This window comes from Symphalangus syndactylus, chromosome 11 (assembly GCF_028878055.3).
Source record: "Symphalangus syndactylus isolate Jambi chromosome 11, NHGRI_mSymSyn1-v2.1_pri, whole genome shotgun sequence".
Lineage (NCBI taxonomy): Eukaryota > Metazoa > Chordata > Mammalia > Primates > Hylobatidae > Symphalangus > Symphalangus syndactylus.
This window is the reverse complement of record NC_072433.2, coordinates 114,058,528-114,202,706: the sequence shown is the minus strand read 5'-3', so window position 1 is coordinate 114,202,706 and position 144,179 is coordinate 114,058,528. Positions and strand designations below refer to the sequence as shown.

The 144,179-nt window shown below is 40.1% G+C and overlaps 2 protein-coding genes across 4 annotated transcripts; both read left to right on the top strand.

Annotated features, from left to right (window-relative positions):
- Positions 1-42,072: 42,072 nt before the first annotated feature.
- On the top strand, positions 42,073-93,915 carry LOC129492703 (RNA-binding protein 15; the record flags this gene model as incomplete). Its single annotated transcript, XM_055297898.1, is given in 10 exon segments — positions 42,073-42,251; positions 42,253-42,503; positions 42,506-42,600; positions 42,602-42,716; positions 42,719-43,261; positions 43,264-43,530; positions 82,227-82,355; positions 83,374-83,616; positions 92,306-92,414; positions 93,801-93,915. Coding segments are annotated over 10 exon segments (2,046 nt in total), but the record flags the coding sequence as incomplete, so codon positions are not given.
- A 15,476-nt stretch (positions 93,916-109,391) lies between these two features.
- Positions 109,392-131,857, top strand: C11H5orf63 (chromosome 11 C5orf63 homolog). Of its 3 annotated transcripts, XM_055299173.2 has the most exons (6): positions 109,392-109,474; positions 111,196-111,297; positions 123,846-123,966; positions 130,494-130,550; positions 131,216-131,271; positions 131,677-131,857. In XM_055299173.2, the coding sequence occupies exons 3-6, from the start codon at positions 123,853-123,855 to the stop codon at positions 131,762-131,764; spliced, it is 315 nt and encodes a 104-aa protein (XP_055155148.1). In that variant the 5' UTR covers positions 109,392-109,474; positions 111,196-111,297; positions 123,846-123,852; the 3' UTR covers positions 131,765-131,857. The 3 variants fall into 3 exon arrangements, with proteins under 3 accessions (XP_055155148.1, XP_055155149.1, XP_055155147.1); XM_055299174.2 differs by lacking the exon at positions 131,216-131,271; XM_055299172.2 differs by lacking the exon at positions 131,677-131,857 and having other exon boundaries at positions 131,216-131,552.
- Positions 131,858-144,179: the final 12,322 nt, after the last annotated feature.

Genomic DNA, 144,179 nt, shown 5'->3' with positions numbered 1-144,179 from the left:
ACAGAATAGAGAATCCAGAAATAAAGCCACACACCGACAGCCATTTGATCTTCAACAAAGTCTACTAAAATAAGCAATGGGGAAAGGACTTCCTATTCAACAAATGGTGCTGGGATAACTGGCTAGCTATATGCAGAAGAATGAAACTTCACCCTTACCTTTCCCCATATACAAAAATTAACTCAAGATATATTAAGGATTTAAATATAATACCTCAAACTATAAGAATCCTAGAAGAAAACCTAGGAAACCCTATTCGGGACATTGGCCTTGAAAAATAATTTATGGCTAAGCCCCCAAAAGCAATTGCAACAAAACACAAAAATTGACAAGTAGGACCTAATTAAACTTCTTAAATTAAAGAGCTTCTGCACAGCAAAAGAAATTGTCACAGAGCAAACAGACAGCCTACAGAATGTGAGAAAATATTTGCAAACTATGCATTCAACAAAGGTCTAATATCCAGAATCTATAAGGAACTTATAAACCAATAAGCAAAATACAAATAATCCCATTATAAAATGGGCAAAGGACATGAACAGACACTTCTCAAAAAAAAAAAAAAAAATACAAGCAGCCAACAAACATGAAAAAATGCTCATCGGCTGGGTGCAGTGGCTCACACCTGTAATCCCAGCACTTTGGGAGGCCAAGCGGGCAGATCACCTGAGGTTAGGAGTTCTAGACCAGCCTGGCCAACATGTTGAAACCCCTTCTCTATAAAAATACGAAAAAATTAGCTGGGCTGGTGGTGGGCACCTGTAATCCCAGCTACTCAGGAGGCTGAGGCAGGAGAATCACTTGAACCTGGGAGGCAGAGGTTGCAGTGTAGGTCGCAACACTACACTCCAGCCTGGGTGACAGAGTGAGACTCCATCTCAAAAAAAAAAAAAAAAAACAAAGCTCATCATCACTAATCATCATAGAAATGCAAATCAAAACTACAATGAAATGCCATCTCACACCAGTCAGAATAACTATTATTAAAAGGTCAACAAAGAGCAGATGTTGGCAAGGCTGAGGAGAAAAGGAAAGGGAATGCTTATACACTGTTGGTGAGAATGTAAATTAGTTCAGCCACTGTGAGAAGCAGTTTGGGGGTTTGTCAAAGAACTTAAGACAGAACTACCATTAGACCCAGCAATCCCATTACTGAGTATATATTCAAAAGAAAATAAATCATTCTACCACAAGACACATGCACTCATGTTCATTGCAGTACTATTCACAATAGCAAATACATGGAATCAACCTAGGTGCTCATCAATGGTGGATTGCATGAAGAAAATATGGTACACCTATACCATGGAATACTATGCAGCCATAAAAAACAATGAAGTAATATCCTTTGCAGCAACATGAATGCAGCTGGAGTCCATTATCCTAAGCAAATTAATGCAGGAACAGAAAACCAAATACCACATGTTCTTACATATAAGTGGAAACTTAACACTGGGTAGTCATGGACAAAAAGGTGGCAACAATAGACAATAGGGACTACTAGAGAATGGAGAGAGGGAGGGGGAAAAGGGTTGAAAAATTAACTATTGGGTACTATACTCACTCACTACCTGGGTGACAAGATCAATTGTACCCCACACTTCAGCATCACACAATATACCCATGTAAAAAATGTGCACATATAGCCCCTGAATCTAAAATAAACATTGAAATTATCTAAATAAATAATTTATAAATTTATAATTTAGTGTTTGAGGAAATAGACGGGAGAACAGATTGTTGTGTTGCAGCTCAGTTCTATACATCTGAACAGGAGAGTAGGGGAGGTAGGCTCCATGCCTCTGGTGGAGTCCAAAGTGAACAAGAAGATGCCACCTGAGAAGGGAGTTGGATGACAAACTCAGCTTTCACTCAGGACCCTCAGCTCCATCAGCCCTTCCTAGAGATGCTTCTTGTCATAACCTGGGGTCAAAGTCTTCTGGGGAGAGGGGGCAGTGATCAAGCTCAGGGGCTGTGTGTTCTGCAGGGCATTTCCTCCATAGAAAGATGCCTCAGAGAAACTGGAGCCCAGCTATCATCTATGAAGAAAGGTTGCAGTGGGATCCCTGGGGACTGTGGCATGAGAGCTTTCACTGATTCTCAGGTCTAACTCATTACTTTGCAGGCAGCAACACTGTCAGCCTGATATCAGAGCTGGTGGATCGGCTATTCCTACTCTCCTGCTCAGGGAATAACATGACCCAAATGATTGTCACCCCCAATAAAGACCCCATAGAGAGAAAAGATTGCCATCCCCTACGTTAGAGAGGCAAAAGGCATATCCTCAAATATCTTAGTTCCCCTTACTAACACATTTAGCTCTGTCATTATGAATTTATCTACAGCTTTCTAAAAAGCCTGTATAGTTTCCATTTCTTTTCTCTTGGGATAACAAGTTCCATGGTTTCTTTATCCATAATGACAAGGGGCTGGTCATTCCACTGATTTGTTCTAAATTACTCAGCATTTTCAAGTCTGGATAATGCAACTTTTAAATTAGGTCAACTATTCTGTCACCATGTCCACCAGTCACAGGGTTGTTACTGAACTTGAACAAGAGTTGGTCCCCATCTGGCACTCACAAAACAAGCTGAGCCTGGCTTAAAGGATTAAGTGGCATCCATTCCTCTCCACCTTCTGGAGAACTTGGGCCTCTGGACTCATCTGGATTACTATCCCTTGAGAAGAGGCTAGGGATCAGTCTCTAAGGAAATTACAGGGAAATCATTTGGTAGCAGCTTCAACAAAGCAAGATCAGTTGCTTGTGTTCTTGTCACCCCAACACTCCCCTAGACACCTGCCCTGTTCCCATAGCGAAAGTTAAACTCTTCATCTTCACATCAAGAAGTAAAATATCTGTACCCAAATAGAATAAAGCAAATTCACGGACCACAGCTGAGCCTCTCTGACTATCAAGTATAAAACTGTGGTCTCTCTTGCATGAAAATCTATTTTTTTCTGACTATCCATCTATCCTTTCTTCTCAGGCTCTTGGTTTTTCTATGAACTCGAGCAATCTTATCATTTTTTCAGGAGATAGCTGAATCAAAGTAGGTACATTTCTGAATCCAAAAAAAAAGAGAGTGATATTAGATCAAAAGAAAATATTTTAAGTGGTTTCTAGATTCTAAGGGTATCTCAACTCTGCATCTTTGAGCTTCATCCCTATCTTTGATATATTTCAGTTGGTAAGTTATGAAGTAATTAAAATATTTCTCCCAGGCTCCCTAGTTCTTACCTAACTGCAAATTGGTTTTTCTTCAGCTCTTAGCAATTCTTATCTGATGTACTTTATGACCAGAAACTCAGGCTACCATGGGGCTATTTTGACCGTTTTGGAAAGAGTCAATGTTGTTCTGCTGGAAAAAACTGACTCTAAAGTATCAAGCAGGCATTCATTGGCCACACAATCATTCAGTCTGACAGTGATGATAATATTCCAAGTCACTGAATGTTGTCATTTACTTTCAAGTAGTTGGGTCCTTGCCATGTGCTGAATGCCTCATTCTGTGATCTGTGGAGGCTTTTGATGGAGTAATTTCTCCTAGTGAGTTTTCTGTTAAAATTTTTTCACATATAAACCATCCATATCATTTACCAATTCCATTTGACATTTGCTAAAATATAACCCCAAGATGAGTTCATGAGTTTGGAAATGGTATATAATGCAAGTCTCAAAGAAATCTGAAACACAGGTGATCATTATAGCTGATTGTTTTTTGGAATTGCTGAACAATGCTTGGGGCAAAATGCTGTCTGCGATGCTAAGGAGAATAGTACTTGTAAAGTTCCTACCTTCTACTTCGGACATTGAAACCTAAATAGGGGAAAATCTTAAGGCCCACTATTAACACCATTGTTTGATGAGCTCCAAGGTTCAATATAACATAAAGTTATAATGACCCCTGAACATGCTCCCCTACGTAGGGAAGAATATTCCCTATCTTTATCAGCAGGGTGTTTTTATTCAGTACATGTGAAGGTTTTGTCCAATATATTTCTAATTTGTGGTTAAGTCACCCTCATAAGAGACATTTCAGAAGCAGATATCTCTGGAAAATGTTGCATATCACACATATTGCCATTTCTAACAAAGTCTTTTAAAGTAAACTTGGGGTTGATTCACGGAAGTATTCATGGTGCATTTTCATTTTGAATATTTAAAAACTCCTCTTACCTGATTCTTTAACAAAGAAAAGAACAAAGGAAGCCAGCCTAAGAATAGTCAGAATAGCTTGGTCTGAAAAAGCAAGAAAAAGGTACCTAAAGACTATCTAAAAGTTCTAGTCCCTCCAGTGTGCCTCTGCAGCCACTGGGCAAGCATCTATTCAGTAAAATCCTGCTGGTTTTCAGTTTTCGCTTTGTCTTTTTACAAGCATAGCCTGCACGCTCTGGGCCCACAAGATGAGTGATTAGGGAGGTGTCAAGTGGAGAAATGCTGCCAAGCCTGGCAAATGAGTTTGTAGTTAATGTCAATGCCGGTTTTTCCAGATGCTTTCAAATATTTGAAGGACACTGCTTGAATGATGAGCTTTTAACCTTGCAGCTGGTCATTTGTTTTTCTTTTTTTTTTTTTTTTTTTTTTTTTTTGAGACGGAGTCTTGCTCTGTCACCCAGGCTGGAGTGCAGTGGCACAATCTCGGCTCACTGCAAACTCCGCCTCCCGGGTTCATGCCATTCTCCTGCCTCAGCCTCTCCGAGTAGCTGGGACTACAGGCGCCCGCCACCACGCCCGGCTAATTTTTTGTATTTTTAGTAGAGACGGGGTTTCACCGTGGTCTCGATCTCCTGACCTCGTGATCCGCCCGCCTCGGCCTCCCAAAGTGCTGGGATTACAAGCGTGAGCCACCGCGCCCGGCCGGTCATTTGTTTTTCTGATTAGGACATGCCACTGTCTCAACTTCCAGGTGGTTGTTCACCATAGGCAATAATGGCCTCTTGTTTACTAATCTCCAAACTGTGCCACATGTTCCTGGCTCATCATCATGTGTAATCTTGCCTCTGAGTGCCAAACAATTGTGGAGAATCACTTTTGATCTTTTTCTCTTTGTTGTGTCAGAGATAATCATAGAATACTTAAAAGTCTAGTATTTACAGAGGGAAACAAATTGTGTGTGTTTGTGTGTGTGTGTGTGTGCGCGCGTGTGTTTTAAGACAGCAAATGTGGAACCAGGGAGTTCCAAAACACAGAGCAAAACAATTCAACAAAATGCGTTTTCCAAAGTAAAATAAGGAAAGATGAAACCCAGGTAAAAACACTGCTCCTCAGAAATGTTTTACATTAGCCAATTGCTATGGTTTAAATGTCCCCTCCAAAATTCATGTTGAAACTTAATCTCCAATGTGTCAAGTATTGAAAGGCAGGGTCTTTAAGAGGTGAATGGATTGTATCAATTCATTCACTGCTTAATGTATTAATAATGGGTTATAATGGGAGTGATACTGGTGGCTTTACAAGAAGAGGAAGAGAGATCTGAGCCAGCACATTCAACCTTCTCACCATGTGATTCCCTGTACCACCTTGAGACTATCCTGAGTCCCTACCAGCAAGAAGGCCCTTACCAGATGCAGCCCTGGAGCTTGGATTAAACCTGCGTAACTATCTTTATAAATGACCCAATTTCAGGTATTCTGTTGGAAGCAACAAAAAACAGACTAAGACACCAATCAAGCCCTAAACTTTACAGTTTAGCTTTTCATTTGTTGCATTTATAATTTACTTAATTTCTATCCATCCATACCGTTCCCTTGTGAACTTTAATAAAATCAGGGATTTTAGCAAAACCCCAGTGGTATGTAGTTTCAGAATTTGGCAAAATCCCATTATTATAGTAGGCTCTGAATGATTGTTTTATTCTCTGGATAAGAGAAAGCCATGATTGCTAAGACTACAGTGGTGCATAATACAGTAAATCAGCTTAATGATGTGTGAATAAAACTATATTAAGAAAAAAAGACTTGTTTCCCTGGATTCAAAAGGAGAAAGAAAAAAACAATTCTGGGTTCTTCAGGGAGACCAGAAAATCTATACCACAGAGTTCTAGGATTTTTTTCAAAGCCTTAAAACAACATGAGAAAACGGAAGTATCTTGGCCAAAAGCAGTCTCATGAATATCCCACTGAGAGTGAGATCTCAGCTTGGTTTTATATTTACACATTGTATCCAGAAGTTAAAAATTTGAAAAGCACCAAAGAACTAATCATGGCTTGAAGGGGTATGCTGGGGAGGTGGTGAGAGAACACTCTTTTTTCCATTCAACATGAGATCCTAATGTTCACTGCAGTCGTCATAACAACTGTTTTTAAATAAAATTTGTATTATTCATCAAATATTGGCATCCAGAACATGGTGCTATCTAAAAATTATCACCTATTCTTATATCCATACAACTGGCTTGTGTGGCTAAGGGAGAGAAAAGGTATAATTCTATGTCATGGCAGAGATTCTCAGTTAAGGAGGGAAGGCTTCCAAGAATGCTCCATTGTCCCAATTTGCTCCACTAATTTCCCATTTTCAGAATCGTCACCCACCTGTGCCAGAAAATATTTGGGGGATAGAGCAGAGTGATACAGCCAACAAGATAATGGTTCAAGTTGCTGTACACTAAATGGGAAACTTCAGTAAATAATACAAAAGGCTACAGTATAAGCCCCTTTCCTATTCCAAGTTCCTGCCCCCTGGCCATAGCTAATGCTCATACTAGTTTGTATGCATATGCAAACATATATTTTTATTTTTTCGTTGTTTCATTCAACATTTAAAATTGTATACACACTGTTCTGCACCTAAATCTTTTCACTTAACATATCCTGGAGAATACTTAATAACAGTAGTATATAGAGAGCTACTTTATTTTTTTTCACGACGGCATGGCTTCATTTCTATTGGTTGCTATTTAGCTTGTTTCAGTGTTTTGGCCCTGTAAAAAACACTGCAGTGTGTATCTTGGCCTTTTGTCTTTATTGCCATAGCCTTTCAATGGGCCTCCTTGTCTTCCAAATTAATCCTCTCCAGCTTTCTAATTTTCCACATTCCCACAGAATATCTCCAAATTCCTCAGTAGGTAAAAATCCTCCATTTGGTGCTGCCTGTCTTTTAGCCTCACCTCCTACCACCACTCACCAAGCACTCATCATGCTGCCCATGCTGAAGCAACAGCTAAAATACTGCCGGTTTACTCATGCTGCCATACTCTTGGCATCATTTATCTTGAATCCTTCTTGGAACTTGCTGGATGTGCTAGGAATAATAGTAAGATTGACCTTGAGTTCTGAACCTGAACCCTCCAGGGAAGCCAAATTTAACTGCTTGCTGCCCGCTCAGGTTCCACCTGCTGATCCCAGCTAAGACTCAGACACCTACAATAAACACACCTGCAGCTTTTTGTATGAGGTGGGAGCTGAGCTGTGCCTACCATCTGCCTCCTAACACCTTGCCTGGACCTCTGACCCTGTTTTGCTGTGGCTGCTCCAAACCATGAGATGCCATAAGCAAATTACCTGGCATACAAAAAGAATACTGAAATAAAAATTCTTTCCTGAAGGCGCCCTAGTTCCTACTTGTGTTAGGCCATTGTCTACATGATATAAAGAAATACCTGAGGCTGGGTAATTTATAAGAAAAGAAGTTTAATTGATTCATGGTTCTACAGGCTGTACAAGCATGGTGCTAGCATCTGCTCAACTTCTTGAGAGCCTCAGGGAGCTTTTACTTACAGCAGAAGGTGAAGAGGGAACAGGCACGTTGCATGGCCAGAGCAGGGGCAAGAGAGAGGATAGGAGATGCCACACACTTTTAAACAACCAGATCTTGAGAGAACTCACTATTGCGAGGATAGCACCAAGCCACAAGAGATCTGCCCTCATGACCCAATCACCTCCCACCAGGCCCCACCTTCAACACTAGGGATTACATTTCAACATGAGATTTAGATTTATTTATTTATTTATTTAGATTTTTCACTATGCCACTTCACTGTTTTGATCAAAGATCCAGGCACATTTCCTGGTTCTTCACAGTTAGTCTTCTGGTCCACTTTCAATCTGACAATACCAGGCATTGCCAGTTTCACCAGTCAGCAACTTTTCTTCCTCCAAACGCCTTTCCTGGCATTACTTCACCCAAGTTAAACATCAAATTTCCTCAATTCTAAAGTAGGATGATACTGTCCAGCTGGTGAAATGCCATTTTCCACCCTACAAAGATACTGACACAGGACAAATGTATGTTTGTTCATCAGGGCATATTCGAACAAACAGAAGTAACAAAAATATAATAGTGGCATGTCCCTTTGTCCCCTCTCGAAAACCTACCATTACTGCATGCCACAGACAGTTAAATAGAGAAGCCACACAATTCAAAATGTGACCGTGGCTAGTGTACCAGTCATGCATTGTGTTCAAGGATGCAGTTGACATTGATGCAATATGCCAATCATTAGCAGGAAGATCTTTAACCAATGCCTTTTAAAATGAATATTGAGTCTGATTCCCGCCCCCACCCCGCTTTCCCTCTATAAACACTCATGGGAGAGCTAGGGGGAAGATTCTCTTTAGAATGGGTTCAGTCTTATGAGCAAATGGATGAATGGTCTATGTGTCATAATGTAAACAATGAGGGAACTCTGTTTCAAAACATCCCCCATGGGACCAATTGTTATATTTATTTCCTTGCACTAAGCCATTGCCTACAGAATAGCAATACTAAAATACAAATACCTCCTTTGGCAGGGGCAGCAATACATTAAAGCAAGAAGAAAAATATCTACACATTTGTATTTAGCAATTGCTACTCTGTTCAAAGATATTTTCAAGTAGATATTTAAGAAGAAAAAAAGACATAAATCCTTTAAGAAATAGGTTGTTCTAGAAAACAGTATTAATCACATACTGTTATGTGAGAAAGGCAGATTATAAATGAATTTATAACAGTCCCATTTTTGTAAATGAAAAAATGTGTAAATACCAGACTGCCACCCTTCCTCTTAAAAAGAGTGGAAGAAGAGTTTCCACAATGTTCGTAGTGCTAATAGCCAAGGGGTAGAATACGAGTGATTTTTTAATCTTCATTTTATCTACTTCTTTTGCTTCAATTTTTAATGAACATACATTTCTATAAGAAAATATCCTTAAAATTTATATGTATATATTCATGCACTTTTCTGTATGTTTCTAGGTTTAATTAAAGCATATCCTCAATGGAGAAGAGCATTTTATGTGAAGTAGAATGAATAATTGGGATTTGAAAGGGAGAAGGATGCATTGCACAGATACTTTCTCTCCTGAGAGCTGAACCATGTAACCTAAGGAAAAATTTTTTTTTCTCTGAGACAAATGAGATTCAGAGCAGGTAGAATGAACAGAAAAGGCCCTGGGAATGCTTTGGGTACATGGGCACACCTTGCCTTCTTCCTGAGGAGTTCCGCGAAGGTAACAAAACTTGAGACATTTCCTTCCTGGGCTTTGACATTTGAGCAGAAGCTTTCTGAGTTGTAGGAGTGGCTGTGTAGGTCCTTTTCTGTTTTTTGTTTGTTTGTTTTGTTTTTACTTTATTGTATTAAGAACACAACATGAGATCTAGTCTCAAATTTTTACGTGTACAGTACATTGTTGTTGACTATAGGTACAGTGTTTTACAGCAGATCTCTAGAGCTTATTTATCTTGCTTAACTGAAACTTTATGCCTATTTATTAGACATAATCAATAAACATTAGACATAATCAATAAGGAATCATTTAGGGAATCTCACCATTTACCTCTCCCCACAGCAAATATCATTCCACTCTTCAATTCTATGAATTTGATTATTTTTGATACCTCATATAGATGGAATCATTTGTCTTTCCATGACGGGATTATTTCATTTAGCATAATGAAATATGCCCAAAGTTCTTTCATGTTGTTCACATATGGCAGGATTTCCTTTTTTTTAAGGCTGAATCATATTTCACTGTTTGTATATACCGCATTTTCTTTATGCATGCATCTGCTGATGAACATTTAGGTTGTTTACATATCTTGGTTTTTGCGGCAATGAACATGAGAATAAAAATATCTTTTCAATATTTTTTAAGTAAATATCTAGAAGTGGGATTGCTGGATCAAAGGCAGTTCTATTTTTAATTTTTTAAAGAATTTCCATACTGTTTTCCATAGTGGCTGCATCATTTTGCATTCCATAAACAGTGTACAAGAGTTCCAATCTCTCCACATGCGTGCCAATACTTGTTGCCTTTTGGTTCTTTGATAATAGTTATCCTGACAGGTGTGAGGTAATAGCTCATTGTGGTTTTGATTTGCACTTCCCTAATGATTAGTGACACTGAGGATTTTTTCCTATACCTATTGGCCATGTGTATATCTTCTTTGAATAAACAGCTATTCATGGCCTTAGCCCATTTTTTAATTAGGTTCTACAACTATTGAGCTGTAGATGTCCTTTATATATTTCACAGATGAACCCCTTATCAGATATACAGTTTGCAAATATTTTCTCCCATTCTATTGATCATTTCTTCACTTTGTTGATTATTTCCTTTGATGTGCAGAGGCTTTTAATTTCATATAGTCTCACTTGTTCATTTTTGGTTTTGTTGCCCGTGCTTTTGGTGTTAATGTTTATGAAATAAATATCAAGACCAATGTCAGGAAGCTTTTCCTCTACGTTTTCTTCAATGGGTTCTTCAGTTTCAGGTCTTGTGATTAAGTCTTTAATCTATTTTGAGTTGATTTTTTGCATACAGTTTAACATATGGGTCTAATTCATTATTTTGCATGTGGACATCCAGTTTTCCCAACACCATTTGTTGAAGAGACCATTCCTTCCCCATTGTGTATTTCTGGTATCCTTGTCAAAGATCAGTTGACTGTATATATGGATTTATTTCTGGGTATATGTATATCATATACATATACCTGGTAATAGGTATATGGATTTATTTCTGGGCTCTTTATTTTATTCCACTGATCTATATGTCTGTCTTTATGTCAGTACCATACTGTTTTCATTACTGTGGTTTTCTAAAGTATTGTGAAATGAGGAAGTATGATGCCTGCAGCTTTGTGCTCTCTGAGGATCAACTTGGCTATTCTTGGGCTTTTGTGGTTTCATATGAATCACAGAATTATTTTCTATTTCTGTACAAAATGCCACTGAGATTTTAATAAGGGTTGCATTGAACCTGTAAATCACTGTGAGTATGGATATTTTAACAATACTAAGTCTTCCATTCTATGAAAGCAGGATGTCTTCCCATTTGTTTGCATGTTTTTAAATTTCTTTCATCAGTGTTTTGTGGTTTTCTGTATACAACTCTTTCACCTCTTCAGTATATGCTTAAGTTTTTATTCTTTTTGGTGCTATTATAGATGGAAATGTTTTCCTAATTTCCTTTTCAGAGAGTTTGTTGTTAGTATGCAGAAACACAACTGATTTTTAAATATTGATTTTGTATCCTGCAATTTTACTGAATTTGTTTAATAGTTCTAGAGGGTATTTTTCCTTGAATCTTTAAAATTTTGGAAGTATATAAGATCATGTTGTCTGTAAACAGAGCTGTTTTGTTTTCTCCTCTCTGATTTGGATGTCTTTTTTCTCTTTTTCTTTCTTAATTGCTCTGACTAGGGCTTCTAGTACTATATTGTATACATATGTTGCTGTGCTCCTGGTCTTAGAGGAAATGCGGTTTTTGACCATTGAGTGTAATGTTAGCTGTGGGGCTTTTCATATACAGCCTTCATTATATTGAGGTACTTTCTATTCCTAACTTGTTGAAGATTTTTTGTTGTGAAAGGGTACTCAATTTTTTCAAATGCTTTTTCTGTATCTATTGCAAGGATCATGTGATTTTTATCCTTTTTTTCTGTTAATGTGGTATATCACATTGATTGATTTTTGTATGTTGAACCATCCTTGCACACTAAGGATAAATTACACTTGGTCATTGTGTATGTTTTTTTATAATTATTATACTTTAAGTTCTAGAGTACATGTACACAACGTGCAGGTTTGTTACATAGGTATACATGTGCCTTGTTGGTTTGCTGCACCCATTAACTCGTCATTTACATTAGGTGTTTCTTCTAATGCTATCCCTACCCCTGATCCCCACCCCACGACAGGCCCCAGGGTGTGACGTTCCCTGCCCTGTGTCCAAGTGTTCTCATTATTCAATTCCTACCTAAGAATGAGAAGATGTGGTGTTTGGTTTTCTGTCCTTGTGATAGTTTGCTGAGAATGATGGTTTCCAGCTTCATCCATGTCCCTGCAAAGGACATGAACTCATCATTTTTTATGACTTCATAGTATTCCATGGTATATATGTGCCACATTTTCTTAATCCAATGTATCATTGATGGACATTTGGGTTGATTCCAAGTCTTTGCTATTGTGAATACTGCCGCAGTAAACATACATGTGCATGTGTCTTTATAGTAGCGTGATTTTAATCCTTTGGGTCAGTTGGTCAAAGTATTTGAGTCAAATGGTATTTCTAGTTCTAGATCCTTGAGGAATCACCACACTGTCTTCTACAATGGCTGAACTAGTTTACACTCCCACCAACGTGTAAAAGCGTTCCTATTTCTCCACATCCTCTCCAGCATCTGTTGTTTCCTGACTTTTTAATAATCACTATTCTAACTGTTGTGAGATGGTATCTCATTGTGGTTTTGATTTGCATTTCTCTGATGACCAGTGATGATGAGCATTTTTTCATGTGTCTGTTGGCTGCATAAATGTCTTCTTTTGAGAAGTGTCTGTTTATATCCTTTGCCCACTTTTTGATGGGGTTGTTTTTTTCTTGTAAATTTAAGTTCTATGTAGATTCTGGATATTAGCCCTTTGTCAGATGGGTAGATTGCAAAAATTGTCTGCCATTCTCTAGATTACCTGTTCACTCTGATGGTACTTTCTTTTGCTGTGCAGAAGCTACTTAGTTTAATTAGATCTCATTCATCTATTTTGGCTTTTGTTGCCATTGCTTTTGGTGTTTTAGTCATGAAATTTTTGCCTATGCCTATGTCCTGAATGGCATTGCCTAGGTTTTCTTCTAGGGTTTTTATGGTTTTAGGTCTAACATGTAAGTCTTTAATCCATCTTGAATTAATTTTTGTATAAGGTGTAAGGAAGGGATCCAGTTTCAGCTTTCTACATACGGCTAGACAGTTTCCCCAGCACCATTTATTAAATAGGAAATCCTTTCCCCATTTCTTGTTTTTCAAAGGTTTGTCAAAGATCAAATGATTGTAGATGTGTGGTGTTATTTCTGAGGCCTCTGTTCTGTTCCATTGGCCTACATCTCTGTTTTGCTACCAGTACCATGCTGTTTTGGTTACTGTAGCCTCGTAGTATAGTTTGAAGTCAGTTAGTGTGACGCCTCCAGCTTTGTTCTTTTGGCTTAGGATGGTCTTGGAAATGCAGGCGCTTTTTTGGTTCCATATGAACTTTAAAGTAGTTTTTTCCAATTCTGTGAAGAAAGTCATTGGCAGCTTGATGGGGATGGCATTGAATCTATAAATTACCTTGGGCAGTATGGCCATTTTCACGATATTGATTCTTCCTATCCATGAGCATGGAATGTTCTTCCATTTGTTTGTGTACTCTTTTATTTCATTGAGTAGTGGTTTATAGTTCTCCTTGAAGAGGTCCTTCACATTCCTTGTAAGTTGGATTCCTAGGTATTTTATTCTCTTTGAAGCAATTGTGAATGGGAGTTCACTCACGATTTGGCTTTCTGTCTATTACCGGTGTATAGGAATGCTTGTGATTTTTGCACATTGATTTTGTATCCTGAGACTTTGCTGCAGTTGTTTATCAGCTTAAGGAGATTTTGGGCTGAGATGATGGGGTTTTCTAAATATACAATCATGTCATCTGCAAACAGGGACAATTTGACTTCCTCTTTTCCTAATTGAATACCCTTTATTTCTTTCTCTTGCCTGATTGCCCTGGCCAGAACTCCCAACACTATGTTGAATAGGAGTGATGAGAGAGAGCATCCCTGCCTTGTGCTATTTTTCAAAGGGAATGCTTCCAGTTTTTGCCCATTCAGTATGATATTGGCTGTGGGTTTGTCATAAATAGCTCTTATTATTTTGAGATACGTCCCATCAGTACCTAATTTACTGAGAGTTTTTAGCATGAAGGGCTGTTGAATTTTGTCAAAGGCCTTTTCTGCATCTGTTGAGATAATCGTGTGGTTTTTGTCATTGGTTCTGTTTATGTGATAGATTATGCTTTTTGATTTGCATATGTTGAACCAGCCTTGCATCCCAGGGATGAAGCTGACTTGATTGTGGTGGATAAGCTTTTTGATGTGCTGCTGGATTCAGTTTCCCAGTATTTTATTGAGGATTTTCACATCAATGTTTATCAGAGATATTGGTCTAAAATTCTCTTTTTTTGTTGTGTTTCTGCCAGGCTTTGGTATCAGGATGATGCTGGCCTCATAAAATGAGTTAGGGAGGATTCCCTCTTTTTCTATTGATTGGAATAGTTTCAGAAGGAATGGTACCAGCTCTTCCTTGTACCTCTGGTAGAATTCGGCTGTGAATCCATATGGTCCTGAACTTTTTTTGGTTGGTAAGCTATTAATTATTGCCTCAATTTCAGAGCCTGTTATTGGTCTATTCAGAGATTCAACTTCTTCCTGGTTTAGTCTTGGGAGGGTGTATGTGTCCAGGAATTTATGCATTTCTTCTAGATTTTCTAATTTATTTGCATAGAGGTGTTTATAGTAGTCTCTGATGGTAGTTTGTATTTCTGTGACATTGGTAATGATATCCCCTTAATCATTTTTTATTGTGTCTATTTGATTCTTCTCTCTTTTCTTCTTTGTTAGTCTTGCTAGCGGGTCTATCAATTTTGTTGATCTTCTCAAAAAACCAGCTCCTGGATTCATTGATTTTTTGAAGGGCTTTTTGTGTCTCTATTTCCTTCAGTTCTGCTCTGATCTTAGTTATTTCTTGCCTTCTGCTAGCTTTTGAATGTGTTTGGTCTTGCTTCTCTAGTTCTTTTCATTGTGATGTTAGGGTGTCGATTTTAGATCTTTCCTGCTTTCTCTTGTGGGCATTTAGTGCTATAAATTTCCCTCTACACACTGCTTTAAATGTGTCCCAGAGATTCTCGTACATTGTGTCTTTGTTCTCATTGGTTTCAAAGAACATCTTTATTTCTGCCTTCATTTCATTATTTATCCAGTAGTCATTCACAAGCAGGTTGTTCAGTTTCCATGTAGTTGTGTGGTTTTGAGTTAGTTTCTCAATCTTAAGTTCTAATTTGATTGCACTGTTGTCTGAAAGACAGTTTGTTGTGATTTCTTTTCTTTTACATTTGCTGAGGAGTGCTTTACTTGCAACTATGTGGTCAATTTTGGAATAAGTGCGTTGTGGTGCTGAGAAGAAGGTACATTCTGTTGAGTTGGGATGGAGAGTTCTGTAGATGTCTATTAGGTCTCCTTGGTGCAGAGCTGAGTTCAAGTCCTGGATATCCTTTTAGCCTTCTGTCTTGTTGATCTGTCTAATATTGATAGTAGGTTGTTAAAGTCTCCCATTATTATTGTGTGGGAGTCTAAGTCTCTTTGTAGTTCTCTAAGGACTTGCTTTATGAAAATGGGTGCTCCTCTATTGGGTGCATATATATTTAGGATAGTTTGCTCTTCTTGTTGAATTGATCCCTTTACCATTATGTAATGGCCTTCTTTGTTTCTTTTGATCTTTGTTGGTTTAAAGTATATTTTATCAGAGACTAGGATTGCAACCCCTGCTTTTTTTTGCTTTCCATTTTCTTGGTAGATCTTCCTCTATCCCTTTATTTTGAGTCTATGTGTGTCTCTGCACATGAGATGGGTCTCCTGAATACAGCACACTGATTGGTCTTGACTCTTCATCGAATTTGCCAGTCTGTGTCTTTTAATTGGTGCATTCGGCCCATTTATATTTAAGGTTAATATTGTTATGTGTGAATTTGATCCTGTCATTATGATGTTTGCTGGTTATTTTGCCCATTAGTTGATGCAGTTTCTTCCTAGCATCTACGGCCTTTACAATTTGGCATGTTTTTGCAGTGGCTGGTGCCAGTTGTTCATTTCCACGTTTAGTGCTTCCTTCAGGAGCTCTTGTAAGGCAGGCCTGGTGGTGACAAAATCTCTTAGCGTTTGCTTGTCTGTAAAGGATTTTATTTCTCCTTCACTTATGAAGCTTAGTTTGGCTGGATATGAAATTCTGGGTAGAAAATTCTTTTCTTTAAGAAGTTCTTTTCTTTAAGGATGTTGAATATTGGCCTCCGCTCTCTTCTGGCTTGTAGAGTTTCTACCAAGAGATCTGCTGTTGGTCTGATGGGCTTCCCTTTGTGGGTAACCCAACCTTTCTCTCTGGCTGCCCTTAACATTTTTTCCCTCATTTCAACCTTGGTGAATTTGACAATTGTGTGTCTTGGGGTTGATCTTCTCAAGGAGTATCTTTGTGGTGTTCTCTGTATTTCCTGAATTTCAATGTTGGCCTGCCTTGCTAGGTTGGGGAAGTTCTCCTGGATAATATCCTGCAGAGTGTTTTCCAACTTAGTTCCATTCTCCCTGTCACTTTCAGGTACACCAATCAAATGTAGATTTGGTCTTTCACATAGTCCCATATTTCTTGGAGGCTTTATTCGTTTCTTTTTACTCTTTTTCTCTAAACTTCTCTTCTCATTTTATTTCCTTAATTTGATCTTCAATCACTGATATCCTTTCTTCCACTTGTTCGAATTGGCTATGGAAGCTTATGCATATGTTATGTAGTTCTCGTGCCATGGTTTTCAGCTCCCAGGTCATTTAAGGTCTTTTCTACACTGTTTATTCTAGTTAGCCTTTTCAAGGTTTTTAGCTTCCTTGTGATGGGTTTGAACATCCTCCTTTAGCTCAGAGAAGTTTGTTATTACCGACCTTCTCAAGCCTACTTCTGTCAGCTCGTCAAGGTCATTCTCCATCCAGCTTTGTTCCATTGCTGGCAAGGAGCTGTGATCCTTTGGAGGAGAAGAGGTGCTCTGGTTTTTAGAATTTTCAGCTTTTCTGCTCTGGTTTCTCCCCATCTTTGTGGTTTTATCTACCTTTGGTTTTTGATGCTGGTGATGTACAGATGGGGTTTTGGTGTGGATGTCCTTTTTGTTGATGTTGATGCTATTCCTTTCTGTTTGTTAGTTTTCCTTCTTACAGTCAGGTCCCTCAGTTGCAGGTCTGTTGGAGTTTGCTGGAGGTCCACTCCAGACCCTGTTTGCCTGGGTATCACCAGCAGAGGCTGCAGAACAGCAAATATTGCAGAACAGCAAATATTGCTGCCGGATCCTTCCTCTGGAAGCTTCGTCCCAGAGGGGCACCTGCCTTTTTGAGGTGTCAGTTGGCCCCTAATGGGGGATGTCTCTCAGTTAGGCTCTACAGGGGTCAGGGACCCACTTGAGGAAGCAGTCTGTCCATTCTCCGAGCTCAAACACCATGCTGCGAGAACCACTGCTCTCTTCACAGCTGTCAGACAGGGACGTTTAAGTCTGCAGAAGTTTCTGCTGCCTTTTGTTCAGCTATTCCCTGCCCCCAGAGGTGGAGTCTACAGAAGCAACAGGCCTTGCTGAGCTACAGTGGGCTCCACCCAGTTCAAGCTTCCCCAGATGCTTTGTTTACCTACTCAAGCCTCAGCAATGTAGACGACCCTCCCCCTGCCAGGCTGCTGCCTCGCAGGTCAATCTCAGACTGTTGCACTAGCAGTAAGCAAGGCTCAGTGGGAGTGGGATCCACCAAGCCAGGTGCAAGATATAATCTCCTGGTGTGCCATTTGCTAAGACCATTGGAAAAGCACAGTATTTGGGCAAAGGTGTCCCACTTTTCCAGGTACAGTCTTTCATAGCTTCACTTGGCTAGGAAAGGGAAATTTCCCAACCCCTTGCTCTTTCTGGGTGAGGCAATGCACCACCCTGCTTTGGCTTGCCCTCCATGGGCTCCACCCACTGTCCAACCAGTCCCAGTGAGATGAACCAGGTACCTCAGTTGGAAATGCAGAAATCATCCAACTTCTGCGTCAGTCACGCTGGGAGCTGCAGACTGGAGCTGTTCCTATTTGGCCATCTTGGAACAGAATCCATGTATGATTTTTTTAATGTGCTGTTGGATTTGGTTTGCTGGTATTTTGTTGAGGGTTTTTCTTAAGAGTTTGGAAGTATTCCTTCCTCTTCAATTTTTTGAAAGAGTTTGAGAAGAATTGACATTAATTCTTTAAATGTTTGGTAGAATTCAACAATGAAATCATCTGAGCTTTTCTTTTTGGGAGGTTTTTGATTACGGATTCAATCTCCATAGTAGCTGTAAGATTGTTCAGACTTCTGCCATGATTTAGCCTTGGTAGATTGTATGTTTCTATGAATTTATCCATTTCTTCTAGGTTATTCAGTTTTTTTGGTGTACAGTTGTTCATAGTAGTGTCTTATAAATCTTCTTATTTATGTGGCATCAGTTGTAATATCTTTTTTCATTTCTGATTTTATTTATTTGAGTCTACACTCTTTTGTTCTTAGCCTAGCTAAAGGTTGTCTATTTTGTTTATCTTTTCAAAAATCCAACTCTTCATTTGCTGATGTTTTTCTATTTCATTTATTTCTGCTCTAATCTTTGTTATTTCCTTCCTTCTGCTAACTTTGTGATTAGTTTTTTCTTATTTTTCTAGTTACTTTAGCTATAAAGTTAGGTTGTTTATTTGAGAACTTTCTTCTTTTATAGTGCAGGTTTTTATTGCTCAGACTTCCCTTGTAGTATTACTTTTGTTGTATCTCATAAGTTTTGGCATGTTGTGTTTTCATTTTCATTTGTCTCAAGGTATTTCTAATTTCCTTTTTTCTATTTCCCCTTTGACCCAGTGATTGTTCAAGCGTATGTTGATTCATTTTCATACACCTGTCAATTTTCCCATTTTACTTGTGCTATTGATTTCAAGTTTCATTCCATCAATGTCAGAAAATGATTTCAATCTTCTTAAACTTGTCAAAACTGTGTTATGACCTGACATGTAAGCTATCCTGGAGAATGTTCTATGTACTCTTGAGAAGAAAAGGTGCTGTTGTTGGGTGGAATGTTGTATATATGTCTATCAGATCCATTTGGCCGATAATGTTGTTCATGTCCTCCATTTCCTTATTGATAGTCTGCCTGGATGTTCTATTATTGAAAATTGGGTAGTGAAATCTTCTACAATTGTTGTATTGTTGTCTACTTCTCCCTTCAGTTCTGACAATGTTTGCCATATATATTTAGGTGTTCTGATGCTGGGTGCAAATGTATTTATTCCTGGTGGATTGAACATTTTATCATTACATAATGTCCTTCTTTGTCGCTTGTAATAGCTTTGACTTACAGTTTATTTTGACTGATGTAAGTATTGCCAACCCTGCTCTCCTTTGGTTACCATTTGCATACAATATCTTTTTCCATCTCATTACTTTCAGCCTATGTGTGTGTTTAAATCTAAAATGAGTTTCTTATAGAGAACATATAGTTAGTCTCATTTTTAGTCCATTCAGCTGTTTTATGTCTTTTGATTACAGAGTTTAACTCATTTACATTTAAAGTAATTATTAATAAAGAAGAATTTACTATCACAACTTTGTTAATTGTTTTCTGCTAGCCTTGTAGTTCTTCTACCTGTCTTTTCCTTTCTTGCTGCCTTCCTTTGTGTTTTAAAAATTTTTTTGGTATTGATAGGCTTTGATTCCTTTCTTCTTTTGGGTAACTTCTATTTTTTGTGTATGATTACTTTGGGACTTACATAAAATATCTTTTACATGTAATATCTTATAGCAGTCTGTTTTAAGCCAATAACAACTTAAATTGAATCATGTACCAAAACTCCGTACTTTAATTTCTCCTCCCCCTACATACACTCATTTTATATTATTGTTGTCACATTTTATATTATTTGTATTGTGTATTTTAACATATTTTTAGTTATGTTTATTTCTTATACTTTTGCCTTTAACTTTTATGCTTTTTAAAGTGATTTTCCCACCACCATTACAGTAATGCAGTATTTTGTATTTGTCCATATATTTACCTCTACCAATGAGTTTCATACTTTCTTATGCTATCATACTTCTACTTGGCATCCTTTCATTTCAACTTTAAGAACTCCCTTTAGCATTTCTTGTAAGGCATGTCTAGTGGTGATAAACTTACTCAGCTCTTGTTTACCCCTGGAAAAACTGTCTTCACCAGACAAACAAAAGCTGAGGATTTCCATCACACAGGTAATTTGTCTATGAGTTGTTGCTGGATTGATGTGTTTGTAGGGGAAGATGGGTTCAGGGCTTCCTACTCCACAATCTTACTGACATCAGTTACTGTATATAGGTTTCTGAACAGCAGAATTATTGAAGGAAAAAGAAATATTCTCTCCAAGAAACATAAAGGAAAAAAAATGGAATTAGGTTAAGTAGAAATAGCTTAAAGTTAATGCTTATATAATCATTATACCCATGTTAAATTATCATTCATATTAAGAAAATCAATATTTACTTTTCAAAATAAAACAGTATGTTTGAAATGGGGAAAGCATGTTCAGTTGACCATAGATTTTTCTTGATATGCAATGCTATCCAGCTTCTCTTTCTTTTCCTCACTCCCTCCATGATTTTCTCCTCCATAAGGTCAACAAGAAAAACAAAAAAGAAAATAAGAATATGCCACAGCTATACTTTCCCAGTAAGGCTATGCTGGTTTTATTTGCATGGGTTTATAGTGAATGTTCCAGTAATCAAATCAGAGTGCAGGCTTTCAAAACCTTTCATTTCTAAACTCTGAGCAGAGTAGTACATCAATTAATAAAAGAAGAGCCTTTTAAAAATTGCACAGTACATTTTAGTTTATAAAATGCTTTTATATTTTCTCATTTCATCCTCAAACCAACTCAATTTAAATAGCTACTTCAATTGTTCATTTCTAGCTTTTTCCTGCATGGAATTCATTCCTTTACTTCTTTTGGTAATAGACCTCTCAATTTTCCTTTGATGAGGCACCTCCCTGCCACTTGCAGATAATTTGGGTGAGACTGACTTTATTCCATCCCCACATCTAAGTCTGGATGTGTTTCTCAGGCTTGGGCAATCAGCATAGTCCACTTTCTTGGCCATGGTGATTGTTGAGAGACAAACACATGACTTGAATCAGTCCCATAGATTAAATTATGGGATTTTCCCAAAGTAGATACAAGAGGCACATCACAGAAAGAAAGTAAGAAGGTGCTAAACACTACTGTGATCAAATCTACCATTTTTCCAGGAGCCAGTACTCTGGACTTTGGGCCTACCCAGGGTAATCAGCCATTTCAGTTGGCCTTGAACTGAGGTGTTTCTTAGGAATGCTTAAACCAGGAAAGCCCTGGACAAACTGGGATAAATTGTTTATTCTACCAGTCACCGCAGTGCCACATAAAGTAAGAGCTTCACAGCCTGGAAGGGAGATCAAAATGTTTCTTCCTTACCAAGGAAGACCAATGGTTATCACCCTCCCCTACTCCAAGAGAATAAGTATCCAAAGTGCCAGGCAGCACTTTTAGAGAAAATGAATCTAGCAGTGACCAGTTCCCTTATTCTATTCAATCCTTAAATGATTAGCCAAAAAAAAAAAAAAAATCTAAGATCATTTTTTTTTAACAGCCTCATTTTTCAATTATCAAGTGCTAAATTAAAATGGAATGCAAACACTAAAATTTAACACACTGCTAAAAATGAACATGTCTAAAATATTAATAGCAACTCTAAATGATTTATAATGCCCTCTTGGGTATATTTTATGATTTATTGATGTCATTTTAGTGGCTCCATGGGTGACAGAGTCACCTCACTGTATTTGTGCTCCAGCAGGTTTCTGGGCTATTTATTCAGTAAACTACACACTCAGACCTTTGCTGCATGTACATCAGATGATAGGTGAAGTAGAAAAAGTAAAGATGTTAAATTTTTCCATAAATCAAAGAATCCTAGGGCTAAAAGGCTTTAAAAGTGGTTATTTCTTGTTTTCTCAACTTCTTGCAGGGCCACACCAAGGCTATCTTCAATGGTTGTGAATTTCACAACCTCCCTTTCTGATTTATAATGTCAGTCTTTGTCGACAAGAAATTCTACTTTGGAGCTAAACTTTACCCATTCTGTATCAAGTAAAGCTTGTTTTCTGGAGAATAGCTCATAACATTTTTGGTAGTTAACTTCCTGTCTTTGACCTAATCATGCATTTTTCAAACCTTTCTGTTCATCCCACAGACATGATTGCCCCGCCCTCCACCCTATGATTTGCTTCTAGTTTCTCTACAAGCTTCCTAGGACTCTCTCAGATTCTGCTACTCAAAATTTGCTCTCACTGAAATTGAGTTTGTCTTTTTCTTCCTACCTGGACACTGTCCTCCATCTCTCAGCTCTTTCTCCCTTCCCAGAAACCTAAAGCTCTGATTCTGCCCTCTGGACAAACAGACCTTCTTTCCTTTCATCTTCCTTCCACTGTCAGCCACACACACCCAAGCAGTAGCCACAAAGGACTATGCTTCTGGGAAACTGCCCATGCTCAAAGTTACTATTCCATAGTGGGTGCAGTGGCGCACATCTGTAGTGCCAGCTACTTGGCAGCCTGAGACAGTAGGATCGCTTGAGCACAGGAGTTTGAGGCTATGTTGTGCTATGACCACACCTGAGAAGAGTCACTGCACTCCAGCCTCTGTGATATAGCAAGAGACCCTTGCTCAAAACAAATAAATACAAGCTACCATTCTTTTCCCCCAACTGCCTCCCACTTCAAAATTCCAAACCCTTCAATATAGGGATGTATGGATATGGGAAGTTAGGAAGGCAGCTTTCTGAGATCCCATCAAATTAGATCATGCTGACACTGCCTTTCTCCCTATTTGAAAGTATAACCAAGACCCAGAATTCTGTGTAATATTCATAAACTAGCAAAAAAAAAATCTCAGAGTCTTTTAGTCTATTTTTTTTTTACATATAATAAACTGAAGTTGTAGAGATAAATAACTTTCTTAAGGTCGCAGAACTTGAAGGAATAGTACTGGGACTTGGATTAATTGTCGCATTCCAGGGCCTACCTCCTTGTGCATCATACCAGACCTATACTTGTCTATGTAACAGTGGTATCTATGCCATTTAGCCTCTGCCACTAAGCAGCAGAACATACAGCAAATGTCATATGTCCCCAAAGTTTTAAAGTCATGTCCCTGCTTAGAGCAAAGATAGCTATGGAATGCTTTATATATTTTTAAGTGTTTATCACACCCCTGGCCCTTAAAGCCAGAATGACACCTCCATGCCTTGTGCCTTCTTTTGCCCTTCAAAGAAAGTCTTAAATTCTTGCTAGTGTCAAAACAAAGGCTCAGGTCATTCCCGAGTTGTAACACTCCCTCCCATCTTTTTTAATCCTGACCTTATTTGAGTTGAACCCATTTCACTGAGCTTAGAATCCTTGGTTCCTTATATTTAAGTTTGATCCTCAGCTTTCCTGGTTGTTTTCTGTGGTAGCCCATGTTGCAGGCCCCTCCTCAGGAAAGAACACGTTGCCCAGGAGTGGAGTTAGCAGACAATTCCAGCTGTTAACTCATTCAGGCCTTCTTCAGCTTTTGAGCCCATATCAAACTATTTTTGGGTGGCCCCCAGGCATAACCATCCACTAATGCTGACTCCTGTGATGAGCAATCTGTGCTCAGAGCTCTCCAGTGGGCTGGCAGAGACTTTGTCCAATCAGCATCATGGTCTGACAGCGCCTCACATCCAATCCTTACTTTCCCCTTTTCTCTTCACAAATGTTACTCTCCAGTGCAGTAAATCTGTTGCACTCCTCGTTCTGTCTCAGCATCTGGTCCCCAGAGGTCCCAACCAACACCTCCTACTACTCAAGTGAGAGCTCCCAGTAAACCTAGTTCCAGTTACTTATCCTAACTGGTGCCTGGCTAGGCCTGGCTAGTACTCCCTAGACATCTATGATTAGCAAGGTGCTTAATTATACACCAGCATTCAAAAAACAGGTGCCTATTGAGTAACCATAGTATTTTCATGCCTTCATAAGCAGAATCATCTCTTCTAAATGTCTGAGATAAAGAAGAAATGTGGCAAATTTTAACATGCTTCTGTGTGTCCTATAGTTCCTATGGTGAATTTTTTGTCAGAATTTAAACTTTAGCAATTACATATAACATCTTAGGATCATTGGGTGCTGCCTGTGTAATTATAGTGTTGTAACATAGTAAGGAAAAGCAAATGTCACCAAAATAAGACCAGAAGTCACTAGCCGTGTCTGATGAAAAACTTCTGACCCCGAGTCGTTTCTGTGACCCTGAGTCAGTGATATTGAACTGGAATTCCAAAAGTAAGTCAAATACTGGATAAAGAAAAATAATTGGACAAAAAATAGTACCTATAAGATAGGGTTGTTGTTAAGATTAAACCATGCTACTCAAAGGGTGGATCCTGGACTAGCAGCAGCACCATCATATGGAAGCTTGTTAGAGGTGTGGAATCTTGAGCCCCATCCAAGGCCTAGGGAATCAGAATCTACATTTTAACAAGATCTCCAGGTGATTTGTGTGCACATAAAGGTTGAAAACCATGGAGTTGAGGATATAATGTACATCAAACACTTAATACAGTGTTTGGCATGTAGCAACCCACTCAATGGATACTACTTGTTATTGTTTTTCTTATTATAATTGTTAATTTCATTCTGAATCATCTTGGGAAGGCATATACTTAAGAACCTGAGCTTTCCAATCTGTAAAACAAAGATCATAATAATATTCAACTGCCTGAGGACCAGATGAACTTTTAAAGCCCTTTCAAACTCTAGGAGACCTCTGTGATTTGCTCATGATGATATAATGGTGATGGTTAATATTTCAGCAGCATTAACCATGTGTCAAGCACATGTTCTTAGTGCTTTACATGTATCATCTTTTTTAATCATCCAAGGATGCCATGAGATAGGTACTATTTCAGTGCTTATTTTATAGATGAATAAAGTGAAGCATGGAGAGATTAAATAACTTGCCCAATAAAACACACAAGGATAGAGTCTGGATTTGAACTTTGGAAGTCTGGTGTGACAAACCACATTCTTAATGCTTTCCCTCTAGCCAGGCCATGAAAAAGAGACTTAAACTAAACTGACTCCAATACAACCAGTGCATTTAAATGTAGCATTTAACACATCATGGCCACAGCAGGCAACATTCAGTCTATAGGTTCTCAAATCTGGCTGCACATTGCACGTTTGAGTATTTTTTAAAGAGTGGAGATTTTTTTAAATACAGACTTCTTAACTGTCATTCCCAGAAATTCTGTTTCAGTGGAAGAATGGCTAAAGCTTCTTATTTCTAAAAAATTGAAGATAAATCTGATACAGAATCAAGATTGAGAATGTGCAGGAAGATAGGTGAACAAGCCATTTTTCTGTATTCAGTATGTGGCAAGTTAAACTTCTTTTCAAAGTAATTGGAAGGAATCTGGAGGGGAGGGAGAGAAAGAAGGAGGAAGAAAGGAAGGAAGGAATTTAAAAAGAGAAGGAGAGGGAGAGGTTGGTTTGTTATGGAAGTATGAGCAATTCTTTCTAACTCCTGCAACACATCCTTTGTCTAAGTGGGTTTCCTGCGCCTGGCGTAGATGGGAATTGCACATTTCTTGAGCCTTTGTTGCTTGGGAATGATGAATGGCATTGAGTAGGAGCTGTCTTGGTACCACTCAGTGGAGGAATCCATTTTCACCTTGACTCCATGAGGGACATACTTTTTCAGCAAAAAAGGAGGTGAATAGAACTCTTCACATCACCTAAGACAATAGTGAGAGGACCACACCACCCCTGGAAGAGAGAGTGTGGATGCAAGACAGCGCTTAGATGAGAAGTATGGAGTGGAGCAGCTGCATAGACTCCGTAGTTGGCACCCAGGTGCAAAGGGAAAGTACAGCATCTGCATTTTCCAGAGCATTCCAGACACAAGCAGGTCTGTAGAAACAGTCAATAAAGCCTACACTCAAAGCAAACTTTAGCCCTGTTATACACAGAGCCAGAGAAATGTCTGAAAATAGCAATATGGGCTCATCTCATCACAGATAGCCTGGGACATTGAAGAGCATGGACTATTGACAGGAAAAAGGGGAAGCCCAGAGAACAGATATCCTGACAGAAAATATTCCCTGAACCACTCATGCAGAGGAGGAAGCACTGAAAAGGGATATCAAATTCCAGTTTATGATAGCTCATAGGTTGTTATCTACATTAGTGCTGAAGTTGGAAACTAGTTTTAATTGCAGGGTTTGGATTCAATCATTCTCAACAAATCATTCTATTATATTTGCAAAGCCCTTAGTTAAAGAGACCCTCGAGATTACCAGACAGAGATACCTGGACCAAAGAGACCCACGCTGAACATTACAGTTAGGGTTGGCTGCCCAACTTGAGTAAACAGAAAAGCCTAGAAAGCACAACCTCAAGCTTGCTTTTGCTCTCAGCGTATAACCCATATATCGCCATCACTCAAAGCCTGTGGAAAGATAACTGGTTAGCAAACATGAAGAAAAATCATTCCTTCTGTGAATAGGGTATTTTGAATTGAAAAATATGGCATAATGCACTAGACTACAACATACATTCATCCTAGATTTGAATGGAGTGAAATCAAGAGCTGAAATTGAGGAGGCATTTAAATTAAAAACAAGTAGATAATCTTTTGTAAATAAAGCTTAAATTAACATTTATTCTTAAGTAAAATATTACAAATTTCACTTTCATTGTTACTTAACATCCCAGAATTCCTCACAGATGCCCGAGTACAAGGGAGTAAGAACAGAGGTGAATAATTCGTGCAGAATATAGAGCCATAGATAAAAAGAGAAGAGCAGTTGATTGGTTTTTTCCCAAGAAATTGTTAATGTTACATTACATTTTATTGAACCAGCCTCAAAAAATAACAGAGCCTGAACGTTATTATTGCAGCTATTACCTTTCCTTTCCAAGTGCCGTATCTTGTTCTCTCTTGAGTTGATACATTCTGATTACTTTTGCTTACCTAAGAGATTTCCTTTTTTTAGTGAAAAACGCTCCACTAGAACCTCTTGTATTCGAATTTCTTCAAGTTATAACCACTTGCTATCAAATTTAAATAATCTCCCATATCTTATTGGAATCAGTGTGTTCATTTCCAACCTACACCTTCTATTTAATACATGGAATTGTTCCGTAGTGCCCTTTCTCCTTCACTACAAAGGACAAATGTGTCTTTCATTAGTCACAGTCGTAGCTCCAGCCCCACATCGCCCAAGGAATCAGGACAGCTGACACAACGTCTGTGCAAATATGACTGTGGCGGAATTGAGTGTGACTGAATGATTCCGTGAGTCCAATTCACCTTGGATTAAGCTAGGGAACCAATTTCCAGGACCTTGAAAACAGCTGTCATGGAGCAGATAGGCCATTTAGCAAGAGGCACAGATGTGGGGACTGGCTTGGGCCATTTGCTCCTTTTCATTTCCAGAAAAGCTCCAGCAGCCCATCCTGCTCCACGTTTCCTATCAGACTTATCATTGTTTGTTGAAAGTGTGTTGCTCACCCTAGTGCGTGGATCTAATGATGCATCAAGTGTTTCTGTTTGTATGGGTTTTTTTTTTTTGTTTTATGATTTGGGTTTTCTTGTTTTTGTTTGTTGTTGTTGTTGTCATTATATTTATTGGTTGCTGTTCAGAGAAGCTAAGGTCGGAGTTCTTTATGTTCGGCTTTAAGCTATTAGGTTCTTCTTTCCTATCTTTGATCAAAAGTATAATTTTGCATGGAAGAAATACAGAAATTAGATTAAAGTGTATCTTTGTGAGTTGTAGAAACCACCTTGGGTTCAACAGGGGCAACTTGAGGGGGGTGCTTTGGACACAGAAAAATCATGTCAGATCTAGACTTCCCTGTTTGCAGTCCTTTCTATCCCCATCCCGTCATCTTCAGCTGCTCGAAAAAAATATTAGATTACAGGTAACCAGAGTTGCTAGTGTCAAGAGAAATTGAGAGAGAATATCAGTAAAATATGTCTAACCAGTACATCTTATTTCACAGGCTGTATCTTGAATAACAGCCAACCTTATTCCAGGAGGTTCCCCAATGCAGTGTTCCAGCCCCCAGTGTCCATATTAACAGGAAATCAGTGTATCTGTTAGATCTCTTACACGTTTCATACATGTAATACTTCTGGGCTGCTAAGTAGCCTGAAAAGGGAGTCCTGCTAGTTCCTGTCTCACTATTTTGCTACTTTGGAGCCAAAGGCTCTCCCTTAAGGCTGGAGATTTTAGCAAGCATTACAAAAGCTGATTGATTTATGATGCACAGTCACACTAAGGTCATCTGAAGCCTAAGCAGCTTGGAAGTGGCTTCTTCTGCACCGATCCTGCTGTTTCTCCTGATGCTTAGATATGGTCGTAAGTGATCTGGTGAGGCGAGGCATCCACACATTCACACCCTACCCAGGCTACAGTGGTTTTTCCAGGTTCCATGCCTCAGAATTCCAATCCCTTAATGCTGGGCTCAGCCAATCCACATCAACCTTACTGGGCTTCTATTTGTAGCTCTTTAGATTCACTCCACAGCCTTTTCCCCAGATCAGGAGGCCCACCCTGAAATCCTGGAATGTTGGTGTCAGGAACCTTATGGTCCCAAAATTACCTGCCCACCCCTTCTTTCTCTTTTTTCTTTTCTTTTCTTTTCTTTTCTTTTTTTTTTTTTTTTGACGAAGTCTCCCTCTGTTGCCCAGGCTGGAGTGCAGTGGCACGATCTCGGCTCACTGTGACCTCTGCCTCCCGGGTTCAAGCAATTCTCCCACCTCACCCCTCCAAGTAGCAAGGATTACAGGCATGCGCCACCACACCTCCTTCTTTCTATTTTCAGGCCCAAGCCTAGGGTCACATCTTAACACCTAATGAGTGAAATACTCTTCAGAGGAGGAAAACCCACTAACAACTGCTATTTGAGGATCTCTAACTCCTACACCCCAAAGTCTGTTTAGATACAAGGCAGTCATCTGCTTTCATATATAATGTTTTCTTGAAAACGTGTATAACAGTCAGATGTGATAATATTGAAAGATTTACTGGGACCAATTTCATATGCACAAAAATACATTTAATTATGTTGTTAATATACATTGTGGTGAAAGTGGTTGTTTCTGATAATAAGGAAATGGGGAGGGGTGAAGTGAGGAAACAAAGGCTGGTTTTCATAAGACAACAGGACTCTTTGACTCTTTAAAATATGAACTTTTGCCAGGCACAGTGGTTTACACTTGTCATCCCAGCACTTTGGGAGGCCAAGGCAGGAGGATCACTTGAAGCTAGGAGTTCAAGACCAGCCTGGAGAACAAAGCGAGACTCCATCTCTATCAAAAATTTTAAAAATTAGCTGGGCACAGAGTCCCAGCTACTCAGGGGGCTGAAGTGGGAGGATCTCTTGCATTCAGGAATCTGAGGCTGCAGTGAGCTATGATTGTGCTACTGCACTCCAGCCTGGGCAACAGAGTGAAGCCCTGTCTGTAAAAACTAATAATGATAAGTAAATAAAATATGATTATATAAAAACAGAAAAATTAAGAATAAATACTACTTTGAGATAAAACAGAAAAGCTTTAGAGAGAAGAAGCAAATCATATACATGGTCTCAAAATGGGACGGCTTTGGACTTCTCAGCAACAACGCTAGAAACCAGAGACAATGGAGAAATGCTTTCTAATTTTTGAAGAAAATGGTTTTGAAATTAGAATTCTATACCTCACCAAACTTATGTCTTACAGAAAGAAAAGGACATCTTTAGGCATACAAGGGATATATTGGCCAAGTTAGTTTAGCAAGGCAGAAATTACTGTAGCCAGTTTAAGCCAAAAGGACTAGTTATGACATAGTGAGAGCTCAAGACTGAGGGAAGGAAACGGACTGTGCTTCCAGTTGTGACACCCAGCTCCACAGCACAATGCTGCTCACACAAGCCACAAAACCATGAGGCTACTGCCACCAGTGGCAGTTCCAACCTATGGCCTCTGCCATCACCAGGAAGTTGACAAATCAGGTGCTATGGTTGCACATTTAGACTCCAGAGTCCTACTGTACTGCGGGGCCCAGAGCTGCAACAGCAAAGTAACAACCTCAGACCCTGCCTTTTTCCCAAATAATTCAGTTCTGGACCCAGATTTTGAATCTGGCACAGATGCAGTTGACTGGTGGAATCAAAACCACATGTCTGCAATCTCACCACTGGAAAATGACCTGAAAAATCTTCTTTGTTGAGAATGCAGCATTTATAATGTGGGAAGCTGCTAAAACAATGTTCAGAAACGAGCCAGCCTGAATAACAACTGACCACTATGCATAGACATACATTTTACCTCTTATGGACTCTCTTAGGACACTATTAGAAGATACTAGTTTCTTCACCAAACATGAGAATGAATCAAGAAAGAGGGAGATTCAAAATTAGGAAACTGGAAATCTAACATAAGGAGGCAAGCAAAGGAAATTCCCAAGATCCTGATGAAGGGAAGGTGTGAACAGAATCCAGCATAGAGCAGGAAGTTAGAGCCCTCATGGAGGTTGAGGAGGAATCAGAGAGATTGCCTGATGTGTTCAACTCTATTGAAAGTATCCCACAACTGTCAGAGAATTAAGATAGGCACGTGATTCACTGAACAACTTGGGTAGCCGGGGGAAGGCAAGTAATAATCCTAAGAAAATAAAATGTTATATAAGAAAAGGAATATAATCTTAGTGTGCTACATGTCTAAGGTGTGAACTGTATTCACATGGACACAATGGTATAAACATGGAGTGCTGATAATGAAAACAACTATATTGGAACTATATTGGAAGAATGAAGAACATACATTGTTCAACTATATTGGAATTGAAGAAATGAAGTAAGGAGGGGAAGAGAATGTGTGGGAAAGCCAACACAGTGATCACCTGGGCTAGCTCCTCATTCTCCATGCGAGGAAGCCAAAGAAAATAGCCAACATTTTAAAATCAAGAAATAATGATATAGGCATTTATTTAGAATGTGGAGGCAAATACCAGAAAAAAAAAAGTAAAAATAAAAGTTGAAAATTCTTGCCTTAAGGGAGCAGAATTGTGGAGTAGAGAAGGGTTAGGACTGTTAATTTTTATTATAAGCCTGACAGTATTATTTGACTTTTAACGTATATGTACACATGTGCATGTGTGCATGCACACACACACACATTAATAAAAATAAAAAGTAAATGTACAGAACAGCATCTCTTGCTGTACCTTTATAGCCTTTCCCTCCCTAAGACTCATCCATCTCCTGTCTCTGTTTCTTTCCTTTCTATGATGCACCTGCTCATTCTATAAACCATTCTCTCATCCTGTCAAGATGAAAAACTACATTAGCCACTGGCTGCTTCTGAAAATCAACCCTAGAGAAACTATAGAAGCCAGAGGGAAACAGATTTGAGAAACTAATAACAAATCATAAAATAAAATAAAACACTGTGAGAAGGCCTTGGGGGAGTCTGAAGACTCGGGATTGTTATATGTTGGGGAGGGAAAAGAGAGAATTGCTTCAGCCTGGGGGAAAGGCAGCCAGAGGTAGCTACTAGAAGGAGGTCAAAGGGGAACAGCGTTTCTGTTTCTGTTCTGCCACGTGGACCATCATGGCCTACCCAATCACAGCAGAGATTGGCACCAGCAGCCTAAGCTACACGTGTGAGGAGGGTACTACAAGTGCGGTACCAAAGCCCTGCAGGAAGAAGAAGGAATGAAAGGCAGGCTGGTGCCAAGCAGTATCCTGGGCATTCACTGCTGTACTACTCCCATTCCAAACCCTCAGGGAACGCGAATGAAATCTGTGCAGACTGCTTGTAGAGAGTTTAAATATGAAACACGGACTAGAGACATTATGTCCGGAATTGGTTCCTTCCAGTGGGTTCTTGGTCTCGCTGACTTCAGGAATGAATCCGCAGACCCTCGCAATGAGTGTTACAGTTCTTAAAGATGGTGTGTCTGAAGTTTGTTCCTTCAGATGTTCAGATGTGTCTGGAGTTTCTTCCTTCTGGTGGGTTTGTGGTCTCGCTAACCTCAAGAATGAAGCTGCAGACCTTCACCGTGTTACAGCTCTTAAAGGTGGCACGTCTGGAGTTGTTCCTTCCTCCTGGTGGGTTCATGGTCTTGCTGGCTTCAGGAGTGAAGCTGCAGACCTTCATGGTGAGTGTTGCAGTTCATAAAGGTAGTGCAGACCCAAAGACTGAGCAGCAGCAAGATTTATTGCAAACACCAAAAGACCAAAGCTTCCACAGCGTGGAAGGGGACCCCAGCGGGTTGCTGCTGCTTGCTCCCGTGGCCAGCTTTTATTCACTTATTTGGTCCTGCCCATGTCCTGCTGATTGGTCCATTTTACAGAGCGCTGATTGGTGTGTTTTTACAGAGTGCTGATTGGTGCGTTTACAAACCTTTAGCTAGACACAGAGCACTGATTGGTGCATTTACAATCTTTTAGCTAGACAGAAAAGTTCTCCAAGTCCCCACCTGACCCAGCAGCCTAGGTGGCTTCACCTCTCAACATGATTTGGTGATGGTGGGAAAATTGGGATAATCATCATCAGTTCTTAAGACCCCGGGGTTCCATCCCCTGGGCAGTCTTCAAAGTTTTAATTCATTTGGAGGTACATAAACTGCAGGCTGGGATTTAGCCCTTTTCCAACACATAGCCATGGCTTGTAACTGATAATCCAAGAGGAAGAGTTTTCAAGACAACATAACCAAAAAGCCATATAAAGAATACAACTATCACATAAGAAAGACAACAAACTCAACAACATAAGCCATCTAAATTAGGATTATGAGAAGAGGTGGACCAAGAAATTAATATAGTGATGATAAATATATTAAGAGGTTAAGGCTGATAATCAGCAATATGAAGCAAGAACGAGAAAACATAAAAAAGGACCAAGTTGAATATTAAGGATGGGATATATAACAGTTGAAGTAAATAAAACTATGATTAAGTTATATAGCAAAGTGGATAAAGGTGATGAATAAAGCAGTGAGTTGGAAGAACAGATGGAGAAGCTCTCTTAGAGGTCAGCAAGAAAGAGTGAAGAGACAGGAAATGTAAAAGAAAACTAGGAGATGTGGAGGGTGGAAGGAGAGTGCAAATACTTGTGAGCAGTGGCTTCGTAATGTGTCAACGTGACTAGACTGAACTGTGCTTCCTAAAATTCCCTTTCCTGTATATTTCTAATTAGGGTGGGCCCCAAGACAGAACCCTGTGAAAGGTTTGCTGGGCATTAGCCCTTGTCTGCCAGCTCTCCTTCTTTGTGGGAAGCATAAGTGGAGCCTCCAGTTGCTCTACCTTCCCCACTAAGCTTCTCTGGCTCCTGGACCAGGTGTGTGCTTGGCAACTATGATGCAGGACTCTGGTTTCTGCAATAAACAAACATGCACAATCAAGGTTAAAGGCAATAATCACTAATACAAATTGTAGTCTGTCCTCGCGGGCTCCAGTTTGTGGATTCCAGCTTGTTCTTGCTCACCTCCACTTTACTTCACCTCTCATTCCCAACTGTCTGCTCTGTATTTCAAAGCTCTAGCATTGGAAGTACAGATAATCTTCTTACAGAGGCTGCTTGACCAGCTCTTACAATTTCATTAGGTCAAATCCCTGCGATGTATATATTCCCATTCACCATTCCTATCATATTGATATTGTCTCAAATTTTAATTATAAGTTGTTTTGGATAAATTGTAAGTTTGGTTTTTTTCTCACTTTAGTGAGGATATACAAACTTTACCAAGGAATTTTATCACCTTTACCATATTTCTTAAATATTAAGGATTGCTTCAAACATGTTTTCAGTATGTATCTTTGTGTGGCAAAACTTCATTCTTGGTCTTATCTAAAGTATATATATTAGGCCATCATAGTTGAAAGACAATTTGGCTGGATATACAATTCTAGATTCAAATTTATTTTCCTTTGAGACAGGATCCCACTCTGTTACTCAGGCTGGAGGGCAGTCACACGATCACGGCCCACTGCAGCCTCCACCTTTTCAGGGTTAAGGTGATCCTCCCACCTCAGCTTCCAAAGCAGCTGGTACTACAGGAATGCACCACCATGCCTGGCTAATTTTTATATTTTTTGTGGAGACAGGGTTTTGCCATGTTGCCCAGGCTGGTCTGGAACTCCTGGGCTCAAGCAATTCACTTGCTTCCACCTCCCAAAGTGCTGGGATTACAGGCATAAGCCACTGCATCTGACCTTTCCTTTGATATTTAAAAAACATTTTTTCCCTTTTTCATCTTCTGTGTACTGTTCAAATCTTATTTTTGTTCTAATTGCTGATCTCTTCACTATCTCTGGAAGTTTTTTGAATTCTTTCCTTATCTTTGATGTTCTTAAATTCTATTCTGATGTTTCCAAGTTTAGACTTTTTCCCATCTCTTATTTTTCTCTCTTTCTGAAGCTAGGTATAATAGGGTTCATTCAGAGAAGCAGATCCATTAGGATATATTTCTGCAAGTTCATATATATGCATTCATATATATAAATATGAACAATAACTAATATATATACATGAGTCCACTAAATTGTCCAGTTAGGATGAATATACAGATATTGATAAATTTAAGAAATTAGCAGGAATAAATAAACATGAGTAAGTGTCTTCAGGCTAGCCATAATGAAACAAAAAGAGAATATATAATTTTCAAGCCAGTAGAAAACAAAGTGGAGTAAATTGAAAATATAAAATATGGAATAAATAATTCCTAATATAATAAAAATTTCAACAAATATAAATGGTTTTAGTTCACAAATAAAAAGACAAATGCTCTCTATGTTATTAAGAAATCCAAAAATATGTTATTAATGAAATATGTTATTAATGAAATCCAAAAATATGTTTTCTATGAGAAACATTCTTAAAACCAAAAGACATAGTAAGTTTGAAAATGAAAGAGTGAAAGACAAAAAAAAAAAAAAAAACAGAAACCTAAAGAATTCCAAAATCGCAATCATAATAGCTGACAAAAGAGAATTTAATGTGGGGGGTAAATAAAACAACAGTGAGAAGACATAACCATTGCAAATATACATATGCACCTAATAATAGGTTACACTAACTGTATAGTACAGAAACAGATAAATCACTGGGAGTTTTTTTTTTTAACAACCAACTATCAAAAACGTACTAAGCAGTATGTTGAGAGCCTCTTAGACTATCCATCTCTGCATTGCTTTGCTGTTCGTGACATGAGACAAACAGTTGCCACAGGTGTCATCAAAGCAGTGGACAAGAAGGCTGCTGGAGCTGGCAAGGTCACCAAGTCTGCCCAGGAAGCCCAAATGAATATTACCCCTAATACCTGCAACCTCAGTCTTAATCAGTGGTGAAAGAATGGTCTCAGAACTGTTTGTTTCAATTGGCCATTTAAGTTTAATAGTAAAAGACTGGTTAATGAAAGCAATGCATCATAAAACCTTCAGAAGGAAAGGAGAATGTCTTGTGGACCACTTTGGTGTGTGTGTGTCTGTGTGTGTGGCAGTTTTAAGTTATTAGTTATTAAAATTGTACTTTTTAATGGAAACAACTTGACCACAGATCTCTCACAGAATTTTGAGACACATTAAAACAAATTTTAATGAGAAAAAAAAGTGCTAAGCAAAAATTAAACAGATTTGTATCTAAACATTATAATTAATAGACTCATACTATTAATTATATTGTTCAGATCTTTAATATGTATGTTCCAATGGTATGATTTATATATATATATACTACAATAGTTTATGCAACAAATAGCACATACATATTTTTAGAATCATGCACATATTTACACTAGTAGACTAGGTTTACAGAAAGTTCCAATAAACCCAGGGACAATATTATGCAGATTTTTTTATTGAAACAAGATCTAACTCTGTCACCCAGGCTGGAGGGCAGGGACATGATCATAGATCATTGCAATCTCTAACTCCTGGGCTCAAGCCATCCCTAGCACCTCAGTCTTCTGAATAGCTAGAACTACTACAGATGCACATCACCCCCACCAACTATTTTTCAAAAAATTTTTTTTACACACAGGGTCTTGCTATGTGCCCAGTCTGGTCTCAACTCCTGGGCTCTAGGGATCCTCCCTCCTCTGCCTCCCAAAATGCTGGGATTACAGGCACGAGCCACTGTACCCAGGCTTCATGCAGATTTTATCTTCTAAACATGAGATAATACAAGAAATTAATAATACAAATCTTTTACAAATGTCTCAAATTTTGAAGGTAACATATTGCTAAATAACTCACAGGTTAAAAATGAAATTATAATCAAAATGACTAAATACCTAGAATTGAATGAACTTGGAAATACAAAATACATGGTACATAACTAAAATATTATTTAGAAAGAACATTTATACCTTTATGTTTATGAAGAAACAATAAAAGTTGAAACAAAGTATGCTAAGCTTCTAACTCAAGAAGTTATAAAAAAGAACATCAAAGCAAACCCAAAGAAGAAAAAAGATATAATAAAGGAAACAATATAATATATTTTTTAAGTAGAAGAGATTTATAAAACTAAAAAGCTCTATTTTTGAAAAGATTGCTGAGATAAACTTTTGATAAAAGTGAATAAGGAGAAAAGGAGACAACAAAGGTAAATAAAACACTGATCAAAAAATAAAGATAGGAAGATAATTATAGGTTTCAAAAGAGATAAAATAGATAAATTCCTGGAAAATATGTAAAATGCCAAACTAACCCAAGAAGAAAAAGGAAACTTAAAATAGACTCACAAGGATTAAGGAAATTTAATTGCTAGTTAAATCTCCAAACCAAAGATCTCCAGGCCTGCGGCATGCTTTCAAAATGAACTCTATCAAACTTGGTTTTTGTTGTTGTTGTTGTTGTTGGTTGTTGTCGTTTTGAGACAGGGTCTCGCTCTGTCACCCAAGCTGGAGTGTAGTAGCATGATTGTAGCTCACTGCAATCTTGAACTTCTGGGATCAAAGGATCTTCCTGCCATATCCTCTGGAGTAGCTGGGACTACATACGGGCATGAGCCACCTCGCGCCGGCCTCTATCAGACTTTCAAAAACTAATTCCTGTTTTATAAATTATTCCAGAAAATGCAAAAAAAAAAAGTTTCAATTCATTTTATAAAGCTAATATAATCTCATTTTCCTTATTGCTTCTGGATTTTAGCCATGGTTTAGAAACTTTTCCCCACTCACAGATTATAGAGGACTTCATCCTACCTTCTCTAGAACTTGTGTGATTTCATTTTATTTTTACATTTGTCTCTTAGAGCCATTTGAAATTTATTCCAGTATGTGCTATAAATAATAGGTCTGATATTCTCTATTCCCATGTAACTATACACAGCTCACAGGCGCCAATTGTTAAATTTTCAGGGATTTTGTGAGCTGATTATTAAACATAGCCATTATTACAAAATAAATTACATCAACTTAAAATGAAATAAATCATGTTAAAAGTGAAGCTAATAAATATTCACAACTTATCATTCATATTACTTTGATACATTTTACTACTATCAAGACTTCTGAGGTTATTTATATCTGTCGTGTCCACACAATGGAAATACTATAAGCATGGAATGCTGCTATGCATCTTTTCCCAAGTCTTTATTTCATGATGCCATACTGATAGCATGAAATTTGCTATGGTGGGAGCATTTACATCACAAAAGTTAGTGATGTAATCAGGGCTTAATTTATTATATCGTTGATTGTGTAGAACAAGGATCACTATGGCCAGTAGGCCAAAACCAGCCTGCCAACTGTTTGTGTAAATAAAGTTTTATTGGAAGACAGCCACAGCTCTTTGTTCACTATCATCGATGGCTGCTTTTATGCTTTCGTGGCAGTTGAATAGTTGCAACAGATAACATATGGACCAAAAAGCATAAAATATTTCCTATCTGGCCCTTACAGAAAACCCTGGTCTAGACTTTAAAAAATAACAGAGAAAATGTTAGCAGCATAGATTAATTTTAAAAGTGTATGATAGGCAGTCTCACTATGAGGACAGCTGAAGGAGCTGGCTCAATTAAGATGAGACTTCTGCTACTTTTCCTGGTGGTAGTGTCGGCAGTGGTGGCCAACCTGGGCAGCGTGCCCAACAAGAGATTAAAGATGCAATACCCCACAGGGCCACCGCTCAAGTTCCAGATTTGTGTTTCCTAAGGTTACAGGTGGGTGTCTGAAGAGCACATGTGGGTTATTAGCCAGCAGTACCCAGACATCACACTGAAGGAGAGAATTACCTCCCTCAACAAATATATAGACACATAGCATCTTTCCTGACAGCCTTCAATCTAGCACCAATAGGGTTAATAATTGTTGTCAGGGATCCTTTTGCTTTCTTTGGCATACAAGCTCCTAGCCTTCGGTGAAATACATAGCATAGATAAAAAACAATCACAACTTCTGGAAATCAAGGACACACTTAGAGAAATGCAAAATGCACTGGAAAATCTCAGCAATAGAATCAGACAAGCAGAAGAAAGAACTTCAGAGCTCAAAGACAAGGTTTTTGAATTAACCCAATCCAACAAAGACAAAGAAAAAATAATTTAAAAAATGGACAAACCCTCCAAGAAATTTGGGATTATATTAAATGAACAAACCTAAGATTAATTGGTGTTCCTGAGGAAGAAGAGAAATCTAAGTTTGCAAAACATATTTAAGGGAATAATTGAGGAAAACTTTCCCAACTTTGCTAGAAATCTAGATATCCAAATACAAGAAGCTCAAAGAACACCTGAGAAATTTATTGCAAAGAGATAATCACTTAGGCACATAGTCATCAGGTTATCTAAGGACAAGACAAAGGAAAGAATCTTAAGAGGTGTGAGGCAAAGCACCAGGTAACCTCTAAAGGAAAACCTAGCAGATTAACAGCAGATTTCTCAGCAGAAATCCTACAAGCTAGAAGAGATTGGGGCCCTATCTTCAGACTCCTTAAACAAAACCATTATCAGCCAAGAGTTTTGTATCCAGCAGAACTAAGCTTCATAAATGAAGGAAAGATACAGACTTTTTCTGACAAACAAATGCTGAGAGAATTCACCAGTATAAAGCCAACACTACAAGAATGGCTAAAGGAGCTCTAAATCTTGAAACAAATCCTTGAAATATACTAAAATAGAACCTCCTTCAAGCATAAATCTCACAGGGCCTATAAAGCAAAAACACAATTTAAAAAAAAAGAAACAGGTATTCAGGCAACAAACAACAAATAGCACCATGAATAGAACAGGACCTCACATCTCAATACTAACGTTGAATGAAAATGGCCTAAATGCTCCAATTAAAAAATACAGAATGGCAGAATGGATAAGAATTCACCAACCAAGTAACTGCTGTCTTTAGGAGACTCATCTAATACATAAGGACTCACGTAAACTTAAGGTAAAGGGATGGAAATAGACATTTCATGCAAATGGACATCAAAAGCAAGCAGAAGTAGCTATTCTTATATTAGGCAAATTGAGCTTTAAAGTAATGGCAGTTAAAAAAAGACAGAGGGACATTATATAATGATGAAAGGACTTATCCAACAGGAAAGTTTCACAATTCTAAATATATATGTACCTAACATTGGAGCTCCCAAATTTATAAAACAATTACTACTAGGCCTAAGAAGTGAGATAGACAGCAACACAATAATAGTGGAAGACTTCAATACTCCACTGACAGCACTAGACAGGTCATCAAGACAGAAAGTCAACAAGGAAACAATGGATTTAAACTATACCCTAGAACAAATGGACTTAACAGATATTTACAGAACATTCTGCCCAACAACTGCAGAATATACATTCTATTCATCAGCACATGGAACATTCTTCATGTTAGACCGTATGATAGGCCACAAAACAAGTCTTAATACATTTAAGAAAATTGAAATTATATCAAGTACTCTCTCAGACCACAGTGGAATAAAATTGGAAATCAACTCCAAAGGAACCCTCAAAACCATGCAAATACATGGAAATTAAATAACGTGCTCCTGAGTGATCGTTGAGTCAACAATAAAATCAAGATGAAAATTTAAAAATTATTTGAACTGAATGATAATAGTGACACAACCTATCAAAACCTCTGGAATACAGCAAAGACCTTGGGAAGAGGAAAATTCATAGCATTAAATGTCTACATGAAAAAGTCTGAAAGAGCACAAATGGACAATCTAACGTCACACCTCAAGGAATGAAAAAAACAAGAATGAACCAAACCCAAACCCTGCAGAAGAAAATAAATAACAAAGATCAGAGCAGAATTAAATGAAATTGAAACCAAAAAATACAAAAGATAAATGAAACAAAAACCTGGTTCTTTGAAAAGATAAATAAAATTGGCCGGGTACGGTGGCTTATGCCTGTAATCCCAGCACTTTGGGAGGCCGAGGTGGGCAGACCACGAGGTCAGGAGATCGAGACCATCCTGGCTAACACAGTGAAACCCCGTCTCTACTAAAAATATAAAAAAATTTAGCCAGGCATGGTGGCGGGCACCTGTAGTCCCAGCTACTTGGGAGGCTGAGGCAGGAGGATGGTGTGAACCTGGGAGGCGGAGCTTGCAGTGAGCGGAGATTGCGCCATTGCACTCCAGCCTGGGTGACAGAGTGAGACTCCATCTCAAAAAAGAAAAAAAAAGATAAATAAAATTGATAGACCACTAGTGAGATTAACCAAGAAAAGAAGAGAGGAGATCCAAATAAGCTCAATTAGAAATAAAACAGGAGATATTACTACTGATACCAGAGAAATACAAAAGATTATTCAAGGCTACTATGAACATCTTTACACACATAAACTAGAAAACCTAGAGGAGATGGATAAATTCCTGGAAATATACAATCCCCCTAGATTAAAACAAGAAGAAATAGAAACTCTGTTCTATTCTAAAACCAATAACAAGCAGCAAGATTGAAATGGTAATTTTAAAAATCTCCAACAAAAAAAGTCCAGGATCAAACGGATTCACAGTTGAATTCTTTCAGACATTAAAAGAATTTGTACCAATCCTATTGACATTATTCCACAAGATAGAGAGAGAGGGAATCCTCCTTAAGTCATTCTATGAAGCCTGTATCGCCCTAATACCAAAATCAGGAAAGGACACAAAAAAAGAAAACTACAGACCAATATCCCTGATGAATATAAATGTAAAAATCCTTAACAAACTATTAGCTAACCAAATCCACCAGAATTTCAAAAAGATAATCCACCATGATCAAGTGGGTTTCATACCAAAGATGGTTTGACATATGCAAGTCAATAAATGTGATACACTACATAAACAGAATTAAAACCAAAAATCACATTACCATCTCAATCAATGCAGAAAAAGCATTTGACAAAATCTAGCATTCCTTTATGATTAAAACCCTCAGCAAAATCAGCATAGAAGGGACATACCTTAACGTAATAAAAGCCATCTATGACAAACCCACAGCCGACATAATACTGAATGGGGAAAAGTTGATAGCATTCCCCCTGAGAACTGGAACAAGAAAAGGATGTCCACTCTCACCGCTTCTATTCAACATAGTACTGGAAGTCCTAGCCAGAGCAATCAGAAAAGAGAAAGAAATAAAGAGCATCCAAACTGGAGAAGAGGGAGTCAAACTGTCACTGTTTGCTGATGATATGATAGTATGCCTAGAAAACCCTAAAGACTCCAACAGAAAGCTCCTAGAACTGATAAATGAATTCAGCAAAGTTTCAGGATACAAAATTAATGTGCACAAATCAGCAGCTCTGCTATACAACAACAACAACCAAGCTGAGAATCAAATCAAGAACTCAACCCCTTTTACAATAGCTGCAAAAATAATAATAATAATAATAATAAATAACACTTTGGAATATACCTAACAAAGGAGATGAAAGACCTCTACAAGGAAAACTACAAAACACTGCTGAAAGAAACAAATCTGGAGGCATCACATTATCTGACTTCAAACTATACTATAAAGCCATAGTCACCAAAACAGCATGGTACTAGTAGAAAAATAGGCACATAGACCAATGAGAGCAGCAGTAGAAAGACCAATAGCAGCAGCAGGTGGCAGCAGAGTCTCCACCTGGACAAGTCCAGCAGGCAAGGTGGCAGTCGTGAGTATGACACCTGTGGGGGCAACTACAGTGGCATCTTGCATAGTTATAGCTTCCCAGCACCACAAATTACTTGGGCGGGGCAAGTCACGCAGCAGCTCCCAGTGTGGAGGGGTGGAGATGTGGAGTCGCTTTCCTCTGCGGCTGCCTCTTCAGCTTTTGTCCTAGCTGAGTGAGGAAGCGGTGGAGGATGGCCTGTTTCATGAGTTCAAAGGCTTCAGGGATGTAAGGGTCAAAATCCATCACCTGTCGGGTTCCAGCAGCTGAGATGAGCCGGTAGCCTTTGTGAACTTCCCACGGCCAGAGGACACGCAGGTGGCCAAGCACGCAGAGGCGGCCTGGTGCTCTCTGACCTGCCTCTGAAGACAGAAGCTGTGTGTGGGAGCCGGCACCGCAGCTGCTCCCCTTTAGACAAAGATATTTTATCCTCCAACAGCCAGTGTGGTGGGAGCCTCTGTAGGTGGTCACCCGCACTCCCCTGGAGGTGGTGGATGCCAGAGATCACTTTCCCCTGGTGGTGCAGCTTTGGGATACAGAGACTAGGGCTATAGCAGATGGCTCTTGGCCACCTACCCCCTCCACCTCTGCCACCATTGCCTGGACAGCTGGAAAGAAAAGGAGACTATCTGTTCTATTAGAGAGTGCACCCAGCATACAGTCTTAAACCAAGGGAGGGAGCTGGAGCAGATGCTGCTCCTTTCAGAAAAGTGGATGAGATGTCACCCGAGGATCATCACAGAACTAACCAGACGCTTTTCTTGGGCAACCTAGACAAAACTGTAACAGAGAGTGACCTAAGAAGGGCATTTGATCGCTTTGGAGTCATCACAGAAGTAGATATCAAGAGCCCTTCTCTTGGCCAGACCAGTTATTACGGCTTTCTCAAATTCGAGAACCTAGATATGTCCCACAGGGCCAAATTAGCAATGTTCAGCAAAATTATAATTTGGAATCCTATCAAAATTGGTTATGGTAAAGCGACACACACCACCCGCCTCTGTGTGGATGGCCTGAAACCTTGGATGCCTCTTGCTGCCCTGGCATGAGAGTTTGACCAACTTGGCACCATACATCCCACAGACTACAGAAAGGTGATAGTTGGGTATATATCCAGTATGAAAGCCTGGATGCAGTGCACGCTGCCTGGACCCATATGCGGGGCTTCCCACTTGGTGGCCCAGATCACCACCTTAGAGTAGACTTTGCAGACACTAAACGTCGTTACCAGCAACAATATATGCAGCCTCTGCCCTTGACTCATTATGAGCTGGTGACAGATGCTTTTGGACATCAGGCCCTTGACCCTTTGAGGGGTGCTTAGGATAGGACACCATCCTTACTATTCAGAGATTGTGGAAGATGGCCGAATAGGAACAGCTCCAGTCTACAGCTCCCAGCCTGAGCGACACAGAAGACAGGTGATTTCTGCACTTCTGTTTGAGGTACCAGTTTCATCTCATTAGGGAGTGCCAAACAGTGGGTGCAGGATAGTTGGTGAAGTGCACTGTGTGCGAGCCAAAGCAGGGCGAGGCATTGCCTCACTCGGGAAGCGCAAGGGGTCAGGGAGTTCCCTTTCCTAGTCAAAGAAAGGGGTAACAGACGGCACCCGGAATACCGAGTCAGTCCCACCCTAATACTGCGCTTTTCCAACGGGCCTGGAAAACGGCACACCAGGAGATTGTCTCCTGCACCTGGCTCAGAGGGTCCTATGCCCATGGAGTCTCACTGATTACTAGCACAGCAGTCTGAGATCAAACTGCAAGGCGGCAGCGAGGCTGGGGGAGGGGTGCCCGCCATTGCCCAGGCTTGCTTAGGTAAACAAAGCAGCCAGGAAGCTCGAACTGGGTGGAGCCCACCACAGCTCAAGGAGGCCTGCCTGCCTCTGTAGGTTCCACCTCTGGGGGCAGGGCACAGACAAACAAAAATTCAGCAGGAACCTCTGCAGACTTAAATGTCCCTGTCTGACTGACAGCTTTGAAGAGAGTAGTGGTCTCCCAGCACGCAGCTGGAGATCTGAGAATGGACAGACTGCCTCCTAAAGTGGGTCCCTGACCCCCGAGCAGCCTAAGTGGAAGGCACCCCCCAGTAGGGACAGACTGACACCTCACTCGGCTGGGTACTCCTCTGAGGCAAAACTTCCAGAGGAACTATCAGACAGCTGAATTTGTAGTCTCATGAAAATTTGCTCTTCTGCAGCAACCACTGCTGACACCCAGCCAAACAGGGTCTGGAGTGGACCTCTAGTAAACTCCAACAGACCTGCAGCTGAGGGTCCTGTCTGGTAGAAGGAAAACTAACAAACAGAAAGGACATCCACACCAAAAACCCACCTGTACATCACCATCGTCAAAGACCAAAAATAGATAAAACCACAAAGGTGGGGAAAAAACAGAGCAGAAAAACTGGAAACTCTAAAAATCAGAGCACCTCTCCTCCTCCAAAGGAACGCAGTTCCTCACCAGCAATGCAACAAAGCTGGATGGAGGATGACTTTGACGAGTTGAGAGAAGAAGGCTTCAGACGATCAAACTACTCCGAGCTACGGGAGGAAATTCAAAACAATAGCAAAGAAGTTAAAAACTTTGAAAAAAAATTAGATGAATGGATAACTAGAATAACCAATGGAGAGAAGGGCTTAAAGGAGCTGATGGAGCTGAAAGCCAAGTTTCGAGAACTACGCGAAGATTGCAAAAGCCTCAGTAGCAGATGCGATCAACTGGAAGAAAGGGTATCGCTGATGGAAGACGAAATGAATGAAATGAAGCGAGAAGGGAAGTTTAGAGAAAAAAGAATAAAAAGAAATGAACAAAGCCTCCAAGAAATTTGGGACTATGTGAAAAGACCAAACCTACATCTGATTGGTGTACCTGCAAATGACGGGGAGAATGGAACCAAGTTGGAAAACACTCTGCAAGATATTATCCAGGAGAACTTCCCCAATCTAGCAAGGCAGGCCAACATTCAGATTCAGGAAATACAGAGAATGCCACAAAGATACTCCTCGAGAAGAGCAACTCCAAGACACATAATTGTCAGATTCACCAAAGTTGAAATGAAGGAAAAAATGTTAAGGGCAGCCAGAGAGAAAGGTCGGGTTACCCACAAAGGGAAGCCCATCAGACTACCAGCTGATCTCTCGGCAGAAATTCTACAAGCCAGAAGAGAGTGGGGGCCGATATTCAACATTCTTAAAGAAAAGAATTTTCAACCCAGAATTTCATATCCAGCCAAACTAAGCTTCATGAGTGAAGGAGAAATAAAATACTTTACAGACAAGCAAACGCTGAGTGATTTTGTCACCATCAGGCCTGCCCTAAAAGAGCTCCTGAAGGAAGCACTAAACATGGAAAGGAACAACCAGTACCAGCCCCTGCAAAAACATGCCAAATTGTAAAGACCATCGAGGCTAGGAAGCAACTGCATCAACTAACGAGCAAAATAACCAACTAACATCATAATGACAGGATCAGATTCACACATAACAATATTAACGTTAAATGTAAATGGGCTAAATGCTCCAATTAAAAGACACAGACTGGCAAACTGGGTAAGGAGTCAGGACCCATCAGTGTGCTGTATTCAGGAAACCCATCTCACATGCAGAGACACACATAGACTCAAAATAAAGGGATGGAGGGAGATCTATCAAGCAAATGGAAAACAAAAAAAGGCAGGGGTTGCAATCCTAGTCTCTGATAAAATAGACTTTAAACCAACAAAGATCAAAAGAGACAAAGAAGGCCATTACATAATGGTAAAGGGATCAATTCAACAAGAAGAGCTAACTATCCTAAATATATATGCACCCAACACAGGAGCACCCAGATTCATAAAGCAAGTCCTGAGTGACCTACAAAGGGACTTAAACTCTGACACAATAATAATGGGAGATTTTAACACCCCACTGTCAACATTAGACAGATCAACGAGACAGAAAGTTAACAAGGATATCCAGGAATTGAACTCAGCTCTGCACAACGTGGACCTAATAGACATCTACAGAACTCTCCACCCCAAATCAACAGAATATACATTTTTTTCAGCACCACACCACACCTATTCCAAAATTGACCACATAGTTGGAAGTAAAGCTCTCCTCAGCAAATGTAAAAGAACAGAAATTATAACAAACTGTCTCTCAGACCACAGTGCAATCAAACTAGAACTCAGGATTAAAAAACTCACTGAAAACCACTCAACTACATGGAAACTGAACAACCTGCTCCTGAATGACTACTGGCTACATAATGAAATGAAGGCAGAAATAAAGATGTTCTTTGAAACCAACGAGAACAAAGACACAACATACCAGAATCTCTGGGACATGTTCAAAGCAGTATGTAGGGGGAAATTTATAGCACTAAATGCCCACAAGAGAAAGCAGGAAAGATCCAAAATTGACACCCTAACATCACAATTAAAAGAACTAGAAAAGCAAGAGCAAACACATTCAAAAGCTAGCAGAAGGCTAGAAATAACTAAAATCAGAGCAGAACTGAAGGAAATAGAGACACAAAAAACCCTTCAAAAAATTAATGAATCCAGGAGCTGGTTTTTTGAAAAGATCAACAAAATTGATAGACCACTAGCAAGACTAATAAAGAAGAAAAGAGAGAAGAATCAAATAGATGCAATAAAAAATGAAAAAGGGGATATCACCACCGATCCCACAGAAACACAATCTACCATCAGAGAATACTATAAACACCTCTATGCAAATAAACTAGAAAATCTAGAAGAAATGGATAAATTCCTTGACAAATACACCCTCCCAAGACTAAACCAGGAAGAAGTTGAAACTTTGAATAGACCAATAACAGGTTCTGAAATTGTGGCAATAATCAATAGCTTACCAACCAAAAAGAGTCCAGGACCTGATGGATTCACAGCTGAATTCTACCAGAGGTACAAGGAGGAACTGCTACCATTCCTTCTGAAACTATTCCAATCGATAGAAAAAGAGGGAATCCTCCCTAACACATTTTATGAGGCCAGCATTGTCCTGATACCAAAGCCTGGCAGAGACATAACCAAAAAAGAGAATTTCAGACCAATATCCTTGATGAACATTGATGCAAAAATCCTCAATAAAATACTGCCAAACCGAATCCAGCAGCACATCAAAAAGCTTATCCACCATAATCAAGTGGGCTTCATCCCTGGGATGCAAGGCTGGTTCAACATATGCAAATCAATAAATGTAATCCAGCATATAAACAGAACCAAAGACAAAAACCACATGATTATCTCAATAGATGCAGAAAAGGCCTTTGACAAAATTCAACAACCCTTCATGCTAAAAACTCTCAATAAATTAGGTATTGATGGGACGTATCTCAAAATAATAAGAGCTATCTGTGACAAACCCACAGCCAATATCATACTGAATGGGCAAAAACTGGAAGCATTCCCTCTGAAAACTGGCACAAGATAGGGATGCCCTCTCTCACCGCTCCTATTCAACATAGTGCTGGAAGTTCTGGCCAGAGCAATCAGGCAGGAGAAGGAAATAAAGGGTATTCAATTAGGAAAAGAGGAAGTCAATTTGTCCCTGCTTGCAGATGACATGATTGTATATCTAGAAAACCCCATTGTGTCAGCCCAAAATCTCCTTAAGCTGATTAGCAACTTCAGCAAAGTCTCAGGATACAAAATCAATGTACAAAAATCACAAGCATTCTTGTACACCAATCACAGACAAACAGAGAGCCAAATCATGAGTGAACTCCCATTCACAATTGCTCCAAAGAGAATAAAATACCTAGGAATCCAACTTACAAGGGATGTGAAGGACCTCTTCAAGGAGAACTACAAACCACTGCTCAATGAAATCAAAGAGCATACAAACAAATGGAAGAACATTCCATGCTCATGGGTTGGAAGAATCAATATCGTGAAAATGGCCATACTGCCTAAGGTAATTTATAGATTCAATGCCATCCCCATCAAGCTACCAATGACTTTCTTCATGGAATTGGAAAAAACTACTTTAAAGTTCATATGGAACCAAAAAAGAGTCTGCGTCGCCAAGTCAATCCTAAGCCAAAAGAACAAAGCTGGAGGCATCACGCTACCTGACTTCAAACTATACTACAAGGCTACAGTAACCAAAACAGCATGGTACTGGTACCACAACAGAGACATAGATCAATGGAACAGAACAGAGCCCTCAGAAATAATGCCACATATCTACAACTATCTGATCTTCAACAAACCTGACAAAAACAAGAAATGGGGAAAGGATTCCCTATTTAATAAATCGTGCTGGGAAAACTGGCTAGCCATATGTAGAAAGCTGAAACTGGATCCCTTCCTTACACCTTATACAAAAATTAATTCAAGATGGATTAAAGACTTACATGTTAGACCTAAAACCATTAAAATCCTACAAGAAAACCTAGGCAATACCATTCAGGACATAGGCGTGGGCAAGGACTTCATGTCTAAAACACCAAAAGCAGTGGCAACGAAAGCCAAAATTGACAAATGGGATCTAATTAAACTAAAGAGCTTCTGCACAGCAAAAGAAACTACCATCAGAGTGAACAGGCAACCTACAGAATGGGAGAAAATTTGTGCAACCTACTCATCTGACAAAGGGCTAATATCCAGAATCTACAATGAACTCAAACAAATTTACAAGAAAAAAACAAACAACCCCATCAAAAAGTGGGCAAAGGACATGAACAGACACTTCTCAAAAGAAGACATTTATGCAGCCAAAAAACACATGAAGAAATGCTCCTCATCACTGGCCATCAGAGAAATGCAAATCAAAACCACAATGAGATACCATCTCACACCAGTTAGAATGGCCATCATTAAAAAATCAGGAAACAACAGGTGCTGGAGAGGATGTGGAGAAATAGGAACACTTTTACACTGTTGGTGGGACTGTAAACTAGTTCAACCATTGTGGAAGTCAGTGTGGCGATTCCTCAGGGATCTAGAACTAGAAATACCATTTGACCCAGCCATCCCATTACTGGGTATATACCCAAAGGACTATAAATCATGCTGCTATAAAGACACATGCACACGTATGTTTATTGCGGCACTATTCACAATAGCAAAGACTTGGAACCAACCCAAATGTCCAACAACGATAGACTGGATTAAGAAAATGTGGCACATATACACCATGGAATACTATGCAGCCATAAAAAATGATGAGTTCGTGTCCTTTGTAGGGACATGGATGAAACTGGAAAACATCATTCTCAGTAAACTATCACAAGGACAAAAAACCAAACACCACATGTTCTCACTCATAGGTGGGAATTGAACAATGAGAACTCATGGACACAGGAAGGGGAACATCACACTCCGGGGACTGTTGTGGGGTTGGGGGAGGGGGGAGGGACAGCATTAGGAGATATACCTAATGCTAAATGACGAGTTAATGGGTGCAGGAAATCAACATGGCACATGGATACATATGTAACAAACCTGCACATTATGCACATGTACCCTAAAACCTAAAGTATAATAAAAATAAATAAATAAAATAAAATGTACAGTAAAATTAAAAAAAAGAATTTCATATATCCTTTTATTTAGATATCTTTAAAACCTAATTGACCATTTAAAGCAAAAATAATAATAACGTACTGTGGTTTTTAACATGTAGAAGTAAAATATATGATGATAGCCCAAAGGCAGAGAGGGGAGAAACGGAAATATAAAAATGGAAATATGTAGTCATGTGGTTCTTACATATTTGAAGTCATGTAGTATCATATGAAGGTAGATTGGTTTAGATGTGCACTAAAAATTCACCCTAAAGGAATCACTGAAGTAACACAGTTACAGCTATTAAACCAACAAAGAGGATAAAAATGCAATCTTAAAACATTTTATTATTAAGTTTTAAGATTGCATTGTAAAAGAAGGCAGAAAAACGAAAAGGGGAACAAGGAACAGGTAAAATAAATAGAAAACAAGATGCAAGATAGTAGATTTAAACCCAGCCATATTCATAATTACCTAAAGTGTAAATGGTCTAAATGTGTCCATTATAACCAGTTGGTTGATGGTGGTGTTGCTTTCAGCTGTGTCCTTACTGATGTTCCTCCTGCTAGATCCGTCTGTTTCTGAGAGGGATGTTGATGTCTCTAACCTATAATAGTGCATTCATCTATTTCTCCTTGCAGTTTTTGCCTCATGTATTTTTTTGGTGCTCTATTGTTCATTAAAGATTGTTATCCAACCTAGGCAAAAAAAAAAAAAGCACAACCAAACAAACCAGAAAAATATAGAGTATCAGAGTCCTCACTTCCGGGGAAGAGCTCTAAGGCATTTCCTGGGCACCAGGAGAAAATGTCCTCTTTATTCACATTGCTTCAGCCCTAGATGAGTGTGGCCATGTTTTTGCCTTACAGTGACAGGTTGCAAATGATAGAAATTCAACTCAAACTGTCACAAGAAAAGAAGGAAAGGCTTGTAAGTATTTAAACATATTGCTAATTAAAGATGTCTGGACGAAGTGACTCAATAATGTCCCAGGATTCAATGCTCTCATGCCTTCTTTTCCCTCTGTTTTCTTTGGTGTTGGCTTGGCTCTCCACATGGACACCCCTGGCAGGCTCACACCATTCAGCTTCAAGTCCAAAAGAAAGGGAGCACATTTCTGTAGTTCTAAGAGGAAACTCTGCAACTGGCATATGTTCCATTCTTGAATGGTGGCCAAACAGATGGAAGCCCTTATTGGACAGATCTGAAGTCAGTACCTACCCACTGAAGAAGTAAGGAAGTCAGGTCAGCATCACTTGAACTGAGTAAGAGAGGAGCTGTGACCCACATAAATCATGGGCTATTACCAGGGACTCGGAAACTGGACAGGCAAAACAACCAACATCCACTTCAAATGAGGATAGAGAATCTAAGAGAAGAGGTCTATGTGGGGAAATGAACTGGACCCTAGGTCTCCTCTTTCTAAAGCTGTGATTAAAACATATAATTAAGTTTTACTTTTTATGTGTCCCTCCAAAATAGTGTATCAAATGAGAACTACTCAAATGCTACGTACGACATGGATGAACTTTGAAAACATTATACTAAATGAAAGAAGCCGGACAAAAGGTCACATAGTGCATGAATACATTTATATGACTACCCAGAAAAACAGTCAATCTATAGAAACAGAAAGCAGATTGGTGGCTATCAGGAACCGGGATGAAGGGGACTGGAGAATAACCGCTTAATGGGTACAGGGTTTTCTTTTGGGGTGATGAAAATGCTTTGAAACTCGACATAGGTGGTGTTTACACAGCATCATGAATGTACTAAATGCCACTGAATTGTACATTTTTAAATGGTTCATTTTATGTTATGCTGGTTTTACCTCAATTTTCAAAAAATGACTCTAGTCAGTAGGCAAGACTTTCGCTGGGGTAGAAACACCGATCTTTCTTTCCAAATACCTGTTTAAATGCTGATGGAGACTCAATAACGTCTCTAACTTTTGTTGCCTGGCCTGTGAAGCATTTAATCTGCACTCTCGAGGAAGTGGCCTTCCCCTCCTTGTCAGCCTTCTAGAAGCCCATGACCATAAAGTTATAGGTGATTTTATAGTACGTGGCCTCTGATCACTCACTCCCGCTTCACCCTCCTGCCTCCACCAAATAGGCTGCTGGTGTGCTTTGGCTTAGGGCATGTTCTACTTCCTCATTTTCTGCATTCTGCTAAGTTGGTTCTGTTTTCAGTGCATAACAGTGTAGCTAACACCACATTGATCAATTCCAGTTTTGCATTTTGTAAATTCCAGCTGAGTCCCAACATACAAGCCTCACAAATACCTGTCCAGAAATATTTCCAGCAGAGAGGCCAAGCCATTTGAAGGATGGCCCTGGTGGGTTTTGCTAAAGGTTGTATTTCTTCCAAGTGTCAGATGAGATTTTTAGACTGAAGTTTCTAAAGTCTGTACAGATACCGGAAAAATTGGTTTGGAACCACAGGAAGCCACAGAGTTTTAGGAAGATTGTATAAACTTGTATCTGAATCCCGCCTGTGAAACTTCAACAGTTCAAACAAAGACAAGAGTAATTGTTTAAGACATATTTTAGGGAGGGAAATAAATTGGCATAGTGCATATGAATCCCAGTGAATTAATTGAGGGGTGCTGAAAATAAAATTTCATTCTTCTGTAGCAAAACCCTTCTTCTATTCAGAAGGCCTATTCCTCCCAGATGGCAGGAAGCTCTTCTCTTCTAAGTTAAAGACTTTCACCATTTCCTAGGGTTGTGTCTGAGTTTCAGAAGGTCAATGTCATGCTAAGTTTTAGGAAGGGAGGTATTTGGTTTTTGTTTGCAGCCCATGCAGGCATGGCTAAGACATTCCCCAATCCCATCAGCTGTCCCCATCTCCTACTTCCATGCAGGCATCATAATCACTTTGCTGGTTCTCTGCTCAATTAAGATATGGGAACCTATGGGAGCCTCCAAAGCTGTCCACACTCTGTAAATCTTGACTCTGTGCAGACATTCTCTCTTTGCAGTCTTTCAACCTCCCCAGGATTCTGCTTTCTAAATTATAGGACCCTTTTGGTCTCAAACCACTCCCTTTCTTAGGAGTTTCTACCACCTACCTAGGACTCTGCTCCAAAAGCAGCGCTCATTCCTCTCTCTGGAATGCACCAAGCACTCTTCTCACATCAACTTCCCTTATCTCTACCCTTTGACCCTGTAGGCACACACATACACCCCCAGCTATGAGAATCTTATAGTGGGGAGACCAGAATCACCTAGAGGCTTGAATGGGTGAAAGGGCAAGGAAGGGAATAAGGGGAAGGAAGTGAACATTTTAAAATTATTCTGATTGCATTGTCGCTTTGAAGTTTGCAGACTAGAATGCTAATTAACACTCCCCAACACACACACTCACACACACCCACAAAAGCAGGGGGTGAATTCTGGGGAATGCAACTGGTTTCAAGGCATTTATACCGATTCCTTCCTTTCATTCAGTGCTGGGGCATTGGCATCCTCCCGAGCCATCTCCTTGGCTAAGCCATTCCTTAGCTTCCCTGTTTGCAGGCCCTATCTAATCAAGGAGATGCTTTGGAAAGGAAACCTAACATGATTGAGATGGGGAGTGTGCCCTATCTCAGAAAATATTCAAAATAATGGCTATGATTTGTAATTATCTGTAAGACAATTCGGTACACGTCTCTATTTAAAGAGCTCTGGTCCAATGAACATTTTTGCCCACACAGATGGAATGGTGTTCAACTCTCTGTATCATAATTTTGAGAAGTAACCTATATTGCTACGTACTATTATTAAATATGTGTGTGTGTTTATATATGGGGGAGGGCAGCATTTGCTCCCCAACTGGATATTAAGCTCCCAGGGCTTGGACCCTGTTTTACATTCTGTTGTTTGTCCCATTATTTTATTCTGTGTGCATAACATAGCGTTCTGCTTATAGAAAGTGCCTTAAGAAATACTTGCAAAAGAAGATGGATAAATGAAAATCATATACTCTTAAGGATAAAGAGATTTTGAAAATCTATATAGTCTTTTTTGAAAACTTCAGATGGGCCATACTAAAGCCAACTCAAATAAATGAGAACTTATTCAATTTTTTAAACCTCCAGCAAAAAGTTTCTAAATCTATTTTCATAAAATAGTATTATATGGCATTTGACAACTCTATCTAAAACTTCATCACCACATCCTACCTGAATATAACAGAGAAAATAACACACTGGACCGCAGTCTAAGAGATCTGGATGGGCCTGGTTCTGTGGTTCACAGGATTTGACCTTGGCAGCATCATTTATCCTCTACGGATTTCACTTACTTCATCTGTGAAAGTATTGGGGTTGACTATAGCACCTCTAAGCTCACTTCCACCTCCAAATTTTTTTTAATCCTTGTTATTTATGTGTCAGGATATGAATGAGTGAAACTGTTTCAATATAGCAACTGTGGCATTTCTTCTCTTGCTTTGCTGCTTTAAACCACTTAGAATATAATGTTTCTCTTATTCTTCTGGGAGGACTTTAAGATTAACAGCCTCTCTAGCCACCCCAGGAAGGAGGGATTAGATAATTGGCCTGATAAATAATCGAGGGTCTATTATTAAAGAGTAAGAGAAAAGATATTCAGAACAGAAGGAGCATCTGTGATGAATACTCAAAGAAAGAGGGAGATTTCCTCCAGACCAAGAAGAAATCAGGGTCTTTGACCGGGGGTAGGGAGAGAGGGGTTGGTGAAGAAGCCTCTAACCCCATCCTATGGAATTTACCCAAGAACTGAAGCTAACTATGAGTTCAAAGAAGCTCATGGCTCATTACCCACCAAGTTTCCAGCTTTGAGTTAGGCATGAACCTCCGAAAGCTTTGCCAGAACCCTCTCCGCTAGATCCTGTTGGTTGCCCCAAGAGACTCCACTTTGACTGCAGCCAGCGCCTCTGACAGAGTGCCCAGCGGAATGATGCCTATCAGTGCTAGACTTTGTTCAGTCCCAGCCTAAGTACCCCATGGGAAAAGCCCGCATGCAATGCGCAGGACACACATAAACACAAGAAATTTGGGGGGCCAGGACATCTAGTGGGAAAGAGGTGAAGAAAACTGAGATCCCCTGAGCCAAGGCAACTGAGGCTCCTTCCCAAAGGGGAGGATCCAGATTTTGTGGGCCCAAAACATATACGATTTGGGTTCTTCTTTAAGAAATCAACACAACATTACACATACAGAAATAGGTAAGAATGGAAATATACATTCAGCATAAGAAGCCATAACAAATTGCACATTTTTGGCCAGGTGCAGTGGCTCACACCTGTAATCCCAGCTCTCAGGGAGGCAAGAGGAGGGAGGATAGCTTGAGCCCAGGAGTTTGAGACCTGCCTGGGCAATATAGCGAGACCCCGTTCTCCAGAAAAAGGAACAAATTGCACATTTTTAAAAGCTAACAAAGACTACAAACACCACAAAATCCAGAAAAAAAAAACAGAATATGTTTTGTGCATTAACTGCTTGACACTACTATCTCAAACTTGTTTTCCACGTTCATTGGTGACATATTATTTGATCGCCTCTTCTTATGAATGATTTTATAAAATTTTCTGTAGAGAAAGTAGAAAGATAAGTCAGTCTTTCCTTTGGTATAGTTGATCAAAATGTTTTTTTGACAGTTGGGATGAATAAAACATGACTTCACACATGGACATCATTACTCTTTCAAAGTATTGCCATAGGTTTGTGCCTCCAAATACAGAAAGTCTAATTCTATTTTGTGCAAGTCCCATGAAAAAAGGAAAAAACTATCTATGTGATATGTTTATAATTGCATATACTGCATCATAAAAGATATTCCTAAGACTCAAGAACTTCCATTTTAACTAGGCATCAGTGAGAAACTAATCCTCCACTTAAAATTTTGAACATAAAGTACACCAAAAAACTGAAAGCAGTGACTCAAAGAGATATATGGACACCCATGTCTGTAGCAGCATTTTTTTAATAGCCAGGAAGTGGAAGCAAGCCAAAATGTCCATCAACAGACGAATGAATAAAGAAAATGTGGGATATACATATAATAGAATATTATTCAGCCTTAAAAAGGAAGGAAATGCTGACACATGAGACACCATGGCTGAACCTTCATGACATTATGCCAAGTGAAATATGCTTGTCACAAAAAAGACACATACTGTACGATTCCATTTATGTGAGTTTCCTAGAGTAATCAAATTCATAGAGACAAAAAGTAAAATGGTGGTTGCCAGGAACAGGAAGAAAGGGGAATGGAAAACCTCCATCCTACTTCTTATCTCTATAAATCTGCTTACTGTAGGAACCTCACAAAAATGGAATCATATAAATATTTGTCTTTTTGTGGCAAGCATATTTAATAGGTACAGAGTATCAGTTTCACAAGATGAAAAGAGTTCTGTGGATACATGGTAATGATGGTTGCACAACAGTGTGAATGCAATTAATGCCACTAAACTGTACACTTAAAAATGGTTTAGATGATAAACTTTAATGTGTGTTTTACTGCATTTTTAAAATACAAAATATTGCACGTCAGATCATTGAAAGAACACTTCAGAGTAACTTCTGGCTCTGTACATTTCCAACATGGTCCTCTGTTACTGCTCAGATACTTCAGGCATGGGATGCTGTAGGGCAGTGTTTCTGGACCCACACCTTCAGGTCATGATGCCACAGTGGACAAAAGAAGACTCCTGGAATATATTTCCTGACCAAATGGCTGGGAACAGTTTCACTACACACAGAAGCAGTTGTGACGCTCATACCTGTAGTCCACTAAATGCAAACTAAAGGCATTCTCAGTTCAATTTCCTCTTACTTGGATCCCAGAGATGCCCCTACTTGTTCTGCCCCCACCCAACACAAGGGAAGTATGACACAGATAAAGTCGGGATGGAAAGAAGCAGTGATCAAAACTGATAGTGATGAAAATGTGTTAATTATAATACAAATTTCACAAAAATAGAAGAACCTGTAAACATATGTCTAGCATGTTTCCTGGGATGTTGGAAGTGGCCATGCGGATGCAGGGCCCTGAAGGGTCAGCTGCATTGATTTCTCAATAAATCCTTCTCTGAAAGTCCATTCCGCCGTAAAATCCTTTCTATTTCAGAAGCACTCCCGCTTGTTTTGTTCTCGCATGATATGTGAACTACCAGGTCAAAATTCTTTGTACAATAATCTTTTCCGATAGACATTCTATTTCACTTTTTATATTCTATCCAAATATTCCTAGTCTTTTTAACTTGTGTTTGTAGTTATTGTTTTTGAAATATTTTATTGTGCCTGCATCTGCATGATCTATCATGCACTGTGAACTACTTGAAAACAAGAAATATTCCTGTCATGAAACTCAGTAGAATACTACAGGCAATCACATGCTTCATAAATGTATTTGGACAAGATAATGCATGTGTGTGGTATGTGATGAGTGTGTGTGTGGCAGGGATCTGCTCTGAAAGCTTAACAAGTTGGCCAAATCCATCTTCAGTTGTGAGATCCAGAGCCAGATACAGAACTCTGGCCAGGGTTTTTAAATTTTGCTTTTTATTTTTTTTAAATAAAAAGGTTTTATTTTATTTTGGGTTTTTATTTTATTTTGCTTTTGTGTTTACCACACAAGTGTATATACATCTGTATCAGTTAGAAATTTAGTTCAACTATGAGTAGTGAGACCTAAAAAAGAGTGACTTAACTAAGACACATTTATTTCTTTGTCATGTGGTAAGTCCAATGGTGAGCAGTTCAGGGCTGGCGTAAGAGCTCCATACTGTCACCAGGAATCCAGGCTCCTTTCAGCTCTCTGTTTCAACAGTACTGGCCCTTATCCTCACACTTGCAAGTTGGTTGCTGGAGCATCAGCCCTTTACAGGCCATCACATCTGCATTCTTGGCAGAAAGAAGGAGAAAAGAGGTGGGGAGGCAAGCAACATGCCTCTTGGGGGCCTGTTTCCTTTTTAGGAATATTCCCGGAAGTTCTGCTAAACCACTTCTGCCTATATCTTATTAGCCACCCCTAGCTGCAAGAAGCAAGATGGGGGAAAATTTGGAAATGAAGTCCTTCACTGGATACATGTCTACCTAGAATGAAAATCGAGACTTTGACACCACAGAGAAGGATAGGTATTGGGTGGGTCCGCTGCAACACCCTGGGCTCTCTGGCCCTAAGCAGACTGTGGAGAGAGCATGGGCTGCCTCTTGCCTCTCCATTCTCCCTCCACTCCACTTAGAAGCCATCCTCCTGCTTCAAAATAGAGCCAGACACTGAGCAATGAAGCAGTAAATGATGAGAAATTTTAAACACTCCCTTTCTGTATTAGGCTATTCTCACATTGCTACAAACATATACCTGGCTGGGCGTAGTGGCTCATGGCTGTAATCCCAGCACCTTGGGAGGCTGAGGCCAAGGCGGGGGTGGATCACCTGAGGTCAAGAGTTCGAGACCAACCTGGCCAACATGGTGAAACTCTGTCTCTACTAAATACAAAAATTAGCTGGGCGTGATGGTGGGCACCTGTAATCCCAGCTACTCGGGAGGCTAAGGCAAGAGAATCACTTGAACCTGGGAGGCGGAGGTTGCATTGAGCTGACATGGTGCCACTGCACTCCAGCCTGGGTGACAAGAGCAAGACTCTGTCTCAAAAAAAAAAAAAAGATATACCTGAGACTGGGTAATTTATAAAGAAAAAAGGTTTAATTGGCTTTTGGTTCCATAGGGTGTCCAGGAAGCATGATGCCGGCATCTATCCATCTTCTGGGGAGGCCTTAGGAAACATAATCATTGCAGAAGGTGAAGGGGGAGAAGGCATGTCACATGGCTGGAGCAACGAGACAGAGAGGCAGAGAGAGAGAGAAGTTGCTATACACTTATAAACAATCAGATCTTGTGAGAACTCTATCACGATCACGAGGACAGTACCAACAGGGTACCACTCATGAGAAATCCACCATTCAACATGAAATTTGGTGGGGACATAAATTCAAACAATATTACTTTCCCAGGAATTTGTGTTTTAACCAGGATCAAAGCCTTGAACTAGAGAAATAAAGTCATCTTCATATATATTCAAGTATCAATAAGTAAGATATGTGTGATTGGGTCTGGTGGGAGGGAAGGGTTTTCTCTTGTCAGATCATACAGAAGATGTTTCTATTTTGCTGCTTCTTTTTTTCTTTTAATGTGCCTGTTTTCATTTCAGTGTGTCCCTGAGCACTAATGGTGAATGTTACCCACTATGAATCCTACCGTTTTCTCTTTTTGTTTGCACATGGCTAGTCATTCTCCTGATTATAACTATGTTGTGCATATTTTCTCCTCCGAGTGGATGAAAGTCTTTCTAACACTAATACTTATTGTGCTTAGTGTTCACAGGTTTTATTGGAGGTTTAGCATTCACAGAGCAGTTGAGGAGGCATGGTGACAAACTGCTTTTCATTTTGTGTTGTGGTTACTCAATAACAAGCCTGCTTCAGCACACACTTATGTAGTACATGAGAGATGGTGGGTGACTTTTTATTCCACTAAGTCTGTCAAGTGGGCCTTAAGCAGAAAATGAGGTTTAGTTTCCCATGCTGCAGTAAAACATATGCTTTAAAGAGGAATACAATTGCCTTTGAATTACTGTTGCTTCGTTTTGTGTACTAAGGGGTCTTCAGGCAAATATTTCTGCAAATAGTCTTTCAGAAAGGATTGAAATAACTGACATTTGTAGAGCCTGTTCTGGTTTATAAGCCATTTTTACATTTATTGTCAGAGCCTTATTTCTCTACTGTCAGATGCTAGCAAGCAGGGAACTGAGTTTCACAGTTTTGAGATGGCCTCTGGGACATAGCTTTTGATCTCCCTTACCTCTAGAATGGCTACCAGCAGGTTTAATAACGTCCTAAATCACAGGTTTCCAGAAATAATAGCAAACTTACCATTACCTGATCTTTTTCTACCCAAAAATAATGCTATTCCCTTTGAAGCAAATAGCTCTCTACCAGGGCAAGTCAGCAAGGAAATGCTCATTACAGAATGGAGAAGGATGTCAGAGGGTAAGGATAATTCCTTTCCACCATATTTCATTCTTTCCTCTGTTCTTATTCCATGGCAACCTGACTCAATATACTACTCTAGACCAACAAATGCACTCATGTTTCTTTGGGCCATCAGTAAATCAATCAGCGAACCTCAGAGTAGACAGAAAACATAAAAGATTATTAAGATCAACCAGCCAGATCTGTACTAGTCATCGTAGAAAGGGGTAAATTTAATCTTCTAGAAGAAGCAAAAGGATCAGGAGTTCAGGTTCCCAGGGACAACAGGCAGCCAATGTCATAGTTAATAGGACCTGGTTCCAGCCCACCTGCCATCCTACCTTCTGAACGTTTAAACACTCAGGCTATTACAATGCTCAAGCATCTCTCACCTTTAAAAAAAGAAAAAGAAATGAAATGAAATGATCTCTTAGATTCCAATCACTCAAGCCCAATAGCTTTCAAACCTTTCTCACCCCAAAATTTCCTTACAGCATCCCATAGTCATTGTCACCACTACCTCACCTCCCATATAATCCTCAACCTATTGATACCTGGTCTATTCCCATCAGTGCTCTCCAAGTACCCTCATCCTCATCTCCAATTAAATCCTATTGACAAACCCAATGAACATTCTTCAGTCATTTAATTGCAAGGCTGTAGCATTTGGCATATTGAATCCTTTTACTGTTTTGAGGGCTGTGACACTGTACTCTCCTGGCTTCCTCACACCTCCCTCTGGTTTGCTCCGATGCCTTCCCAAGCTCCTTTTCCAGATTCCCATCTTGGTTCCTGCACTCCTTTCTCTCTACACCTCCCTGAGTTAGCTTACTCCTTTCCTGGTTTTCAACTACTACTTTTGTGCTGATGCTTCTTTAATGTGCACCTCTCACCCAGATTTCTCCCACAGCTTGACTCACATATCACTTTTCTAAAAAACGCACTTCCATTGAGTTGCTTAAATACATGGTCTTCTCTGAAACCATCTTCCTTCCCTGCCCCATTTTTCATCTAATGTTTCTACCATCCACTCTTTCACCCAAGCTAGAAAGCCTAGAGGATCCTCTCTACTCTTCATCAACCTGACATTTAATCTACATATTTCTTGATTCATCTCTTCTTTTTACTCCTGAGATTATGTCTTTAGTTCATAACTCCGTCACCTCTTGCCTAAACAACTGCTACATCTCTGAACTGATTGCCATACTTGCATATTTTCCTGCCAGGGTGCTTTATCTGAGATGAACATTTAAGCAACAGGGTAACATTCAAGATCCTTATTGTGGCACAAAGACTCTCAGTGCCTTAATCCCAACTTTTTGTATCCAGTCTCACCATTCCATTCTATCTGTTATGTCCTTTATGCTTCAGGAAAATGGAGCTGCTGGCAGTACCCAGGACTTACTGTTGTGGTCTTCATTTACATGCTGGGTGCTCTGCTTGGAACACTCTGCCCACCTCCTCCTTTCCCCTCTTTTTCATCCAGTTTAATAGCACTCAGGCTTTAGAAATGATCAGGGGAAACCTCCTCCAGGAAACCATTGCTGACACCCAAAGTGGGTTAGTTGCCTTTCCTGGGTGTCCTCATAATAATCCCTGCATATTTCTACTCCAGAACTATCTCCATTCTACCTGTTATTTCCTATTAAAATTTGTGCACACAGGTGAATTCACTGTGAAACTAATGAAGATTTAGGGTCTTCACTTGCATAGACCCCTTCCAAGGCTCTTAGCTAAATATATATAATTTTGCATTCTTTTTCTTAATGAGGGCCCCAAATTTTTACAAGCCGGAGGTCCCTCAAAATTCAGATCTATCCCTTTTAGGGGTCTATTTATCTTCTAGTCAGTAAATTCTATAAGGGCAGAGCCTATGTCTTATTTATCTTTGTATCAACTACACACATGAGACACTTAATAGTTGGTTGTTGAATGAATGAAGGACCCAAAAGTCTAATGCAAGATCGAAAATGAAGGAAAAGACCAACAATGGGTGCAAGCTATGGCAAATGTAGAAGCAGAAGTCCACAGCGAGCAGTAACCCAAGAACAGCCAAGAGGAGGACATTATCCAGGATGCCAGGGTCAGAGCAAGGCAGTGAATCAGACCTCACACAGGGAGAAAGGGTCAGAAGCCAGGCAGGCAAATACAGGCCTGGAATGTGCAGATATTGGTGGGCAGCGCAGAGGAGTATGTCCAAGTCCATGCCAATGGCCAGGGACCAGGGAGCAAGACAAAGCTAGCAGGAACACGGAAACAAAACAGCAACAACAAGCAAGCACTTCCTGCGTCGTTCACGGTTCTTCTATAGTTCTTCGGCTACGCAAACCATCCCAGGATAGCCAGGGAAAAGGCAGGGTAGGGATTCATAACACCCAGCCAAGTGATGGAGCGTGAAGGGGACAAAGGATTCTGACTACCAACGTGTTTCCCATTTGGATTGCTGTCCACGGAATATCTATGTCCAAACCTGAGCACCCACTTAAAATTAAACGATGAAAACACTGCTGAGTTTACAAAGCCCTTTTTTTCTTTAAAAAAAAAAAAAGGAATAAATAAAAATTCTGTTATCTATTCTGTTTTGAGGTATTCCTTTAAAGATTTGCTTTCAATGATGTGACAATAAATGGTTATGTTGCAGTATGAAATCATGACAGCAGTTATGTAAAGGAGGCAAAAATTATTTCATTAAAATGCATGGAGGGAGAAGCAATGGATTCTAGCATAGATCATGCTAGAGATGAGCAGATTACTGAGCACCAGGCACACAAGGGAGACAGATTAATGAAAAATAAATAAAAGAGCTTCAGAAAAACAGCATGAAGCTGAACACTGGTCTGCTGCATATCATAAAATATAAGCCCAAAGGTGAGTGGAAAATCATTCCATTTGGAATGTTGAGTTGAAAGTTAATGTTATTTGCTTCTTTTCGTATTCTCCATTGTATTTGTTTATCTTTCAGATAATTAAAGATAATTTTTAATAATAGGAAACATCAACACAGTGGAACATCTAATGCAAGCTGCTTACCCTGGAAAAATGTCAAGGGCATGGTACAGTTTTCTGAATGGTATGGATAATCACTGAAACTTGTAAATTAAAAAACTGACCCTTCTTGTCGTGACTTCATTATGTGTTTTTCCTGAAGATCTTCATGGTTGTTACTTTGAAGGGGAGGCCACTTAAAGCATTAGGAGGAGAACAAAATTTGGAGTCAGATGATGCAGGGTTCATAAGCCAAAACTACTTAACATTCATAGTGTGTGATTAAAACAAATCACCAAGTGTCTTTGAGCTTCAATTTTTGGCAGGGAAAAAAATGACACCTGTCTTAATTAACTCAGAGTTTTCAGTGCATCTCAAATGATATAAGGAAAAATAGTTTTTTTAATTATTATTATACTTTAAGTTTGAGGGTACACGTGCACAATGTGCAGGTTTGTTACATATGTATACATGTGCCATGTTGGTGTGCTGCACCCAGTAACTCGTCATTTAACATTAGGTATATCTCCTAATGCGATCCCTCCCCCCTCCCCCCACCCCACAACAGGCCCCGGTGTGTGATGTTCCCCTTCCTGTGTCCATGTGTTCTCATTGTTCAATTCCCACCTATGAGTGAGAACATGCGGTATTTGGTTTTTTGTTCTTGCGATAGTTTGCTGAGAATGGTTTCCAGCTTCATCCATGTCCCTACAAACGACATGAACTCATCATTTTTTATGGCTGCATAGTATTCCATGATGTATATGTGCCACATTTTCTTAATCCAGTCTATCATTGTTGGACATTTGGGTTGGTTCCAGGTCTTTGCTATTGTTAATAGTGCCGCTATAAACATACGTGTGCATATGTCTTTATAGCAGCATGTTTTACAATCCTTTGGGTATATACCCAGTAATGGGATGGCTAGGTCAAATGGTATTTCTAGTTCTAGATTCCTGAGGAATCACCACACTGACTTCCACAATGGTTGAACTAGTTTACAGTCCCACCAACAGTGTAAAAGTGTTCCTATTTCTCCACATCCTCTCCAGCACCTGTTGTTTCCTGACTTTTTAATGATTGGCATTCTGATTGGTATGAGATGGTATCTCACTGTGGTTTTGATTTGCATTTCTCTGATGGCCAGTGATGATGAGCATTTTTTCATGTGTTTTTTGGCTGCATAAATGTCTTCTTTTGAGAAGTGTCTGTTCATATCCTTTGCCCACTTTTTGATGGGGTTGTTTGGTTTTTTCTTGTAAATTTGTTTGAGTTTGTTGTAGATTCTGGATATTAGCCCTTTGTCAGATGAGTAGGTTGCAAAAATTTTCTCCCATTCTGTAGGTTGCCTGTTCACTCTGATGGTAGTTTCTTTTGCTGTGCAGAAGGTCTTTAGTTTAATTAAATCCCATTTGTCAATTTTGGCTTTTGTTGCCATTGCTTTTGGTGTTTTAGACATGAAGTCCTTGCCCATGCCTATGTCCTGAATGGCATTGCCTAGGTTTTCTTCTAGGGTTTTTATGGTTTTAGGTCTAACATGTAAGTCTTTAATCCATCTTGAATTAATTTTTGTATAAGGTGTAAGGAAGGGATCCAGTTTCAGCTTTCTACATATGGCTAGCCAGTTTTCCCAGCACCATTTATTAAATAGGAAATCCTTTCCCCATTTCTTGTTTTTCAAAGGTTTGTCAAAGATCAAATGATTGTAGAAGTGTGGTGTTATTTCTGAGGCCTCTGTTCTATTCCATTGGTCTATATCTCTGTTTTGGTACCAGTACTATGTTGTTTTGATTACTGTAGCCTTGTAGTATAGTTTGAAGTTAGGTAGCGTGATGCCTCCAGCTTTGTTCTTTTGGCTTAGGATTGACTTGGCAATGCAGGCTCTTTTTTGGTTCCATATGAATTTTAAAGTAGTATTTTCCAATTCTGTGAAGAAAGTCATTGGTAGCTTGATGGGGATGGCATTGAATCTATAAATTACCTTGGGCAGTATGGCCATTTTCACAATATTGATTCTTCCTACCCATGAGCATGGAGTGTTCTTCCATTTGTTTGTATCCTCTTTTATTTCATTGAGCAGTGGTTTGTAGTTCTCCTTGAAGAGGTCCTTCATGTCCCTTGTAAGTTGGATTCCCAGGTATTTTATTCTCTTTGAAGCTATTGTGAATGGGAGTTCACTCATGATTTGGCTCTCTGTTTGTCTGTTATTGGTGTATAGGAATGCTTGTGATTTTTGCACATCAATTTTGTATCCTGAGACTTTGCTGAAGTTGCCTATCAGCTTAAGGAGATTTTGGGCTGAAACGATGGAAAAATAGTTTTTAAGAAGCTCTACAAACATAAATTGTAACTATATATAACAAATTCTATCCGGTTTCAGCTGGGTGTGAGTTTCACGCTAATTAAAGAATAAGAAAACACACAGCAACCACCTGAAAATTACACCCACTATTTATGTGTCAATACTGACAGTGTAAGACTGGTAGTGACTATTTTTAAAAATGGTATTAGTTTCTAATTATTTACTTAATATTTTTAAATTAGGCTTATAATTTCTATAATGTGTAAGGTTAAAAAAGTCACCTTTTTTGGATTTAATAAGCTACATTATTTTTGATAATTATATATGTTTCTGAACGTTTATATGCTTAATCAGTGGCTTAAAAGTTTTAAGGCAGGTAAAATTAGCTGAATTATATGCAAAAGCTCTGAAAAAAATGTAGAAAACTGCTATCAACTATAAGACGGAAATAAAACTCTGTGAAAACAAACAGTGGAAAATAAGAATGATACTGTGACAATTCCCTGTATTGGAGCAGCCCTCCATGGTTCATGGACCTCTTTCCCTGAGGGGAAACTTAGAAGAAGGCAGTTAATGGGAAGAACTACCCCTGTCATTGCTACATTTGTCCTTGGGGTCACAACTAGTAATCACCGTGTCCCTTCTCCACTCTCATTCTAACTTCCCCTCACTCTCCGCCTAACTTCCCCTCACTCTCAGCCTAACCTCCTCTCACTCTCAGCTATCACCTCTGTAGGTCTAAGCTATCATTGCTACATTTGTCCTTGGGGTCACAACTAGTAATCACCATGTCCCTTCTCCACTCTCATTCCAACTTCCCCTCACTCTCAGCTATCACCTCTGTAGGTCTAGGTGGCTTATCTGAATGTAGGACCCAAACGTTTATTCCTGAGGGGTCTGAGCTGCTGGTAGTAATACTCTTCTCAGGCCAGAGCAGCTGCACATATTTGTTTACATTTATAATTTGGTAAGGAAGTACCAAGAGGTGTCTAACTATATAGTCTGGGTTCCACATGTTTTCCTCCGTCCCCCACATATAGAAGTAGCCCTAGGCTGGGTGCGGTGGCTCATGCCTGTAATCCCAGCACTTTGGGAGGCCGAGGTGGGTGGATCACAAGGTCAGGAGTTCCAGACCATCCTGGCTAACACGGTGAAACCTCGTCTCCACTAAAATACAAAAAAAAATTATCCGGGCGTACGTGGTGCATGCCTATAGTCCCAGCTACTCGGGAGGCTGAGGCAGGAGAATGGTGTAAAACCTGGGAGGCGGAGCTTGCAGTGAGCCAAGATCACGCCACTGCACTCCAGCCTGGAAGACAGAGCGAGACTCCGTCTCAAAAAAAAAAAAAAAAATTAGCCTTACCTCCATCTGATTAGGGACAATTATCCCTGCCAAAATAGTGACTTCTGCTTTGTCTCCTGGTTTCTAAACACAGAGAGTCCAAAGGGCCAAGAACAATGATAGCTTGTAGTTCAATGGGATCCCAGCTGTGTCCCCTGGCAAGAGTATGCCCCCTTTGTGGACCAGAACCTCTAACCTTGCAAAGCCCAGAGTTGTAGGGATGAAAAGCGAAGTTTCCCAAGGCAAGTACTGAGTGTGATGGTAACTGGGAACATTCCTGCTTCAACTCCTTGTGATATGGTTTGGCTGTGTCCCCACTCAAATCTTATCTTGAATTGTAGCTTCCATAATCCCCACATGTTGTGGGTGTTGTGGGAAGGACCCGGTGGGAGTTAATTCAATCATGGAGGTGGGTTTTTCCCATGCTGTTCTCATGATAGTGAATAAGTCTATGAGATCTGATGGTTTTCTAAAGGGCAGTTCTGCTGCACCTGCGCCGTTGCCTGCTGCCATATAAGACATGCCTTTGCTCCTCCTTCACCTTCCACCATGATTGTGAGGCCTCCCCAGCCGTGTGGAACTATGAGTCCATTAAACCTCTTTTCTTTATAAATCACCCAGTCTCTGGTATTTCTTCATAACAGTATGAGAATAGACTAATACATTAAATTGGTACCAGGTGCTGCTATAAGGATACCTGAAAATGTGGACATGACTTTGGAACTGAGTAACAGGTAGAGATTGGAACAGTTTGAAGGACTCAGAAGAAGATAGGAAAATGTGGGAACATTTGAAACTTCTTGGCGTGGACAGTTCAGAAGGCAAGAAGATGTGGGGAAGTTTGGAACCTCCCAGAGACTTGTTGAATGGCTTTAACTTTGACCAAAATCTTGATATGATATAGACAATAAAGTCCAGCCTGAGGTGGTCTCAGATGGAGATGAGGAACTTTTTGAGAACTGGAGTAAAGGTCACTCTTGCTATGCAAAGAAACTGACAGCATTTTGCCACTGCCCTAGAGATCTGTGGAACTTTGAACTCCAGAGAGATGATTTAGGGTGTCTGGCAGAAGAAATTTCTAGTGGCAAAGCATTCAAGAGGAAGCAGAGCATAAAAATTTGAAAAATTTGGAGACTGACGATGCTATAGAAAAGAAAACCCCATTTTCTGGAGAGAAATTCAAGCCAGCTGCAGAAATTTGCATAAATAACAAGGAGCCAAATGTTAATCACCAAGACAATGGGGAAAATATCTCCAGGACATGTCAGAAACCTTCACAGCAGTCCCTCCATCACAGGCCTCAAGGCCTAGGAGGGGAAAATGGTTTCCTGGGCCAGGTGCAGGTCCCTGCTGCTGTGTGTAGCTGTAGGACTTGGTAACCTGCATCCCAGCTGCTCCAGCTGTGACTTAAAGGGGCCCAGGTATAGCTTAGGCCATTGTTCCAGAGGATGCAAGCTCCAAGCCTTGGCAGCTTTCACATGGTATTGGTCCTGTGGGTGCACAGAAGACAAGAAATGAGGTTTGGGAACCTCTGCCTAGATTTCAGATCATATATGGAAATGCCTGGATATCCAGGCGGAAGTTTGCTGCAGGGGCAGAGTCCTCATGGAGAACTTCTGCTAGGGCAGTGCAGAAGGGAAATGTGGGGTTGGAGTCCCCACACAGAGTCCCCACTGAATCACTGCCTAGTGGAGCTATAAGAAACCGGCCACCATCCTCCAGACCCCAGAATGGTGGATCCACCGACAGCTTACACTGTGCACCTGGAAAAGCCACAGACACTCAATGCCAGCCATGAAAGCAGCCAGAAGTGAGGCTATACCCTGCAAAACCACAGGGGGAGAGCTGGCCAAGGCCATGGGAGCCAACCTCTTGCATCAGCATGACCTGGATGTGAGAAATGGAGTCAAAGGAGATCATTTTGAAACTTTAAGGTTTAATGACTGCTCTATTGGATTTCAGGTATGCATGAGGCCTGTAACCTCTTTGTTTTGGCCAATTTATTCCATTTGGAAAGGGTGTATTTACCCAATGCCTGTACCCCCATTGTATCTAGGAAGTAATTAACTTGCTTTTTGATTTTACAGTCTCATAAGCGGAAGAGATTTGCCTTGTCTCAGATGAGACTTTGGACTTGGACTTTTGAGTTAATGCTAGAATTAGCTAATACTTTGGGGGACTTTGGAAGGGCATGATTGTGTTTTGAAAAGTGAAGAGATGAGATTTGGGAGTGGCCAGAGGCAGAATGATATGATTTGGCTGTGTTCCCATCCAAATCTCATCTTGAATTGTAGCTCCCATAATCTCCACGTGTCATGAGAGGCACCCACTGGGAGGTAATTGAATCATGGGGGTGGGTTTTTCTCATGCTGTTCCCATGATAGTTAATAAGTCTTAAGAGATCTGACAGTTTTATAAAGGGCAGTTCTCCTGCACACACACTCTTCCCTGCCACCATGTAAGTCATGCCTTTGCTCCTCCTTCGCCTTCCATCATGATTATGAGGCCTCCCCAGCCACATGGTACTGTGAGTCCACTAAACCTCTTCTCTTTATAAATTACCCAGTCTTGGGTATTTCTTCACAGCAGTGTGAGAACAGACTAATACACCTTGGTTTCAGGATCCATGTATTCTTGCTATTGGGGACATGGCCTCATATAAAGGTATCTAATTTGGTGCATGTAATACTTCTAGAACTATGGCATTTCTTCCTTGGAAAATATTGCCTCCAAAGCAGCACTTCATGTGGCCCTTCAGTTTCTAAGTTCTACAAAACCAATTCCTTCTATATGGTGCAATTTCTGATATTTCCATTGGATCCCAGTGTCATATGCTCAGTCCTTCAATTCCTTTACTGTGAAGGTGGTCCCTGGACAGATGCTATGTTGTGTAGAATTCCATGCCTGTGGATCAGGCATTGTAGAAGCCCCTGGATAGTGTTGCTGGCTAAGACCCTGAGGGAAGGAAAAGCAAACCCATACCAGGGACAGGTAGAATAAATATCTGATCCTGAGAAGACAAACCACTGATAGCTCTAGGATAGAAGGGGTCCAATGTAGCAAACTTGCCCCAAGTAGCTGGTCTCCTTGAGGAATGGTGTCATGTTGGGTGTTCAGCATTCATCTATGTTCTGACAGATTGGGCATTCAAACAATGTAGTGGCTAGGTAAGCCTTGGTAACTGGAAGCCCTACTTTTGGGCCCATGTGCAGCCTATTTCTCTGCCACCATAGCCATTCCACTCATGTGCCCATTGAGCTACTTCCACGATGGCAAACAATGGCATTAATTGGTTGAGTAATTTTGTCTATTTGGTTTTCAGGACTTTCCTGTGGTGAGTGCTTTCTGGTGTGCATTAATGTGTGATATAAAAGTCTTCACACTTGAGGCCCATCCCATATGTCCATCCACATGCCTCTACCCCAGGCTTCGTCTCTAATCTCCCAGTTGTTTGTCTTTTATGCCCCTGACCAGCTGTGGTCACTCTTCTTCCACATGTAGTGAATGACTGGATGCACCACTTACAGCTTCACCCATTAGGAGGATTTCCATTCATTGCTGTCTTTCAAAGCCACCCTTTTGACTGGATATAATGCAGGCACTGTCTTTTTTTTTTTTTTTTTTTTTGGCTTGCACTAATTTATTGAGCCAGCCCATCTGTAAACCAAGTTTAAGGCTTTTCATCCTCTTTGAGATGAAATATATGAGAGCCTCTCATATGACCATAAATGTGAGCTGGGACAGGGATGCTGGTGCAATTGTGATAGGTGACAGCAGATCTGGACCACCTGCTCATATATCTGATTCATGCCATTTTAGTTCTGCATGGGCTGAATCTTAGGTGCACAATTTCCATCTTAAGATGCATTGTTGCTGGTTCCCTGTGACTTCATAATACATGGTCACTTGGTACCATGTAGTCAAGCATCCTATTTCAATCAGGACACTGTAATACACCAACGTCTTAGTTCATCGCTTGCTGCTATAACAGAATATCTGAGACTGGGTAATTTATAAAGAACAGAGATTTATTTCTTACAGTTTGGAAGGCTGGGAAGTCCAAGGTTGAGAGGACTACAACTGGCAAGGACCTTCTTCCTGCATCCCATGGTGGAAACCGGAAGGGCAAAAGAGCAAAGAATTGTGCAAGAGAGCGAAAGGTGCTGAACTCATCCTTTTGTAAAAACCTACTCCCGCAAAGTAAACCCACTCCTGATATAATAACATTATGAGGGCATAGCCCTCATGACCATCACCTCATAAAGGACCCACTTCTCAATGCTGTTGCACTGGGGACTAGGTTTCTAATGTGTAAACTTTGAGATACATTCAAACCATAGAAGCCAGAAACATTCTCAAAATAAACTGTGTAATTTTCTACTGAGATGGCATAGCCTTGCTACAGAATTCCCGGGCCCTTCATCATGATTCTCCCTCTGGGTCTTGCCATAAATCCCATGCTGAATGTTTTCCTATCACTAACACCTCCAGCTCCAGCGGCTATATCATATGGCCCTAGCAGTAGAGCTGTTTGTATCACAGCCTGGATCCGCTAGCCCAATACATGGGCCAGAGCAGGAGTCCTATGAAATGTGCTGCCTCCGGAACCCATTTGGATGCTATATTTCTTTCTTTATTGTAGAGGATATACAATGCAATCACTTGTCTTTTACTTTAGAGGGGATATCCTGGCATACCCTTGACCATCAGACTTCCAAAAAACTTTACTGAAATTGTAGGTCCCTGAATCTTCATAAGGTTTATTTTCCTATCTCTGAAAAATATATTCTTAACAAACGCTTCCAACATACTAGCAACCTATTGTTTGTCCTGCCAAATCAACATGATGTCATCAATATAAGATCAATGTAACAATCTGCAGGATGGTCAGGTGGTCCGGATGTCTTCAGATTATACTATGATAAAGAGTAGGAGACGTAACATAGCCTTGGGGCAAAACTCTAGATAAATAATGTCCATCCCACAATCTGAGCTATTTCTGATCCCCTTTTCTGGTTGCAATAGAAAATATTTCACCAAGTCAATGGCCATATACCATGTAGCTGAGGATTTATTAATCTCCTCCAGTCGTAAAAACATGACCAAAACAACAGCAGCAATTGGGGCTACTATTTTATTGAATCTGTGCTAGTCTGCAGTCTTTATGCAGGATCCACTCAGGTTGAGCAGGACGCAGATTGGTGAATTAAATGGAGATGATTGAGAGTATCACCCCTGCAGTATTTAGGTCTTTAATGGTGGTGCTAATCTCCACCCTTCCCCAGGATGTGAAATTAGTTTTGATTTACACTCTTGGACATGGAGGGGTGGCGGTTTTAAAGGCTTCTACTTAACCTTTCCCACCATGATAGTGCTTATCCCATAGCCAAGGATCCGATGCGGGAGTTACTCCACTGGTAAGTATATCAGTTCTGGTAACGTACTCAGACACCAGAGAAATAACCACGGGGCATGACTGCAGACCCATAAGCCAGCTGGAAGTCAGACATTAACCAGGACTGTATTTTCTGTCTCACTTGCCTCCGCTCTAACAAAGGGGGCTACAATGACGCTTTGGAGCTCCGGGTGTCAATTTATACCTTGTATACATGACTCAAAATGTCTAAGTATTCCTCTTTCCCCGGTGTACAGTCACCCAAGTAAATGGTCATGGGTCTTTTTGAAGAAGGATTAGAAGAGACATCGCAGCATATTCTGGCTGCAGTATTGCAAGTTCCTTCTTCCTGGGGGTCCAGCCACTCTTCAGTCAAAACTAGAGCTCTAGTTTTGAATACTGGCTAAGATCCAAGAACAGAGGAAGAACTTTTTTATTGGAGAATCACCTTCATGCTCCTGCTGTTCTATTCTTATCTTCTGATTAAAGACGTTCAGCAGCACCTTTATTGGCTGCCTGTCTATTCTGTCCCTAAAGATACTCTGCTTTATTAACTGTCTTCACAACCAAATGCATGTCAAGCCCCCTTGACTGCACCTCTAACCTTGCTAATCATTATAGTTATTATGACCTTCCAGCTTCAGACAGTTAGATACCAACATCTGACCTCTCTTGAGGTTGGAGAAGGGATTATTACCATGATTGTTAATGAGCCCAGCCCTGGGACTCACCTGCCCTACCGTCTACCCTGACCTGCAGTGGAGGCTCTCCACTGGGTTTAGCAAAGCTGGTGCCATCTCACTGGCACATTCCTGATGGCCATGGTGAGTGGTGTGCCCTCTAGACTCTCCCATGGAACATAATTCTCCAGTAGGTCTTATGGTCTCACATAATCATTCCATCTAGCCCATTTTCCTAAGGCTTTTTATTTCTTCCTCTACTAGCTGTCGGAAAAACTCCGCTATTTTCACTTTTCTTCTCATGGGCCATTGCTTCCTTTAGATTTCTAGGAGTCACCCCAGCAGCAATTCCGCCCCATCTCCTAGGATCCTTGCCAGAGTGTTAAATTTCATGTCCTGAGAAAGTTCCCCCCAGTCAATGAATTCTGGTTTAAACAATCCTTTGCCTGGTCTCCTTAATGAAGGCCCCTCAGAATCCAATCCCAGTGATATTCCTCTGAATCCCGCTGGTACAGGACAGGCAATATTTGCAGCTCCTTCAGGGTATAATCTCTTTTCTCCCTTATCAGGCCTCATATATCTCCAGCCAGGTTATGCTTGGATTTAACCCAAGTTGTGGATCTAACAGCCAGGAGAGGAGATGGGGGCAAGTGCTAATGTGACTAAGGAGGGGTGGGCCACCCCTGTAGGCTCTGAGGATTCAAGGTTTCTGCAGAGCCACAATTCTTAGGGACATCCATGCAGATGTCTCTATCCCATATTTCAGGGTCCCAGATTTTCCTAGTCAAAGACCTGAAATTAACATAACAGACATGCCTTTGCTGAGCATTTAAATGCATCCCAAACTCTGAAATGTCATTGCATTCCGAGTCTGTCTCCTAGCTGTATCCAATCTCCCACTGCAGGGAAAAAGGGCCTCTTTGTAAACTACCAAGTACTCTGGCACTCAGATTTAGCCTTTAGCTGTTTGTTAACTACCTCAGTTTCTCTTCAATTGTCCCTCACTCCCAAAGGCATCATTACCACCAGCTAACCTCACTGTTCTTGTATACATCATTCCCTCATATCTTTCAAATACCTGAATCATCGCACTGATAAAAGTGTTTCTCTCCACTGGGACATTTTCCCCAAATCATCACAGGAGAAATCTTCAGCAATTGGACCACTGCCTTGTGCCAGGGATTATCTATGCTCCATGTTCCATTCAGGGTGAGATCCTTCTTACCAACCAGGCAGAAAGTGAGCCAGTCCCCACTTAGTCCACTATTTTCTTAGACCACTTCTGCGACTATTTTCTTGGACCAATTCTGGTACTACCTGCGTCAATTCAGGTGCTCCAAGAAACAGACACCAAGACAGGATGAGATATGCAAGAGATTTATTAGAGACATGCCTGCGAAGGAGCAGGAAGAAATAGGCAGAGAGAACCTTCAGACAGCAATGCATGTCTGACAACAGTGAAGAAAAATTGGGTAGGAAGAACTTCAGATTGCAGTGCAGCTCAGAGAATAGCCAGGCCAACATGGAGACCCCAAGCAGGGGCTGCCTGTGAGGGGAGTCAGGCACCTGCCTGTCACCGATAACTCTGCCATGCTCAGTCATTGCCAGGGAAAGCATGGCCTCAACATGAACACCTTGGCAGATTTGAAGGTATAGCCACAGCTTCTAGAAGCTGCAAGCCAATTCTGCTCCTGCAGCAAGTTCTCTCAAAGAGAGATATGAGCAGTGCTTCTCCATGGCACCACACACATGCAACAAAACACACATACAATGGCGTATTTGCACGGGAGACTTAGCTATGAATGAGTCCTATTAATGCCTATTATGCATTAATGCATATTAATGGACATCAGAACTAATCACTACCTTGGAATAATTCACACTGTGTTCAAGCAGGGCTAGATAAACAAAATATGCAAATATTAATAAAAATTATGACTTCTCAGAATGGCATATGTTGCACCAAGTTATAGCTATTATTAAGAGTCAGTAAGGATGGCAATAGTGATAGCTGCCTTTTCTGATTGAGGAATTCTAGATTAATTGGCAATAAATCTGCAAGAAATTCTTCCATCAAATATAGAAGAATCTCAGATCTGTACATTTTTTCTCATGTCTTCAAACATTGTTTACCATGCCTATGTTAGAGGTATACTATATTTATTCCAAGGTACATATTGTAAGAGGGCCATAAAATAGCAATTTACTAAAGATACGCGCACACACAATGCTTTATCCTGTCTTTTAAATTTCTAATAGATCTTTTTCTTTCTCATTTATTTAATACCTTCTTTTTTCTGCACCTGAAAGAATCTGAAAGCAGTTATAACATGGTCCTGGAAGAAGGTAATTACAGATGTGATGTGAAGATTGTATCTTCATAGCAATAACCTGAAATGAGATGAGTTATCCATATTATCTGATCAATATAGGCAGACACTATGGTTAATTCAAGCTTCATTGAGTTTGGGTGTTACTCTTTTTTTAAGCAAAAATACCTGGATTAGGAGCCTTTTATTGTGTCTAATAAACCAGATAATCTACTTTAATTGTGTTGCTTTTACCTAGTCCATATTGATCTCTACTTTTTCCAAAGTCCTTAAGAATTTAATATCCATAACTTTCATTCAACACACATTTATTTGTTCTAATAATGATTTATAACAGCAATACTACCTTTTACTACCGTCTTATATGTCCCAGAGACTATGTTCAGAGTTGAATGTAAAAAAATTAAGAGGGACCTTGTTCTTGAGGACTCACAAGCTAAACGATAAGACAAATGTGTAAAGCCATAACTAAGGTTTTTATAGAGATATGGACAATGTACTCTGAGGATATACAATAGGCGCATGAATGAATACTCTCCCATACGTTCTTTTCTTGAATAGCATATTGTCAGATATTCAAAAAGAAATCTCATACTTTTTTCCAATACCTGTAGTAAACACACTATCTAACATGTTGAACATTTATAGTAGGCATTATAATATATATTCTCTTTTTCAGTCATTCCACCAATATTGTCGGGTTTAATCTTTGTTGATCATCTCTATCAGTAATATATATAATGATCTAGAGAAAGAACGAAGAGGCCAGGTGTGGTGGTTCATGCCTGCAATCCCAGCACTTTGGGAAGCCAAGGCAGGAGGATTGCTTGAGCCCAGGAGTTCGAGCCCAGCCTAGGCAACATAGTGAGACCCCATCTCTACAAAAAATAAAAAATTAGCCATACGTGGTGGTGCTCATCTGTAGTCTCAGCCACTCAGGAGGCTGAGGCAGGAGAATTGCTTGAGGAGGGAGGTTGAAGCTGCAGTGAGCCATGATTGTGCCACTGCACTCCAGCCTGGATGACAGAGCAAGACCCTATCTCAAAAAAAAAAAGAAAAGAAAAGAAAAAAAAGAACCCAAGAGATATATTTACTTCATAGAGAAAAAATACAAAGGAGCATTCAATATGACTGAAATCTATGCAAGGTAGGATCAAAATGTTCTGGAGTCAAAGCAGAATGCCTCAGGGAGAGCTGGCCCTATCTTCTTCCAAATACTGATTCATTCATACTTAAAAAAAAAAAAAAAAAAAAAAAACTTTTAGATATGGGAGTTAAAAGTGCAGGTTTGTTACATGGATATATTGCACCCAGGTAGTGAACATAGTACCCAATTGGTAGTTTTTTAACCCATGCCTCCTCCTTTCTCCCTCCTGCCTCTAGTAGTCTGCAGTGTGTATTATTCCAACGTTTAAGTCCATGTGTGCTCAATGTTTAGCTCCTACATATAAGTGAGAACGTGCAGTATTTTGTTTTCTGTTCCTACACTAGTTCACTTAGGATTATGGCCCCCAGCTGCTTCCATGTTGCAGTAAAGGACATAATTTCATTCTTCCTATGGCTTCATAGTATTCCACGGTATATATATACCACATTTTCTTTAACCAGTACACCGTTACGGGGCACCTAGGTTGATTCCATGTCTTTGCTATTGTGACTAGCGCAGCAATGAGTATACGAGTACATTATTTCTTTTTGGTAGAATTATTTATTTTCTTTTGGATATATTTCAGTCATGGGATTGCTGTGTCAAATGGTAGTTCTGTTTTAAGTTATTTGAGAAACCTCCAAATTGCTTTCCACAGTGGCTGAACTATTTACATTCCCACCAGTGGTGTATAAGCAGTTCCTTTTCTCCTCAGTCTCTGTTGTTTTTCGACTTTTTAATAATAGTCATTCTGACTAGTATTAGACGGTATCTCACTGTGGCTTTGAGATGCAATACTTTGATGATTAGCAGTGAGGGGTATTTTTTTCATATGTTTGTTGGCCCACTTACAGGTCTTCTTTTGAGACGTGTGTGTTCATGTCCTTTGCCCATTTTTAATGGGGTTATTTTGTGTTTTGTTTAAGTTCCTTATAGATTCCTGGATATTAGACCTTTGTTGGATGTACAGTTTGAAAATATTTTCTCACATTCTGTAGGTTGTCTGTTTACTCTGTTGATAGTTTTTTGTTTGTTTTCTGCTCAGAAGCTCTTTAGTTTAGGTCCCACTTGTCAATTTTGGGTTTTTGTTGCAATTGCTTTTGGGGACTTAGCCATAAATTCTTTGTGAAGGTTGATGTCAAGAAGGATATTTCCTCCGGTTTCTTCTAGAATTTTTATAGTTTGAGGTCTTAGACTTAAATTACTATGCATTTTGAGTTAATTTTTGTATATAATGAAAGGTAAGGGTGTAGTTTCATCCTTCTGCATATGGCTAGCTAGTTATCCCAGCACCATTTATTGACTAGGAAGTCCTTTCCCCATTGCTCATTTTTGTCAGCCTTGTTGAAGATTAGATGGTTGTAAGCATGTGGCTTCATTTCTGGGTTCTCTATTCTGTTCCATTTGTCTGTGTGTCTTCTTTTGTACCATTACTATGCTGTTTTGGTTGCTATAGCCTTATTGCACAGTTTGAAGTCAGGTAGTGTGATACCTCAAGCTTTGTTCTTTTTGCTTAGGATTACTTTAGCTGTGTGGGCTCTTTTTTGTTCCACATGAATTTTAGAATAGTTTTTTCTAATTCCGTGAAGAATGATGTTGGTAATTTAACAATAGTAGTGTTGAATCTGTTCTGGGCATTATGTTTTGGGCAGTATGGCCATTTTAATAATATTGATTCTTCCAATCCATGAGCATGGAATGTTTTTTCATTTATTTGTGTCATCTCTGATTTCTTTCAGCAGTGTTTTGTACAGATTTTTCATCTCCTTGGTTAGCTGTATTCCTAAGTATTTTGTTTTCTTTGTGGCTGCTGTAAATGAGTTTATGTTCTTGATTTGATTATTAGCCTGGACATTATTGGTATACAGAAATGTTACTAATTTTTATATATCAATTTTCTATCCTGAAACCTTACTAAAATAGTTTACTGTTCTAGTAGCTTTTTGGTGGAGTCTTTAAGGTTTTCTAGATGTAGAATTATGTTGTGAGAGAAGAAAGATAGTTTCACTTTTTCTTTTCCTATTTGGATGCCTTTTATTTCTTTAGCTTGCCTGATTGTTCTGGCTATTACTATACTTCCCATTCATTCATGTTTTAAAAATATTGATTGAGTGCCTCATCTGTGCCAGGCACTGTGACAGGCACTGAGGACACAACCCGAGTGAACAAAGCTGACAAAGACCCCTCCCTCATGGGGCTTTTATTTTGCTAGGGCAGATGGGCAATAAACAAGTAAATAAATTAAATGTATACTATGTTAGAGGGCAACAAACGTTGCAGAGAAAAAGAAAGCAGAGATAGAAGACAGAGAGTGCTGGGGGCTAGAAGGATTAGACTTTTAACTAGGTTGGTGGGGCAAGCCTCCCTAAAAAGATGACAGTAGCCAAAGGCATGGTCAAAGGAATGAGCTATACAAATATCTCAGATAAGAGTGTTCCAGGCAGATGGAAAAAAAGGCCCTTAGAAGGGAGAGTACCTGGGGTATTGGGGGAACAATGAGGGTGTCCATGTGGCGGGAGCAGAACGTTGGAGGAGGTTAGGGAGAGATGCAACCAAAAGAGTAATGGGAATCCAGGATGTGCTGGGCCCCAGAAACCCTCGTAAAAATTTCGGCTTTTACAATGAGAGAGATAGGGACCAGCAGAGGATTTGAACTGGAGGAGTGACATGATTCGACTCACTTTTAAAAGGTTAACTGTGGCTACTGTGTGAAAAGAACGACAGAAGAATAGGGCAGAAGCATGGTGATGGGGATGAAGAGTAAAATATGGTCAGTTACACATAGATTTTGAAGGTGAAACCAACTGGATATAAGATGGGAACAAAAAAATAAAAAGGAACCAATTACGTCATCTGCAATTTTAGCCTGCCCAATTAGAAGACTGAAGTTGCCATTTATTGATCTGGAAAAGTCTACAGAAGGAGCATTTTCAGGGAGGAGGATTAAGAGTTGTGCTTTGGGCTGGGCACAGTGGCTCATGCCTGTAATCCCAGCACTTTGAGAGGCCAAGATGGCAGATCGCTTGAGTCCAGGAGTTGGAGACCAGCTTGGGCAACATGGGGAAACCCCTGTCTCTACTAAAATACAAAAATTAGCTGGGCATGGTGGAACATGCCTGTATTCCCAGCTACTTGGGAAGCTGAGGCATGAGAATCGCTTGAACCTAGGAGGCAGAGTTTGCAGTAAGCTGAGATCATGCCACTGTACTCCAGTCTGAGCAACAGATACTGTCTGAAAAAAAAAAAAAAAAAGAAAGAGGGAAAAGAGTTGTGCTTTGGACATAATATTTGATAGTATATTAGGATCCAAATGGCGATGTCAGGTGGTCAGTTGCCTATACAAGTTAGTAGTTTGGAGAGATGATGGAGCTGGAGACATATTTTGGAATCATCAGTCTGTGGATGTGTTTGAGTCATGGAAATGGAAGTAAGCATAAAGGGAGAAAAGGTCTAAGGCTGAGCTCCAGGACCCATTATGTTTCAAGGCCATGAAGAAGGGTATGATCCCGCAAAGGATATTGAGGAAGATCAGCCAAGTTAGGTAGTAGAAAAAAACAAGTGCCCCGAAAGACACATGGAAAACAGTTCAAGAACTGAGAAGTCATGTCAGATATGGAACGAATAGAAAACTCAATGGATCTAGCAACCTGGTGATCATGGTAACCTTGACAAGAACAATTTCAGCAGATCTGGCATCAGCTGACAGTGGAGATGAAAAGGAGATGTTGGGGGTCCCTCAATAAGCATGTTGACCTTTTATATTATCTTCCCCTGATCTTTTGATTTCCTTTTTAACCTGAGCCCAATAATTTAATATGCAGGGAGGACACAAAATTGAAGAGGATAACCTGAAATTAAATTAGCCCATAGTTTACAAAATATCTCTGTAAGATAATAAAGTCTGTTTTGATACAATCAGTTCCCCGAAGAGCATAGACCTCAATAGACCACAATCTATATTTTCTGATCCAAAGGTCTCATAAAAATTTTTTCTGAGTAGTGAACTTGGTTACAGAACTTTAGTTTTACATTTACATGTGTATTGAAAATAGTAAATTTACTTAGAGTCACAGATGTTCTGGAAAATATGAGACATCACCTTGCCCTTACGCAAGATTATATCTGAACCTTTGTTAATATTTAACAATTAATACTGGTCTTAACAGCATTTAACCTAATAGCTACTATGATAAATAATACACTGAGCACTGTTTTTTCATCAATATATTGAGGAAAACTCACTAACCCATCACATTATACTATCAGAAAGTTCTAATCAATTCTCTCGGAGGGATCTTAGTATGGGACATTTTGATGACTTTGGGCCCTTTTGGTGAACCTAAAAATTAACTTTTAAATATTTAATTTATTGTATTACTATGAAATGTATCCATATGAAATCCTGCCTCCATTCTTGAGTTTTAACCATCACTGTCTCTATCTTTTGCGTCAAAATGCATTGCTTTGATTTGCTCTTTTTCTCTTTGAATGCACTGGGTAGATGGGGAGGGACAAGAAAAGCTCCCATCTGTAGGATATGATGGTCTTTTAAACACCATTCATCTATCTTTGGGGTGAAACCATGACCATACCTATAATTTGTCTCCATTAGTCCTTTTCTCTAGTCCAACCATCATTTTTACATCTCTTGTCTAATCTTGTCAAATCCAATGGGCTACAGAATTCTGGGGAAAGTCTGGCCCAATTTCACAATAATTTGATTATTCTACAGTTCTTACAAGTTCAGTTTATCCTTTTAGAAAAATACATTGCTTTTTCTTCTATTCCTCTTAAAATTAGCACTGCCCTAGAGGAATGCTGCCTTTCAAGATGTCCTTCTTTGTAAACATACTATTTTCCATTTATACTTAGAATTCTCATGTTTGTTTTCCTCTTCTGTAATCTACTTTCCAGAATTTCCTTTCCTCCCTCCTATAATTAGTGCCACAAACCACTGGTAAAAGACCAACCTTATCAGAGAGAAGGAGGCCACAGGAGCATATTATGTGTCCTTGAAGGAAAATATTTCACCACGTGAGTTTACATAGTCAAATAAGAGGTTGCATCCCACATTAGAAGATAAGAAAAAAATATGATTAGAAGCATGCTTCCTTTACAGGCATTCATTTATTCAACAGGTATTTAAAGAACAGCTACTATATGCAGGATATGTGGACCCTGGGGAATACAGAGATGACTCTAGCACAAATCCTGCCTTAAAGGAATTTATAGTCTAAAGGGGAGAAAGTAGGGCAGATCTTGTTAAAATGCAGTGGAGTACAGATTAGGGAGAGAGTCTTTCCAACCAGAAGCCTAAAGGAGTGCAGTGGGGAGGTGGCATTTGAATGGCTCTTGAAGAATAAGTGGGGCTTGGAGTGGGGTTTGAAGGCCATAATGAGGAGGAGGGAATTTCCAGAGGAGGGAGATGTGTGAACATAGGACAGCATCCAAAAGGGAAATGAATCCATGCAGGAAACCAAGAATTACTCAGTAGTGTACATGAAGGGGAGTGGGAGAAGATAAAGTGGGAAAGACAGGTTAGAGCCAGGCCTTGCAATGCTGAGAACACCAGGAGGAAGAATTCAGGCTTTGTTCCTTAGACAGTAAGAATCCCCGAGGGGATTTTTGAGCAGAGAAAAAGCAGGATGAGAGCATTAATATATAGGCTGAGTTGGAATGAGGCAATACTGGAAAAGGAAGGCCAGTTACAGCGTTTTTGTAATAATAGGCTGGGACTTGATGAAGTAGTAGGATAGCAGGACAGTAGAATTAGAGAGAAGAAGGAAGATTTCAAAGGTGTTTCATAGATTGAATTGATAGAACTTGGCAGCTGATTGACTAGGGAAGGTGTGGGGAAGAGAGGAGTCAGAGTTAACCCTGAGAGTTTGAGACTGGCTGATTGGGATAAAAAAAATGAAGATCCCAGGAAGGAATAATGGGGAGGGAAAATGCATGAGGAAAAATGTCTGGTCACTGTTAGGAAAATAATGTAGTCTTTTCAGAAAGAATTCAAAGCTGGAGGTACAAACAAATGTGGAAATCATCTGCACAGATGTGACAACCAAAATCACGACTTTGGATGAGATTTTTAATTGAGAAAGAGCCACAATTACTGTCTTTACATCACAAAGTCAAATGGTGTTTTGCTAATTATCCACTTAATTTGATGAATGTAGACAGCCAATGTCAGATCATTACAGCCTAGATACTTTGCAGACTGAATGGCCCAGTTTTGCAGTTCACATCAATAAAATTAAACAAATCATTGTCAAATCTGCCCTTGGCTTTGTGCTGTGTCAATACGGCCGGTGGGTACATGCATAAATTGAAATTGAAAACCTTCTTCAAGACTCTCAAGTGCCAATGCAAGATTTCTATACCTCGGGGAATCTCAACTCACACCTGAACATAATGCCTTACACCAAGGCCCCACTGTCCAGTTTACAGAGCAATTTCATGAACACTATATTCTTTAAAGGTGAGGATAACACAATAGTTAGGTCTATCTCCACTTTGTAGATGCAGAAACCTGAGGCTCAGAGAGGTTTCCAATTTCCTAGGATCATATGACTAGTAACAGATAGAGGCAGAACTAGCAACCAAGGCTTCAGACTATTAGTAAATGGCAGGGAGGAGTATTTACTTATTTTACTAAATGACACCGTCTGGCCTTTAAAAAAAATGAATGTTATGCTCATTACTAATTAGCACAGCTGAATGGAACAGGAGGTTTTTCTGTGCCCATAGTCCACTTATTTTCCCTAATGGCCACTTCTTTTGTCTTCTCTGTGTTGTTTCACTGGAACTGATTGAGTGAATGGTATGTGTGTACACACACACACCTTCCTCATTAATCTCAACCTAGTAGGCCAACTTAGAAGGAAAGCTGTCAAAACCATAGGCCCTATTCCTAGGTGTACTTTTTATGGTTCTTTGGCTGTAAGCAACCAATACCAGTGACCAAATGTCCATGTATCACATTACACAAGACAAATCTGAAATTTGATGTAACTTTCACACCATCAAGAACATAACTTCTAAACCCAAAAACATCATGTTGAATTGTAGGCTTTAAAATGAAGGCCACTGCACTATATAGGAAAAAAATCAGTCCAAATAAGAATGGGCATGTATTTCCCAGGTAGGATGGTACGAGGAGCAAGAGAATGATGAAAATCACTTTCTATCTTGCTCTGTGTTTACAGGGGTTTACAATAATTCTTCAAACTCTGCTAGATCCTAACATGTGAAGTTCATGATATCATACTTAGGATCAAATTTTTTAAAAAATCGGAGAAAACCATTCCAATGTACCTCCACTTCAGCATGTTCTGTCCTTCTCACCAAGGATTGAAAAGAAGAACCCTGTAAGACTCATCTGAATTGTAACAAGGGGTCTTGGCAAGGCAGACACTGAGCCTTAAGTGCTTCTAGGAAGCAGATGGAGGAAAGAGCCTATCTCTCCTTCACCATTCAGACCCACTTATTGTCACCAGAATTGAAGAATGTCCCAAAGGAAAAGAAAAACTTGAAACATTATAGTATTGGAATTCAGACACAGACCACCAGGTCTGATGGCTGGGGTGGCCGTAATGGAAGTCAGACCACAAAAAGGAGCAACCCGGCTTCTGAGCGATTTCAGCTAAATCAATTTCAGCTAAAGCATAAGTTGATAGATGTCACAATCCAAGTTGTTTTAGATTTCCACCCAGGAACTTCAGAGTTGGCGACAAGAATCGGTGAGATATCTCTTAAACTTTTCATATATATGGAGGGTACAAAATCACCTGAAAGCTGAGGACTTAGAGAAAGGAGTTTTGGTTGGAGAGAACCATGCTATGCATCCCAGGCTTCCTCCCTGTTCCCTCCTCCCTGCAGTATGGCAGGTGGGCAGTACCTGCTCCTCGTCTCAAGCCTAGCAGTGGTCAGGATTTCAACAGACTGCAGTTTAGGGAGCATATAGGGTAGTGTCTCACTCTCGCTTGAAAATTAAAATGAGCTAATGAATATGTCGAAGAATGGGTAGCTGTATTGGGCAGCCTATACTCTCAGAGTTTGTCAGGGAGAAAAATGGGTGAGGGTTTCCTATGGGCAGATGTGAGCCACATAACAAAGATTAATGTGGGTCTCTGTCACTCCTGTTCAAAGAGGCTTCCCGGAGGGGTAAACAGGCCCTCATGGAAAGACGCTAAAGGTATTGCCAGATATCTGGGGGCTTCAGAAGGAATAAGCAATCAGCCATAGTAGAGCCTTCACCTGAATCAAGAGAGGAATTGCCCTCGGTGGTCTCCAAAGGACCAAAGCTCTGATGAGATGATCAAACCTAAACACCTGCCAGGCCTACCAACCACAAACCCATCTAAAGAGTTTCAGTCAAGTGAGAACTTTTCTGCTCCCCTTTTAACTCTCCTCCTTCCCCTCTCCTACTCCAACCCTGGGGGGTGGAGGCAAGTAAGGGAAGAAGGAGAGAGGCAGACACTGACTCCACCTCCCCTCCTCTACCTCTAGGGCTCCCCTTCCTGTGGCAGGGCTTAACTGGAGAAGGGGAGATTTTATTTTAAATCAAGTTTGGAGTATTGATATTTTATGGTTGGACTTGCTGAATAAAAGATTGTGCTTAGCAACCTAAAATTTTTACCCAGGGGTTGGGAAGGCAAAATAAAATTGCTTCATGATTACACCCCATGAGCCCTGCTTTTTCCCCATGTCAATTACACACACTTGTCTTCCTATTTATCCATTTGCCTCCACTGATTTGCATGAGTCTGAGGAGCCTCCTTAGACTGGGAAAAAGAAAACCTAGAAATTTACTGAGATTCAGACATACGCAGCCACATGGGACATATACAGCAGGTGGGTGAAAGTCAGATTGCAAGGGGGTAGATTGTCCTCCAGACATCAGTTGAAGTCTTCCTGTTTTCTGAGAATTACATGAAATTGGCTGACACTCACCCCATTCTATGGTTAATAAAAACCCAGTCTCCTCCTAAATATTTCTCTGAATCCCCCCAAAGGCACCTACCCATCCCATGGCTGCTCCATTTGCTCTGTATTCTAACTACTCAGATTTGGAACGAAGACTCTTTCCTTTGATTTTCCAGAAACACCACTCACCACTCACACCAGGCCTCACTGCAGGCGATTACCTTTCAACACAGAGCAAGCAGCCTGAAACGGCAATGCAAACATCCTTGTCTTTGAATATTCCCTAGCCACTGGTGATGTCCAACTTGTGGTGTTCCCCACTGACTGACAGTCTTCCACTATGCGGCTTAACCCCTCATTCCTCCCGCGCTCTTGTCTGCTCTTCTCTGCTTTTCTCCCCTGGAAAATCCTTGTTTACTTTTTATGCTGATTGGTTTAGCTATCTCTTTGTTTCAATGCCTCCTCCCAAATCATGCCCTGGGGGCCTCATCTTTGCTAAATAGAAGGCTACTTTCTCCAGAGAGAAATTATGCTACTTCCTTACAGGCTGAAGCTGCCGCAGTCACTCGTGGTTTTAAATAGTAATTGCTTTATCTCTGCGGTAAGACCCTGCAACAGGGCTTGAAGTTGTAGTGGGGAGGTAATTATGGTTACAGGATGTGGCAGGTTCCAGAATTCACTGCCACACAAGGAGACTGACAGCATGTGTTTGTCCTGAGGAAAAGGAGGTTCTGTGTGTTACCTGAAAATATATTAAAATGCTGGAACTCTTTGGGCTCTGGTAAACTCATTATGGGTCCGTTGGCTTTTCCTGCATCCCACCCTTCCACCTGTACCCCCCCCCACACACACACACACACACACACGCACACACACGCACTCTCTCTCTCTCTCTCTCTCTCTCTCAAGAAGAAACTTTCTCTTCATTTGGCAGCATCAGATGTGGTAGCCATCAGGTTCCCTGACCTTGAGGCACAACAGAGATATTCCTGATTCTTCAGGAGTGCTTTACCAGCACCTGTGCATACGTAACAAAGACAAGGAGAGAGCGTTCTAGCACTTCATTGTCTCTTGGAATTACTGGACCTGGCTACTGTAGAGCTCTGGGCCTGCCATCTGTAGCTGAAAGAGCTCTGTCAGCAACCACTGTGGTCTCAGACAACTTTGCTGTCACTTGCCCAACTGAGTGCAAAAAAAAAAAAAAAAAAAAAAAGAAAAGAAAAATCCTCCATCTTCACAAAAGCAACAATGGGGATCATAAGGTTTGAGGTGCAGCGGTTTGACTCCATTTTTAAAATGACATCATGTGTGGGAATCTCCATCTTCCCTAGCAGCAGCGGCAGCACCAATAGCTGCACTGATAGGAGCATCATGGCAAGCTGCATGCAAAAGGATGTAGAGCTACACATCTGGGCTCAGCAAACTGATGAGGAATAATTGTGGACCTATGCGAGCACCCCTTGGAGGGGGCTCTATAAAAGATTGCCCTTCCTTGAATCAACGAGAAGCCAGTCAAATGGGGGTTTGCTCACTGCTATTGACTTTTGGGGTTTCATATATGACTGCATTTGCAATCAGCAGCTGCTAAATCCAGAGACACTTGGATTACATGAGTATAAACAGCTTTTGTCTCTAAGTCTATGAAATTCACAGAAATACAAGGCTGCACTGCTGTAGAATTATTCTGTGACTTTAACCCTTTCTATTGGCAATGTTTCCAGAATGCTACTAGATAAATTTCCACACAAACTATTGGAAGAAGACTAGGTAGTAATATCTGAACACCACTTATAAGTAATATGTTAAGCACTTTACCTGTCTTATCTCATTAAATCCCTATCGTTGCCCTAAGAGGAAAATATTATTTATCCCCATCTTAGGGATATGAAAAGAGGCTCAGAGACTTAAATAATTTAAGGTCAGGCAACTAATTAACATTATAACTACTTAATTGAAGATCTGAAAATAAATACAAAACTAGGACAACCCAAAGACTCTGGGACACACTTCTGATGCCCTTTATCTTAAGGTGAGCTCCTCACCCCTGGCTCCCGTTCCCTACTACTCACCCTGGCAAGGGAGGATGGGTCATAGAGCTTTGCTTCAGAGCTCTCATGCACCCACTCTCATGCATCCCTAGAAGCAGAATTTGAGATGAGGATTCACGAGCAAGTGATTTAGTGAGAAAGTCCTCCCAGACATCACTGATGAGGGAGTGAGGGAGGCAGAACTGGGGAGGGCAGGGAATCAAGTGAAGTTGTGACCTCAGGTAAAGACCCACTCAGTGACTTCACCTGATCCCACAGGGGAGCTCTGGGATAGGTCATAAGCAACACCTCAGAGTTGCCCAACCAGAGGCTCTCTAGGAAACAAAGCCACAGGCACTGGCTACTGAAAGCAAATTTCACCAAACCCACTGGCACACAGAGTCAAAAGGGATCTGAGGAGCCTGGCCAAAACAACAACATTATCCACTGCACCCATTCAACAGCAGAGCTGGCTCGCAACCAGCTGCAATCCTTGACAGCCATCCCGTGAGAGCAGAATTAGAGGGAGTGCTTCAATAATTTGGGCTTCAGACTGACTGTGTATACCCAGGAAGAATAGAAAGACTTAGGTCAGCCTTTTTGTTTATTGAAGCCAGTCTGTGATTGGGGAGCCCAACATTTTCAGGTTTCTAGAAGGCGAATGAGTATGTAGTCAAAGAAGCAGCTTGATGCTGCCAAAGGAGCTATGGCTTTTTAACCCAAACATGAGGTGTGCTTCCCCACACTTCCCCCACTGCCTGGCTCTGTGATCCTGAGCAAATCATTTAATTCATGTGAGCCTCAAGTCCCTTAGCAGGAAAAGGAAGAAAGTTGTCTTCCTTAGAGTTCGCTGGAATAACCAGATGAGGTGATGTCTATGAAAGTTCTTTGTAAATGGTCAGCATGATATAAATATAAGTTAGTAGTACAATTACGTTGTAGTTGGATTAAACAGAGAGAACTGTATTTCCATTCAAATGGGCTGCATGTGGTTGGATATGAATGAACGTGGTTAGATATCAATTTGAGGAAAATGGAGTGTTTTATTATTCACATGCCCATTCCCTAACATCTCTATCCAAGCCATCGTCCAGCTGAGGATTAGATGGATTTGACAAGAGAGCAGCCTTGAGCTTCAGGAAATCCAGCTCACAATGACACAACGCCGCTACTCCCTCTGAAGGCTTGGGCCTCACTGTCTGCTCCACCCTGGAGGGGCCCACACCTCACACCTCTCACACATTCTATAGCCCTGGCTCTCCAGCTTTCCCTACACAATCTGCACTGAACTCTGCAGCACCCCAAGAGAATAAAACATGATAAGCACATTCTCATGAAGGCCAAATGACATAATGGAATAAACATTCCCCGCTACAGGGCACAACTTTAACCCAAAGGAATAGCTCTCAAATATCAGTGGAAAGCTGGCTGCTGAGTGTGGTGGGCAGATTTGAGCACCCAGGGCAATACTCTAGAAATCACACCAGAGATATCTTTTGGGTGAAATAAAGCTAGCATTGTTTGTGGGAAGAATGTTCCTCTTCAGAGCAATTTCCAAGTGTAGAACACAAAGGGCCTCAATTAACACAGAATATTTCTTTCTCAACTATCTCTTGGGCAAGTGAATAAAGAAAGAATAGACTTTGGAATCAGAACAACCTGAGTTTTACTCCTGGCTTCAGCATTTACTAGCTTTGTGACCTTGAGCATTATCTGAACCTCAGTGTTCTCATCTGTGAAATGGAGATGCGTACCTCCTTATGAGGTAACTGTAAAAATAAAGTACATGTAAACTGTTTAACAGACATCCAACTGCATAGCAGATATTTGACAAATGTTATCAATAAAGTCAGTAATAATATGTAAAGGAATTAATCCAATGCCTATGACATCATCAGACATTTTTATCATTATTATGCTCCTCATGGAGGATTTTAGTGGTTTGTGCTTGGTGGGCATGCAGTAAATACTTGTTAAATTATTGAACACAGTAATGGTTTTAGCCAGCAAGCTTGCTAACCCATAAAGGAAAGAGAACACCTCTGAATTTTCTTTCTGAAGAATCTCTTTCATCCTAAACATCTTAAAAATAGCCCCTGGACCTCTGCTCTGGTTCCATGTGCCACACTGCCATCATGGCAGATCCTCTCTCCTCAGCCGGAGATGAGCAAGGCCCTTGAACAATTGCCAGCACACACAGCCCTTGCAGGCAGGGGCTGGACTCGAGGCCATCATGATCAGCAGGGCTGTACATCACCAACTGCTTCATTTGGGATCAGGACAGAAAGTGTTCTGATGTGGGTTTGTGCTAATTTACCTAGCTCCAAAGCTAAACATCAGAAGCGCGAAGCCGGGGACAGTGGCTCACACCTGTAATCGCAGCACTTTGGGAGGCTGAGGCAGGCAGATCACCTGAGGTCAGGAGTTCGAGACCAACCTGGCCAACATGGCGAAATGCTGTCTCTACTAAAAATATAAAAATTAGGCAGGCTTGGTTGTGCACACCTGTAGTCCCAGCTGCTTAGGGGGCTGAGGCAGGAGAATTGCTTGAACCCAGGAGGCTGAGGTTGCAGTGAGCCAAGATTGTGCCTCTGCACTCCTGCCTGGGTGACACAGCGAGACTTCATCTCAAAAAAAAAAAAAAAACAAAAAGAAGTGGGCACATCACAGGTATTGGTGTTTGTGTCTGGGATGACACCTACATTGACTTTATGCAAAACGTGGAGCCATTAGATATCCAGACACCTCTCCATGTCAATGAAAAAAGCACAGAAATACAGGACATCAGCAGTACCACAGTGAGATATTCTCCAACTCTTTTTTACAGTCACCTCCACAGCTGGTAGACATCTCTTTCCTTGTAGATTTTGAAGGGAAAGAAGAAGGTAGGGCAGCCAATCACAGAGAAACCACTGTCTCCTTAAGTCAGGCCTGAAAATAACCAGAGGGAAGAATCCAGACAGGAATAAGAGGCGTTAAGGGAGGGCTGGCTGACCGCTTATAAGGAGACTGGGTTGGCAGAATCCTATAGGACACAGAGGAAAGAGTCATACTGCCTGGAGTCAGGTTTCAAATAGATATCATGGAATAGGGCTAAGAAGTCCTGGAAATGACAGCCTCTTCAGGGAGAAAGGAAAGAGATCATATTTACTGATTATCTACATTACAATAACAACTGTTATTAATTGAGAACATATGCCAGGCTCTATGCAAAAATCATCCCCTTTATCTGCCTAATAAGCATGTAAAAGGTACTACTTAAGTTTGCTAAGGCTGCCATAACAAAATACCACAGACTGGGTGTCTTAAACAACAGATGTGTGTTTTCTCACAGTTCTGGAGACAGGAAGTCCAACACCAGGGTGCCAGCAGGATTGGTTTTCTCTCTCCTCTCTCCTTGGCCTCTCTCCTTGGCTTGTAGATGGCTGCCCTCTTTCTCCCTCTTCACTTGGTGATCCCACTGTGAACATGCATCCCTGATGTTGCTTGTGTCTAAATTTCCTCTTCTTATAAGGGCAGCAGTCAGATTGGATTAGGGCCCAACCTAAAGGCCTCACTGCAACTTAATACACCTCTGTAAAAGGCCCTGTCTCCAACTACAGTCATTCTGAGATACTGGGATTAAGCCTTTAATATATGAATTTTGGAGGGACACAATTCACCCCTAGCAGGTACTATGATTCTCTTTTTACTGATAAGGATTTTAAGGTCTGTGGTGTGTAAATGTGAGTAAATGATGAAGGCAGGATTTGAATTCAGGCCTATTGTCTCCACCAAGTGACACTGCCTCTAAAAGCTGATGAGCAGTACAAAGAAATGAGGCTAAGAGTGACATACATATCAGTATTTATAAGCTACTGACATGTCTAGGTTTTGGTATGTGGTTTACTTGGAAGTCAACTTTGAAATGCATACTAAGTTTAAGTCCTGCAGTTGTGAATTAATTTACATTTTATTCCTTTGTTACTATAGAAAATTTCTCTAAGCAACAGAAAAATTTGTAAGCCACCCCTGCACAGGCACATACCCGCCCTGGCTAATTATTTTAGACATTGTTCAAATCTATGATCCTAATTAACAGTGTGCACAGCCTATCCAAAACATGAGCCCAGTATCTCTCACAGTTTGTAATCCATCTGGTTCTCCGGGTCCACGCGCCAGATTCAGGTATGGCTGCCGTCCACACCATCGCCTCTCCTTCTGCATGAGGTGAGAGGAGGGGTCGTGGTGGGTAATGAATCAATAATGCTCAGCCAATTCCCTGGACTCAGTTGACATGCATGACCAGTTTTCTCTCGTGATTAATTACACTTGCTTTTGCAAGAGGATTAATTCACTTTTCTAGGGAGCTTTTCTGATTTCTGCTATTAAAAAGCCAATCTCGGCCGGGCGCGGTGGCTCACGCTTGTAATCCCAGCACTTTGGGAGCTCATGAGGTCAGGAGATCGAGACCACGGTGAAACCCCGTCTCTACTAAAAATACAAAAAAATTAGCCAGGCGTAGTGGCGGGCGCCTGTAGTCCCAGCTACTCGGAGAGGCTGAGGCAGGAGAATGGCGTGAACCTGGGAGGCAGAGCTTGCAGTGAGCCGAGATTGCGCCGTCTCAAAAAAATAAATAAATAAATAAAAAATAAAAAGCCAATCTCAACAATCCCTCTAGCTCAGAAGGAATGAAGTCCAGTTCAGTGTGGGTGACCAAAATTGTCGAAATTCATGGCTTAAAAGAGAGCGTGGTTACAAACAGAAGGAAGGATGTATGTGGTGGTGGGGAGGGTTGCATGTGCATGTGTATGTAGATTCATGTAATACATATATACATGAGCATAAGTATAATCTCACACAATTATTTTTCTTATTAAGGTGACTGTATGTCCCTTTTTTTCATGGTTGCCACCTATTTCAAAAGCCTACCAAATTAAATGTACAAGCAAATCAGATACTGCACATTTTAGATAATACTACAGTCAAAAAGAGGAACAGATAATTAGAGACATATTCACAATTAGATATAACTCTCTTCAAACAAAGAACGACCCCCAGTTAATTAATGTTTGTCAAGCACTTTAAAATCATATAATTCAACATTCTAGACATTCCCACCTAAAGATAGGAGACAAAGGGGGTGCGGAAGCAGCTTAGGCTGGTTCCGGGTCTTGTCTTGCTCAGTTATTCATCAGATTTACCAAAGAGGGAGGGGAAAAAACACATGCACACAAAGTAGCTGGAACTAAATTTCCTTAAAAGCTATTTCTCTGTCTCTTCTTCTCATTTTTCTTTATGAGTGAATGGGGAATAATTCTTCTGAGAAACATTTCACAGGAGCACAAACATCAATTCTTAATTATTAATAACATGATTTGTTATTTATCGAACATTAACAGTGCATTAGATGTTGTACAAAACACAAATAGCTTCAAATCTTAAATCAAGTTGGTTCACTTGGAAATGTGGGTCTTCGGGTGTTTTTCTCTTTCAGTTTTTGCTTTCTTGGATGGGTTCGTGGGCACTGAGCTGGATAATGAGGTGCTGCCTGCCTTGGAGGGAAGCATCTTCCTGGTACTTAGGCTTTATCACCCACAGCTCAGGTAAGAGGAGATCATTTACCACAGACTAGAAGACTCCAAGCTAAGGAAAGGACACTGAAGGATGTCACATCCAGTAGTCTCCAAACTCAGCTGACCATGTCCCATCTTAGTAAAATATCTGAGTAGGCACCCTGTTATTTCTATATATCCACTTATAAGTTATGTACACACACTATGGTACTGACACATTATGAACATTATAACACATGCACAATACTTTAAAAGATCACGTGAAGATAAAATGTTTTAAAACAATTTTTGTTTTATTGTATTTCATACAAAGAATTTTTACTCTCACTAAAAAGCTGCCACCACTGATAAGATTTCTTACTGAAAATAATCCACTTGAATATGCTTCATTACAAAAAAGAAAAATCTTGGTTTAGTTCCTTGTGATAGAGGAATCTGAAAGTTTGGTGCAGCCTTAATGGCTGTCATTGCTGAGAAAGATGCTTCTCCAAAATATGTTGATCCAAAAGTGGGAAAGATGCATTGTTGGCTGGGCTTACTAAATCATGAAACTTATTTTAACTTGCATCCACCAGTTATGAGAAAGTTCTTTTTTTAAGTTTGCTAGTGAATTTCATTTTTTCCTGCTCTATCATTAATTCTTGCCAGCAAATTAGAACTTAATGTATTTTTATATGTTTAATAAATGGGTTCTTCAAAATATCCTGAAACCCTTCACTTTAAAATCGATGTTAAAATTTTATTACTAGGTTTTCTAAGTTTACAGTGTTCGGATTGTTAAAGGTTATACACTTACACAGCTTTGGCAACAAAAATAACATTAAAGATGGAAACATTTTCAGCCATTATTTTCAAAATGCTTTTACCATAGCACAAGTTTTTGGTTTTCTTTGTTCAAAAAGCAACTGATTTCTCACCTTAGAGAAGTAAATTAGTTTATTTGACTGAGAAAGACTCTTCCTTTAAACCCCACTCTTTCACTGATTACTGAGTGATCTTGGGGAAGTCACTTTTTGCCTTTCCGAGCCTTGGTTTCCTCATCTGTAAAATGGAGTTAATTGTCCCTACTTTTTAAGGCTGTGTCATGAGTCAATGACTTAACCCACTTAAAGCAGAACATGCCTGGTCCATGCATTTAAATGGGACCAGTAAGTGTGTTTATTTGTTCAAAACTGTCTAAGAAGTCTACTGCCATCTGCCACTTGTCACAGGAGGTCAGCATACTTGCATGATTGCACGCTTCTTCTTGTAAAAAGAAAAATGCACAACTTTAAGTTAGACTATGCTTTATTTCACCCCAAGATAACCCACAAACCTCTTTGTGACACAACAACTGTCATGTTTATTTCCCATTTCATTTAAGCTAAAGATAATACTATTCGCAATTCTGCAATTTAAGATACATTTCTTTCACAGGGCACAGTTAAACTACAGGTGTATGGAAACATGTGAATGTAAACAAACAAAGGAAGATCCCGCTGCAGCCTTCCGTGTTGGAGGACTCCTGCTCTTGCTGCAGTGTCCTGTGTGACCTCCCAGATGTGGCAAGAGACTGTCTGATTCACTAGACATCAAATGTTAGTAGGCCTACTTTCTTTTTTTACTCTTATATAGAATGTAAATATCAAGGGGATTTCATGTATCTTGTACCCTCCACCGTGGAGTCCACTGCTCTGGTCTAGGGGTTTCTAACAAAGATTCTCTACATACTGCCAGAGCTACTAAATCAGACTCCTTAGGTGAGCTCTGCTTCTCCACCAGCTCCTAGCCTGCTGGCGTCTGACAACTTGATGACACCAATCTCCCCACATGGGCGGCTCCTTTACAGCAGCCTTGACAGGTGTTCATCTTCTTGAACATTTCTGATAATGAAGAGCTTATTACCTTCCAGTGTGGTCCAGCTCATTTTTGGACACCTATAATTGTCAGAAAACACATTCTTCTGCCTCCCTGTAGCTCTTCCCACTGGTATAAGTATATTGCTTTCTGGTGTCACACAGAAAATGATTCACCATCTCCTCTCCTGTTCTCCCTCTCTCTTCCCTAGACCCTTAAATCAATTCCCAACTGACTTGGTTTCTAGAATGTTTCTCCCACCCAGATTCCCCTCCCCTGGCTGGTCTACTACTTGGAAATATTGCTCAGGCCAGGGCAGAGCACTGTGGGTGTGTGGCCTCCTCTGATTGCTGCTGCAATGGGACTGTTAATGCCAAAGAGATGCATCATCACCAGCTGAGATTTGCCTGCTCTCTCCAATTGGGTGCTGTGTATATATGCAGCACTACATTCATGAATGGTAGAAATATCTTGCATAATTGAGTTGAGGGATTTTCAAACTCTCTTCAAGATATTTCCTCTATGTCTACATGTACATAATATACTGGTTCATGGTGCAAAGTCCTAAAGATATGATATTCTAAAGTCTGTGTTTCTATCTTCATCTTGTTTCTTACCATTAAAAATATGGCATCAGGCTGGGTGCAGTGGCTCACACCTGTAATCCCAGCACTTTGGGAGGCTGATCAGGAGTTCAAGACCAGCCTGGCCAACATGGTGAAATCCCATCTCTACTAAAAATACAAAAATTAGGCAGGTGTGGTGGCTGGCATCTGTAATCCCAGATACTAGGGAGGCTGAGGTAGGAGAATCACTTGAACTAGGGAGGCAGAGGTTGCAGTGAGCTGAGACTGTGCCACTGCACTCCAGCCTGGGCAACAGAGCAAGACTCCATCTCAAAAAAAAAATGGCATCAGGACAAACACTGAACCTAGGATCATGTCATTTGGTACCACGTAGGCCTACCTCTACCGTGTGACTTTCAGCAGGACACTTACTCTTTTTGTGTCTCTCAACCCTCAACAGATAAAATGAGAATATCAGTGCCTACTCTCCTGACCTCAGAAAATTTTAGCAAGAATTAAATTAGTTATAAATTGTGAAAATTTTTTACAGTAGCCTTTAAAAATAGAATGTATATATTACTACCGTTATTATTACTATGTAAGCTGTAGGCACTTAATAAATATTAATGGAGAAATGAAACAGATAAATGATAGAGAAAGGACTGAATAATGACAAGAAGGAAGAGCAGAGTAAGATAAGACATAACATCAATTCAAGCTCTTGGCACCTTAAGCCATTGTCTGTCGCCAATGGCAACACAGAAAGAATCACAGTACTTTAAGTCCAGGACAGGGTTTAAAGAATTCAGGGCTTACTTTCTGGCAAGGGATCATCTCACCCATGATTTCTAAAGCTCCATGCAGTTAATGAGGCATCTAGTAGCACCTGTCCAGAATTCACCCAGGAAGAAATGTAATGGGGAAGAGGCAGAAGCTAAGAGGTAAGGCTCACATTCATCAATGCACATTGCTAGTCTTCCGAGGATAGCAAAATATTTAACTGCCAGGCAGCAAATCCCATTTGACTGTTTAAGTAAGAGGTAATGATTAATATCAAGCTAAAAGTATGTGCCTTTCTACATTTTATTATATAAAATACACTAATGGCATATATATGAAATAAAATTGCATTTTCAACAAGTTTTTCATTCTCCCATGAACTAAGCATCACAGGATATTTGTTCCTATGCATTTAGTCATCCATCCATTTATTCAAACAAACATCTCTTAAGTGAATATTATGTGCTCAGCTTTGTCCCAGGTATAGCAGGACTAAAAGATGAATAACCTTGTAGTCTGGGCATAGGAGACACACACACTTATATATATAGAGAGAGAGATTTAAATGCACTATGATGTGATTGAACACAGACAGATGACTCAGGGTGCAGACGGCCTTACAGGTGATCTTTGAGCAGGAGATCAGTCAGGACTCAGTTGTAGATCAGAGAAACCATTCTAGCAAGTTTAAGTAGAACAGGATTTAATACAGGAAATCAGGTGCTAACAAAATCTTTGAAAGGTCAGGAAAAATGGCCTCTGTGAAACCTGGAGAAATATATCCTAGAAGAATACTGCAGAACCGGACTCCCAAGTGGAGCTGCCTTCTCTGCCATATTCAGGAAGCTTGGAAATCAAAAGACTGACAGTGCAACCACTGGCTCCAGGAATACACCTCATTTGCAATTTTTAAGGTACAATTGTTGGTTCCTGTTAGATCCTTGCTGGGGGGAATAATAAAGGCTAACAGACCACACAGCTCTTGCCATTTAACTCAATTCTGATTTTAAGTCTTCTGTGAATGCATCTGACTAACAGAGCCCTAAATCATATTTGGAACCTCTGCAGTACAGAAACCCCAAGAAGAGGGTTTGAATAGCTACCAGTGAGCCTGTTTAGCTCACCCAGATCAGCAGAAAATGTAAAGATGAAACAATATTAGGGTGGAGAAGGGGAAAGGACTGAAGCTAAGAGGAACAGCACATGCATGATACTAACCAGTATTGCACCTATGCCCTTGATGAACTACGAACAGAACCACAGAGAGCACTTGAAATGTCAAAATCTTTTTGGTCATCCTTGTTACTGATATTGTAACACTAACAACAAATCCATATGAGTGCTCTGGTACAGTAAATATGAACTCAGAGTCAAGAGACAGCAATGCAATATTCTTCCCTGCTCTGCCAGTGACAACGTCCCTTGGGAGGTCACTTAACATGTCTGGCTTCATTTTTCCTATCTGTAAGGTAGAAAGAGTTTCCATGATTCTCTTCTAACAGTAAGTAATAAGAAATAGAAACATCAAAACTCTTATCTTGGTGTGAGTCATTATACACATACTAGTTAGACATCCTGTTTAATGGACCAAAGGGGGATAGTTACAGTGTGTGCAGACTCACTTTTGACTAGTAAATTCCTTTCCTAATAATACAGTATTGCAGTTTTGTTAGGATAATATTAGAACAGTGGCCACTCAATAAATGCTCATTGGCATGAGATTAAAATGTAATAATTCCGGAATTCAGTTTTCTTTGGAAACGCAGAACTCTTCCCAGCTTTCCTCTCATGACTTGTAGAACCTGTAATTGCACAGTACATGTTCACTGGCAAGGTAAATAAGTGAGAGAGCCAGAGCTTTGCATTGTTTGCTGGGCCTTGTGCTCAGCCAACGTGAGGGCTTGGCAAGCAGAGTTGTCTTCCATTTCACAGTTTTCATGAATATGTAATTCATCTAGTCACAATAGATGTATTTCATGCAGTTTGGAAAGCCACATGTTATTTCCTTGCTCTAATGGCCTCTTCTGCCCCTTTTTAGAAACAGAGAGGCTCAGCAGCTGTTGAAGGTCAAGCTACCATTGGGTTACTGAGTTACAGCACACAGCAATGGTGGAGTCCATGTGCCGTGTAAATTACCTGCAAGAGTACAGGCAGCATGCCATGGCGAACTACCTTTAAACACCTCTCCCTCTGTCTCTTTTCCCAAGACCAAGAGGAAAGAGGAGTCCAAGCAAGCTATGAGAGATAATATACAATCAGATAAGCTTTTAAGACAGGCACTGGGCAGAGAAAATATGACACACGTAGTAAGGATTCCATTTAGTTAGATTTTCTCCCTCATCATCTGCACTTATGTGAGAATCAATGATGACCAGAAAAAATAGTGAAAAACCAAAAAGCTACAAATAACCCTAGAGTAAGACCTGGTGGCAAAGAAACTGAGTGTCTTCAAGGTGACCATCTACCTCACGATAGCAGAAAGGAACAGTAAGTCTGGGGTTTGGGCCTTCCCCAGATCCAGAGAGAGGCAGCTAGTAACACATGTCTCTGCTGTTTCTCCATTTCCTCATTTTTGTATACAAACATACACACACACACAGACACACACACACATGCTTGGGAGGAAAGAAAGAAGAATTTCACAGAAATGCTCTATGCCTTAACCAATTAACAATTACAAAATAAGAAATATGACTGTATGATAATTGAATTGCCACCAGCAGTACAAGAGGACAAAGCCAGTTTCATTGTACTTATGTGTTTCTTAGATTAACTTTCTTTTATTCCACCAAACTTATGCCTTACTCCTGTTTTCTCTCTTTGACTAATGAGAATAACTGATCCCCACTTTCTAACATTCAGACCTGTCAAAGTATTGATATCCTTCAGTCTTCCTGATTTTTCCACTCTTGGAAGTTACTAAGAAAGTAGCTACCACTCTTGATTTTATAAAGAACCTTCTTAAATATATTACCATTTCAAAAGACTTCTTCTGAATCCTGGCCAACTTTGACTTGCTCTTATTAAAGAATGGAAATGTTTAAAATGTAAGAATGCTTTATATCTGCAAGGTAATCAGCACCAATGCGGCTAGGTCAAGCTGAGATATTTTTCCCCCTCTGTTTTAATCTTTCTTACGTGTGGTAACCATTTAGAGTTTACACAGAGCTTTGAAAAGACGGTCTTGGGCTTGGGGTATGGTAAAAGCCAGGGTGCCATAGAAGACTAGCACCTTTTATGTTGGCAGAATAACTGTCTTTAAAGGGTTATTGTGAGGACTAATAAGGGCAGAGCAGGAATTATGGAAAAGAACCAACCATATACAGAACTGGCACATGGCATAGGCCTTGGGTCAGAGGGAACTTCAGAGCCCATTCCTCTAGCATTCTCTGGGTCATCTCAGGACTGCTGAGACATGAGGGCCTCTGTTGAGGACACCTTCCCTCAGCATGCAGGAGTCATGTGGACATGACTTGGTTCAAACAAAAAACCAGCTGGTTCTCAGAGGCTTAACAGGATGACTGAGAGTCACCAAGAGGACCTATCTTTTCTCAGCAGCCAGAGAACACAAATTCTCTGACATAATTCAGGAGAGTGGATGGGTTAGCCAATTCCTTCAGGGGTAAAGTAGAGCACCATGCAGCCATTCTAACCAACAATCCATGCAGGGTTCACAAAGCGAGAGAAGACCCTAAAGGTTTCTTGCCTAAATATCCAAACACAGACTCATATTGTATTCACAGTATCTGGGTAATTGCCTGCTTTTCACTTTATTTTGCCTGGGCAGCCTCAGTGCTCATGACACAACTGAGATGATGAAAGTTTCTACTGAGGCGCGATGTGTTAGCCACCAATAATACCTTTGCCAGCTGCAAATTTTCTCGATTTCCTTGAACTGCTTACAGAATAAACAGACAAAAACCTGCTTTATTAATTATTCTAACCATTTGCCAGTTACTTAGGTTTTAAGGAGGCTTTGATATGCTTTAAAACCACATTTGTGTTAAATACCAATGTAAATGAAGCACGGATATGAACAAAAAGGCTGCAGTATAGGACTGTAGTTCATGGAGATGGGTGTTCTTCCCCCACTTCAGGATATTTCACTCTGAGGACATTAAACTATTATTAAGATTGTCTTCCCTTCTAGGCCTCAAGGATGGATTTAATTTTGTACAGTTCTCAGACTTGATGGCTAATAGCAATAATGCCAAACACAAACATCTGGACTCACTGCAGGAAATCATTTCCTTTGTTTTGAGAGTCGAACCACCAACCTGAGTGAGTGGCGTGAAAGAGCTTCAGTGCCTCAGCCAGTGATCCAGAAATAAAACGTAAGTCTTACTGAAGTAAGAAGGGAAACTGACAAGACCTAAAAACTGAACTTCAGGGAACATTCTCCCACCATCAAAGTGATCGTCTATTCAGAATTTTGATATTTAGAAAATGGTAGGGCAAGAGATGTAGAATACAGGATTTGGGGTGTGTTTTTCTTAAGTAACTCATAAGCACTCTAAATATAGCAAAAACCCTGCACTGTACCCTTAAAGGGTTGACAGCACCAAATGAAGAGGAAGATTTTTAATAACTATATTTGAAACCCTGGTCCTTGCCCAACAAGATGGAGATAAGGTTTCCAAACCCACATGCTAGAGATTGTGGAAATTCAATTTCTCTGAATATCTGGGAGACCAGGACACAGGAACAGTGGTTTACAATCACAGAATTACTTTTTCCCGCCACCCTCCCCTCCCCACCCCCACCCCCCACCACCAGTAATTAATAGGATTACTGGATCTAATGGTAGTTCTAAGTCCTTTGAGAAATCTCCAACATCTATTGAATTGTTCTCTGGAGGTTTCCTATGATTGCATCCTTTATGTCAGCAACCCTAACGTGGGACCCAAGTCCTTCTCGGTGACCCCACTTGTCTTTTGCCCCCTCATCTCCTCCACCAAAGCATCAACAAACACATGTGTAATAGAAGTGTTGCTGAAAAGGTGGGAGTCATCACCCTGGGCACAGTGGGGAGGCATTTTGTAGGCTGTCATGTCTTACACGGGAAGAAAGATACTTTACTTATTTATTTTTGGATCAGATCTTTATTTTTATAATTTTGACTTTTATTTTAGATTCAGGGGGTACATGTGCAGGTTTTTTTACATGAGTATATTGTGTGACACTGAGGCTTGGAGTACAAATGATCCCATCGCACAGGTAGTAAGCATAGTACCCAATAGGTAGTTTTTCAACCTTTATCCACTGCCTCTCGCCCCACTCTAATAGTCCCCAGAGTCTGTGTTTCCCATCTTTATGTTCATGTGTACCCAATGTTTAGCTCCCATTTATAAATGAGAACATGCAGTATTTGGTTTTCTGTTCCTGCGTTAGTTCACTTGGGATAATGGTCTCTGGCTGCATCCATGTTGCTGCAAAGGAAATAATTTCATTCTCCTTTATGGCTGCGTAGTATTCCATGGTGTATATGTACCACCAATCCACCACTGATGAACACCTAGGTTGATTCCATGTTTTTGCTATTGTGAATAGTGCTTTGATGAACATATGAGTGGATGTGTCTTTTTGATATAATGATTTATTTTCCGTTGAGTATATACTCATTAATGGGATTACTGGATCTAATAGTAGTTCTAAGTCCTTTGAGAAGTCTCCAAACTGCTTTCCACAGTGGCTGAACTAATTTACATTCCCACCAGCAGTGCATATGCATTCCCTTTTCTCCACAGCCTTGCTGCCCTTATTATTTTTTGACTTTTAATAGCCATTTTGACTGGTGTGAAGTGATATCTCATTGTGGTTTTGATTTTCATATCTTTGATGATTACTGATGTTGAGCATTTTTTCATGTTTGTTGGCTACTTCTATGTCTTCAAAAAGCACTTTAAAATGCATTATTAGTCTGCTCAGCCATTCCACCACCAGCAATTTCTTAATGGCTGTAGCTACCCTAACCCCTTATCATCTCATGATTTTTCTGATCCTTCTCACCTCTCCCTGTTTACACCAGTTATGGGTTGAATTGTGTCCCCCAAAAAGATATATTCAAGTCCTAACCTCCAGTGCGTGTGAATGGGACGTTATTTAGAAACAGGGCCTTTGCAGATGCAAGCAAGTTAAGATGAAGTAATTTCGGTGGACCCTAATCCAATATGACTGGCATCTTTATAAGAAAAGGAGAAGACGCACAGACAGAGACACACAAGGAGGATGCCATGTGACAACAGAGTCAGAGCTGGAGAGATGAAGTCGCAAACCAAGAAACACCAGGGACTGCACAGGCACCAGGAGTAACCAGGAAGAGGCAAGGAAAAATTCTGTCCAGAGCTTTATAGAGGGAACATGGCCCTGCTGACACCTTGATTTCAGACTTCTAACCTCCAAAGTGGAGAGAATAAATGACTGTTATTTTAAGCCACTCAGTTTGTGGTACTTTGTTAAGGCAGGCCTAGAAAACTAATACAAAACTCCCCTTCCTTCTCTCTCACTCGCTTTTATTTTCTCAGCAGAGATATTTAGCATCTCTTTATTATCTCAACACCTATCCTCAGATCTTCATCTCTGACCCACAAGCTGCCGATGAATGCATTTTCCTGAATAAGGACAGTTCCCTCCCTAAGAGAAATTCTGATGCCAGAGGTCAAGAAAAAAAAATTTTTTTTCTCCATTACATATAGTGTATTTAGATTACCAAAATATACAATCCAAGCACCCAAATTAGATTTGGGGGTCTAAACTCTACAAATTGGCTGTTGCTCTTGATCAAATAAGCACACTCTCACTTCACATGCATTGGCAGCTTCCCGCTGTCAATAGAGATGAAGATCCCCTGCTCGTAAGAGCCCGGAAAGCTTGCATGAAGTGGCCTCTACCTCTCTCTGCCTCATCTAGGACTGCTCCCCAGCTGCCACTCTCTGCTCCACCCACACTGCCTTCTTTGAGTTCCTCATTTTCAACACATCCTCCCTCCATCCTCACACCATTGAGCCTGCTACTCCTGCTGCCTGGAACGCTTTCTCCAGATTACTGCCCCAGCCTGTCTCTGAGGTAACTCTAATCTTCGTCTGATCTTAGGTCAACAGTCAAGTCTTTCCTAATGCCCCAGGACTGTGATGTATATATCACATCCCCCAGTCACAGACTTTTATGGCACCCACCGCTTTTCTTTAGTAATATTTATTCGTTGTTAATTACAATAGAAGCTCTCTTAATTCAGCACCGCAGGGAATTAAGTGATGCTTTCAAATCCCTTTGTAAAACGTATTGATGGATTGCCCAGATCACGATCAACACTTGAGGCTTCTGCCACCTGGTAACCTCAACGCCTCTACTCCCACTAGCTGAGCTTATGCTTACTAAGAGTGGGTTGTTTTTGTTCCCAAACCTGTTTATGGCAGTTGTACTTGATTACTATAATTATGTAGTTTAATTAAATATCACATAAACTGATCAAATATGAGCATAAAAAGAGAGTTACTGTTTCTATGAAAGCTCAGTTAAATGCTTTGGAAAGATGTGAAAAGCTGGGGGAAAATAACTGCTCTTAAATTAGTTGTAGGCAAGACAAGTGTAAAAGATTGCAGAAAAAAAAAAAATCTAAGTGAATTCACTTAGTGAAGACACTTCACAAGTGTCTTTAAGTTTTCCCTCCACTTTAGAGTATCTGAAACCGGAAATTGTAGATGATAATGTATATCCCATCATTTTGAGTGGGCTTTATGCAAGAAAGATAACGTAAACTTTCAATGACTGGACAGATCCTAAAAGAAACCATCTTGACTCTAACAAATTTAGCAAATAAATGTTCATTTATGTATTTTAAGTAAAAAAATAAAATATATATATAACCATACCTATATGATTAAATATATATATATATCAAACCATATACATACTTCCCACTTTAACTGCATTTTCCAATTAACTACTTACTGGTCTTACTCCCATTGGAAAATGGGTTTTCTACAGTAAATATTGACATGATCATTTCATTAATATTTGACTGTGAGCTCTATTACAAGGGGTACGTGTGTGGTTCAACACTAACATTCCAAGCTGGGTGCAGTGGCTCACGCCAGTAATCCCAACACTTTGGGAGGCCCAGGCAGGTGGATCACTTGAGGTCAGGAGTTCAAGACCAGCCTGTCCAACATGGTGAAAACCCATCTCTACTAAAAATACAAAAATTAGCCAGACGTGGTGGCGTGTGCCTATAACCCCAGCTACTCAGGTGGCTGAGGCAGGAGAATCACTTGAACCCGGGAGGTGGAGGTTGCAGTGAGCCAAGATCCCACCACTGCCCTCCAGCCTGGGTAAAAGAGCAAGACTCTGTCTCAAAAAAAAAAAAAAAAAAAAGAAAACAAAAAACACTAACATTCCAGGAAGGGCGCAGTGGCTCACACCAGTAATCCTAGAACTTTGGGAGGCCAAGGCGGGCGAATCACATGAGGCCAAGAGTTTGAGACCAGCCTGACCAACATAGTGAAACCCTGTCTCTACTAAAAATACAAAATTAGCCAGGCGTGGTTGTGCATGCCTGTAATCCCAGCTACTCAGGAGGCTGAGGCAGGAGAATTGCTTGAACCCAGAAGGCGGAGGTTGCAGTGAGCTGAGACTGCGCCATTGCACTCTAGCCTGGGCAATAAGAGTGAAACTCCGTTTCAGGAAAAAACAAAAAAAAACACTAGCATTCCAGTGCTTGACTATGGCACATAGTAAGTACTCAGTCAGCATTATTCTGAATAAATTGGAAATTTTCCTTTATTTTGTCCTGTGCAGACACAGCAGAAAATATAGTAAAATATTTAAACATATGTCTCTGAAGGAGGTTCAAATATGTGCAAAAAAATTATCCCTCAGAATTCTTCTGAGCAACAAGTGTTAACTTCAACTTTGTGGAAGACTGCTCAGTATGCTGGGGCATGTTTGAGGGCCACAGTATCTTTTCTTTCTGACTGATAGGCTGGCTGCCCTGTTTTGTCTGGACAGTACTCCCTGGATGGGGGCAAATCTGAGCCAGGGAATAAAGGAGGTGCATTTTACTCTCCTCTCTTTATGCCATGAGAAATCTATCCTCCTCCATGATCTAGCCTTAGTGAACATAACAGATGGGTTTAATCCATAAAAATGAAAAACTTTTCCCATTTCAACTCCATTTCCTGCCTGTCCAGGTAAAACAAAACTTTCCCTAAGGAAATGATGTAAATGCACTCAACATTCTTAAAAGATCCTACATAGCACAAAATATTGCTAGGAACTGAACCATGTTTCTTTTCATTTACATTTAAAAAGAATTATGAATGGGGTAATGAAAAAAATATAGGTGGGAGTTAGGAAATGCTTTCCAATTCCAGCTTCATTGTGATTTCCTTCACGAAGCTTCAATTGCCTTGTCTGTAAAATGGGACTGATAAAAATGCATGCCGTCTATTACAGAATTATTGTGAAGAATCAAATTAAATGATATCTATAAAGACGCTTGCAGTACTACAAAGGGTGACATAAATGTGCCCTGGTATTGTTACTACAAGGTTCCCTATGCCATCTTTCCTCAACAGTGTCAGTTTCTGCCCTTCTTCTTTGTGCCTGGCAGGCTGCACTCGATTCATTTCCTTTAGCACAGACACAAGTAATCTTCTGTTATTACAGGTGAAAGGAGGTTGGAAGCTACTGATTTTGGAGTAGACAACAATGGTCTTGTTCCAACAAATCTTCTGGGGAAATCCACAGGACACTCAACTCCTATCTTGCCCCACAATCTTTTCAAGACAGATAAAGAAAGAGGCGTGAGTCAAGGTCCCTGCAAAAACCGTAATTTCATCACCAGTATGGGTTTAAACTTTAACAGTTTTGGTATCCATCTGTAAAATGTCATTTGTTGGTTCCATCCTAGTAGCTCAAACAAAAGAAAAAACACACATCTACTTCCTTCAATAAAATGTAAAAGTCTACAGTTTCTCTATATTTGTGCACTGAAGCCATACTAATTTATTCTACAATTACTTTTATTTTTTAGCACTTTTATTTGGCTGTTATACTACATAATTAATGGTGTTTACACGGAAAGGTTGTTTATGTAAATGACCTAAGTGGATTACTGAGCAAGCTTTAAAACAAATAAACATTTTTCTCCTTTTAAAATTTACTTCACTCTCCTCTGAATGTCTGGCAGAAGAGCAGAGTTTTTAAAATGTCAAAGGGGACATACAAATCAGGCTTTTGAGATTCATTCCCCCTGGTGAGTCGGGCTTATAATTCTGTTTCCTGTAATGGTTGGCCTGGGGGGAGTCAACAGTGACCCCACTGACCCAGCACATCCCAGACTCAGAAGCCTGTCTTTTCTTTGGGAGGTTGCCACTGTTTTTCTCCATGACCTTAAGCATAACACAATATCTGGCCCTTACAGTTCATTTCCTGCAGAGTTTGCAGACCTGAGGATGGGAAACTCATGAGATAAATATGCTCACTATAAAGTCCAGAAATACACCAAGGAAGAAAACCTACCAAGTTTCTGAATACCTCCACCAAAACAATTGCATCACCTAATCGTGGCAATTACTGAGACTGTCCCTCCTAGTCAAAGTTCAAATTGCACGTTGCGTTGAGTGGCAACACAGAGCCAAGTTACTGTAAAACAGAGCTGGCATGACAGTCACTACTTGCCAAGACATACATTATTTTTCTAAGGCATTCTGATGGGAACATATTGACATCAAAGGCCACTTCTTTATTCCTGCTCTCCCAGAGGCAAAGCTAAGAGCGCAGGAGTGAAGATGCCTCCCTCCACACCCACACAGGCCACCTTTCAGAGGCCTTAAGAGGGAACCCTGGCTCCAGGTCATCTCTGGAAGAACAAGTCATGTGTCCTCTAAAGTACCTGTGGAGTTATGTCAGGAGTTACAGATCAGACTGTGGCAGCAGGCTTTCTCTACGCCAGGCTTCTGCCTCACAGATGACCATTGAAAAACTCAACCCAGGTGAGTTCTGAACATCCTAGCACACAAATATCCCTGCACCAGTCCTATCCAGGTTGGTAGCGCATAGCCTAGAATTGCAGTCCAGACCTAGAGGAGGACATACAAGTCAAATGCCTAATGAGAAGCATTTTTTTTGTTTGCTCATTTTTTGTTTTTGTTTTGTTTTGGAGACGTAGTTTCACTCTTGTTGCCCAGGATGGAGTCTCAGCTCACTGCAACCTCCACTTCCTGGGTTCAAGCAATTCTCCTGCCTCAACCTCCTGAGTAGCTGGGACTATAGGTGCCCACCACCACGCCCACCTGATTTTTGTATTTTTAGTAGAGAAAGGGTTTCACCACGTTGGCCAGGAAGGTCTCGAACTCCTGACCTCAGGTGATCCACCCACCTTGGCCTCCCAAAATGGTGGGATTACAGGTGTGAGCCATTGCGCCCGGCGATAAGCATGTTTTGAATGAACAAAATTGTACAAGATCCAGAACTGTCTTAAGACCTTCATATTCTTAAAACATTCTTTCACATCATTTGAAACATATTAAAAGGTATATACATTTCACACTTAATAATTTTTCTATAAAAGGATTTTTAAAATTTTGCTTGTGAAATTATGTGGCTAAAAGTTAAAATATAATCTCTCTACACTCATCACATATACTCAGGAACTCTCACTTGGTGAGAGCATCTCATCTAAAAACTGTTTTCCAATGTAATGAAGTTGTTATGAATGCTAAACCCAGCCATTAATGAAGCTGACAGCGTTCAATTTTGTGATCATTTAATAAATGTTTATTAATTTTGCTATGACTGTCCTTTTTTTTTTGGTGTTGTAGACAATCACTTTTCCTGGCCAGACTCCAGATATTTTCCCAAGCAGAGCTCCTTTCCCCAGCACTGTAGGCCCTGGACCTAGAGGCTAAACTGGTCCTGTGAGCTCATGGCAGTGAGCCAGGCACTCCCAAAGAGGGTATCAACCACAGTGAGTTCTCAGGGATTCCCAGACATTCTACAGGACTCCCTCTAACCAAAACAATAATGTGGAGGCTCTAGGTCTTCTGCTATCACTTACAAACCCAAGAAATTCTTACTGATTAAACTCAAATTCTGAAAATTTGTGAACTTTTGGCTCCTTAGAGAGATTTACTCATAACCAGTGCTAAAAGCCTTCATTGTTGGCCTTGGTGAATCCATTCTTTTCCTTCACTGGGTGAAATCAGGTTTCATAAGTCCAAGTGATTTTATAAACCTTTGTTTTCCAACAATAAATGAGATTTGGAGGCTGATGTGGAGTTACATTTCTAGTAAGCTTTTCTGTCATTCCACAATATCTAAGATACTCGTGCTCCACCAAGGTGTTTATAACTAGATCCCAGATTCCTTCTTCAAAGATATCCTATCAGCAACTGTTAGGTGGAATGTGCTTTATCAATTGACTTTTTTTTTTTCCAGAAAAACTAAGTCTTATCAGAGTGCATCAACTCAAAAATAACCATAGGTAGTCTGCTGACAGTCACAAAATTCCCTCTTTAGCCTATCAGAAAATGCTGAAGTGACAAAGAACTTGTAAATTCTACTATCTTAATGTGGCCTCTAGCAACATCACATAATCAGTGTGGTTTGTTTAACGAATTCATTCCTGACCTTGGTTTGCTTTGTATCTTTTTTAAAACCACTGAGTACACATTGAATTTATAGTGGTAAGCTTAAGGCGTCAGACAGCATGAGATGGAATTCCAAATCTACCATTTTGTAGCTGTGAGAACTTGAGCAAGTTATTAAACCTCCATTTCTTCATCTGTAAAATGGTACTAGTAATACTTAATTGCACTGTTCTCAGGATTTAACAGACTAATGAGTATAAAGCTTTTTGTGAGCAATCAATAAATGTTAGCTTTGAGTATTACTATAATTATTATCCATCATTTTCTCATTATTTACTGTACCACCATTCAAGCCACTACACCTAGAACCTGGAATGCTCAGTAGCTTCCTCACCTCCCTGCTTGTTCTACTCTTGCCTATCCTAAACCCTTCTCATCTACTTCTCAAAGCTAAGGGATCCTTTCAGAAGGGAAAAGCAGTCAGTTCAGTCCCCTTGCCACATAAAACAGAAATGCCCTCCAGCTACCCTTAGCACAAACCTGAAAGACCCTGCATGGCCAGACTCTCGCTTACCCTCTCCAGCCTGTTTCCACCTCTCTCCCCCATTCCCTCTAAGTCTCAGCCATACTCGTCAGTCTTCCGCGTACAAACCATACTGCACACCCTCCACCAGACCCTTCCGCCAGCCTGCAGTGCTCTGTCCCCAACCCACGCCCTTCAGATCCCAGCCCCAGAGCTACCTCTTCAACGAGATCCCACTCAGATCTTTTCTCATATTCCTTCCCTGCAAAGCACTTAGCTGAATAAACGCATGACCTATTTAATAAGGGATAATTTCCTAATACCTGCTTTCCCACACGATTTTCAGTTTGCGGGAGGGTACGGCTGCCAGTTTTGCTCATCGCATTCCCCATAACCTAGTTCAGCCAAGACCTAGTGGAGGAGGCAGTAAATATTAAATTAACGAAAGAATGGATGCATGCAGAGGGGTTAAAATGGCTCGGACTCCTCAACCTCAAAAAGTTGGCTCCCGTACCTGAGGCTCGTTATTAAATGGTTCCCAAACATGCGGGGTCACTTTTCCGTGTTTTGTTTTTTAGTTTGGCCTTGGTTTGTGTGTCACTTTTCACGAGTAAAGGTTCAGGCGCGGCCACCCTTGAGAGCGTAGACGGGACATCACCTGAGATAAAGAGAGCCCAGCCGGCAGTGCTGCCGGCGTGGGGCGGAAGTGCGGGGCGCGGGGCCCGCGCCTGGCGGGTGCGGGCGGAAGTGCCCGGCGCAGGGCGGAAGCAGAGAAGTTGGCGGCGTGAGGCTCAGGTGGGTGCCGTTAACCCCGCGCCGAGGTTGAGCGCTCGCGGCTCTCGGGCTCTGCGCTGACGCCCAGGCAGGCGGGGAGTTCACTGTGCCGCGTGCTGCCAATTTGGATCGTCGTTATACGGAATTTAATTAAACCGGGAGCCATAAATCCATGAACCACCGGGGGGAGATTATAAACGCGTGTGTGTGTCTGTGATAGCGCTCTGGGAAGTAAATAAATGACGGACGGGAAAAGGAAGCTTTTTTTTTTAAGAGAAAGCAGAAAACATCTCAACTTCATACTCCTCCAGTGATTCACAGATGCCCCGTCCCGGGTTTAATTGAATTCTATGAAGTGGTAGTGTAATCACACTTGGGAGCCCGCTGAGCTGACTGCATTTTTAAATAAATATTTTTGAGCAGCCATGTTGACCTTTAATTGGGGTGAAAAGGTTGAAAGGTGCAGCAGGGAACATTGTGAGTGCCGGGGTTCTCTGGATCAGCTGTCTGGATCTCCTCTCAGCCTTATTGGGGAAAAGCAGCCCTCTGGGTACTAAACAATGAGAGAATAAATCAGAGACTGTACATTCTCAACAAATATTCACTTCTGACAAATAGCAGTTTTTTAATAAGTCCAAGGGTAGAAAAGTCCCCACTGAAATGTCATTGTGAGTTAGGCTTGTGACTGTTTTTAAGGCTGTCTTTCACAAGGAGTGTTTTGCTTGGGTGATCTTTATTCTTGTTTATTAATAAATAGTGTATATGTGGTACTTTATATTTTAGTGCCCTTAAAAAAAATCCATAGTATGGCCTTAGCTTGACCCCAAGATTCTCAATTCCTCAAGGACAGAGATGGTGTCTAAGATCTGTTATATCCCAATACTTTCTAGCGCATTTCCCAGAATTAGTATACATTGCCTTGTTTAAGCAGCCACTAGAGCTATGCCTTGGTGCCCAATGCTGAACAAGTTGAGGTGCCTATTAGAGACCGCAGTCTTCTCATTTGGTCATATTCTGAGGACTAGCTTATAAAAATGCATGTGAAGCACTACCAATATTTGGAGCTGTATACATTGAGGTGCATTATAGGTAAATAGAAAGATTTAAAACATTGGGAAAAAAGATACACCCTGGAAATATTGGATAATTATGATAATACTGGGGCAAAGCAGAACTAATCATGGTTCTATGTGAAATATTGTAGCCCAATAACCTGGCTCTGCTGAGGAATTGCCTGGAACCAGAAAGAGCCTGTTGTGAAAATTAAGATTGGTGGGGCTGGTGCTTTAAACAGGCAGGATCCTCAGATTGTCTTTTTTCCCTGCTGCTGTGGCAGCAGTAGCCACATGCCAAGGAAGGATCAATACTTTTTTGTCTCCTTCATCAGAGGAATATGTGGCTGTGTGGTTTTATTTAGATGGACTGTTGGCAGGTAAGTAATAGAAATGAGGATTTTTCCAACTTGGGAATTGATCGGACTGGGTTTCTATTTTGTTCCAGATGCCTGGCTCTAAAGTACTCAGAGACACTGTGAGAAATCCCTTAAAATAGGTTATTTTTTATTATTAAAGTTTTTTTATTTCATAACTTGTATATACTCTAGCTGGCTGATGTATTCAGTTACTCTAATGCTAGGGCTTGGGGTTTCAAACATAGCAGGACCTTGAGGTGATCTGGTACAAGTAGCGAGGTGTTTTTATGTTCCTTATTTAAATCTAATTTTTGCTACTGCTTTATTCAAGGACTATACATCAGAGGAAGCCAAAAGCCAGCTGGAATAGTTCCTGAATACGGTTTTAATCTTGTTTGCAATTATTTCGAAGGGGAGAAATCATCTGGAACAGGTATGTGTAGCAGGGACTAGGTGAGCTTCCTCTCTCCTTCCCCTAGTATTGCATAACAAATTCTAGGGACAAAATCATTTGGGGAAGAATGTGCAGATGAAAAGTTTTGGCTAAGTTTATCATAGATATGATTCCATATCCCTAACTTCCCATCCCAGTACAGCCATGGAGAACAGGAAACATGAAAATGTTAGTCTCTTTTCATTCCAATCCTTACCAAAGTTAAAGTTTCTAGAGATGGAGGCAAACTGAAAGTACCTACCTACTATTTTTAGAAAGTATCCATCTCCAAGGATTTCAGACCATTTCACCAGTAATATCTAGTAACAGCTTTTTTACTGTTATAGCCTTCATCACTGTGGTATTGTGTTATTTGTTTGTGAGTCTTTCTCCTGCTCAAGGTGTGAGTTCCTTAAGGGCAGTGACAATATCTTAATCACTTTTATATTTCTAATACATGGCACAGCACCTGGCACATTGCAAATGCTCAGTACAAGCTATAGAAATGAAAAGATAGTGTCCCTGAAGGGAGGTTGGATCTATAAAAAGTATAAAACATTGAGAATGTAACAAGATAGTGAAAAGAATATAAAGCAGTAACCTCCTTTCAGGTTGTTACTAGAGACAGAAGTAATGCTTTAATAAACAGCTTGGAGCAGGGAAGAGTGTATTTGGGAATCCATTAGATGCTCCTCAAACTGCCTTCCAAGGAGATCTGGCCTGGTCCGTTGTGTGTCCCTTGTTGTTTAGAATATGCAAGCTAAAAGCTTCCACCAGTCCTGTCTCCACACTCTCTCCAGGCCTGCCATGCAACGCCTCACCCAAACACCTGTTTAGCAAATATTTGAAGAGTATCTGTTTGAAAGTGTGCCAAATTATTAGCTTAAGTAGGGCACCAGTATCTTGGTTTGGTCTTGCCTTAAGGATAGAGGACCTCTGTGGAGTCACTGTCTTAAGTCTGGTCACTATTTTAAGTCTAGGTTGCCCAAATAATATTGAAGGAAATCCACACTTGTCTTTTCTACTTTACTAACAACATTTCAAAGGAGTTCAAAGTTGACAGCTTTTTGTATTGTAATAGGACAGTGGTGGTATATGCTGCTGCCTTCTGTTGCCAATGGGATTGCAGCAGAAATCACGTTGTTACAACTGGAAACAAATGAATTTCCTCTCTCATTGTTCCAGTGCTTTTTCATGTTAATCATGAAATAATGGGGAAATGATTTTTAGTCAGGAGGGAAGGACATGACGTTGAATTATTTGATTTTTTTAAAACTCTGTTTCTTAAAACACATAGTCCTTCCATCCAGTGTAGAAAAATGATACTATTATTTAATAGAAAACTCAGTAAATTCAGCCATTTCTCCAGGTTCAAAAATGAAATGAATGTGAATCTTTTTATATTTAGAGAACAGAGCCTAATTCTGATGGTAAAAGAATTCTACTGTCTGAAACTGAGACTTTCCTCATTCTCTCCATCCTTAAATTAAGCCTTATACAAAATGAAGTGTCTGTTAATTGGTATACTCTGAGGATTAATATGAAAAGTGTTTTGCTATTTTTTTGGAAGAAAGAGGGTTGAACTTGGAGATCCCTTCTAGTTCTGAAATTCTGTGTTGATCTCATTATATATAAAAATATGCCATTGTTCCAGGAGAAAATATAGAGAAATGAACTAAAAAATGTAGTATGAAAGACTTAAGCATTAGTTTCCTTATACATAAAGCAAGGGGAATCTCCAAAGTCACTTCCAGTTCCAAAACATTAAAAAAATTCTATCAATGATAGCTATTAAAAAACAGAATACGACTCAAAAGATTGTAGAATCCCACATAACTGAGGTATGCCACAGCCTAATGTCAAGCAAGAGTGGATGGCTCCCAACATTCAGATTGAACACTGTATTTCTACAGGCCTGGGTCTTACTGTTATCACAAGTCCAGGAAATGCTGGGTTTAGCAACTCAATGTCCAAAGTCACTTGCTACAAAATGGCTAGCAATGAATGAAACATCTTTTAGGTTTTGTGGGGTCACAAAGATAACTTTATCTCTTTGACAAGATAAATTGAAAGTGGGTAGAATTTCAGGGACAAAGAGAAGACATTGCCTGGGTGGATGGTTTTTGAATTGCAAACAGTTGTTTTTGGAAATGGGATTATGTGCTTTTTAAATAGCAGGGAAACTTGCATTACTAGCTGGGTACAATAAGACTAAGATGTTTAATGAAATTGCCTTCTTTCTAGGTCAGTATTAAGTATAAGAGATATCTTCAAAGGGAATGGGTCATGTTGGTTAAGAAGGATAATGTGGAAAGGAGCCTGCGTAATTCCTTATATACTTTGTTCCCATCCCTTGAACTAGAATGATTTTGCCCTCATCTTAATGCTATCTTTATGGAATGAAGGAATTTTCAAATTGGTTTTTAAACTCTATTAAGGCCTCATGTATGATATAACCCAATCACATTATTCAGGTTTTCTTGGCTTTTAGGAACAGCTTTGCAGCCATTATGTCATAATTGAACCAAGCATTGTTGCACACTCTGAATTTGGAATATGCTGCTCTGGCTCCAAGCCAGTTGCTGAGTCAGTATCTTTGGAGTTGAGGATGGAGAGGAGGGGTGTAGTGTGTGCAAACCCCATTGTGTTAACAGGAATTAGTCCAGAATTCCCTTTGGACTCTTGGGAACTAGAGGGGGTATATGGCGAGCATACATTACTGTTCTTGATTAGCATCATTATTTTATTTTCTTAGCTGAATGTTTGGAAATTCTTCCCTGACATTGTCATGTGCACCAACCCCATTACTGAGTAGACTCCTCCAAAGCAATGATCCAGAAAGTGTGACTGCTAAGATCTAAATGTTCTAAAACAAAATCTTGCTTATACTGAAGACTCCTCTCCCCTTCCACTTTACATTTGTCAGCTTGCCACAGCTGAGGCAAAGACAGCAGTGCTTCTGGATGGGAAAGAGAATGCCAGGATGAAGAGGATCTTTCATTTAAAATCATCTTTAAAATGTGTTTAATAGTAAGAAAGAGAAATTCATTATTTTTTCTTTGTAGGGAGAGTTCCATCTTGGATGCCTAGACAGTTGCAAGATTAGTGCCCTAGTGTCACCTTCCCCATTTTCCAGCTTGGTTCCTTTTGACACCAACACTTCCCAGTTATGATTGAGAGTGAGAAAAGAGAGTGTGCAGTGAACAAGTACATTTACACTTCTGCCTGGATCTATAAGTGAATTTGAGTCCTCTTTAAAGGGCTATTTTAGGTTCCTACAGGTAAAAACTACTTTGGATTTTTTATTCAAGGCCTTATTTAGTCATAGACTATTCCCATGGCATTTGTTTAGCGTGTGATTTCCCCTTCTCTGATCAGGAGAATGCTTGAGGCCCAAAGCCCCAGGCACAGTTCCCTTGGGTTTCTAAAATGAGAGAATGGGACAAGTGGTAGCATTTCCATTTAATTGTGGATGAAACTGAGGCTTTAGGAGATGAGGATTTGCCTCTCTCTTTGGGTTTTATGTTTATGAAATCCTCACCTAAAAATGCACTCAGGGAATTCAAACATGCTGAATTTCAACAGAAACTCTATATGAAGAATAACTTCAAAGCTCAAAATGAAGAACTATACCATTTGTGCTTAATTCCCCTGACTGATTAGTTAGTAGGAACTGTGTTGGTTTAAATTTATTTTGACCTCTCCAGACAATTTACTCAGAACCACTTGGAACAAGTTTTGTCTTTCAAGATTATCAATAAAATCCACCTTTACAATTACCTAGGCGGCTTCTTTTTTGACGTACATGAATTGAGTATATCCTTGGTAAAATAATAATGGTACTGAATTTTTCCCTGTTTGAGAAATAAAAACAAATATTGGGAAAAACCAGTTGGAAGGGAACTGGTCTTTGCTTAAAACCCATCAAGCGGAAACCTTGATTTCTCAAAATCTAAATTTCAGTACCTTCATAATTTTGTGAAGGCTGAGTAAGTTTAAGCCAATACCTGGTGCCAAGGTATTTGCTAGTCAGTCTTACCTAGACTTAGTGACATCCTTAGGTGCGGATAAATATGTTGAATATTTAAACAGTCATATCTTAGAAATTCCTGTTTAAATAATATTTGTGAGAAAACTTTCAGTTATTTCTATTTGAAATTTTTTTCAGTTTTGCAATTCCCTATTTCTGAGACTGCTGTTAATAGAGATTTAAATGTTTCATTTGAGGCCAGTAAAAGCACATTTCAGTCAATAGAATCATTATTATTAATAGTGATCTCTTACTTTTAATATTGTTTAGTAATCAGTACTTAAGCTTTACTTTTCTATTCTGCTTTATAACTCACACAGAGATTTTTACCTTCATCATCTCTTACCAGTCAACTTTTGCCTTCACTCTTCCCACCCTCCCCACTCCATCCTCACCAGAAAGACCTCCTTTTAGTTAAGATGTTAAATTGGGTAAGAACCACTTAAGGTAGTTCATTTTAGGGGTAGGCATTGGTTGAAAGATTTCATTCCTTTGAAGCAACACCAGATGCATCTCTTCTGATTTGTGGTAGATTGTTTCAGTGTCGCTGTTCTAGTCAAGCCCTCATCAGTCTCCTTGACAATGGACAATTCTCTCATTCTGAAAACACTTTGTCACTGACTTCTGTGATGACACACTTTTCAGGTTTTCCTCCTACCTCACCAGCTGTTCTGTCTGCCTCCTTTGCTGGTTCCTCTTGATCCAACCTCTAAATGTTGGATTGCTTCAGAGATCTATCCTGGGCCCTCTTTTTGTTTTCTGTACAATTTTAGATGATTTCATCTAGTTTCATAGCTGTAAATATAATCCTTAAACCGATGGAGACTCAAGACTTTATCTTTAGACCCGGATTTTTTTCCTGAGTATCAAATCTGTGTATGTCATTCTCTATGTGAGTTCTAACATGTCCCTAACCGAGCTCTTGGTCCGACATATTCTTCAATCTGTTCTTGCCTCAGTTTTCCTTATTTTAGTAACAGGCACTGCCACCCACCTAGAGGCTCAGGACCAAAACTGAGATTGACCTTACTGCCCTCTTTTCTTTTCTTTAATTCCTCACGTCCAATTCATGGGCAAGTCCTGTCGGCTCTGTTTCTGTTCTAGTCCATACCATCCCATCTCATCCAAACTACTGCAGTAGCCTTCTACCTGTGTCCCTGCTCCACTCTTGCCCCCCAACAATCTGTTCTTCGCACAGCAGCTAAAGTTTACTTTTAAAAATGTATATGAGATCATGTCATTTCCCTCTTCTGAATCTAATTGTACTTAGAATAAAATCTCAATTCTTTAACATAACCCACAAGGCCTACGTGATCTGTTCCCTGCTTACTGTGGGTTAACCTCGTCTCCTGATTGTATCCCCTTTTCCTTGGTGTACTCTGCTTAAGCCATACAATCTTTTCTGTTTCTTTCAATAAATCAGTTGTCCTCACTTAACCGGCTTTTGCATTTACTGTTTCCTCTCCAGTGCAAACAACACCTGCTCAGAGAATACCTTAATTAAAGAACCTGCTTCAGTCAGCATCACATCACTCTGCTATTATCTCTTCCCTGTATGTATCACCATCTCAAATGGCCTGACATTAAAGAGTCTCTTCACTAGCACATGGACCCCATGAAGGCAACGTACCTTACTTTCTTGTTCATCACCATACCCCAGCAGCTATAATAGTATCTGATACATGAAAAATATTAGATAATTGTTGAATAAATGCATCCCACACCTAGATTTTCATAACTGACTTCTCTTTTCCACCTCCATTCTCCTTTTCTCAACAGTCTTTTCTGCCTGCTGCTGCCAAATTAATCTTTCAAAACACCGATTTTATCACATCACTCATTCAGAACCCTTCAGTGGTTCCCAAGACATACACATCACACATTGCTTAACCACCATTAAAATCCTCCACAGGCTCGTCCTGGTCCACCTTCCAAAGCTTATTTTCCACTATTATTCAGCAGAAGTCTCTTTACCCTGTTCAAGGTTTCCCCCATCAAATAGCCATGGCATTCCTACCTCTATTACCTTTGTGTCTAACCCTGAATTTGGAAGCTTTCTCTTTTTTGTACATATCAAAATCCTCAATGAAACGATTTAAGATATTTCTCTTGTGAAGCCACCTCCAATTTTAGCCTGTAGTACTCTTCTTTCCCATTCTCTTATAACATTTGAATTATATGGCCCTGTTACAGTATTTCCTGTATTTCTAATTTACCTGCTCATATACATGTCTCAACTTCTGACCAGATTTTTCATGGGTTGGGATCAACTGTTATTCATTTTTAACCCATCTTTCCATCCCCACTGTGGAACTAATGAGTGAATGATATCATTGGTTCACTAATCACTGTGAAGCCTAACATAAAACTTTATTGTTTTAGTTAAGAATTCAACACCTTTCTCCTGAATCTCTATAACTGAAATACATCTTGTTATTCTTGTTACTTGTATCAAACATGTAGAGTTGATTACTCCATCTGAGAGCTTTATTTAGAGGTGAAAAAATGAGCTAAACACCAGGCAGGATACAAAAAAAAAAATAATGGCTTAATGTTACTGAGAACTAGAAGGGCAAGAGGATGGGCATCTACTAAGTGAAGGATATGTAAATGCTGTATACCTTCAGTGAAATTGTCGTCTTAGGCAAGGCTCACACTTCAAATAGCTAAAGAATGTTTTCACTGAGCAGTGTGTTGAATACAAATTAATGTAGCACCCATTGAGTCCAAACAGTGGAATAGGGACATCCAGCTACTTAGAAATTGTCATGGTAATAATTTGAAGGGAAATAAAGAGTTTTTGTCCCAGGCACTCATGTGACCAATCCTTTCTGGAGACTGATTCTTTGCTGGCTTCTCTCATCCCCTGTGTGGTAAACCTGTTGACACTGAAATCTGGAAGTAGAAGCTGCATAGAGGGAGTGGTATGAGGAGCTCATACCACTCAGGTATGAGTCTCAGTCCCCAGGGCTGGGCCATAATATAGGCCTATTCATAGTTTAATGTGTTGTGTGGAAGCAAATCTGCAGTCCAAACTGTGTAGTCAGAATGAAGCTGAGCATGACACCATGTATAGCCAGGCCCACAGGCGGGTGGTTAGCTCAGGATCTTTGTTGCAAAATTTTGTTTGAGTTGGCTCTACCTCCTTAACACTTCCCCCTGGATGCTAAGGCTGAGACACTAGAAAAGCACCTCTGATCTCACCTATGCCAGTGAGTTAGAGCTGCACTCCAGGTTGGGCCTTCTACTCCCCACTCCCTGTTTCTGTTCCAAAGCCTCATTTTCCCTCTGTGTAGCCCCTGGGAATTGACACATCAAAATATTTACTCAATTTTCAGTTTTGGTTTTGTCCCTATATGGCACCTCTTCTTGTCACTCTTGGCTCCACAAGAGTCATTCTTCTCTCTTGCCCTTCAACCCAAGATCCCAGGCTAGGTTCCCACTTGTTTGGGAGACTGGGAGGTTTGGACACAGATGACTGACCAAAAGCACAGGGGCACACTGGGGAGGCATCAATTGTCCCTGTTTCGCTGGATTGGTAGAGCCCAGTGACCCAGATGTGTCCCCTAAGAGCAACCTCACCTCATTACATAAACTTCCAGTAATCTAAAATAATGGTTTTGTTCCCAAAAGAGGTGTGTGTGTGTTTGTGTGTACATGTTTCTAGTCATTTGGGTAAAAATAGGAATGTTAACACTTAGATAGTAATAAATGTGAAATAGAGCACTTAACTTCTCACATGACACAAATGACTGAACAGAAGCCCTGAGTCTTCTTTAGGGAACATAGGTTCAGTGAGAGCTACAGTAATAGTATTTAGTTAATGTCAGCTCAGCATTAAATTTACATTATATTCTTGTGAAGAAGCTCCAACATTATCTGTTAAATAACTAAGGCAGTACCTGGGCTGATGTAGACTTTTTGATTTTGCACATGAACTAATACTGCAGCTTGCTGATGAGGGATCACATGAGCTTGAAAATTTGGTGTGCCAAAGGATTCTTTGTATGAATAAAAATTCTGGTCGGTGAAGGTCAGTTTCTCTACTCAAGCAAGAATAATGTTATTTCCCTTCTAATCAGACATACACAGTGTTTGAAGAATCCAGGAACTCCATACAAGTGATGTGCAGCCATAGCCTGGGCAGCTCCTCATGCAAAAAATGAATAATCTTTAATAAAGACTCAAACGACCCTGGCTTCTTTCTATACTATAATCAGTTGCCTTAATGGTGTGCCCCTTAGTGCCTTGCAGGGAAAATACTATAAAGTTATTTTTCTTATGTTGCCTCAAGGAGGGCTGAATTGGTCCAGTCAGTCCTCCTCCCATGTTGTATTTGACTCTGCCATAAAGACCACTGAAATCAGCCTCAGTTTTATTGAAAGGCCAGCATTCCCTTTCTCTTTCAGGGTGATCCATGCCTCTGAGGGGCACTAGACTTGAAACAGCAGGAGTCACCATCTTTATTGTTAGGCTGTGGAATTTGTTTTAAGCACATTCTAAATCCAGTCTTATGTCTTTTGCTATTTTTTTTAGTCTGTGACAAAGGTGACCGAATTGTTCTTTGATATTGTGGACACAGCTCTCTTTGCTCATATCATAGAGGCATATAACAAAATATGAAGGATAAAATTGTGTCTGTGTGTGTAGTAAGGACACATATTTCATGACTAAATTCAATGACATAATCAAAAAAGTGTTGTCCTCTCACAGTCATGAGCTAACAGGCAGAGACCATGTTTCAGGATATTTTTTATAGTGCTGAGATACTGTTCAAAAATAATAGAACTAATGAAAATATCACATTGACAGAGTAGCCCATATTAAGATTTTACTTCAAGAAGGCATGATTCAGTGAACGTGACATTGACAGCAATGGTGTTAGGGTTTACAGAGTTAGTAAAATATTCTAAGAAGAATATTATAGAGTTCCCATTGAAGTGTATCATTTTTCATTTTATTTTTTCCTTTCTAGGATTAAGTAAATGTCAGAAATTAAGGAATTTTAGCATACTATCTGCCTAGAAGAGGTATAGGGAGCTTTTTCTATCAGACTCTAATATAATTTTATAATACAGTGCTTCCAAAGAAATAAGTTAATTTAACAATACGATAAAATGAATATACCTTAGAGTATTTGAAGAATATGCAGGTAGTAAAATTGCATAGTATGGATGCATTTCTCAGTAAACGGATGTGCCATGTTTAAGCAATTTAAAGTGTGTAAAAAAGTAGAAATGGAGAATAACAGTGGAAAAGAGAACTAGTTACAAACAGAATGGTTGTAGCATCACTGAAGACTTTACTTAGCTCTGTGGATTGGTTGAATAAATCCTCCAGCAAATCTGGAATGAATAGCAACTCTCCTTACTATGACAGGTTTTATTTGTCTTGGGTGCAACCAAAACCACATGCTGTGTTTTGTCATGTTGGAAAAACTGAAGCAGATTTCCGTTGTGAATTTGAAGTTTTTAAAAAAACCTTAATACTTCAGTCTCAACTCAGCCAGGTAAAAGCAATGTTTTCCTTTTCTTATCAACCAGACGTCAATAAATCTTAAATCCCTTCACCAAAAGCATGTAGCTGCAGTTCACTGCCCTGGTCGCAGTCAGATCACCACCACAGATGGCCTAATCCTTCTCATTTCCAGGGACCTTTAATAAAACTAATTTTTCTTTAATAAAGTTAATTCTTCTGCCTTTAATAAAGGTAATTTTTAACTTTCTTTCTCTTAGAAGGGTGTGTCACCATTAGCATAGAGACTTTCCAAATCCCATGATGTATAAGTTTCTACCTAGAGTAAACATGGCTAACAATTCTGTACCTCCTCCCCATTTTTATAGCCTGTGTAGACAAAGCTGTGTTTAGAAGGTATGTCTCTAACTACATTTACCTATTGGAAAATTGTTCATTCTGCTGAATCTATAGAAATATGTATATACCAGTGATTAACACTTCGTTGAGAGTAGCACAGAATGTTATGAAATTGTTTAGATCTACGTTTTACCTTGGAACAACTGGATAGCAGATCCTTGCAAAATTCTCATCATATTCCTTTTTTATGCATTTGTCAGGATCATTTAGTTGGCAGAGAGATCCAAGTAGAAGTGGAAGAGTAAGGGCTGAAGAATAAGGGAATGATCATTGTTTTCATGGATCAGTATCCAGTCTTTTTGTTCTGTGGTCTTTATTCTAGCGTGATATGGGTTGGTGGTTTTCTCTAAAGTCGTATCATTCTGTTTGAAATGAGTTTAAGGCTAATCTCACACTGAGGAGCCTGGTCTCCAGTGAAGATTAGCATTTAATTAACATAGTAACGCTCTGTGAAGCAGAGGAGGGCAAGATTTGAGGTGGTGGTGAAGGAGTTAGAACCAGCTGCAGTACCCCAACCCAAAATTTTGTGGGTACCCTGAGGAGCACTGATCTTTAGTTATTATATAGAATAGGCCCAAATAGTGACTGCTGTACATACTGAGTATCTAATCAGGGGTAGAGATGAGATTAAAGAAGGTGAGAAAAGCTCACTTCAATACTTTTAACATCCAAATAAATATTTGAGCGCCTATTATGTGCCAGGTTAATTGTGGGTACTTGGAGATACAGGGTTGAACAAGTACCTGTTTTTATAGAACTTGCATTGTAGTGGAGGGGGCATAAATAATTTTAGATAGTAAAGGGCAAAAGAAAACTACAGCAAGGTGTGAGGGTGGGGAGTGATGGGCTGACTAACATTGGTAAGTTAGTCACTAAGACCTCCAAGGAGATTACATGAGGCCCAGGCCAAGTGAGGAGAAGCTACTTCAGAGCTTTTCATGCAGAAGTAAAGCAAGTGCAAAACGAGGAAGAAATGATATTGGGTATACAAGGAACAGAAAGAGAAACTTTGCAGTTGCAACTTGCCAAGGCAAGGGAGGGGAAAGTGATAGATGAAGTTGCAGAGATACAGTAAAGCAAAGTTTAAAAATGATGATCTCAGGAATTAGTTCATCCTGGAAATACTGATAAATGACAAAGCCAATAGTGCACATGTGTTTTTAAAGTGAAATTATAATATTTACAGTTTTAAGGACAAAGCTGGAGACTCAGTAGAATAACTAGGAATAAACAGAATGATTGTAGCATCACAGAGGACTTATGTCTTATGTTGAGCAAAGTAGCAGGATGAGGAAGCTTCAAAGCCTAGTGTTTGAGATGCTGCGATCACCAAGCTGTTCTTACTGGAATATGTCCAGTAGAAACACAAGTACATTTGTGTATGAGGTTTCCAAAAGTTATGATAATCTCCTTTTGAAACACTTCTTAAGGAGTTGAGTAGATTTTTTTTTCTGACAAGGTAATTCAGCCTGATTCTCTCCTATAGTTCCTGTAAGTAAGCTTTGTAGTTTTTGTTCTTGTTTTTGTTTTTTTGAGATGTAGTTTTGCTCTTGTTGCCCAGGCTGGAGTGCCCTGTGCAATCTCGGCTCACCGCAACCTCCACCTCCCAGGTTCAAGCAGTTCTCCTGCCTCAGCCTCCAGAGTAGCTGGGATTACAGGTTCCTGCCACCATGCCCAGCTAATCTGTATTTTTAGTAGAGACAGGGTTTCTCCATGTTGGTCAGGCTGGTCTCAAACTCCCGACCTCAGGTGATGCCTCGGCCTCCCAAAGTGCTGGGATTACAGGCGTGAGCCACCATGCCCGGCCAGCTTTGTGTTTTCTTACGTCACACAGTGGAGAAGCATAGGTCTCATAAGGGATAGTCTGAACTTTTACCTGGGGACTTATGCTGCTTACCCATTGTTTCTTTTTCTTTTTCGAGATAAGATCTCATGCCCATCGCCCAGATTGGAGTGCAGTGGTGCAATCACAGCTCACTGCAGCCCCAACTTCCCAGGCTTGGGTGATTGTCCCACCTCAGCCTCCTGAGTAGCTGGGACTACAGGTGTACACCACCACACCTAGCTAATTTTTTGTATTTTTAGTAGAGATGGGGTTTTGCCATGTTGCCCAGGCTGGTCTTGAACTCCTGGGCTCAAGTCATCTGCCCATTTTGGCCTCCCAAAGTGCTGGGATTACAGGTGTGAGCCATGGCACCTGGCCCTCATTGTTTTCTTTACCATGGCAGTGGCTAGGTGTTGTTGAATGCTTGCCAGTATAATAAGCTATCCATGAGAATAAAAGCCATCCAAGAAACCTCCACATTTTAGGGATCATCAAGATGCTGGCAAAATCTGCAGATGAAGTTTCATATTCAAATTAACAAACCCATGCAGTTTATTTACAGAAACCAAGTGATTAGGCACACAGCTAATTCATAACAAGGGATTTTTTTCTATTCTAAATTCGGTTTTGTTTGGAATACAATGAATGTTGAGGCATCAGAGATACTTGCCAAATTTCTAAGTCTTCCCAACACTCCTGGACTTGAAGAAATAATTCTGAAGCCCATAAATTCCATCATAAGCTTGCAAATTACTGTTCATATTGTAAGGAACAAAGTCTAGGGCACATACGTTTACTGCTTTATTTTTCTTTTGGCAGAATTAAGATGCTCTGGTTTCAAGGAAATAGCATGCAACTTGCCAGATCCTCCTTTGGACTCTTCTTGAGAAATTGCTCTGCCTCTAAGACAACTCTGCCTGTGCTGACCTTATTCACAAAGGTACAAAGTGAAAAAGTAAAATTGTTGGGTGAAGAAAGTTGTACATTTAAGAAAAGGGGACAAAGTTGAAAGGAAAGGCAATGGAATAAACTTTCTTCAGACCTGCTCTTCAATTTTTGTATCAGCATAACAGCAGCAACTCAGTTTTCTACCCAGATACCTTATTATCTCCCCATTAGCAAAGGGTAAATTGATGTATTTAATGGTCATCTGGCCCCTACATTGAAAAAAATGAAGTATAGGTTATACTATGGTGTTTAAAAATGTATCATTTAGAAATATAATCAATTATTTTTATTTGTGGTAATTATGTTCTATAAAGTCACCTTGAACACTGAATTAGTGAATATTGCTCCTAGGGGAAATACACAGTTAGGTTCCTATGAGTCTCTGGTCATAATATTTTCATCAGCCTACCAAATACAGAAGCTTATTTTATGTATGATTCTATTTAAAGATACTTTATTTTTACATGCGTACCATGGAATACTATGCAGCCATAAAATAGATGAAATCATGTCTTTGCAGCAACATGGATGCAGTTAGAGGCCATTATCCTAAGCAAATTAACACAGGAACAGAAAACCAAATACCGCATGTTCTCACTTATAAGTGGGAGCTAAACACTGAGTACACATGCACACAAAGAGGGGAATGATAGACACCAGGGCCTACTTGAGGGTGGAGGGTGAGGATTGAAAAACTACCTGTCAGGTGTATGCCTACTACCTGGGTGACGAAATCATTTGCACACCAAACCCCAGTGGCATGCAATTTACCCATGTGACAAACCTGCACATGTACCCTAGAACCTAAAATAAAAGTTGAAAAAAAAAATTTTTTAATAAAGATACCTTATTTAGTATATATTGTTGATTCATTAACACTAAACTCACAGCCAATAGCACCTGTGTATAACTCATGCCTAAATGACGCTTATCAAACACATGTATTTTCTCCCTAAGGCACATCACAGTCTTCTTGTGCTTAGGAACACTAGCCAGCCCTTCAGCACTATGCCTGGGGGCTTATTTAAACAGTGAAATCACCGATAAAAAGCACAAAAATGCAAAAATCTGGCACTATGCAGACCATGAAAAGGACACTAGCTTGCATTTACAGTATGAGAGCTGAAACAAGAAGGCAGAGCATCACCTTGTTTGACCTCAGCTTAGAATGAGTGCTTTGGGTAACTGAAATCTCTCACCACTCTACACATGTGCATGTCTGTGAATACCTGCAAAAGCACTTCAAGTATTGATTTGGGGGTTGCAAAGAAGTTTAAGCAATTAGGCAAATTCATAAATATGGAATCCATAAATAATGAGGACTGATTGTACTTGTTTTCTTATCCCTAACACTAGTTTTAAGCCATAAAGCTAGTTTTAAAATATTTAACAGCTTTATCTCCCTGAAATTATAATACAGACATTAATGATTTCTTTTTTTGCTAATTAACATCACTTTGTGTGATTTAAGAAAAAAGAAATAAAGTGCAGGTTAATAGAAGTAACTTTGGTGAATAATACTGCAATTCACACAAAAAAGATCTCTTTTCAATAGGTTTTTGAGATTTCAGGCATTTTAGCAATTTGGATATATATGACAGTTATCTAATAACAAAGTTTAATGAGTTTTAAAAATGAATTTATTGATGAAAATATTTAATCTAAACTACTTTTTATATCTGTAAGTATATATTGCACTGTTGGAAATTATGGAACCAAAAATATTTCATCATCTGAGAGTCCATGATGGGAAACCCATGTGCAAACCACAGAAGTTAAATAATCCCTTAAGGCTGATGTTGCTCACTCAGCCTAACAGTTCTGCACTGTTCTTCAGTTTGGGCAGCAGCTTATATAGCCAAAAACATTTGTTAAAAACAAAACGAAAAAACCACACCAATTTTCCATTCAACTTAATATTTATACTTAATGCTTATTCTGTACCGTTAGGCACACAAGAAGATGGCACTCCCACCTTTGGCAGCTTATAATCCAGTGAAGTAAATGCTTAAAAGTACAGTATCAGATTGCTATCAATTATGAAAAATAGAAAGTACTTCCCAGAGTGAGTTAAACAAAAAGATTTTGGAGTTGGTCTGGTTTCAGGAACAGCTTGATTTAGGAACTAAACATGTTAACAATCTCTTCAGCTTTGCATCCTCAGGGTTAAATCCCCCTCTAGTTCTTCTCATGTGATAATGGTCTGGCTCTGTGTCCCCACCCAAATCTCATCTTATAGCTCCCATAATTCCCACATGTTGTGGGAGGGACCTGGTGGGAGATGATTGAATTATGGGGTGAGTCTTTCCTGTGCTGTTCTTGTGATAGTGAATGGGTCTCACGAGATCTGACGGTTTGAAAATGGGAGTTTCTCAGCACAAGCTCTCTCTTTGCCTGCTGCCATCCATGTGAGATGTGACTTGTTCCTCCTTGCCTTCTACCATCATTATGAGGCCTCCCCAGCCATGTGGAACTGTAAGTCCAATAAACCTCTTTCTTTCGTAAATTGCCCAGTCTTGGGTATATATTTATCAGCAGCATGAAAACGGACTAATATATCATGGATGACTGCAGCCATCCCAAGCCTCAGATCTCACATCTCAGACATCTACAGAAACTCCAGCAAAAGCCTTATGGCTACCCACTGGCTCTGACTGGCCCATTCTTGAGGGATAAGATGCACTGATTGCCTGAGCCTAAGTCAGGTTTCTCACCTTTGTTGTTCTGGGATGGAGTCAGCCACATGCTGAGAGTAGTTCCTGTGAAGCAATATTATAGCACGCTTGCTACAAGAAAGGGGAGTGGGTGGTGGACAGCCAACCCAACAAATGTCCACTATGGTTTAGGAACAGAGTAAATAACAAGTGCCATGGAAAATCCTAGAGAAGGATATTTGAATGGTCCATTCCACTGGTATCTTTTTTTGGTTCTTTATCCTTATAAAATTTGATGAGCCTTTCCTCATAAAAATATATACACATATTTTCAGGTATAATTTGCATAGACTTCTGTGGACCCCAGGTCTAAAAAACAAAACAAAGCAAAAAACCCAATCTAGATTCTTCTAAAGTTCTTAATATAAAAGCAAAATTTTATCACATTTGGTACTTCTGTAATTTAGCATGTTCTTGGGTTTTTTTGCTTTTAAGATCCTGTGTTGACTTTTTGAAACCTTCTCTGAAAATTTTAGGATGATTATCTTAAAACATTACAAACTATCCATAATCTATGTATTGCTAATGCTAATAATAACATGATAAGCCAATTCTCTGTTCTAGGAGATTAGGGCCAGAAAGACCCTTTAATGGTCTGATTCTTATTTCAAAACAAGCTGTGAGTTAAGCTGGAGGAAAGGCCTCTCTTTTACATAATAGTTTATCTCTTCCTGTCATGTTAAAAAGAAGGTTTTATATAAGCATAAGTAATTTGGGGTCTGTTTTGAGCTCATCCAAGAGAACCTATAGCAGGTCTCTGTTCAGTCAAGGGCTGAGAAGCCTTTAAAATCTGCCGATGTAGCCTTGTAATATAGTTTGAAATCAGGTAGCGTGATGTCTCCAGCTTTGTTCTTTTTGCTTAGGATTGTCTTGGCAATGCGGGCTCTTTTTTGGTTCCATATGAACTTTAACGTAGTTTTTTCCAATTCTGTAAAGAAGGTCATTGGTAGCTTGATGGGGATGGCATTGAATCTATAAATTACCTTGGGCAGTATGGCCATTTTCATGATATTGATTCTTCCTCCAAGCCTACAGTAACCAAAACAGCATGGTACTGGTACCAAAACAGAGATATAGACAAATGGAACAGAACAGAGCCCTCAGAAATAACACTACACATCTACAACCATCTGATCTTTGACAAACCTTACAAAAACAAGCAATGGGGAAAGTATTTCCTATTTAATAAATGGTGCTGGGAACACTGGCTAGCCATATGTAGAAAGCTGAAACTGGATCCCTTCCTTACACCTTATACAAAAATTAATTCAAGATGGATTAAAGACTTAAATGTTAGACCTAAAACCATAAAAACCCTAGAAGAAAACCTAAGCAATACCATTCAGGACATAGGCATGGGCAAGGACTTCATGACTAAAACACCAAAAGCAATGGCAACAAAAGCCAAAATAGGCAAACTGGATCTAATTAAACTAAAAAGCTTCTGCACAGCAAAGGAAACTACCATCAGAGTGAACAGGCAACCTACTGAATGGGAGAAAATTTTTGCAATCTACCCATCTGACAAAAGGCTAATATCCAGAATCTACAAAGAACTTAAACAAATTTACAAGAAAAAACCAAACAACCCCATCAAAAAGTGGACAAAGAATATGAACAGACACTTTTCAAAAGAAGACGTTTATGCAGCCAACACACACATGAAAAAATGCTCATCATCACTGGTCATCAGAGAAATGCAAACCAAAACCACAATGAGATACCATCTCACACCAGTTAGAATGGTGATCATTAAAAAGGCAGGAAACAACAGGTGCTGGAGAGGATGTGGAGAAACAGGAACACTTTCACACTGTTGGTGGGAGTGTAAACTAGTGCAACCATTGTGGAAAACAGTGTGGCAATTCCTCAAGGATCTAGAACTAGAAATACCATTTGACCCAGTGATCCTATTACTGGCTATATATAAAAATATATACACATATTTTCGGGTATAATTTGCATAGACTTCTGTGGACCCCAGGTCTAAAAAACAAAACAAAGCAAAAAACCCAATCTAGATTCTTCTAAAGTTCTTAATATAAAAGCAAAATTTTATCACATTTGGTACTTCTGTAATTTAGCATGTTCTTGGGTTTTTTTGCTTTTAGGATCCTGTGTTGACTTTTTGAAACCTTCTCTGAAAATTTTTGGATGATTATCTTAAAACATTACAAAGTACCCATAATCTATATATTGCTAATGTTAATAATAACATGATAAGCCAATTATAAATCAAAGGATTATAAATCATGCTACTATAAAGACACATGTACAGGTATGTTTATTGCAGCACTGTTCACAATAGCAAAGACTTGGAACCAACCCAAATGTCCATCAATGATAGACTGGATTAAGAAAATATGGCACATATACACCATGGAATACTATGCAGCTATAAAAAAGGATGAGTTCGGCCGGGCGCGGTGGCTCACGCTTGTAATCCCAGCACTTTGGGAGGCCGAGGCGGGCGGATCACAAGGTCAGGAGATCGAGACCACGGTGAAACCCCGTCTCTACTAAAAATACAAAAAAAAAATTAGCCGGGCGTGGTGGCGGGCGCCTGTAGTCCCAGCTACTCGGAGAGGCTGAGACAGGAGAATGGCGTGAACCCGGGAGGCGGAGCTTGCAGTGAGCCGAGACTGCGCCACTGCACTCCAGCCTGGGTGACAGAGCGAGACTCCGTCTCCAAAAAAAAAAAAAAAAAAAGGATGAGTTCATGTCCTTTGTAGGGACATGGATGAAGCTGGAAAACATCATTTGGAGCAAACTGTCGCATGGACAGAAAACCAAACATGGCATGTTCTCACTCATAGGTGGGAATTGAACAATGAGAACACTTGGACACAGGGCTTGGAACATCACACACCGGGGCCTGTCATGGGGTGGGGGGAGTGGGGAGGGACAGCATTAGGAGAAATACCTAATGTAAATGATGAGTTGATGGGTGCAGCACACCAACATGGCACATGTATACATATGTAACAAAACTGCACGTTGTGCACATGTACCCTAGAACTTATAGTAAAAAAGTATAATATATAATATATATAATAAAAGTATAATAAAACATATAGGAGAAAGTGGGAAAAAAATAAAACATAAAAATAAAATCTGCCGATGATCCATAGTATTCTCAACAGACTTCTCCGCTAGATGGTTTATGAGTGCAAACAATGGACACTAAAAGTTGTTTGCTCTTCAGGTGGAGAATTTGTCCAGGAAACCTATTGTTGACACTTGTAATGAGAAAACAGGCGGTGCAATAATCATCTGAAGCGAATAGAGATTTGTTTTACTTTTTAAAGATGAGGCAATTACTATCTAACTCCATCCTAATGGGTTTCTTCCTGTGGACTGATTAGGAAAAACAGGCTGGCAAGGCTCAGTGCTTTTCAGTCAGAACAGACTTTAAGCCATCCTTGTGGTGTCAGCCAGGCCAACTGTATGAGGCCGTAAGGGTGCACCTGACCTAGGAAGGACAAAGCCCTTAGATCAGTGGAAAAGAGAAACATCTATGTGTATGTATTATACATACACATAGATAGATGGCTTGATTTTTGGAGAAAAATCAGAACAAAACAACCAAAAAAATGCAGAGAGCCTATGAAATATTAGTTATTTATAAGATTCTATGGTAGTGTTTTACTTTGGAAAAACAGTGTAACTAACGTGGTAGAAAACTATTCTTTAAAATAAGTATAATCTCCCTCTTATGGGTTTTTTGTTTTGTTTTGTTTTTGTAAGGGCAAATGCCATTCTTTGGGTTTAATCGCTTGTTTTTTTTTTTTTTTTCTTCCTGTAGGACCCATGCCCCCTTTGTGATGAAGCCAAGGAAGTACTCAAGCCTTATAAAAACAGGGTAATATAATACAGTGTGGCTTTTATGTATATGGAATGCATATTAGATGTGGTATAAAGTATCTGCCTGGATCCTTCCTTTAGGAAAAGAGATTAAATGATTTTTCATTTAAATTTTCTTTCTATTCTTCAGAGAGATAGTTTAGTGCTTATTACCATAAAATTCATTACACTTAAGTGTTTTTCCCTGAGCAGTACTGGTTTTCTTACTCTGGCTCTTAATGAGTCAAAGTTAACTAGCAGGTGCAGTATTCGTGTTTTCTTTAAACTTTTGCCCCATTCCTTTTATCTTGTTTTGCAGTTTGCACCGATGTGTTTTCATGTAACACACCATCACACCTTTCCAGTTCCTATAACCGAAACATTTCTGTCCTGATTCTCAGTCAGCCTCCCAACTGGGACATGTTTTATTTCAGTGGAACTGAGTACTGTCCTGATGCTGAATGTAACAAGGGTAACAGAAAAGCAGCAAGATCAGGAAGTAGAGAATATAATGAAACCAGTCAAGTTTTGGAAATCAGGGACGTTAGATCACTGTGAACCTAAACCAAACAAACAACTATAAGGAAAATGGCATTAGAAATGGTCTGGGGATCAGTTTATCACTGCAGTTGTTACATCACCCCATGGTCTAAAATACAAAGCTTTGGTCTGTATCTGTTTCAGTTCATTTTACAGGAGGTGAACATCACACTTCCGGAAAACTCTGTCTGGTATGAAAGGTATAAATTTGACATTCCTGTCTTTCACTTGAATGGCCAGTTTCTGATGATGCATCGAGTAAACACCTCAAAACTTGAAAAACAGCTCCTGAAGCTTGAGCAGCAAAGTACTGGAGGCTGACTAATGCCCTCATGATTTTCCACCCTCTCTTCCCAAAAGCATCTTCCTAAGGAAATGACCATGGCCTGATACTCATTTTGTTGCTTGTACAGAGCCCTAAGGATGTTCTGAATTCAGTGGTGCCAAATAAATGTTGACATTCCCCTTTTGGTTGATGGAAGTATCAGTGTGGGAACTGTTTACTTAATGGCATTTTATAAAATAAGAAGAGCATATTGGCAGGGAGGAGATGATGGAGGGAGGGAGAAGTCCATTTGTCTTATTTATCCTTTTTGTATTAATAGAGAAGCACTTCACATTCACTGGGCAATGCCGTTTATAGGAAGAAGGTTCTGCATTCCTGCTGCTGCCCCGGAGGGCTTAACTTTTTAATGAAAGAATAAATGCTCTTCCACTCAGTAGATAAAGTGAAATGCGAATTGTTAATAACTGTGCACGGTCAATAAAGGGATGTTTTAAGGAATACATCTGCATGAAGCCTATTCAGTGGTATTTAATAATACCTGTTTAAAATTAGAGTTCATTTTTGTTGAGTAGAAGAGAATTATTATCCTAGCCAAAGAGGCATCATTTGAGAAAAACAAAAGAAAAACTTAAACCCCTAAAATGTATATAAAAATCTCAACATTCTCTACACAGTCATTGAATTGATTTTTAGTATTTGAGGACTGCCTTTCATAGTTATTCAGTTACCATCAATTGAGTTAATTCAACTTATTTTAAGACAGTAGGTTTTTTTTAAATCAGATTTTAATATCTTGGAAAAAATCACTCCTAAATATGTCATCTAAAGATAAAATACTCTTTGCCATTCTATGTAAAGTGTTAGAAATGTATTTGCATACCGTTGTTTATGTTTAGTCAGATTAAGCCAGTGTAGAAATGGATTCACTTGAAAACAAAACTGCCTTTCCTCTTAAAATCTTACCACTGCAATTCCATGTATAATGAAATTATTTTTTAAACTATTTGAATGAATTTGGATATTGTGAGTCACTAGATTTTAATTTGATCAGGATGATTCAGTCTTAGTATAGAATATTAGAGCTAGCTGACCTTAGACATTGTCTAGTCCCACTCTCCCATTTTATATATGAGGAGAAATCTGAAATTCAGAGAATATCAGCGACTTAACCCAAGGTCACACAGCCAGTCAGTTGGCAGGCCAGGTCCTGCCCCACAGCCCCAGATTTCCAGTACTCTCTGGACTCATTGCAGGGGGCTCCTGTTATCTCATATACAGCATCCGCAACCATTTTGGATCCAACACAAATCTGGAAGCAACTTAAAAAGCCTTTTAAGCTGAGTACAGTGGTACATGCCTGCAGTCCCAGCCACTTGAGAGGCTGTGGCAGAAGAGCCCAGAAGTTTGAGTCCAGCCTGAGCAATATAGTGAGACTGTGTCTCTTAAAAAAGAAAAGAAAAGAACAAAATCTTAGCAATTGAATAGCAGTGTTTATAATTTACAAATTTCTGGAACATTTATTTGACATAAATATTGAAACCTGGGGTGGGCAGAATTCTAGGATGACCCCAGTGATCCCCACTCTTGGATAATTCCCTGTCTCTTTGAGTGTGGGTGGAAATATCACTGCTGTGATTATGTTACATTATATGGCAAAAGGGAAATTATCCTGGCTGGGCCTGACGTAACTGGGTGAGCCCTTTAAAAGCAGAGAATTCTCTCTGGTTAGTTATAAAGAGGAAAGTAGAGAGATGTGCTTTAGCAAGCCTGGAAGAAAGCAAGCATCATGTGAATTGCCTAGTGGAACCACATGGCGAGAAACTGGGTAGCCTCTGGGAACTGAGTAATTCTCGGCCAAAAACTAGCAGGAAGATGAGGACATCAGTCCTATAGCTTCAAGGAAATGAATTCTGCCAATAATCAGTAAACTTAGAAGAGGATCCACAATGACAGATGAGAACTGCAGCCTTGACCAACATCTTGATTTCAGCTCAGTGAGACTCTAATCCAAGAGTCCAGCCACACCAAGCCTAGACTTCTGGTTTACAGAAACTGAAAGACAATAAATATGTATTGTTTAAAACTGCTAAATGTATGATAATTTGTTACATAACAGTAGAGAATGAATACAAGTCCTTACAGCACTGAAGCACAGTAGTAGGTGATGGGAGTACAGAAATGAATAAATCATAGTCCTTGTCTTTGAGATACTCACTATCTGTTAAGGAGCAAGGAGAGACAAGTGAATAAAGCACAGCATAGTGCAATGAGGGCTGGAACTGACATGTATCAAATGGTACCAGGTGGGAAAAGTAGCAGGAATGATTCACAGAAAATTAAACTTAAGCTAGGTCTTGATGGCTGAATAGAAGCAATGGATGGGGATTGGTAGTGAGGAGGGTGTTCTATAAGGGAACAGTGTATGTAAAATATGAGGGTGTGGAAGGACACAGCATATTCAGGAAATGCTAGGTGGCTTTGTGTGGCTAGAGTAAAGGCGAGGAGAGTGAAGGAGATGAGACTGGCAAGGTAGATTGAGATCCATATTGTGAAGGCTTTAGCTAATGTGCTTTTGGCCCAGCATCAGTAGCCTCCCATGCTTCCTGCCTTTATCCATAGTCAGTCCTTCTGACTCCTGACTACTCAGGGGTGTCTGGCCTCCCTATCCCAGCCTGTTGGAGTCCTTCTTCCTGTCCTTAAGCCTGCTGAGCTCAACAGTCCCTTCTAGTAGTCCTGCAGGACAATCCCACTCTCAATACAACCAGGGATGCCACAGACAAGGTCCTCCACTTGTGTGTCTGGGTGTCCTGTGTTCATTCCTGCGTTCTCCAGGCAGGGTGAGAATTGTGTAGCCCCTAGGTCCTAGGTTGCTGATCCTTCTCCTAGACCACCAGTTGGAAAGGCTCCAAGAGTTTCTTTCAGTGTCTGCTCAACTAAGATGGAGAAAATCCATTGGTTCCCTTCAAAAAGCATGGCTGGCCAGAAAGCCTGGAGACGTTTGTTCTCTTGGAGCACTTCTTACCTGAGTATAACCATGTGGTTATAGTGTGCAGGAAGTGCAGAGGCTAAAGGTGAAACAGTATTTCAGCAAGAAATTTCTGACACTAGAATTTCAAACAAGAATCCCATGATATAGGATGCTCAAACTAAAGTATTTGCTAAGGCACTAAGAAACAATAGATGCTACATTTCAAGGAAATACTAGATCACATGGAAGATTATTATAGACCTGGGATAGAGAATCTTTGGAGGAGTTTTTTAAGAATAAGATGTCTTCTCACTTATTTTCTACCAAAGTAGAAAGGTTGCGAGTCACTTCATATCAAGAGGGAGGGGCATAAGTTGGACTCACTGGAAAGCGAATGTATGTCCTTGGGTAAGAAGAACATAGTGGTCTAACTCTCCTGGGAAATCAGGCAAGAGACAGTTTAGCAAGCAGCTTTGGCTGTACAGTGAAGGCAGCTGATGCTGTTTCTCTGAGTTTGTCCCAGGGATGTGAGAGAAAGAGAGAGAGAGAGAGAGAGAGAGAGTGTGTGTGTGTGTGTGTGTGTGTGTCCTCGTGGACCAAATATGAACGAAATGTGAGAGGGAACTGGTATGAGGGTGACTTCGTTGCAGGCAGGCCTCAGAAGGGGAGACCCAGAGGGAAACACTGGGTTCCTAGGGGCTGAGGGGTCTGCTTGAATGGAGAGCCCATTTGCCCGAATCAGGGAACTGCAGGCAAGACATCGCCAGTAATCGGTACAGTCTCCCAATAACCAACCTACACAGCCTGTACCAAGTGTGGTCTGCTTTAACTGTTTATCAGGTCCAGAAATTAGGCCAGTATACAACTCCACCACTGAAGTAAGAACATTCTCACCCCTCTCCACTTTTTCTTTCTCCCATTAGCAACCCTAGAAGGATCAGAAGCTGCCAGGAAAAAGGAGAAGACCCTCCCCTTCCTCAGCTTCCCACCCCCACATGGCTTCTCAGTCGGGGAAAAGATACAACTTAACTTTAAACCAAATCTTAAGTTTTGATTATGACATGGGATTAGATGCACCAAAAACAATTTCAAGTGACTATGGGGCTTTCTATTGCCTGAGAATGTTCAGGAGTCCTGATATGACCTGTTGTTTTTATCCTAAACAGCGAAAAATTCATCCACCAAATATATAGGGGTAGAGGGAGACAGAAAGATGCTTTCTGAAGGTATCTCATATTTAGAGTATTGGTTACATATACCTAATGTTGGTTTTAACCTATAGATCTTCAATAAACTTACTCACCAATTCTTATTTCAGAGAGGAATATGGTCATGTGACTAGGAATCCTGCAGATCTTCAGCAAACCTATGGGTCCCAACAGCTGGCAAAATGAAAGGTAGATACCTAGAAACATGGCATTGAAAATGTGGTTTGATTATCCCACTGACAAGTATCAGTGTTATGTCACCTATGACTGTGATTTTCATGTGATATTTGTAGCAGCAATTACTTTTCCTTTCTGAAATTATGTTTGCAAGGATCAATTTGTTTTTATATAAAGATTAATTTTGATGTAAGAAGCTCATCATTCACCTCCAAAGGAAAAAGTGATACAACCTTCCTTTTTTTCCCCCTTCAAGCTAATGCCTTATGAAGGAGTGGAATAGTTTGGGACTTCATATTGCTGCTCTAGAATAGTGCCTCTTTCTTCCACATGTCTCCTCATAACATTATGAGCTTACTGAAACACAAAGCTCTTTGGCCAGTTTATTGCAGGAAACAAGGTATACTCAGACTGGGGTTTTTTAAATAATGCAGCAATCTCATGGACATCTGAGAGTAGGAATCACAGTACAGCCAGGCTTCAGAAGTACAATTAAAGAACCACCCAAAACTGAAACATCACCCTTCTCACAGTGCCTTGGCTTATTTTCTTTCCTGTTCTCTCCTGGCTCACAGCTCCCCTGCTTACACACTCCCCTGCTTCCTCATAGCTGCAGCCTGCTTATGCCCATCATTACTGCTATCTTTCTGTTCAGCAATACAGCACCCTGAGCCTCTCAGGCTTCCCTATTCTGAAATCCTAAAAGAGGAATTTTACTCAGCTTATATTTTACAACCAGGCACCCATGACCTAAGTTGGCTGACCAAATCTGTAGAAGGAGCCAACTTTAGGACAGAAGCCCATTCCTGGGCCAATTGGCTATGGAAGCGGTATGCAAATCACAGTCACTGCCCACTGGCAGAGGCCAGAAGCAGGACAGGCAATGATCAGCAACTCTGGTACACCTCCAAAAAGCTTAAGAGTGTGACATTCTACCATACTCAAGAGGAGTCGGGAGGAACACATTGGTAAGTTCATTTATATCCTACTCCATAGGAGTAATAAGGACATGAACCAAAGCAATGGGAGTCAGACAGAAAGAGATATCAGGAGATATTTAGGAGTGAGGTTGACAAAACTTCATGACTGACTGGATGGGTGGGTAGTGATGTGGAGAGGGGAGTAGAGAGAAAGCATGGATTCTGGGATAACTCCCAGTTTTCTTGCTTACACTACTGGGTGAATTCTGATACTTTTTATTCCCTGAGGCAGAGAATATAAGAGGAAGGAAAAGTTAGTTTTGGGCTGTGCTTGGTGGATGGGAAAGATGAGACATGGTGAATTCTCCATGCTTGTGGGATATCAAGGTAAAGATGAAAGTTAGAAGTGCAAAACAAAGGTCTGTGGTTAAGGTATACATTTGAGAGCCCACTGAGTATGGTTGGAAATGTGGCCACCTGGCATATAAGGAGAAAAGCAAGCTATTCCCAAAACATGGAGAATACTAATCTTGACCCATGAGAATAGAGGAAGTTGCTAGTGAAGGAAAATGAGAGAGTGGTGGTGGAACTAGGAATGGGAGAGGCTCACCCATTTACATTACATGATGCCTTTTGTGATTTGATAGTGGCAGGTATTATTCCATGCACTGGGTATAAAACAATAAACAAGATAGCCAGGATTCCTACTCTCAGAGTCTTGCATTCTAGGGGAGAGACAGACAACAAAGATATCGTATCAGAGGAAAATAATCATGAAAGTCAGGGAGGAGCTTTTCCCAGAGTAACTGACAGTATCAAATAGCAAGAGAGTTAGGATGAGGACGGAACAGAAGACATCAGATTTGAAAATTAGAAAATCAATGCTGCTATAGGAAGAATAGTGCCCAAAGATATCCAGGTCCTAATTCCTGTAACCTGTTACTTATATGCATAAAGGACTTTGCAGATTTAAGTTAAGGATCTTGAGATGGGAAAATTATATTGCATTATCTAGGCAGGTCCTAATGTAATCACAGGTGTCTCTACAAGAGGGAGTCAGAAGGAGATTTGACTAGGGAAAAGAAAGAAGGAGATTTGACAATGGAAGCAAAAGGTTGGAGTGATACAAGAAAGCGGCCATGAGTCAAGGAATGTGAATGGCCTCCAGAAGCTAAGAAAAGAAAAAACAGATTATCCCCTACAGCCTCCTGAAGGAGCAAGCCCTGCTGACACGTTGACTTTAGTTCTATGAAACTGATTTCTGACTTCTGGCCTATAGAACTATGAGAGATTAAATTTGTGTTGTTTTAAGCCAAGTTTGTGGTAATTTGGTACAGCAGCAATAGAAAATGAATAGAAATGTTTCCTTGACCTTATTGAGAACAATTTTGGTGGAGAGGGAAGAGGTAAACTAAAAGAAAATTGCATTGGGATGATGACTGAAAGATAAAGAAAAGACAGCAGAGTATCCATTTTTTAGGAAGTTTTTATATATCTCATTTGATCCGCTAAGAAAAGACATCCAGAAAGGAGCTAAAGACCAGAGGTAATTGATTAGCTCAGCACCCAAAAATGGCAGGCAGTGTTGGGGCAGTACTAGAATGAGGTAGCCATAACATTCCACCTGTCTTTTGGCTGAATTGTGGGCAGGAGAGTTCAGAGGCCTCAAAAGTAACCCTGACACTGGAGAGTAAACCATAGTAACCCATTATAGTCCACAGATATGCGCACCAGACCCATGACTCTTGTTCACCATAGAGACAGGATACTTTGATGCTGTGACCCAAAATCCTGCACCTGGAACAGATTTGGTATCTCTCTGTTGACACAGAAATTCATGTTGAGCATGGAGACATAATCAAGAGAGAATGGCCTCATTCAATTGGTCTTCAGCTTAGGCACTGACATTTTGCATTTTACCTCCTCTCTCAGGTTCAAAGATGACTACCAAAGCTAAACCTCTGAATTCTAAAGTCTACAAGGACATAAAGCTTCAGGGAAAGGGGAAATATTAACATTAATATTAATGTCATACAAAAGAGGAGAAGCAGCACGTAGGAGTGCCAGCTAATAGACTAGTAGTAATAAGAAGAATCCAGCCATAGGCCTATACTGAGAGTCATGGGCATCCCTTCTTTATGCTGAAATAGTATATTTGAACTGAATTCCTGATGGAAAACTTTCTATCCTTAGAAATACTGTAGGCCAAATATTAATTGGAACTTTTGTTAATGATTTGAGAATACCAAAAAGTTTAGATGATACAAGTTAAAGGCAAATTGAGCCCATGGCCTCATTGTGCTACTTAGAATACACCATGACCCAGCTCTCCTCAGAAACCCTGATGGCTTTGTTGCAGCATTGCATTGCACAGAAGACCTCAGTGGTGATCCTGAGTCCTCATAACAAGGTCAACCCATGGTCTGGCCACTAAGGCAACAGAGAGGGAAATAAATTTTAGAAAACGCTACCCTTAAACATGAGTTAAAATGTACATTTGCATCATGAGACTAGGTTAACTGTCACCGGAGAAAGTCCTGTATTCAGAAAGACTTAATCCTGGACCAGGTAAGTGAGGCATTTGCTGTATGTTCTTTGTTATGAATTTAATGCTACAAAGAGAAAATAGGCATTGATGCATAATCTGGGTAAAAAAGAGATATCAGAAGTTGGGAAAGAACTGCCAGAAGAGCTATGTTTTAGGATTTCACTCCACCATACCCTGTGTTTTCTTGTAAAGATATTCTCAAAATTAGGCCAATTTCACTCTTTTAAGGTCAGAGGAGATTAAGATATTTAGAAATCAGATTGTGGGATTGATTCCCATTGTGATTGCTGACTTCTAGTATCAGCCTTTTGTTCTGCATGGATTCTCTCATCTTGCAAACTAGCAAAATTCCTGAGTTTGGCAATGATCCTGCTCTGTGAAGCATTCTCAAGTTAGGGTTCTTATCAATGTCATATTTCACTAAACCAGTAATAAAGGAAAGGTTGAGAGAGCAAAGGATGTCACTGAGTTGACACCTAACAGCACAAAACAACCTGTCAGCTGGCAGGACAAGCCAGCACGTTCAGGGTGGTCACAGCCTTTAAGTTGGAAAGATAGTCTTTTAAACCTCCTTACCTCACCAAATAACTTTAATAGATAAAATTTAGTTACTTCCTCCCATTTTTGTTCTATTCATTTAAAGCAGTGTTTTTTAAAAATCTATGTATATGTGACTACATGAAAAATACATTACTGTGTTTCTTGATGTTTTATGACCTGTACACAAAGTGAGACCAGCAGATGCCTTCAAGAGAAATAAAGGACACTGCTGTCATTCTAACTAAATTGTCCACAGGAGGAAAGAAGAGTACAAAAATGATTATGAATACTTAAGAAGAGGCATCACTTTGTCATTGGTGTGGAGCCTATAATTATGTGCAGTTCCCTACTGAAGACTTTTTAGTTATGCTGAACATTGAAAAAAACTAAACAGCGGAGAGGAGAAAAGAAAAGGGGAAATTTAAACATTTAACCGAACACATTCATTAAATGGAGACATCGCTTCACCATAAGGGGGCAGTTAAGAGTTTGGTAGTCCTGCTCACTTGCTATTGTCAAATCATTTGTTTTATCATGGATTTGGGATCCTTATAAGTCTTCATTATTATTTTGAAGTCAAGAATGGTTCCTTCTGCTCACAAAACATGATCACTTTTCATTGATTTTTTTTTTTTAATATTCTGACTGGTTTTGCATATCTGGAAAAGATAAATCTTCAAAACTTGGAAATAAATCTTCTTCCTCCCTGCCAAATCCATAATATGATCCCTTTCTGTCACTGACAGCACCATCAGATAAGTGGACGTGCCTTGCTTGGTTAGAAGGATGCTGCGATTTTCAGCGGGAACAAGAATGTAGTTACAGACCCAGCCTAAGACATGTTTAGGGCATGTTGTTACAGATTCTTTTTGGTTCTGTTCTAGAGATGTCTTCTTAAGTCCCAATTTGACATTAGAGATTCTCATTCAGGGCCAACGTCCCCTGCAAACCAGTTATCCCAGAGGCAGGATACACCTTCAGGACTTCGGAGGAGGCCCTGAAGACGTGGGCTGCAGCAAGAGACACAAAGATGAGACTAAAAAAATACAGCAGCTTGGCCTCTTCAGATTCTTGGAATCTTCCTCTGCTCCTCAAACCGGAGCCTGAGTTTATCCCAGAATTGATGCTGAGAACAAACTGGGGAGGGAGAGGCAAATCTGAAGATGTGCAAACCACAAAAAACTGGAGGCATGAGAAAATGAAATCTAGGATTCTGTAATAGCACCAACATTTGTTGTTGTTCCCTTCCATCATGTATAAGTAAAATGTGAAATAAGACAAAGGGAATCAGTTACACTACCTAAAGTTGTATTTTCTAGTTTTCCCCAGCTTTTATTTTTAAAAATATATATTTTATTTTATTTTATTCTTTCAGCAATCCCGTGATATAAATAGGGCAGGTATTACTATCCTTATTTTTGAGATGAGAACAGTGAGGCCCAGAAAGAGGAAATGACTTTATAAGGTTATGCAGTGAGTCAGACAGCCCAAGGAATAATAAATACCCAGTTCTGCTCTTATTTAATCCAGAACATTTCCCTTCGTGGCTTTAAGCATCCCTTTCCTCCTTCTCCCTTTGGTGGTTCTCCTTTGAACATGATCTCTCATCAACTGTGGATGAGTCCATGTTCAGAGTTGCAGAGAACTGTTGTTTATAGATCCCCAAAGGGGCTATTTTCGTTGCTTACGTGGGAAGCCCCTGTGATGGAAGTCCCTTAGAGGCAGCTGCTGGGATTCTTCTCACCTGAGACTGCTGTAATTAGCTCTGCTAACAACTGTGATCTGTGATTGAGCATGGCTTGTCATAGTCATTTTTCACTGACAGGCACAGATAAGAGCTGCATCTCGGTGAGTGGTGTTCTAAATCGTGTTCTCCACTTGATAAACTCTGTAAGGCACTTGTCAGGATCACTGTTCTCAAACTCAGCTAGCAGCAGGCAGTTTCACTGTAACACCTTCCAAAACGCACAAAAGAGGCTTTAACAGATCCCCAGGGAGTGCACTGCCATGCACTGGGAGAGACTGTTTCTATTTTGACCTTGCCCAGGATTTGCCTGCCCCTCCTTCTAATGGAAAACATAGGTGTGGCCTTGCATGAGAAAAGGCAGTCTTTGTCTTCCTGATCCTTGAGACTCCAAGGTTTCAGATCTCCCCATAAGAACACTTGTAAGTGAAAGCATAATGGGTGATACGTTCAGCCTATGCTTTTCAAAGCCTACACTCTTATTAGAAGCAAAACAAAATACTGCTTATGAACACCTGCTGGTGAGGACCAAGCCAAGAGGCAGTGTGGGCGTTGGATGGGAGGGTTGCCCTGGCAGTAAATCCAAGTTGCTCACACCAAAGGAAGTGTTTCTAGGGAAGCTATCTGAGCAAGAGGTAAATACTTAGTCATTCGGAATAGTCCATAAATGACGACTGCTTCATCTTCAACAAGGGGAGGTCTGATTGGAAAGTGCTCACAGAATGATTGGGTTGCATTTCTGTCTTCAATCCACCTTTGATTCACAATATACATTCCTTTGTTAAAAAATTTAAGAGTGTCTATAATCAAACTCTTGTTAACAGATGTAAAGAGCTACAATTTGCTTGCTGGACATTATTTCAACAAAAGTTTTTTCTTTCAAAATAATTTGTCAAAAAAGGACCCACGCCCTTATGTGGTTTCAGATAGTGTGCTGTCCAATTTCTATGCTTTTCCACCTACTCCCCCAGGGCCATCAGGGAGTAGGTAAGTTTAATGATTCTACTTCTTAACCATTTCTTTTTTTTTTTTTTTTTGAGACGGAGTCTCGCTCTGTGGCCCAGGCTGGAGTGCAGTGGCGCAATCTCGGCTCACTGCAAGCTCCGCCTCCCGGGTTCACGCCATTCTCCTGCCTCAGCCTCTCCGAGTCGCTGGGACTACAGGCGCCCGCCACCACGACTGGCTAATTTTTTGTATTTTTTTAGTAAAGACGGGGTTTCACCGTGGTCTCGATCTCCTGACCTCGTGATCCGCCCGCCTCGGCCTCCCAAAGTGCTGGGATTACAAGCGTGAGCCACCGCGCCGGCCCAACCATTTCTTAAATCTGTCTCCTTGGTCGGGCGCAGTGGCTCACACCTGTAAGCCTAACAGTTTGGGAGGCCGAGGCAGGAGGATTGTTTGAGCCCAGGAGTTCAAGACCACCCTGGGCAAAGTAGTGCCCTGACTCTATTGAAAAAAAAAAAAAAAAAGTCTCCTTGTTTCAGTCCTCACTGCTGTTGCAGTAGTCGAAGGCTTCTTCATCTCTCACCTCACATTGCAATGCCTTTGCCTCCAAAATGGCCTCCCTTACTCACTGCTCTCCCATGCCATCTTCTATCTACCTCATCACCACTTCTAATTATCCTTCCAAATCACAGGTCTGATCATCCACTCACAGACCTCTCGTGGCTTTCCATTGCCTACAAAAATGAAAACCAAACCACAGAAGTTAGCATGACAGTAAAAGCCCTGCATCTAGCCTCCATCTCCTGTATCCTTCATGCGTCTTAAACTTGTCTATTCCAGATAACTTGCCCTTGCATGAAAGCACCCTCACTTTGAGTGTCTCTTTGAGCATACCTTCCCTCCTTTCATCCACAGCATCTTACAAAAATCATCCTTTTTGAGTCAGCTCAAATGTCATTTCCTCCAGGAAATTTCCCACGACTTTCTTCCAATCCAAATTAATTAATCACTCTTTCCTCCAAGTTCATACAGCTCTATCTATCTATCTATTATCCATTGTCTTTATTAGAGATACAATTTGCATATCATGCAATTCACCCATTTAAAGCATACAATTGAATGGTTTTTAGTATAGTCAACAAAGTTGTGCAACTGTCACCACAATCAATTTTAGGACATTTCATCACTCCAAAAAGAAACCCTGTACCCACTAGCAGTCACCCATTTCCTCCATCCTTCCCCATCCCCAGCCCTACGCAACCATCTGTTTTCTGTCTCTACAGATTTGCCTATTCAAGACATTTCATATAAATGGAATCATACAATATGTGGTTCTTTGTGACTGGCATCTCTCACTTAACATAGCATTTTTAAGATCCATCCATGTTGTAGCATGTATCAGTACTACCTTCCACTTCATTGTTTAATAATAATAATAATAATAGTTCATTGTATGGGAATACCACGTTTCTGACTGGCTTCTCTCACTTAGCATAGTGTTTTTAAGATCCATCCATGTTGTAGCATTATCAGTATACATTCCACTTCATTGTTTGAATAATAATAATACTTCATTGTATGGGTATACCACATTTATCCATTTATCAGTTGATGGATATTTGAGCTGTTTCTACTTTTTAGCAATTATGAATAATGCCTCATCGAACACTTTGATTATACTTTTTATTATCATGTGTGGCTTCGGGTTTTTGTTTGGTTGGTTGGTTTTGCCTGTGTCTGTTTTTATCACTTGATTATAAACTTCTGGAAAA

Coding starts and splice junctions, on each gene's coding strand:
- C11H5orf63 (XM_055299172.2), top strand. CDS start 123,853: ATGCTCTGGTTTCAAGGAAATAGCATGCAACTTGCCAGATCCTCCTTT. Junction 123,967..130,493: donor TGCTGACCTTATTCACAAAG/GTACAAAGTGAA, acceptor TTCTTCCTGTAG/GACCCATGCCCCCTTTGTGA. Junction 130,551..131,215: donor TCAAGCCTTATAAAAACAGG/GTAATATAATAC, acceptor TATCTGTTTCAG/TTCATTTTACAGGAGGTGAA.